General features: G+C 51.1%; 5 protein-coding genes across 17 annotated transcripts; 3 read left to right on the top strand and 2 right to left on the bottom strand.

Moving 5' to 3' along the window:
• The first annotated feature begins 8,388 nt into the window (after window positions 1-8,388).
• Window positions 8,389-18,869, top strand: LOC122388596. The gene is made up of 4 exons (XM_043379787.1): window positions 8,389-8,787; window positions 10,672-12,865; window positions 13,079-13,269; window positions 18,855-18,869. The coding sequence occupies exons 1-4, from the start codon at window positions 8,389-8,391 to the stop codon at window positions 18,867-18,869; spliced, it is 2,799 nt and encodes a 932-aa protein (XP_043235722.1).
• A 4,991-nt stretch (window positions 18,870-23,860) lies between these two features.
• Window positions 23,861-29,585, top strand: LOC122388607 (V-type proton ATPase subunit D-like). The gene is made up of 6 exons (XM_043379808.1): window positions 23,861-24,117; window positions 25,268-25,385; window positions 25,612-25,768; window positions 27,704-27,919; window positions 28,453-28,547; window positions 28,801-29,585. Exons 1-6 carry the CDS (start codon window positions 24,077-24,079, stop codon window positions 28,939-28,941), a joined length of 768 nt encoding a protein of 255 aa, XP_043235743.1. The 5' UTR covers window positions 23,861-24,076; the 3' UTR covers window positions 28,942-29,585.
• LOC122388605 (cell wall protein DAN4-like) lies at window positions 29,573-32,432 on the bottom strand. The gene is made up of 3 exons (XM_043379807.1): window positions 31,565-32,432; window positions 30,959-31,093; window positions 29,573-30,536 (listed from the first exon to the last, which is right to left on the bottom strand). The coding sequence occupies exons 1-3, from the start codon at window positions 32,138-32,140 to the stop codon at window positions 30,474-30,476; spliced, it is 774 nt and encodes a 257-aa protein (XP_043235742.1). The 5' UTR covers window positions 32,141-32,432; the 3' UTR covers window positions 29,573-30,473.
• A 472-nt stretch (window positions 32,433-32,904) lies between these two features.
• On the bottom strand, window positions 32,905-113,095 carry LOC122388601 (acyl-CoA:lysophosphatidylglycerol acyltransferase 1-like). Of its 5 annotated transcripts, none has more exons than XM_043379791.1 (8): window positions 112,846-113,095; window positions 44,908-45,036; window positions 37,413-37,618; window positions 36,769-36,983; window positions 35,899-36,035; window positions 35,346-35,521; window positions 34,901-35,055; window positions 32,905-34,531 (listed from the first exon to the last, which is right to left on the bottom strand). In XM_043379791.1, exons 1-8 carry the CDS (start codon window positions 112,857-112,859, stop codon window positions 34,244-34,246), a joined length of 1,320 nt encoding a protein of 439 aa, XP_043235726.1. In that variant the 5' UTR covers window positions 112,860-113,095; the 3' UTR covers window positions 32,905-34,243. The 5 variants fall into 5 exon arrangements, with proteins under 5 accessions (XP_043235726.1, XP_043235729.1, XP_043235728.1 ...); XM_043379794.1 differs by lacking the exon at window positions 112,846-113,095 and adding an exon at window positions 49,383-49,654; XM_043379793.1 differs by lacking the exon at window positions 112,846-113,095 and adding an exon at window positions 49,414-49,564.
• On the top strand, window positions 51,713-58,897 carry LOC122388603 (charged multivesicular body protein 2b-like). 9 transcript variants are annotated; one of them, XM_043379804.1, is made up of 7 exons: window positions 51,713-51,788; window positions 52,752-52,828; window positions 53,272-53,363; window positions 53,581-53,697; window positions 54,087-54,267; window positions 54,509-54,615; window positions 57,776-58,897. In XM_043379804.1, exons 2-7 carry the CDS (start codon window positions 52,795-52,797, stop codon window positions 57,878-57,880), a joined length of 636 nt encoding a protein of 211 aa, XP_043235739.1. In that variant the 5' UTR covers window positions 51,713-51,788; window positions 52,752-52,794; the 3' UTR covers window positions 57,881-58,897. The 9 variants fall into 9 exon arrangements, with proteins under 9 accessions (XP_043235739.1, XP_043235734.1, XP_043235735.1 ...); XM_043379799.1 differs by having other exon boundaries at window positions 51,727-51,940; XM_043379800.1 differs by having other exon boundaries at window positions 51,763-51,917.
• Window positions 113,096-122,568: the final 9,473 nt, after the last annotated feature.

Genomic DNA, 122,568 nt, shown 5'->3' with positions numbered 1-122,568 from the left:
GCCCCGAAAACATGGGATAGCTCACCCCGATCGTTTGCAATAAGACCACGCACTTATAACTTCCCACCGCCCAGCCGGCCGCCCGGCAGATGTCGTGGCGCGCGGTGCCGATAAGGCGCTGCCGCCGCCGTGCGGCGTCGAACTCTCGCCCTTATTGACACCGGTCCACTGTGGGGTTTTTATCGATCCTAGCACGAATTTATTTATATTGCATCCTCCGCTACCTTAAATAATTTTATTTCACCTTCAAATGGTTAGGCTTAGGGTGTATGATCCCTGGCAACATGGTTGGCTCTCCTGCTTGACCCCATCCCTCCCCCGCCCCCTCCCCACGGACTTAGCACTGAAGCGTTTTCGGCTAGCAATGCATCGTGGGCATGGAAGCGTTAAAAAGTAGAACGAAACTACAATCGTTTTAGAAGTAGATATTTGTTCATGTCTAGCCCAATCACCAAAAGGCATTTCGGGCTTAACCTTTGCACTTTGTTAGTCCTTGCACTTAAAGGGGGAGGGGGTCGCACAGACTTCTGTCCTCGACTTTTCGCAACTAACTCAAGCAAAACGTGGCGGATCACGACGAAACTTCTATACCTTCGATTCGATCAATGTTACTCACACACTTAAAATTTCATGACCTTGACCTTAATAAAAATTTGACCTGTGACCTGTTTCACCAGTCCATGTCAGGCTGGTATCGATTTGGCGCTTATCAGCGTACATTATCGGCGCGTTTTCAGTCTTGTTGTGGTTGTTAACTCTCCAAGGTATGAAATGCTGTTTGTTCTTTGCATTTTAAGGTCACGTTAAGGTCAAATCAAGGTCATTTACCTTAGATGACCTTAGTTGACTTTTTCAAGTTATACGATTTTTCTAGATAAGTGCTTGGAGCTTATTTTGAACTTAACACCCATTTGAAGATTTAAGTAGTTTTGGTGCCTAACGGAACATGCTACGAAGCCGTCAAAGGTAATCGACGCCTACCTTCTATGGATAGCCGGCAAGACACCTACTGGTCGGGCCTGACCTGACCTGGCCTAGCATGAAAACATCATCCTTGATCAAAACTAGCTTGAAATTCGTGATTAGCACCGCAAAAACCTCCAACCTCACTTTACAAAGTTACAACATTTTTCGATTTACCTATATCAAAGCTCTGTACTAAAGTTCAATAAGGTGAACATTGGCGGCGATAGCCAATAAAATGGATGCAGCGTTGCAAGGATGTTGTTGTTTTGTTCCAAAAGAACATTTGGCGATAGAAAAATAATGTCAACATGGTATCAGCCCCTTCCTCCCTCCTCCCAACTCCTATACTGACCGGAAACCCCCAGGCGGTGTGCTGCGGTCGGGTAACCCGCCGCGGCGCGGCCCGGCGGGGCGTAAGAAACCACGCGGCACCGTCTGCTTTGACGTCTCATAGTGACTGGTTTAGGCAAATTTCGGCAAAAAATGAGAGCTGCCCCCGATGCAGAAATTATTGGAGAACATTTTGATATACATTTCCACGCGTAACACCGCGTATCAAACTTTGTAAGGCAATAGTTTGCTTGTCAACTCTCTGAATCAAGAAGCATTTTAACATTTTTAGCATTTCGGTCAAAAATTATACATTTGGATGAATTTTGGAAATTTTCGTGCATACCATCATCTTCCTTATAAGTCAAAGATAATGAAAACATGTCGAAACTATAACCTGCTGTTCAGGGAAACGAGTGAGAGGGCGTTTTATTGTAGTGTGCTTTTTCGCTGTATGCAGGTAGCACGACGCTGCTCAGGACGAAGCTACACTTTGAGAGGTTTTTGAGGCATAAACAATCATTTTACAGACGATTTAAGGTGTGATTCGGATGCGCTGGACAATTCTACGTGGAATGAATAACAAAAAAAGTGGAAATCGAAATACTTTAACTTGCCACTTAATGCGTGCTAGGATGGCATAAGTCCCCACGGTGCGGTCGTCGGCGGGCGTAACATGGTCCTCTTTAAGCCGTTTGAGGAGCCCCTAACAGTTAATACTTTTCAGTAAAAAGGGCATCATTGGTCTCAGAAAAGAATACCGCACCACATGAGCCATGAGCCCATATACTTTTCCAAAATTCGGTTTTTTTTTAACAACCCTAATGGACAATGGACATTAGAGCTCAGTGAGAACTTGTGTGGTGCCTTCAGTGGCCTTGTGGAGCCGTTAGACATCAACATGGTGCTCTCAGGAGCCGGTGAGTCCTCAGAGTCACCGGTGTGGGGCCTTCAGAGCTCCGAGATACTGGTGTGGGGCCCTCCGAGGTGTCGGTGTGGGTCCTTCAGATGTACCTATAGAGCCTTGAGATGCACAGGTGTGGTGGCCCACAGAGGCGCCGGTGTGGGGACCCCAGAGCCACCGATATAGGGCCCTAAGAGACACTAGTATGACCCTCAAAGGCGCCGCTGTGTGACGCTCATAAACACTGGTGTGGAGCCATCACAGGCGGGTGGAGCCGTTAGAGGCCGGAAAGGGCCCTTAGATGCCTGCAAGGAGCCTTCAGAAGCCGGCGTGGCACCCTTATGGGGATAAGCGTGTCTACTTAGGAGCCCTTCAGGTGCTCTCATGAGCTCTGTGGGGCCCCACCGGGCCGAAATATGGCCACGGCCAGTTGCCGCCGCATGGCTCTTCGGACTATCATTCTCAGGGGCCTCATCTGCCTAGTTTGAATAGAAGGGCCTCTCAGACAATCAGTCTCATGGGCCTCCTCTGGCTAGTATAGATAGAAGGGCCTGTTAGACCATCAATCCTACCTAGGGGCCTTTTCTGGTTAGTATAAATAAAAGAGCCTCTCAGACCATTTATATCAGGGGGCTCCTGTGGACAGTATAAATAAAAGCGCCTCTCAGACCATCAGTCTCGGGGGCCTCCCTAGAAAAGTGTAAATGTGGATAGAAGGCCCCCCTCAGATTCATTAGGAGTGGACCTCTCTGACTATCAGTCTCAGGGGCATCTTGTAGCCAGTATGAATATAAGAGCCTCTCACACCATCGGTCTCAGGAGCCTCTTCTGACTAGTGTGGATAGAGGGCCCTCCCAGACCACCGGTTTCAGGGGCCTCCAGTGGCCAGTTATATGAACAGAAGGGCCTCACAGCCATCAGCCTCGGGGGCCTCTTCTGACTGGTGTGAATATGAGGGCCTCTCATACCATCAATCTCAGGGGTCTCCTCTGCCTAGTGTGAATATAAGGGCTTCCCAGGCCATCAGTCTCAGGGGACTCTTCTGACTGGTGCCGGATTGAGGACCTCCCAGACCGAAAGTTTTGGGGGTCTCCTGTGGCCAGTATGAATAGAAGGGCCTCTCAGTCCATCAGTCTCATGGGCCTCTTCTGCCTGGTGTGATTATAAGGGCCTCTCAGGTCATCAGTCTCAGGGGCCTCCTCTGACTACAGTGTAGATGGATAGGCCTCTTAGACCATCAGTCTCAGGGGCCTCTTCTGACTATTGAGGATAGAGGGGCCTCCTCTGACTAGTGAGGGTAGGGGGCCTCGGCTAGATCGCCAGTGTCAGGGGCCTATTCTGACTAGTGTGGATGGAGGGGCCTCCCAGACCACCAGTCTCAGACGTCTGACTAGTGTGGATAGAGGGGCCTCCCAGACCGCCAGTGTCAGGGGCCTCCCCAGACCAGTGTGTATATTAGGGCCTCCTCAGATCCACTAGGGCCTCTCAGGCCATCAGTCTCAGGGGCTTCGACTGACAAGATGAACAGAGGGCCTCGTTGGATCCATCACGGCCCCTTGGAGTCCGTGCGTGGGGATTCGTGGAGCTTATTTTTACCGAGTTTGTTTACTCTGGAAGGTGACGACGTCCTCTCAAATCGAGACGAGGGGCCTCGAGTAAAAAGTGGGTGGGCCAAAACACATGGTTGGCCCCCCCACCTCGAAAAGTGGGTGGGCACTTGCCCACCTGGCCCCCCCTGTTCCTACGCCTATGCCGGACCGTCTTCCCCGATATACCTAATTAAATAGGTGTACGCCGCCGCTGTGGAAGGCAAGACCGGCAGCGCCGGTCTCTACATTCTTTTGAGTCTTGAGGGCACCCACACCAGCAATCGAGGGTTCTGCCGACATTTCAGAGCCCCACGGTGGCTTAGAATCCATACCGACTTATGTAGGCTCATCGACCTCAGAGGGTTCGGCACTGCGGTCTCTGAGGACCCCTAAACTCTATACAAGTCCTTGTGGGCCCCAATATATATATATATATATATATATATATATATATATATATATATATATATATATATATATATATATATATATATATATATATATATATATATTTTCTTTTAGACAAAGACCATTAAACGTAATAGCACTTTCACATTTCGAAAGCTTTGTTTGTGTTTTTATGATCTTATTGACTATTTTCTTGCTGTTTTCGTCAATACGATGTATCAGATCGGCAAAGTTCATGTAAAAATATTCGTTAAAGTTCGACGCGTTTCGAATGTATTATACATTCATTTTCAAGTACACTGTGAGACACTCGTTCAAATAATGCGTACATGGACACGTTTGAAAAACAATATACAGGTCACGAGTAAAATCATAAATAACACTTTCAGTTTCAGCGCGCTATACTACAACAGTAAATATGATCACGTCACACATAGCGCTAGTCGGGTTGGGTAGCTTGTGTTGGTGTTGTTCTGCGTGTTTGTGGGTGTGATGTGTGCTGCATTGTACCCCAGAGAGCCAGTTTTTCTAGGCGTGCGTTTTTCTGTTCATTGATGCTTGGTGTGTGGTCTCTGATGTGTATGGCCTCTGTGATCTCTACGCGTCTGGGGTCACGGTTGGAGTGGATGATCGACGTGTTTTCTACCAGGTGTTCTCTTGTCAGTCTAATGTTGTGTTTCTCCAGCATGTGTGTCTTGATTGCTCCCTCCTGTTTGTGCATGGTCAGACGACGAGACAAAGTGGTGCATGTGTATCCAACGTAGCTGATGTTCTGAAGCCTGCAATCTTCAGAGGGACAGTCAAATTGGTACACTACGTTGGTACGCATGAGCCGCTTAGTCTCAATCGGGTTGTTTTTCATGACCAGATGTTTCGTCTTTGTGCTCTGATAGTAAATGTGGAGCATGAGTTTGTCAGACTTGTCCTTGCATTCTACGTTTTTCGTAATGATGTGTTTAAGTATCCGCTCGTCTTTCTCATATTCTGTGTTCATGAAGTTGCGGTAATATAGGTGGTGTGATGTGCCCTGCAACTCCTGCATGTTTGTGTCGTTGTATTTTGTGTCAAGTTGTCGTTGGATTTCTGAGTCTATGTCTCCATTGCTGTAACCATTGTTAACTAGGAGCTGTTTGAGGCGCATAAACTCTTCGTGCATGCTCTTGTTGGTGGAGCAAGTACGGATTGCCCTTTTGACAAATGCTCGGATCACACTGGTCTTGTACCTACTCGGGCATTCGCTGTTAGCGTTAAGTGTTTGGCCTGTGTTGGTGGGTTTGCGGTACACACTTGTGTGATACTGGTTTGCACCTCTTTCTACTAGCACGTCAAGGAAGGGCAAAACATCGTCGCGACTTAATTCGTAAGTGAAGGTCAGTACGGAGTTCGATTCGAATTCGTTCACAAGTTTCAGCAAATGCTCACGGTCGTTTACATCCACAAAACAGTCGTCTACATATCGCACGTAAGTGCTCGGGGCGATGTCGGGGTCGCTGAGGACATGATTTTCGACGTGCGCCATGTAAAAGTTGGCAAAGAGGGGTCCCAAGGGTGACCCCATGGCCACGCCTTCCTTTTGGACATACAGTTGTCCATCTGGTCCCCTGAATGGTGCATCTTTAGTACATGCTTTGAGGAGTCTTTCAAGGATATTTCTAGACAAGTTTAGAGCAGGAAGGCCATTGCTACGTTTCTCATACACTTCATCTAAGATAATATCGATCGTTTCGTTGATTGGAACATTCGTGAACAAAGATTCGACGTCGATGGATGCAAGAATCCCACCTGCCTCTGGCAGGTGGAATCCCACCTGCCTCTGGCTGGCAGGTGGGATTCTTGCATCCATCGACGTCGAATCTTTGTTCACGAATGTTCCAATCAACGAAACGATCGATATTATCTTAGATGAAGTGTATGAGAAACGTAGCAATGGCCTTCCTGCTCTAAACTTGTCTAGAAATATCCTTGAAAGACTCCTCAAAGCATGTACTAAAGATGCACCATTCAGGGGACCAGATGGACAACTGTATGTCCAAAAGGAAGGCGTGGCCATGGGGTCACCCTTGGGACCCCTCTTTGCCAACTTTTACATGGCGCACGTCGAAAATCATGTCCTCAGCGACCCCGACATCGCCCCGAGCACTTACGTGCGATATGTAGACGACTGTTTTGTGGATGTAAACGACCGTGAGCATTTGCTGAAACTTGTGAACGAATTCGAATCGAACTCCGTACTGACCTTCACTTACGAATTAAGTCGCGACGATGTTTTGCCCTTCCTTGACGTGCTAGTAGAAAGAGGTGCAAACCAGTATCACACAAGTGTGTACCGCAAACCCACCAACACAGGCCAAACACTTAACGCTAACAGCGAATGCCCGAGTAGGTACAAGACCAGTGTGATCCGAGCATTTGTCAAAAGGGCAATCCGTACTTGCTCCACCAACAAGAGCATGCACGAAGAGTTTATGCGCCTCAAACAGCTCCTAGTTAACAATGGTTACAGCAATGGAGACATAGACTCAGAAATCCAACGACAACTTGACACAAAATACAACGACACAAACATGCAGGAGTTGCAGGGCACATCACACCACCTATATTACCGCAACTTCATGAACACAGAATATGAGAAAGACGAGCGGATACTTAAACACATCATTACGAAAAACGTAGAATGCAAGGACAAGTCTGACAAACTCATGCTCCACATTTACTATCAGAGCACAAAGACGAAACATCTGGTCATGAAAAACAACCCGATTGAGACTAAGCGGCTCATGCGTACCAACGTAGTGTACCAATTTGACTGTCCCTCTGAAGATTGCAGGCTTCAGAACATCAGCTACGTTGGATACACATGCACCACTTTGTCTCGTCGTCTGACCATGCACAAACAGGAGGGAGCAATCAAGACACACATGCTGGAGAAACACAACATTAGACTGACAAGAGAACACCTGGTAGAAAACACGTCGATCATCCACTCCAACCGTGACCCCAGACGCGTAGAGATCACAGAGGCCATACACATCAGAGACCACACACCAAGCATCAATGAACAGAAAAACGCACGCCTAGAAAAACTGGCTCTCTGGGGTACAATGCAGCACACATCACACCCACAAACACGCAGAACAACACCAACACAAGCTACCCAACCCGACTAGCGCTATGTGTGACGTGATCATATTTACTGTTGTAGTATAGCGCGCTGAAACTGAAAGTGTTATTTATGATTTTACTCGTGACCTGTATATTGTTTTTCAAACGTGTCCATGTACGCATTATTTGAACGAGTGTCTCACAGTGTACTTGAAAATGAATGTATAATACATTCGAAACGCGTCGAACTTTAACGAATATTTTTACATGAACTTTGCCGATCTGATACATCGTATTGACGAAAACAGCAAGAAAATAGTCAATAAGATCATAAAAACACAAACAAAGCTTTCGAAATGTGAAAGTGCTATTACGTTTAATGGTCTTTGTCTAAAAGAAGATTTATTGCCGAAGTTTACAAATATATATATATATATATATATATATATATATATATATATATATATATATATATATATATATATATATATATATATATATATTGTTGAGGAGGAAATGTGAGCAATATGTGCGCGAGTGCTGTCCACGCGCTAAAATAATTTCGAGTGAAAAATAAAGGAGAGCAGTTGTGAGAGACAACAGGAGGACAATATGTAGTGTTTTTTACTTTAAGCATTTAAGTTAATTTGAAGCACAGTATTGTCAAACATTAAGTATTTAAGTTAAAATAAACACAACGCGAGGAGAATTATCACGGTAACATCTGGTGCATGTGACCACGGATTTAAGAATGAACGAGCCGAAGTTAAGAAGAAGGCGGAACGCTTACAAAGCCCGAGCTGCTAAGCTGAAGAGGGAAATTGAAGAGCTTTTGAGCAATGATGGAGAAAGAAGTGTCATCGAGCACTCAAACTCAAAGAGTCTCAAAGAGTGTCACTCTTGGCACTCAAAGAGTGGCACTCAAAGAGTGTCATCGAGAAGTGTCATAAATGTGATCAACTCAAGGAACAGCTGAAGACGATCAGGGAGGTCAGTGAGAACATTTGCGACATATTAGAGACGGACCAAGAAGCGGAGACTTTCATGGAGGATACGTACCAATTTACTGACGCCTGTGAAGACCTCATCATGACAGTCTCCAGGAAAAAGACCGAAAAGGATAAAGAACAGACAAAACAGGATGTGGAGGTCTCCGTTAAGGGCATCAAGCAACCCGAACTACCAGTGTTCGAGGGAGTCATCGCCAAGTTCGAAGACTGGGAGGTGGTTTTTGACGCGTTCATTGGAACCTCAAGGATTGATCCAAAGTTGAAGATGCTCTACCTAAAGAACAGCCTCTCTGGCGAAGCGTTGAAGCTCGTAGAGGGCTACAAACCATCTGAGATGGGCTATGCAAAGGCAAGAGAGGCCCTGACAGACAAGTACGGCGGAAAAACGAGACGGATCCGACATGGCCTCAATGACATTCGGCAGTTCTCCAACATCGCCGAGGGAGACACCAGGCGCCTGGAGCAGTATGCCGATAAAGTGAGCTGCCTTATCACTTTATTGAAGGAGAGTGGCTCAGTCGACGACTTATCAGATGTGTCGGCATACTACATCTTGGTGGCCGAAAAACTGCACCATTCGTACATAAAGAATTACCAAAGATGGCTGACAACCGCAGGCCAGGAAGACAACTTCGGTAACTTCGCCGAATGGCTATCAGAGGAGGCACGATGCGAGAAGAAAGCGAAGGAGATGGCGAGGACCGGAGACGAAACAAAACCAGGAAAACAGAAAACTGGTGGGAAAAGAACGTACGTTACGAACAGGATCAGCAAGCAGCATGAAAATGGTGAAGAGCAGACAGTTTGTGTGGCATGCAAAGCGCGTCATATGCTACATGATTGTGCAGAGTTCCAGAGCTGGAACGTTTCGAAAAGATATGGGCTCTGCAAGTCTGAGAGAATTTGTTTCAGATGCCTCAGTGGAAGACACCGCGGGACTAGTTGCAGGAAATTCCCAGGATGCACAGTTGATGGATGCAACGGCAGTCATCATACTCTCCTCCACGCTGAACGGCAGGAGCAAGAGCAGCGGCAGAGAGCCATGAACCGAGACCAGCCTGCGAGGTGGCAGAATGCGGCTGATATAAACGAGTTTCATCCATCTCAGCAGACCAGTGGAGCCAGTGGCACTGGTACTACGAGCAGGGCTACCAATCAGAGCTCAAGCTACAAGACAGCGACTGCAGAGCAAGAAGCCACACACGGGAAGATAGCCTTCCAGGTGGCACCAGTCTTGGTTCAACACAAGAACCGCTCGGTCGTCCTCAACGCTCTGCTCGATCCCTGCTCCGATGCCTCCTTCATTACTAAGACTGCTGCAGGCGAGCTGGGTTTCGATGGACCAGAAGAAGTGCTGCAGCTCAGCACAGTGAATGGAAAAGAAGACATCAGCATGAAGACGGGGGATGTGCAGCTTTCAAGTCTGCACAGCGCCTATGAAGCAGAAATCAAAGTCCACGTGATTTCAAGTCTCGATGGTGCATCAGTGCGTACAAACTGGAACACGGTGAAGAGCCAGTGGCCGCACATGAAGACCGTACCATTTCCGAGAATGAGTGGCGGCAGTGTCGACATTCTGATCGGCCTCTGTGCGGCGACGACCCCGCTATTTGTGCCTCTGAAGACCGTGAAGGGCGCCGATTCCGACCCAGTGGCAGTTTTGACTCCCCTGGGGTGGACGGCATTCGGTGCGATTAAGAAGTTCGCCGAACATGGATCCTCTGCGCTGAAGATGAGGGAGAACATGTCGAACTTTTCCAGAACACTGAGGACGCACGTCTCAAAGACAACATGTAAAGAAGAAATCGAAGCAATCAAGTGCATGACTGACCTAGAGGTACTTGAAGTTCGAAAATCAGAAGAAAGTCTGATGTCACGTGAAGAGCAGGAAGCAACAAAGAAGGTCTCGAAGTCGCTGATGTACAACGGTAGCCGCTATCAAGCAGCTGTGCCATGGAGGGATCAGGAACCTCAGCTGGTCAGCAACTATGAAGCAGCGATGCACCGTCTTGTTCGACTTGAGCAGTCCCTGAAGCGACTTGGAGGCGACCTGCCTGCCAGGTATGGTGCGATTCTTGAAGAGTACGTCAAGAAGGGCTACATGAGCAAAATCTTCGCATCCAAAAGAGAGCACAGTGGTGAAAAAGAGTGGTTTTTACCACACTTTCCAGTCGTCCGAGAAGAAAAGGAGTCGACAAAGGTCCGAATAGTGTACGATGCAGCCGCAAAGTATCAGGGAGTGAGCCTGAATTCACAGCTTCTCCCAGGGCCGTCTCTTTATACTGACCTGGTCGAGACACTGCTCGGATTTAGACTGCATCGCATCGCACTGATCGGTGACGTCTGCGAGATGTTCTTGCAGGTCGAGCTGGCTCCGGATGACCGCAAGTATCACCGAGTACTGTGGAGAAATATGAAGGACGAGGAGCCCACCGTATACGAGTCAAACAGATGGCTGTTTGGAAACGCGGCCGCTCCATTCGTCGCACAGTTCGTGCTAAAAGAAAACGCCAAGAAGCACGCCAGCGCGTTTCCGCTGGGTTCTGAGGTGCTACTGAAGCATTTCTACATGGATGACGGCATCCAGTCCTTCCGAACCGAACACGAGGCTGTAAAGGCGAGAGAGCAGGTCAGTACCATTTTGGAAGATGGTGGCATGAAGATCAAGAAATGGATGTCTAACAATGCGAGTGTGCTGAAGGCCATCCCCATCGAAGACAGAGCAGTCAGCTCTCAGCACTTCTTCGAAGATCAAGGCTCGGTACCAACCAAGACGCTTGGAGTAGTCTGGTCAGCAGATGAAGATCACCTGTCCATAGACACGTCAAAGCGAGGAGGCCTCTGCGGAGAACTGACCAAAAGAGCGTGCCTCAGGGAAATGGCATCCGTCTTCGATCCGCTCGGCCTGTTCGTGCCGCTCACCATTCGAGCGAAGATGCTGTTTCAGCAGACGTGGAACAGCGGAGTAGACTGGGATGACGCCTTGCCAAGTGACCAGCAGCTGAAGTGGCGTGAGTGGTTTAAAGATATACTGCAGCTCAGCAGCCTTTCAGTGCCAAGATGTATTCATCCTTTCCCAGACGCTACCCTCCAGGAGATTCACGTCTTCTGTGACGCCTCGGAGAAGGCCTACGGCACTGCTATTTACGTCGTCTCCGAATGTGAAGGTAAACGAGCTTCTCAGCTCGCGCTGGCTCGCGCTCGGGTAGCGCCACGAGGGAAGATCCAAACTATTCCAAGACTGGAGCTCATGGGCGCCCTGCTAGGATTGAGGCTTGTGAAGACGCTGTGCACAGCAATGAACAAGACACTAGAAGAGGTGCACTTTTGGTCCGATTCGATGGACGTGCTGTGCTGGATTCGGAATGAGGTTCGCCGTTTTCAGCCGTTTGTCGCCCACAGGATATCAGAGATCTGTGAGGTGACGTCACCTGAACAGTGGCAGCACGTGTCGGGGACAGACAACCCGGCAGATGCGCCTACCAGAGGCTTAAGTTTTAGTGAGCTGAAAGAGAGTCGGCTCTGGATGGAAGGGCCCAAGTTTCTGCTAGAAGACAGTAACGAGTGGCCACCGAAGAAGAATTTTCAAGCGGAGCAGTTCGACAAGTCTGAGTTCAAGAAGGACCAGAAAAGCACATTCGCTGTGAGAGCTCCGTCAGGTCCCAGCTGCCGACTTCTCAACCCGGAGGACTTCTCAAGCTGGACAAGGCTTTTGAGAGTCACAGCCTGGGTGCGGAGATTCGTGAAAGTTCTGCGGAGGGAAACTGCGAACAGAACTCAACTGGACAAGGAATTGAAGCCAGAGGAGATACTGGAAGCAGAGAAGTTCTGGGTGCGTCAGGCTCAAAAGGACTCGTTCCCAGAAGAAAGAGAGCAGCTCGAACGAGCGGCGACGACCGGCACAACGGCACGGAAAGCCTGCCGGCGAAGCAGTGTGAAACAGTTGAGTCCATTTCTGGATGAAGATGGAGTCATCCGAGTGGGTGGTCGACTGCAGCGATCGGATCTGAGCTTCGAGACGAAACATCCGATGCTGCTACCGAAGAACCACATCATCAGCAAGCTGGTGATTCAGCATCTTCATGTGAAGGCTGAACATGGCATGGGCATTGAGCACACTCTGGCTGACCTCAGAATGCGATTCTGGATCCCTGCAGCGAGAGAGATGATAAAGTCCTGCTCCCGAAAGTGCGTCACATGTCAGAAGCTCACAAACAAGCCCGAGGAACAAGAGATGGCACCGCTGACGACGTCACAAGTACAGTCAGGTGGTCTGCGAGCCTTCGAGGTATGTGCAGTGGACTACGCTGGCCCGTTCCGGACCAAGCAGGGACGAGGGAAGGTGCGACAGAAGCGCTACTTATGCATCTTCGTGTGCCTGCGAACAAAGGCGGTTCATCTGGAGATGGCGTACTCACTGGACACCGCCAGCTTCCTGCGCGCCCTGATGCGATTCATGTCGCGCCGCGGCTGTCCAGCAGAGATACGATCAGACAATGGGAGAAACTTCGTGAGGGCCGCGAAAGAACTGAAGAAGGAGGTCCAGGAGCTGGATGGCGAAGAAATTCAAAGAGAGCTGTCGCAGCATCAAACGAAGTGGACTTTCAGTCCACCTGGAGCACCTCACTTCAATGGGGTTTGTGAGGCGCTCGTGAAGGTAGCCAAGAAAGCACTGACGAAGACGTTAGAACGAGCGGATCTCACCGATGAAGAGCTGCAAACAGCCTTCTGCAAGGCTGAAGGACTTCTGAACTCACGGCCCCTTACAGCCGTCTCTTCCGATCCCAACGATCGGCCGCCGCTGACACCGGGAGACTTCATCACGGGACCGTCGAGAGTCGAGATGGCTCCCTCAGCAGGCAACGAGGGATGCAGTCTGCGACAGCGCTGGCGACGCTTGCAGCAGCTCAACACAGAGTTTTGGCGTCGCTGGTTGCGTGAGTACCTGCCGACTCTGCAGGTGCGGCAAAAGTGGACCGAAGCTCGACAGAATCTGAGGGAAGGAGAAGTTGTCTTACTTCTCGACCCGAGCGCACCTCGAGGAAACTGGCCGATGGCGAGGGTGGAGAGGACGTATCCTGGCTCAGACGGCCTGGTCAGAGTGGTGGATGTGAGAACGCCAAAGGGGCTTCTGAAGAGACCAGTCACCAAGATCATTCGGCTGGAGATGGAGCAGTGACTTGCTCCAAAAGACGATGGGGTGAAGTTCTGAATGACATGAGGGGGTCATTCAGGGTCGGGGGAGATGTTGAGGAGGAAATGTGAGCAATATGTGCGCGAGTGCTGTCCACGCGCTAAAATAATTTCGAGTGAAAAATAAAGGAGAGCAGTTGTGAGAGACAACAGGAGGACAATATGTAGTGTTTTTTACTTTAAGCATTTAAGTTAATTTGAAGCACAGTATTGTCAAACATTAAGTATTTAAGTTAAAATAAACATAACGCGAGGAGAATTATCACGGTAACATATATATATATATATATATATATATATATATATATATATATATATATATATATATATATATATATATATATATATATATATATATATATATACATATATATATATATATATATATATATATATATATATATATATATATATATATATATATATATATATATATATATATATATATATATATATATATATATATATATATATATATATATATATCTATATATGCATACATCGTTGAACACGACAGCATTCCTTGTGTTGTTGAGCTTCTTGGACTCATTTTCAAAGCGTCGTACTATACTTTTCTGCTCAGACGTTAAAGTAAATAGAAGTTGACCGAAGGAAGCAATGATTGTTAAAGTAAGAGCTGCAGCTAGGTATAAATGTTTTCCCATGTAGTTAAAATGAAACTTCTTTGTTGAATAATAGTCTATTTAAAGTAAAGCTTTCGATCAACGTTGATCATCATCAGTACAAAATTATAAACGATAGATGCCGCGCATGAATTGTCACAGTTATATACAAAATTGCAAATCACATCATTATGTTTTTAACTCGGCACCACGTTTCTGCAAAAGAAGTTTCGCATTTCGGCCTGAGGCGAACTAGATGAACGAAGATGAACAATAAAGCACATCATACTCGTATGTACACACAGTAAACCTATGTGTTAGTCATTTGTCTGTCAAAGAGAGGGATGTTCGTCAGGGTCTTTGTATGTGTGTTGATGATCGGGGATGTGTCTCGAATGATAATGGTCTCTGTGATGGCTAGTCGTCGTCTGTCGTTTTGTCGTGCCAGTATGGTGGTGTTTGCTGTCAGTAAGTCTCTGGTAAGTCGAATCCCGTGGTGCTCTGAAAGATGTGTTTTAGGTCCTCCGTCTTGTAAGTGCATTGTCAGTCGGCGGCTGAGTGATGTGGTCGTGTGTCCAACGTAGTATACGTTACGGGTTGCGCAGTCCCCGGTAGAACACTGAAAACGATATACTACGTTGGTCTGTTGTAGAGTTGTGGTTTGTTCCATGTTGTTCCGCATGATGAGTGAAGAGGTGCGAGGAGACTTATAGTATATTTTGAATCGTAAGCGATGGTCAGGCTGGGCCGGTGTCACGTTCTTCGAAATGATGTCTCGCATGGCCTTCTCGTCTTTTTTCCAGGATGGTGTGAGGGTGTTTCTGTAGTATATGTCGATGTTGCTACAGGGGTTGTGTCCTGTGTTTGAGTCGGTGTTGCATGCTGTCATGTACTTGTCAATCATGTCACGTGAAATGTCGTCGAAGTCACGGTTACTATAGCCATTGTTGACAAGCATCTGCCTCACTCGCTTCAGTTCACGATGAGCCACTTCCCACGTCGAACAAACTTTTAGGGCTCTCCTGACGTACGACCGAATCACACCGCGTCTATACGTATCAGTACAGTCCCCATTCGCATTCATACATCGTCCCATGTTTGTCGGTTTCACATAGACATCTGTATCAAAGCCGTTGTCGTTAGCATGAATCATAAGGTCAAGGAAGGGTAATTTCTTGTTTACGTTGAGCTCAGTAGTGAAGGCAAGACCTGACTCAGTTTGGAGCATGTCTCTCAACATTTCCAGATCATCTGCACTGCGCACGTCTACAAAAATATCATCGACGTACCGGCGGTAGATAAAGGGCTTCGGTTCACATTCGTTCAGGACCTTACTTTCGATGTGGCACATAAATGCGTTGGCAAATAAGACACCGAGCGGTGAACCCATCGCTACGCCATCGACCTGGTGGTACATTTTGCCAGAGGGACATCTAAAGGGGACCTCGAGAGTGCACGCACGCAAAAGGGACTCTAGTATGTTTCTAGGTAACTTGGGTGCCGCGATACTGCTGTTGTACACATAATCAAGTATGATTGCGATAGTTCTTTTGACTGGTACGTTGGTAAACAGGCTGGTGACGTCAAGTGATGCTAGTATACCGTTGGGTTTGTTGGCTCGAAGAATGTCCACGAAGTCTTCAGTAGAGCGAACGGTGTGATCAGTCGGGATGTATGGCGAAATCAGTGCGTTTAGCCTCTTAGCCAGTTGGTAAGTCGGTGATGGAATCTGGGATATGATAGGCCGGATTGGTTTTCCCTCTTTGTGCGTTTTGACATTTCCATATAGGTAGCCCGGTCGGTACTCACCAATGATCTTACTGAAATGAACATCATCTACTTTTGCGTTTGCTGCGTCGATGAGCCGGTTCAGTTTCGATTTCAATGCTTCGGTTGGGTTTCGTCTGATTGGCTTGAACTTCGAGTTGTCGGAGAGAACGTCGTCAATCTTGCTGAGGTAGTCTTCTTTATCCAAGATCACGTAGGTTGCACTCTTGTCGGCTCTTCTGATGACAATAGAGTCGTTGTTACGGAGTTCGCGTGCTGCATTCCGGAGGGCAGGTGTGAGAACACCTCGGCTAGATCGGTGTCTTTGTTTCGTTGATTCCGCTTGGAGGTCACTCTGAAGGTCAGAATTCAGGTGAACCTTTCCTTCATCTTTGAGCTTGCATAAGTCCTCAAAAAGTATTGCAATCTCGGTTTTCTTTTTGACTGCGTCATACTTGGGAAAGTGATGGCAGTTTATTCCCAAATTAAGGAATTCTTCTTGGTCGGGTGTCAGTGTGTGTGAAGAAAGGTTCACAAACCACTGACCTTTTTCGGGGACAACTACATCTCCCTTGTAGAGATGTGACAGCTTCTTCAGAACACGACTTCTAGCTAATTCGTCATGGTCGTGTAGGATTGCGAAAAGTGATTCATCTAGTCTTTCTTTCAGTTCTTGGTTAACCTCTAAGGAATCATAATCTGCTTTATATCTGGCAACGTTTTCAATCTGTTTTGTCAGTAGCTCCTTCTTGCGTGACAGTTGTTCAGTTGTCAAACGTCTTCGAAAATCGGTCACAAAATCCTCATGCTGCACTGCTCGGTCGTGGATATTTACATTTGCATATTTCGGAAGCAGGTTTTCTTTTATGCATACATCGTTGAACACGACAGCATTCCTTGTGTTGTTGAGCTTCTTGGACTCATTTTCAAAGCGTCGTACTATACTTTTCTGCTCAGACGTTAAAGTAAATAGAAGTTGACCGAAGGAAGCAATGATTGTTAAAGTAAGAGCTGCAGCTAGGTATAAATGTTTTCCCATGTAGTTAAAATGAAACTTCTTTGTTGAATAATAGTCTATTTAAAGTAAAGCTTTCGATCAACGTTGATCATCATCAGTACAAAATTATAAACGATAGATGCCGCGCATGAATTGTCACAGTTATATACAAAATTGCAAATCACATCATTATGTTTTTAACTCGGCACCACGTTTCTGCAAAAGAAGTTTCGCATTTCGGCCTGAGGCGAACTAGATGAACGAAGATGAACAATAAAGCACATCATACTCGTATGTACACACAGTAAACCTATGTGTTAGTCATTTGTCTGTCAAAGAGAGGGATGTTCAGCTCAACAACACAAGGAATGCTGTCGTGTTCAACGATGTATGCATAAAAGAAAACCTGCTTCCGAAATATGCATATATATATATATATATATATATATATATATATATATATATATATATATATATATATATATATATATATATATATATATATGTATATATATATATATATATATATATATATATATATATATATATATATATATATATATATATATATATATATATATATATATATATATATATATATATATATATAAGAAAAAGCTTCAGACGTTTCGATAAGTATTATTATCTTCGTCAGAATAAATGGCCTCATCGTTTCGCCGCACAACACAACACATACGTGGCGCACATATCAACATGAGCGTGATAAACATATTCGTGCACGTCCAATAAAATGTACGCATTAAAACAGAACAGGAAATTCAGACACTATACGTACTACGCGGTCTCCTACCAAACGAAAACGACTCAAATTTACACACGATGACATACACGCCTATTCCATAATCACCAGATCCCTCCGGCCGCGTTGCTGTTCCAAATTTTGTGAAGACATTTTAATTTAAAGGAAATAGTTCACTTTCACGATATTATTTTTTTTGCAATGGATTTATGATTTTTTATGTTCAAAATGATCAGCAAAGAAAATAAAACCTATTTATAACAAAAGATTATTTTCTATATTTTGATATAGGAAGAACTTTTCAGTTTCTGTAAGGCACTCGCGATCCAGTATGAAAAGAGCATGGGTCCCAAAAATTATTCAGAAACTAGAGAAATTATCGCGGCCACCGGCATTTGGACGATCTGCTGCTGCTGAATGTCCTTATTGATCAGTACGAGAATTTCTCTAGAGTTCTCGTAGATAATTTCTCTAGTTTCTGAAGAATTTTCGGGACCCATGCTCGTTTCATACTGGATGCAAATATATGCAAGGCACTTTTTCGGGACGAGAAATAGAATATCTTTGCCTAGGGTGATCGTTGGGCTGTAAAAGCTCCTGATTTATGCTCGTCTCAGCCCAGGCTACGGAACTGCTATTCCAGTTCAAAACCCATGTTAAAAAGTGAACTATTTCCTTTAAGATTTTGTGGTATGCTGTGCCGCCTGACGGCTGTGCCCTGCGGGTCAGTCTAACTCGTCGCCAGCCGACACCCGTTCATCCGTAGCGCTTGTTCATTCCCTCCTTTCCGCCTTGCGTTCCCAGCAGATTCATCCACCGCTTCTCTCTTGACCGCCTGTACTCGACATCTTGGCTCCACACTCTTTCTAGCCCGACGACCCACACATCATCTATACTATGTCCCGGGGCAAGAAAGTGGAGCCGAACCGGGAGGGACACAGCAGGATTACTGGCCCTTATCGACGACAGGTGGTTCTGGATGCGAGTGTACAGACAGCCGCCCGTCTCACCCACATAGCACACACATCGACACACATTGCACCATATCCCATATATCACATTTACACTCCTACACCCAATCGTTCGGTCATAAGTGGTGACACACCCATGTCTCGGTCCCTGCACTAACTCCCCACTCGCATATGTCCGCTTACAAATGACACAACTCTTACCACAGTTTTGGACTTTGCGCTCGCCTTCGCCAGATATCACCCGCCTAGTCTTACCATGCACCAGTATGTCTTCTAGATTTTTGCCTCGTTTGTACGCTACCATTGGGTCAGAGGGAAATGTGATATATGGGATATGGTGCAATGTGTGTCGATGTGTGTGCTATGTGGGTGAGACGGGCGGCTGTCTGTACACTCGCATCCAGAACCACCTGTCGTCGATAAGGGCCAGTAATCCTGCTGTGTCCCTCCCGGTTCGGCTCCACTTTCTTGCCCCGGGACATAGTATAGATGATGTGTGGGTCGTCGGGCTAGAAAGAGTGTGGAGCCAAGATGTCGAGTACAGGCGGTCAAGAGAGAAGCGGTGGATGAATCTGCTGGGAACGCAAGGCGGAAAGGAGGGAATGAACAAGCGCTACGGATGAACGGGTGTCGGCTGGCGACGAGTTAGACTGACCCGCAGGGCACAGCCGTCAGGCGGCACAGCATACCACAAAATCTTAAATTAAAATGTCTTCACAAAATTTGGAACAGCAACGCGGCCGGAGGGATCTGGTGATTATGGAATAGGCGTGTATGTCATCGTGTGTAAATTTGAGTCGTTTTCGTTTGGTAGGAGACCGCGTAGTACGTATAGTGTCTGAATTTCCTGTTCTGTTTTAATGCGTACATTTTATTGGACGTGCACGAATATGTTTATCACGCTCATGTTGATATGTGCGCCACGTATGTGTTGTGTTGTGCGGCGAAACGATGAGGCCATTTATTCTGACGAAGATAATAATACTTATCGAAACGTCTGAAGCTTTTTCTTTTATAATTTTAATGGCCACCTGCTGATTCTTATATATATATATATATATATATATATATATATATATATATATATATATATATATATATATATATATATATATATATATGTGAGAGCCCAACGGCCTTAATCGATTAGACACATTCCGTTTTGAGTGCCTAGCTTCGAGGTCTGACTGAGTAACCTACGTCTGGAGGTTCCGTCCCGACTCTTGAGGCCCCTGGCCCGTGCCGATCTCTGAGGGCCTCTGAGAGAACTACATGCTATTGCTGACGCTTGTTGTTTTGTTGGGTTAGGCCCTTTCGGTCTGACGAGACCATTTCAGAGCCGGAAGGATGATAGGAATTAGGGGGAAACATTGGCCTGGGCAGGCACCCTAGTGAGTCACCGGGACTGAGCCCGTCCAGAGGACAGGCCACCCAGCCCCAAGGTACTCACTGCACCCGGCTACGGGGTGCGCTCCCTCGGTAGCAGCGGTGCCGCTCCAAGGGAGTAGCCCGCATGAGATAAAGATGCCTGTCCAGCCCGGAGGGTATGCGGCGTGGAGGAGAAGGATTTCAGTATCCTGAGGATAGAAGCGCGGAACGGGTGTTGCTTGCTGAGGCTGACGAGGGCCTTGGGCTGACGCAGGGGGATGTCGTCCCGGTTTTCCCCATGTATTATTCGCCAATCAGCTTAACACTACCAGTGACGTCACTGGTGGATCGCCAATCGGGGCCGTCCGGCCGGCCGGCCGGCCGGGCCCGCAGAAGGCCAAACGCAGACGTTTTCAGAAAAGCGTAGGCCGTATAGATACAGTCGCAGATGGAGTTTTGCTGTGATTCGGCTCTCCAAGAGTGCGTCAGCGGACCAGGACCCGGATAAAAGTCATAGTGAACCGGCATCTGATAAAATCCGCTCACGGCTTAGCAGCCGACTTCGACCCTTCGCCCTCGTAAAGCACAAAAGCTTGCCGGTCATCAATCTACCTGCATCTCCTCATCTGCTTAACACGCGCACTGCAGCGGGTCTGAGCCGAACACGAACTGCAGGGGGGGGGGGGGTTGAAAACAACCCCCCCTGAGATCTCGAAAACGGCGCAACGTAGCGACAAGCGGTAAACGGCGTTGGATAGGTTAAGATGAGATCGACAAGAAATACTAAGATCATTTTTGGGTCAGGTCAAAAACGAGGTCACCAGAGGTCACCGAAGACAAAATGTTACGATTTTCACAACAGGAATTTCTCGGTAGTTTTTCTTGAATAACTTGCCTTGCACACAAGACAGAGGATCGATTCGAACGCCATCGTTCTTAGCTCGTCAAGGCGCATCGAATGATATATAATATGACCTCGAAAGGTCAAGTTGAAAATTTGACCTCAGGTCAAGGTTATGACCTGACCGAAATAGGTCATGTTGCATATCATTCGATCCGCATTGACGAGAAAAACACGATAAACGTCGAACGGAGTCTCTATCTCTACTCAATCTCAAGTTATTGAAGAAAAACCGCTGGTGACCTCAGGTGACCTAAGATGACCTGGAGATCACCTTCCAAAGGTCATAAGTGATATGTTTCGGTGAAATCACCAACAGGGACCTGTAATACTATGATCCTGAGCGTATTGAAGTCATAGGATGGCATTCAGAGTAAGTTGAAATTTCTCCCATTGACTTATAATGGGCCGGTCGCAAAAATGACCTGACCTTAGGTCATCGATATAAAAATTCCGAGATATACAAGTTGTAGCTCGTGATGACTTTACTATTTCCTGTGGGTTTCAAGATCATATCTCAACAACTGTGGGCTTGGTGGGATTGCAAACTTCGAAATTTACGTTTCGAGGTAGGGTCACTTGACCTGACCTGGTGACCTGACCATAGGTCACCTGGGGTCAAAAATTTTACTCAAGGTGTGCAAAAGTTGTGAGAACAGGTATGCAAAATTTGGCGGCGCTACGCGCCGCCGTTTTCTCGCAATTTGCGAAAAACCACAGGGGGGGTTGAAAACAACCCCCCCTGCAGTGCGCGTGTTAATGCCTATATCGACCAGTTACTGCAGCCGTTTTGGAGCGGCTCACGGCCGATAACACGCCGAGCGTGCGCTAGCCGCCGGTGCTAAGCGCTAACCATGGGTCACCGGCGCGGCGCCGCTGACCCACGAGGGGGGGGGGGGCTGCTAATTAGTTGAGCCGGAATTGGGATAGAAGCTGGTATGGGATTGGGATAGAAACTCAGCGAGACTAAGGGATTGTGTTTTGCCTTCGGTAGGCCCCCAAAAATCACCGGTGTAGTGCCCTCAGGGCCGGCGGTTATGAAGCCTTTGGAGGCACTGGGTGTGGGCCCTCACAGGTAGGTACCGGTGTGAGGCCCTCGGAGGCATTGGTGCGGGGCCCCAGAGGTACCGCTGTGGGCCCTCTGAGGTGCTAGTGTGTGGCCCTCAGAGGCGTTGGTGAGGGTCCTCACAGTTGCCATTGTGGGCCCTCAGAGACACTGCAGTGTGGGGTCATCACAGCCGGGTGTGAGACCCTTAGAGCTGCTGGCTCGAAACCCTTTATAAGCCGACAGGGGCTCTCAGAGACCGACAAGGGGCCCTCAAGGGGTCTGCGGTGTCTTCAGGAGGAGCCCTGTGGAGTCCTCAGAGACCAGCAAGGTACTCTCAGACGCCGGTGGTGGCCCTCAGAGTCGTCGGTGTGGGGCCCTCAAAAGTACCGGTGAGTGGCCGTCCGATGCGAAGGTCCCGTCTTAGGCCGTCAGAGGCTCCGGCGTTGAGCCCTCAGAGCCGCCGATATATGGCCGTAAGAAGCACTGGTTTGGGCCTTTGGAACTTCATTCAGGGGTGCCGGTTGAACTCAGGTGGCAGTGTGGGGCCCTCAGCTGGGCACCGGTTTGGGGCTTTCACAGCCACCGGTGAGGGCCCTCGCAGGCGCCGTTGTGGGGGCCTTCAACCATTGGTTTAGGGGGTCATCACAGGCGTGTGTGGAACCCTTAGAGCTGCTGGTCCCTGATAGGCCGGTAAGGGCCCTCAGAGGCCGGCAAGTAGCCCTCAGAGGTCGCCAATGGGCCCTGAGAGGCCGGCAAGGGGTCCTCAAATGCCGACAAGGAACAATAAAAAGTCGGTGTGTGGCTCTTATGGAGAGAAGTGTGGCTATTCGGAGCGCATAAGGTGTTCTTTCGAGCCCTGTGGGGCCCTTCTGAGTCGAAAATGCCAGCGTGGACCCTCAGCCGCCAATTGGCGTCGCAGGGCCCCTCGGGCCCGAGAGGCCCCCTGATCCGATGGGGGCACGTGCCCCCTGCCCCCCCCCCCCCCACTCCCTCCGGGTGCAGATAGAGAATGCACTGGGCGGTGCGGGACACAACAATTGCAATCGTTCCTTCTCCCGTCGCGAGGTCGCCCATCCGACCCATATCCCAAGATTGTCAACCCTGGGGCTCGGGTCGGCTATGTATCGGCAAGGAAATCAGCTTTAGGTGGGTAAAAAAGTTATTAAGAGTCATTAGTTGTCGTTACGTTCAGTAATAATACCGATAAAGTGCCAAATGTACCCGACGTACGGCTTGGAGCCGGGCGCCGCGCGGTCTCCACCAGTGACGTCACGCTAATGCTTAGCGACCGGTCCATTGGAAATTGCGGGATGATTCTACCTCTCTTATACGGCCTTGGGCTGACGCTGCAGTCGCCCTCTGAATGTCCCACGCCAGCCTTTAAGGGCCAAAACCGCTGCACTGACTTCTGAGGGTCGACGCCTACGGCTCGCGGCAATTTTTAGGGTCCCATCGGCCTCCGAAGGGCGGCCCAAGATCGGTTTCGGGTTTCCGTTTCAGAACTCCCTACCTCGATACGTGAGGGACACCATGTAGTTATTCAAGCATGAATCAGCCAGCTTTAGTTATCCTAATAATTGCTTTATTTGCTAACACAAGTGACGTCACCTATGCCAGGACAAGAACGTATCACGGAACGTACTGACGGTCAAGATCAAACAGCGCACTGCGCAGTCACGTGATCTGCATTCATTGAGTCTTGTTTTATTCGTATACAAAAAAAACTAAAAAGGGACGATTGTAGATAAGAAAATAATATAGCACATTTGATTATATTAAGTTATCCAAAAAGAAAAAAAAATCAGTTTGGCATTGCAACTGCTAAAAGCATGCTAAAAGCCTTACATAAATTGTGTACGAAAAGGAACAACAATAGTCATCTGACGTTAGTAAATTTCTGCTTTTGTGGCGCTCTTTAGACATGTCTGGCGCTCAAAATTATTCAACACACAAGTCTCTATTGCCCCTGTCTCGAAGGAATTTGGTTGTCTGGGTGCCTGTGGTTATTTACTGTTTTATTACTGCAGATCAGGCCAAACCTGAGATAACTCTGAGAATTCCAGAAATAGGGACGCCAGCGTCTTCTCTTCAGGTTTCTAATTAGCATTCATCAAGTTCAAGAGCAAATTACTAGCAAACATGTCTGGAAAGGATCGTCTTGCCATTTTCCCATCCAGAGGGTAAGTGGCCATTTTTTCATATTTTCAGCCTCACAATATTATGTACGCTTTATATTTTTCCATGTTTTAATGCTTGATGATCATTTTTGTAATATGTTCTCAGACTTACATAATAAAATGAAGCAATTGCTAATGCTCACCTCAGTCTATCATTGTTGAATTCTGTTTGTGTTGGTGACTTTGTTGCTTAACTAGTCATGGAAATTGATATTGTTATTGTGATTATGACTACTACACTGTCAAGGCCATGTGGACAAGGCAATAAATGGTCATGTAGAATGGCGCAGCTGGGTGTACTGTCCGAGAGGTTTTGTTGTTTTAGCATCAATTTTTCCAGTTGCAGTTATTGTGGGTAGATGTTGCAGCTACCTGGCTGGATAAGTTAGATATGTGTATTATTGCATGTTGTGATACTAATAAGCTTCATTCAATCACAATTTAAACAAAGGACATTCATGTCTCCAACCTGTCTGTCAAATGTAAGCCTTTAGCCAGTAGGTTGTTTTCATCTTTTGTTCTGATGGTAAAAGAGCATGGAGTGACCAGGCCTGTTGGGACATTAAATGCTTGAAAAGTGGCAGCTCAAGGTTCATTTGACAAAAGACAAATCTCATTGTTGTTCAGTTCAGTATAAAGGAGAACATCTGGAGAGAGTGAAAATATGATTGGAGATGGCAGCCCTTCACTTCTGTGATATCATTAGCTGATAGCTATGACACTCATTGGAGGAACAAGAAACTGTTGGTGAGACAATTGTTTAAAGGTTAAGAATATTGTATGAGAAGTGTGCCAGTCGCCAGACCAGAGTAGAGGCTTTTGCTTGCCATATGCACTACAGTGTAAATGTCTGTCATTATTGTTTATAACCTTGTTGTGTAAATATGTGTCCTGTGGTGAAGTCAAGCTTTATGGCTCAACTTGTGATTCAGATCATGTGCATGCAAACTTCATAACTTAGGCTTAATTCAGCAACAAGGCACACCATGCCTGTAACAAAAAGCATGATGCATCTTGGGCATTTACCAGACAGCGTGCAAAGTCCAGGCATACACATTCAGCAATCATCTCATATCCCACAAGGACATATGTGAGGTGAGGCAGAACTTGTCTTCAATTGCAGTATTTCTGAATTGTCTTATTTCCATTCCAGAGCTCAAACAATGATGAAGCTTCGTCTGAAGGGCGCTCAGAAGGGACACAGTTTGCTGAAGAAGAAGGCTGATGCTCTCCAGCTGCGGTTCCGTACCATCCTAGGAAAGATTGTGGAGGTACGTTTTTCCTGAGGTGTAGGATGTTTGTTATCTTGCCATCAGGTGCTGATAAGTCATATGACTCATCCATGATACAATAAGGCTTCTCCTTCTCAGAGGCAGTGCAGTTTTAAGTATATTTCTCGCATTTCGCCTATTCCGCCGATGCCATTGTAGTCCGGGCACTGACACCCCAACTCATTGCCACCTATCAGGCAGTAACCTCCATACCGTTCCACCACAGACGAAGACGCTGATGGGCGAGGTGATGAAGGTGGCAGCCTTCTCACTGGCCGAGGTCAAGTTCGCCATCGGAGGCGAGACGTCGCTGCCGCAGGTGGTGCTGCAGAACGTGAACAAGGCGCAGATCAAGGTCCGCACCAAGAAGGACAATGTCGCAGGTCAGATGGGGTGCCGGGCTGTCGTCGAGAGGTCGTATCAGATGTGGTAGAGTTGTCTCAGATGTGGTATCGTTTTTTTTTTCTCAGATGTGAGGCTGAGGTGTTCGATGTGTCTTTTTGGTGCGCTGGTGCTCCATAAATTAAGTCACTGAAAGTTATCTTTCGTGAGTTGGGTTATCAGAGTTTGGTACAAAGCTGGTACACTCGGGGGTAGATTGATGTTCCACCACTCCCTACCCATCGGGCTCCCATGGCTCAGCACTGGCTGCTGCCAGTGGCAGTACTGAGCAGTGCTGAGGGCAGGCAACACTGGCAAGTGGCAGCAGCCAGTGCTGAGCCATGGGAGCCCGATGGGTAGGGAGTGGTGGAACATCAATCTGTCCCCGAGTGTACCAGGTTCATGAATGGATTCGACGATTGCTCTAAATGACTTTTTTTTGACGGGCTTACTGTATCTTGGACTTTCGCCTGTTCTAACATTTATTACGGAGCGAGCGAAGCGAGCGTAGTCTTTCCTTAGATTAACGGAAATTTCTAAGTATGAGCGGCCGGCCGGCCGGCCGGCCGTGGTCACGCTTTTGCGAGGCTTATATCTCAGCAACCACTTGACCGATTTACATGTGGTAATTTTTGTAGGGTAGCTCCATTCCTTCTACCAAGTATTGGACTATTCCCGATGCATGTGGGTGACCCCTTATGCACGTGCCACGTGCAAAACGAAGAGGTGTCACTTTTGTAATTGTTGCAATATCTCGGTAACTACTTGGCCGATTGCGCTGAAAGTTGGCATGTAGGTAGGCACCCACTATGCAATGCATATCCATGTGCCAGAGTTGAGGTGCTGCTGCACGTGCGCACGTGCAGGGGTCGATTCCAGATCTCGAGAACGGCTGGACCGATGGCGCTCAAATTTGGTACATGGTTAGGGACCGGTTAGTAGGGTGCCGTGCAAAAGTCAGTTGGGACCCATTTTGCACGTGCGCACGTGCAGGGTGCCGCTTCCAGATCTCGAGAACGGCTGGGCCGATTGTGCTCAAATTTGGCACATCGCTAGAGACCGGTTAGTAGGGTGCCGTGCACAACTCGGTTGGAGGTACCCCCTCGCAATTTCGCACGTGCAAGGCTCACCCTCTCGCTCGCTCCGTTAGTCGCCCCAAAAGGCGTTATACTGGTTACGGAGCGAGCGAAGCGAGCGTAGTCTTTCCTTAGATTAACGGAAATTTCTGAGTATGAGCGGCCGGCCGTGGTCACGCTTTTGCGAGGCTTATATCTCAGCAACCACTTGACCGATTTACACGCGGTAATTTTTGTAGGGTAGCTTCATTCCTTCTACCAAGTATTGGACTATTCCTGATGCATGTGGGTGACCCCTTATGCACGTGCCACGTGCAAAACGAAGAGGTGTCCGTTTTGTAATTGTTGCAATATCTCTGTAACTACTTGGCCGATTGCGCTGAAAGTTGGCATGTAGGTAGGCACCCACTAGGCACTGCATATCCATGTGCCAGAGTTGGGGCGCTGCTGCACGTGCGCACGTGTAGGGGTCGTTTCCAGATCTCGAGAACGGCTCGACCAATTACCCTCAAATTTGGTACACAGTTAGGGACCGGTTAGTAGGGTGCCGTGCACAAGTCAGTTGGGACCCATTTTGCACGTGCGCACGTGCAGGGTGCCGCTTCCAGATCTCGAGAACGGCTGGGCCCATTGTGCCCAAATTTGGCACATCGCTAGAGACCGGTTAGTAGGGTGCCATGCACAAGTCAGTTGGAGGTACCCCCTCGCAATTTCGCACGTGCAAGGCCCACCCTCTCGCTCGCTCCGTTAATCGCCCCATAAGGCGTTATACTGGTCGTACGATAATCGACACCGACACCTTTCAGCGCCGAAGGCTGAGCTCTAACCACTACACCTACCTCACCCCGTCCCCGCCGACAGGTGTGACTCTGCCCGTGTTCGAGAGCTACCAGGAGGCCACCGACCAGTACGAGCTGGCCGGTCTGGCGCGAGGCGGACACGCCGTGGCCAACATGAAGAAAAACTACCAGAAGGCCATTGAGCTGCTGGTGGACCTGGCGTCGCTGCAGACCTCGTTCGTCACACTGGACGAGGTCATCAAGATCACCAACCGGCGTGTCAACGCTATCGAGCACGGTGAGTCTTGTCGTCTCACTACGGGGTGAGAGCGAGGGATGGAAGTCAGATACATCACACCGGCTTGCCCTCAGCGTACATTGGAAAAAACTTGCACTTAAGATTATCGACGTGAGGCCCGATTTTTTTTTCGTCGTTAGCTCCGACGTTGCATTAGTACGAGCATGATAATCACGCATAGCGGTGGTTCAGCGTTTTCGACACCCATCAAGTGAGACAACCTTGCTCAGTGGGCCGCACGTTTCCTTTATTCGACTCTAATGGCATTATTGGAGCCTTGCCGAGTTCTCGAGAATGTCATCCCGCGCTTGGTCCCGCGTTTTCGAATCAAGCAGCCGGCAGGTCAAAAGGCTACTCCGGGTCGTAAAGCGAGACTGTGCTATTGGGGTGCTCGTCCGAATGATCTATTTTTAGATGAATCGGGCCGGCGTTCAGCTTTCCTAGAAACTCACACTTGGACGTAACTGTGAGCGATAGTGTTTCTCCGTTGATGTTTGGCTGTGAAATTGACAGCATCTCTCTATTCATTTCAGTGATCATTCCTCGCATTGAGCGTACGTTGGCCTACATCATCTCGGAGTTGGACGAACTGGAGCGAGAGGAGTTCTACCGGCTGAAGAAAATCCAGGTACGGAAATCGGCGACTGGCTCTGGTATTGGGACCACAGCAACCACTAGGCTAAATGTGGAATGGATGGACCCTGTCTGGTGCTGCCACCTAGCAATGAAGCTGTCTGTTAGCTCTAACTTCGTAGCGTTTGTTGTGTAATTGACGTGACTACGCACTACGTGCCATATAGTTTTTGCTTGCATCTTATCTGGAATACTGCTAAGAGCTTATCCAATACCTCTTCCTAACCTCCCCTATGTGTCGTTCCCAGGACAAGAAGCGTATCGCCCGTAAGAAGAAGGAGGCGCTGGAAGAGCTGGCAGCGGCGGAGCGCGCCGCCGCCGGCGTCACCGACGAACCCGACACCAAGAACATGCTGGACGAGGTGGTGGACGAGGACGTCATCTTCTAGAGCGTGCTCTCCGACACTGGCTGGTCCGTGCGGTTCGTTGGGTTCCCTCTTCTTCCTCTTTTGGGTACACTTTCTAGAGGCCATCTTTGATGCAAGGCTCAACGGGAAGTTCCAACTTTCAACACACTCGTATTGTGTTTTTAGCTGCGTAAATTAATTTGGAAGTTATATGAATTGAACATATTGCAAATGAAATTGCAATATTCAGTCATTGTTCATAGCGTTTCACGAAAACAACGACGATAGCCAGTGTCCCCTAATCGCTGTTTTGTTCTGATGCGAGAGTGTTGTATATAGCGTGTATTGTGATTCGTGGAGATGATATATTGTCCCGGAATGAGTGTAGGTGTGATGTGTCTGGATGAACTCCTCCCCTGCTGCATAGCGGATATGCGGGGAGCTGATGAGACATTCCTGTAGGTATGCTACTGGTGAAACTCAGTTGGATAGATTTGGAGAGATCTATCAAAGTCTGTGGTTTGTGTTGGTCAGTGTTTTGTCCCAGGCAATTGGGAGATAGAAACCGCCAACAAATCATGATATAATTAATGATTTCGTCGTATTTGTGTCTCGCTGGCTGCTTATAGATAAGATGCGGCTAAATGTGAATTTAATTGCCCAAAATACACACATTATTTAGCGTGGTTTATTGATGAAACAGTCATTTCTTATTAGCGTAACTCAGCAGATGTCGTTAACTTCAATTCTCACTAGCAAATCGTATAGGGAGCTGTCACTCACAAAGCAATGACAAATCAAGTCCAACTATGCTACATTAAAGTCTGTTATATACATGGTCAGGGGAATCACCCACATTTCCTCGGCACGAGGCATAGCACACACAACTGATTGTTCTTCGATACAAGTTACTCCCCGATCTCCCAATGCCCACTGTGCGACATGACACGTCTCGCGACGCGACCCTCTTCTCTTTCATCGTCCAACAATAACTGCCCACCGTTGGCGACTGGTTTCGGCACTCAGAATGTTCCCTTACCCTCGGCCCGTCTTGACGCCACCGACATGGGCCAACATTGAGCTCAGTCCATATCCTATCAGCACAAACCTTAGCACCAACCTTGGGTCGGAAGATGGCACCACCGCTGCGAACACTACGACGCATCGCTGCCGTTTCCGTTCAGCTGCAGAGTTTATCTGCATCCACTCGGCTTCGGCACACACCACACAAGTGTTCACAGTCGTTCGACCTCCGGCAGACACCTGTTTGGGGTATGTCTCTCCACAGGCGGCGCTCACGAAAGGCCCGGGCTCGGCATACGACGCACTACATAGATCGGTCCCCGCTGCCTGAGTGACCGAGGCAGGCGCTTGAACATTAATGTGGTTGACATCTATTCGCTCCATCAAAGAACTGTGTGAAATGTCAACATGTCGCACTCGCACTGTGTCGTGTTGATGACGTTGATCGGGTTTTCCTGATGTCTGTTGTTCAGAGTTTTCTCAGCTTGTTCTGGGTGATGTCTCGGCTGTCTTCCTTCGCTTTCCGATTTCATTTCATTTCCCGATGGGTTTCAGTCTTCATCTGAGCTCATCAGAGTCACCTTATCACCCGATTGGAGGTCTTCGGCCATTCGCTGCAAAACAGGGTGGGAGAGGTCGTCACTGACGTGCGCGTCTGTCCTGTATAAACGTCGGTCATTGACACCTCAAAAACGTGATTCCTTTGAACCGCCACAGATGACAGAACGGGTGACTGAAACGTCATTTCATTCGTGTCGGAAAATGTCAAGCCAGATGAGTCACGTCTGGCTTTTGGAAACAGTCAAGTAGATGATATGTCATCCAGATATTTAACGGCTAGCACAAGCCGATATGATATAACTACCCAACTCATGGAATTAGCTGATGTTAGATCTGCTAAGTTTGGAGCGCCAGATGGCACACTTATTCAACTTTTCCCCTAGCCCTAACTCCGTGCCTAGCCCTAAGTCTAGCCATTTGTAGAGGCTGAATGGGGCAAGGGTGCCCGTGCCCCATCCAGTCTCTATTGACTTACACCGATGTTTTTCCGTCGCTGGTTCCTGTCAGATCGTCGTTTGGCGGCTGTGATTGCTGCCAAGGCCACCAAGGCCAACATCACGATCACGGCTATAGACGCCGGTACGAACGCTGGATCGGTGGTCATTGCAGACTGCCGGTTACAGGGGGCATGGGGTCAGTTATTTGGTGTGTCACCATGTGGGCTGCTTGGCGTTATAAACAACTTTTACATTTGACAACCACTCACATAGCTCACGGCTGTATCCGGCGTATGGCTATGTCCGTCCGTGTCATGGCCAACTTACATCTTCGATGTTAACGAGTGTGTCATGGCTACTTGAAACATTTTCGACGTCAACGTGTCAAAATAGCTGTTAGTGTGAACTTTGCTAATTCCATCAAGTAATATGTCTCACTTCCCAGTCGCTGTCACTTGGGCTGCATCGTGTGCGATGGAAGACTCCACACTGTTTCCCTCGATATTTCATCAGCCACTGCATATGCATAATAAATTATCAGTTCTGTTGAACACTCCGTGGAATTGGAGCTGCCATTAGCATATTGCCCTCAGCCCTGAAGGTTTATGAGTCCCTACCCACTCCAGCCCTTTTCAAGAACTTACCGTCCAGGTGCGATGAGGATCGTACTGGTCCGAAGCAGCTGGAGGAGCACCTCCTCCCTGTTCCCCGGAGGACGTCCATTCCTCCGAGCCGGAGGAACTCGCCGGAGGGACCTCGTCGGCCGGCTGAACAGCCGTGGTCGGCGCTGCGGTGGTAGTGGTCGTGGTTGTTGTAGAAGTGGTGATTGGAGCCTCTGTGGTAGTGGTGGTGGTGGTTGTTGGTTCGGTTGTGGTGGTTGTTGGCTCAGTGGTAGTAGTGGTGGTGGTGGTAGTGGTGGTAGTTGTCGGCGGCTCTGTAGTTGTAGTTGTGGTCGTGGTGGTGGTCGGCAGCGTCACCACCTGCTGCGCCTCCGCTGCCGGCTCGAGTCTGGACCCGCTGGCCGCCGGCCCGACCAGCACCAGCGGCAGTGTGACGACCAGCACCACGGTGGTCAGCGCCATACCAGCGCCCAGCGCCATCAGCAGCGCCCGGCGGCGCAGCGAGGCCGTGGCCACGGCGGGCAGCGCGCCGGCCGGCGGCAGCAGGTCCTCCACGTCCTCCCCCTGGGAGATGATGGTGTAGTGCCGGGTGGCCGCCATGGCGACGTCCTTCGTCCGCCGGTCGGCCCGCTGGTCACACCGCCTCTACCGGATCGAGGCACGCCGAACTGTCGCTTGTGTCCGCTCTGACCTTAGCGAGGACGGCGAAAGCCCAATCTTGTCGATTCCGCTCCTCGATTTCACACACTTAACTCTTGAAGCATACCACTCGCTGCTCGTTCCTCCAACTGCCCGCGTCACGTAGTTCGCCGCCGCTCGGTCCGAACTCCGAACTCGACTGTGTAACGCTGTGACGACCGGCCCGCGCCGATCGATGCTGCGTGACGGCCCCGTCTGGTGCCCCCCCCCCCGCCCCCTCCCCGGCGGGGCATGCCGCAGGTGCCCCAACACCTGTGCCTTCTCACTGTGATACCGGCTGTAGGCGCGCTCTGCTGCGAACAGGGAGAAACGCGGTGTAGATAGGTAGCGGGGCTGGATGACTCAAAGGCCCACCAACGGCTGAGAGAGAAGAGCCTGCTTCTCAGAGTCAAAGGGTAGCTTAGGGGGCATATTATATAACTCGTTTTCGTAAGGAAGTAAAAACTTTCAGGTGTTGCCTTTGCTTCAGACTCAATAACTGCAACTTTTTCGAACTTTTGCTAGCATTAGCTCCTGAACCGGGTTCAGTATCCAATAAACGTAATCTGATATTCTACTGGTTGAACTATCAAATCCTAATCAAACACGTCTCATGTCCTTGTGTGACTCGTGCCACCTCACACGTCCTTATATCCCATTTCCCAGGCCCGTTCAAATACCGAGACTACATGTCAGTTTACATTTCCACCGCAGCTGATAACAAAACGGCTGCTGTTCGCACTGCGGGCGGCTCAGCCGGCGGACAATGCCGTTCGGACTAGATCAGTGGGGCAGGCGAGAGACCGAGCGCCGACCGCGGACAGGGGGCGCTCACAGCTTTCCTCCTCCTCCTAACATCGGCAGTAAGAGGCAGGCGTCTGCTGAGACGGCTTCGACAGCATACATGACTACCCAGCGCGCAGTTTCGCGTCTCCCGTGAGTCGGTATATGCGGCGGGTCGGACGAGCGAAGTCCACAGAGACCACGGCTAGGCCAGGGCGACCCTGCACCGACCGAGTCCTTGCCGGTCGTCTCGGAAACAGAGTACACACGGCTGAACGTTACCGCCATGCGTTCACGACCTCATGATTATCGAGCGACACCATTACAGCAACCAAACAGGAATGAAGAGCTAAAACAGCGTCGTGACTGCCCCGAGTCGGGCAAATAACATAACAATAGTTTAACAGAGGTGCCCCCGAGAGACGGGAGCAACGTGCATCACCCGGCTCCCTAATGCACGGATATTGGAGACCTAATAATAGCGTCATACGAACGCAACATAATGGATGCAGTAAACAAGCGCACAATGCTGCCCACAAGTCTGACTGACATTGCGCCTCACAAGCCGAGCAGAGCGGCACCCAAAATGCCCACTTCACTTTTACGATCGATGACTAAAGTAAACCCACTGACGTACGTCAGACCCCGGCCTCCCTCCTCTCCATTCGTTCACATATTCCACATCTGTCGAATGCCACATCCGCCTATAGATTGGTTCAATCTACCTCTGTCACATACATAATACACGACTCTATCGGAAATAATGCCACAAGATCCCGCCGTGGAGTACCACGCATGACACACACGCACACATACACATCATCTATCACATAGTCTAACAGACAGCCGACCGACTAGTGAGGCAGTTGCCATTTCTCACGCGGATAGTCCCGGGTGAGACGGTCTATCACCTCCGACCTCCTTGGCCAGTCTTTCACAACCAGTCAGAAGGTCGAGTCAAATTATCAGGTCACCAATTGACTAACGTGCTTCTCGGTTCATCGGTGCATTGACACGTTGACTAACACAGAGACCGGTAGGATGATGCTGGCTCTGAGCCTCACCAGTCAAGTCCTATCACATCAAGTCACCAGATGTCCCCACTGGTCACCAACACGCCTAGCCAGATCACCACAGAGAGGTCACCACTGATCACCGAGCCCTAAAAGGTCCCCAGCAGTCAGTAACGCTCACCGTTCGTCCCCGGAACACATCCCTCCCTTCACGAGTCTCTCCGAGCTATCACCAGAGTGGTACGACAGCCGCCGCGGCCGACCACGCCGCCCCCGCTACCGCCACCATCATCCTCCACTGCACCACCGTCGAGGCGATGAAGAACAGATGGCGCAACAGCCAGGCCGCCGGATCGTGTCGAATTCGGCGGGGCGGAGGTACAGGCGAGCGGCCGCCGTGTTTCTCTGGAGGTAGCGTGGGCATCTTCCCGGTGCGGTAATACTCGTCCAGCTGGGCCTCTTTGTCGAAGAACAGCTGGTAGAGCCAGGTGGTGAGATCCTCTGGGTCCGTGGGAACCTGCAGACAGAGCAGTGGGGCTGGTTACAGGGATGGAAAGAGCGAGATAGCGTAGATGAGGCGGTTGGACATGTCCCAAGGGTCGTTAGGTTGGACGAAAAACAACAGCCACTCGGCATACAAATGTCGCCCCTCACATGTTCAACATCATTATCCACTATCCAGACCTTTGACAGGCATGTTCCTCTTTATTTACTACCAAGCTAGTGCTCAAAAGTGGGGAAATATGGGCGTGAAAGAATCACCCAGGAGACATTTTATCATTCTGCTAAGCTACAATTTTGTTCTCAATTCTCTATATAACTTAGGAGTACAGTGTAAGTGTACAGTGTAAGCCTGGAACAAACACAGGCGGAGAGGACATTTTACCTGGTCGCTGCGGTACACCCTGTAGTAGAAGTAGAGTTTACAGGGCGGCCGAGAGCCGGCCATTACAGCCATCAGACCGAGCGGGTCGGCCTGGTCCGGGTAGGCCACCGTCAGGTCTACCACCCACTTCACGCGCCGCTCCGAGACGCTGTCACCTGGAGAACGGTGGTGAGGTCAGCCTCAGCGGGCGGTGATGGGGTGACGAGGGTCACAGGTCAGCTGAGGGCGACGATGGGGGCAGCCAGTGGGTACAGCAAACCCGTGATACACCTCGAACAGGGCTGAGCACAGTCAACATCACACAGTAACATCAAATTAAGCCACCCTAATCGAGTTAATAAAAAAAATAAGACATCAAACCTAAAATTTCATAAACAATACGTCTATCTCAAGACCCCTGTGAGCCGAGACTGTACTCTAAATGGCACCCGTCCCCCCGACTCACCCTGTCCTCCGCTGGTCTCTGCCGCCGCCGCCGGCGGGCCGTGCCCGTTAGGCCGTTTGTCCACCGTCGGCTCTGGCGTCGTACCCGAGCCTCGTAGGTCGAGTACCGCCCTGGCGGCGCCCACCCTAGGCAGACTGACCCGCTCTAGATGAGGCAATCCGTTCTTTTCGGCAAACCTGAGGATCAGCGAGAGGGAGGGGTTAGCGATAGGCACAGCAAAATAGCGATAGCACAGCCGGATAGGCACACAAAACGTCGACAGGCCGGGGCCCTGTTTAAAGGCACGCTGCCAGCCGCTGCCAGCGCATTTCGCGAGCTGACGTCACACTTGTGGTAGTGTTGGAGCAATGGGCTTGTTAATGTCTCCATGGAAACCAAAATTGCCACGTGTGCTGGCAGCGGCTGGCAGCATGCCGTTGCAACACCGCCCGGGAGGGGGTTTGGCAGGCGCTACCCAGAACGCGCGCATGAGGAGTCTGCTACAGCGAGTTTAAGTAATGTGATTAACCATCTTTCTCTCAGTGTCGCGGGTCGTGATGAAAAGATCTCTCACCTTTGACTAACAGGCTTCCTGTTTTTGAGGAAGCCTCCCTCTGGGAAGAGCAGGATCCACTTTCTGTTCAGGCCCACGTAGTCTTTGATGAGCGCGCTACGCAGCAGCTCAACGGAACGATCCCGCTTTTCTCGTCCCTGTTGGTGAAAGACGAGAGTCACACGGCGTTCCCACGGGGGTCGGGGGTAGGGTCGAGGGCCGACAGTGGGCCATTGAACTGATGGAGGACGCAAATCAAAATGGGTGGCAGGACAAAGAGCACACTGTGGGCCATTTGGAGCGGCGGAATCGGTACGTGCTTTCGCCCCAATATTCAGCCATCAAAACGGCTCGTTAACACGCATGTGTGATTATGTATCGGTTATCTTAGAAGCTATTAAGCCCAATCGATCTCTCTCTGCACCAGTAGGCTTATCTATGAAAACAAGCTATCAGGGAACTGAAACCGCCATACTCATTAACTGCTGAACCACATCTGAGCTGGTACGCCAGTCAAGCCATCCGCTATACCGCGTGCCTACTTAACATTTGCATCATCCGTCAGTTTCATTTCCAATTCTAATGAATTCGGCAATCGATTCGTGTTACGTAACACGCATGACGACCGCAGACACCTGAATAGCCAGCCACGCGAGTTTACATGGCTTCGCGACCTTCCTATGTCTGTCAGCAACTCGCACGTTGCGAAGTCCCGGTTGGTAACCATTCGGAGGAATTCGCAACTCCGTCTGTGACCTCAGGAAGCCCATGGGCCCGAATATTTCCTAAACCATCAGAGTATTTGTTTACAACGTCTTAAGAATGAGTTCAACACACACTTCTCGAAAGAGTTTCACTCTCCCAAAAGGAGTAACCCCGTCGCATACTCACACACTCAATGAAGAAATCCCTATGGATCTGCGAGACGACACCAAAGTTGCTCCACTTGAACTGGACGTCCATGATCCACATGGCGTTGTCGGCGGCGCGTCCGTGCGCGGTCAGCATGTTCATTAGCACCGGAACGTCGGCCGTCGACTGGTGGTTCACGATAAACAGACAGTTCTCCTGCTCCAGATGGTCGATCCGGTCTCCCATCTCAATCACTACAAGGAGAGAGAAACGGGGTCTTTTAATGGAGGGACAACACACAACTCGGAGCCAACGTCGCTAAATGGAACAGAAAAATAACATAAAGCGTTTAAAGCGACAATGCGATGTAAAGCGATCAAATAACTCACCGACTTATAATAGCTACGACAGAAGCAGAACGAATTATATTGCATTCAACTTTTTACTGTTTTAGAGAACAATTGATCAGTAAGCAATGATCACACTAAGCAGAAGTAAATAGTGCAGATGGCGTTTCATTATAGTATTTTTTCGTTGCAAGTTAAACTTGAGGCCCCCTGGCAACTTCAGCAGCCATTTTCCCACCATCGCCCACCGTTACAGTTCAATGTAGGAGGCACAAAGGGTCCCAAGCCGTGCAATGCCCCCCCCCCCCCCCACCCCCGCGGCCTGCCGCCACTTACCATCATAGCCGGCCGTGTAGCTGAGCATGGCGACCATGTGTAGCAGCCAGCGGAACAGCACGCCCTCTATCCTCCAGTAGAGCTCTGGGGCCACCCATAGCAGCGGCCGCAGCAGGAACATCCACACAGTGTACGACGGAATGCAGTACAGGTTGTTCAGCAGGAACAGCAACAGTCGTAACGCGCATTTCCCGTAGTGGGCACATCTGGAACAGAATGAGATGAAACACGGTTAGAACTCAGAAATCAGTGGATTGCCAGGTAAGAAGTCATTATTTTACACTTGAGTGATGCAAGCTAGAACTAATTACTCCGCGCCTGTGAAAGAGAATATCAAGAACAAATTAAAATCCATATACTAGCAGCGAGGCTTGTTCCCGAAACCCGTAATCTTACTATCTTCTTAATCACCATTTATCAGGGAAGTTTAAGCTCGCACACCCTAACACAGAACCAGTTTTCTTCTGTTAGTGCAAAACAAAAAGTCATAGTTTGTTGACAACTAAGCGCAGCTCGAAGGTAAAGGAAAAGGTCGCCCTGCATAGTGCATACTGTCTAGCATAAACGTCGCACAGTATCGAGGGCGAAGGTACCCATGGATTCAACATCACAGTAATTATGCATGTACCAGTAATTAATTATGTATGTAATTATGTACGTACAGTGTACATTGTACATAGCAGAAATATCGCAACGGCTGAGGCACGCATTTCCCATTAGCGCCAAACTTGCCAGAACGCAGCGCCGACAGCACACTGACATTGTTGGACGCGGCGGGAAATGCTGTATCAATAATTCACCCTGATTGGTTCACGTGCCGTCACCAGAGCATCGAACGGCCCGTGGTTGGCTGCGCTAATCACTGGAGCTGGCACGGCAACCGCGGGACTCTCCGGGACTGGGATTGGATGATGAACGCTGACCAACTCCGCAGGGAGAGAGAGAGTAGCATAGTGAAGAGAGCAGGAGAGCGACGAGTCAGCTGAAACATAGCCAAATTGACGAGGAAAAGGGACGACAGTGGCACGAACAGCTGTGACCGAGAATCGATGCAAGGAGGAAGTGAGGCATGGTGGGACCATTTGATAGGAAGGCGGGAACAAAGAACCATTACAGGAAGGCAGGCAGGACCATTATAGGAAGACAGGAAGAGCATGACGACAGACAGCCCCAGCACATGCATCATCGGATACTCAAATAGCCTATCAAGGCTGGTTCTGAGTTCCGTGCGCTATATCACGTAGACCTAGCTGGTACTGTAAATGGGTTACGGTACGGCCACAAACTACGATCGCTGAATAAGATAAGCCACAACTCGTTGAGAACATGGTACAGGATCACAGTCGACATTATCTTTCATTGCCACGACTCGATCCTGTGACATGTTATGATGCGCCTTGCCGTGTTATATGTAATTCGTCTTGTTGAAGGTATCGTGGCGTGTTATGTCATATGGTTATACTCGGTACCTATGTCGTGCCACACCTTGCCGTGCTGTGTCCTGTGCCGACCAGCCACAGGTGATGTGGTGTGTCGGCACCGGTGATAAATCTCAGTCCATTGTAAGAGCAGCACTCCCGGCTCTGCAACGTCAAAACGGCAGCACATACACTGCTTTACGACTGACACTAAAAGGCCGTGGTGTGGTGACCTTTGGAATATGTGCCAGGCTTTTGTAGTTCATACACAGGTTTTCGCTTCCCATGTTTGTCCTGGGAACCCATAAATTTTGGATGAATAATAAAAAAGGGTGGTTGTAAGATTGATGGGTTAATCTAATTATTACGAAAATTATTCCTACATACCGATACATTTCCCCTGAAAGGTTGACACATGCTGCCTCACTCACTGCCCCTCCCCTGAAACTACCAGCCAAGGAGCAGCAGGCACGAAACCCGAAATGATGCATTCAAAGGGACCTTGGTTCAAACCACTGCAGCCGGATCTAACTGGTTGAGGTATCCGGCATCGCCTCCCCACTCGCTGCTGTGAGCCGCACCGGCTCGTAAGTCACGTGCCGTTTTTATGCTGCGTCACAGGCACGAAGGCGTGAAACCAGGGACCACAAAGCAAGTCAGCCTCACCAGGCAATCGTTAGGCGGAGGCACGCCCTCTTCCACTGCCCCTCCAACAAGCTCAATACAGTCACGAGAGGCCTCTCAAGACGAGGCCCTCAACTCTCTGAGATGAGATAACGAGACACTTATCCACATAAAATTAAAGGAAGACACATGACTACGCATCGGTGCACCAAGCTAAAAGTAGTTAGACCATTAAACTCATACGCTTTACCGAGTGCCCCCACACATGTCGAGTGACGCAAGACATCGAACCTTACCCTGAACTTAAACTTTGACACGCCACGGACTTTGGTCTTAAGTGGCCCTATACTCGGCAGACGTCCACACATCAAGGCCACAATGCGGCCTGGCCTGGCCGCAGGCGAGTGCACTTCTCGACCTATTGCGCCATCAGACCGGATATTTCGCGTTAAGTTATGATGCCACCCATGACCCTGAGGCTTCCTCAGGCAGCCGACGTGTCAGTTTCCGGCAGCTGCAGTTTCAGCTTCAGCACGCATGGCGTGGTGCAGAATAGACCATAATGCTGATTAGTTGACCGCGATGCATGCCGTAATGATAAGTTGTTGCCGGGGCTCAGTTTGGGTTTCACTGAAATGGAAACGTGAGGTCTTGACTAATAACACTAGCCAGCCCTGAGCCAGGCACTGTAATTGGTCACAACACTGCCCTGTGATATTTGCATTGTTCAATATTTTCCAGAACACATACCGCCTCCCCGTCCTCTCATGCCGCGCCTCATCGTCCCGTCCAATCGTGCCGCCCCACGTATAGCGTGCGGTTTTCAGCACCACTAAGCCGGCTAGGACCGCCCGTGGTCGTTCCAGTCAATACGCCTGACCGAGGCACCGTCCGCCTAGCTGGCCTGCTAGCGAGCGGGCGCCTACCACGCGACCGCGGCCGACGGCACGAGGGGTATCCGTGACCCGTCCCCGAACCGGTGACAACCGGTGACAACCGGTCCCATCAGCTCCCCCAATCAGGCCGGACCACTATCGAATGTTTGCCGCCCATCGACCTCGTGTGGCTAACGAACGACAGAAGACACGTCCGGTAGCTCGTCCGGCGTCAGAAGCTAGGGCACCCAACGGTAGGAGCCATGTCAGGCCATCCAACGCCTAGAGCTAGGCCAACCGGTATCCAACGATAGGAGCTAATCAATCAAAATGAAGGAGTCAGACTATCAAATGATAGTAGCCAGGCTCTTCACTGATAGTAGCCAAGACACTTAGCGATAGCAGCTAGGATATTCAACGATAGGAGTCAGGCCATCCAGCGGTAACAGCTCGACCATCCAGCGCAAACAGCAGGGCTATCTAGCCGCAGGCCATCCCCGCGCAACCTGACACCGATCGATATGCTGAGTCAGACCGCTAATCAGGGTCATTAGCATTAGCCAGACCAGAAGTCCTCATTATTTTACCCCGTAAAGACGACGGCGCAAGCTGACACCACAGGACCATAACTCCAAATAAGGAAGTACCGGGGCTCTCTGCGATGATTTTCAGCTATGTCGGCCACATCACCATGGCAATAGCGCGGCATCCTCCGACCAATGTCGATCCAAGTGGCGCGGAAAGAACCACATGTGGTCAGCCAGTGTCGGTGTGCCGTACAAAGGCGATGGCTCACACCGCCAGCTGCGCCGCGGAGAGCTGCATCAGCCGGACAGAAGCCGCCCTACACGGGTCAGCAATCACGGGGAGAATCCCCAGAGGCGTGTGCACTCGGCCGAGAGAGCGACAACAAAGCGCTGCAGCAGGATCAAAGTGAGGTGGAGGAAACTAATACGAAACGATGTAAGCATCAAGAGAGCACAGGCAAGCGCAATTTCACAAATTACAACGCAGCCCTAAGAAAACAGTAGCGTTCTCTATCAGTCTGCTCGTAATAGAAAGCTGCCGGTCGGATTGCTTGTTCAAGATCTGAACGGAAACGAATAAACGATTATTCGTCTGCATCTACTATCATAGTCTCACAAAAAAGCCACATGGGAGCACTATCACGCATCCATCCCGATCGCCCCTGATCTGCATTCCATCCCCAATCATCACTCCCACCGCCCTCCGGCGTTCCACCCGGCACCCACACGTCCCACCCTCTCCCGTCGCTCCTTTATCACCCACCATCACCGCGCCGGCCATCGGTCACGTGACACTACCGGGGACCCAGTGACGTCACCCATCATCGGTCATCCTTGGCACCGGTGACGTCACACACAATATCGATCGCCAGGGGTCAGCGGGGACTGCGGTTAGGCGTGTGGTTTCGCCCTGCCAGAAACCAGGCCGGGCGCGGAATGCTCGCCAAAGTGTACCTAATTCGAAGCGGTAGATTCGTAGACCGGAAGCATGCGTTAGTTTGGCAGGGTTAAGGGTAACTTCTCTGGCATGAATTACAGAAGCAGCGACAGAGAGATGAGCGACGTGAGGTTGAGCGGAATGGGAGACGAACTGGCTCAGCAAGGGCGGGGATCCCACTCCATGTGACCATGGGTATCATTGGTGGCCCAGATATGTAATGTTTACCCTCCTTGCGAGCAGGAAAAAAAAATACTATAACATTCACTGATTTTCGGCATTCAAAAAACGTCTTAGACCTTCAGAAAATAAACCGAACAAGTTCTTTTAGCTCAAGAGCGAAGAACTTGGCTTCCTAGATGAGCAAGCTGGAATACCACTCCCCTTAATTATCGTGCAAAGCTCCCATCGAGACCTAATCGCCTTAGCTCCAGGATAAGTGGCAGCTCAGACGTCAGCGACTGGCACTGCGGTAAGTCCCTGGGCATCTCCATTACCTCAAGTCGGCTGATAGCTCACAGAGTCCCACTGCAACATTACGCACAGACTGGCACAGAAAGACCAGCTAATACCGTCTAATGCACTCTCCTGATCGAGAAAAAACGACAGAGAAGCGGAGATATGCGAGCAGACTGCATGATGAGGCTTTGATAGAGAGGGGATGATCTGGCTGGAGCAGGCCGGCAGGACTGTCAGCATGTCATTAAGTAGAGTTCTACCTATTAGGCTGAGACCAAGAGCCTGAGACCAGGAGCCTGAGACTAAGATCCTGTGACCAAGCGAAATAATGTCCAATAATGCCCAATGTCCAACCCTGGAGTGCCTGTCGCTCGCCCCTCTCCTGTGGGTCGACCAAAGGTCCGCCGAATACAGCTGAAAACCCATCAGAAACTTGGGCTGGACGAGGAAACTTTGGACACCCGGCGAGAAAGTGCCGCAATATGAACTTCCGCAGTGGCTATTAAAGCCACCTCTGCACTTAAATTCAAAAGATAAATTGTCCCGAAAAGTGGACATGGTGAAGCGAAAAAAATGACCTCAATGACAACCACGTAAGCGTACTGATAAATTCTTTAGCTACCTACGAGTATACTATAAATTATCTGGGTAAGAAACGAGAATGCATGGTCAATATCGATGACAAAAATGTGCGTTGCTCCAATTATCTACCTAAGGCAAGCTAGATCCGTAGACCCCATGGTAAAATGATGGACATAAACCAGGGATCCTACCAAGACTACTTTACTACACTGTAATAGACCCTACGACAAAATATGAACTATCTAACTTAACAATACCAATTATCTATATATTTTACATCAAACACAAAATGCATCGCATTATAGCGTTTTATCGGGATATAGGATCAAAAGGATCTCAACGAAGGTACATTGAACAAGCTGGATCCAGGATTCATTAAAACTTAACCCTCGCCCTGGCAGGGCATTTTTCATAACACGGCCTGGCAGGGGGGGGGGGGGTCGATGCGACCCCCCCCCCCCTCGCGATTGGCTCCTATGGCACCTAGAAACACCAAATTTGGTAGGTAGGTGGGCCCCCAGGAGTTCTCGCTACTGTGCAAATTTGGTTGCTCTAGGTCAATATTTAGGGGGGTTTTGGGGGGTATAAATGTAAAAATTTCGCTAAAAACAGGGCAAAAGTTTTTCGCTTATAACTTTTGATCTAATTAAGATAGAGCAAAAAGAGAAGCACCAGTGAACTAAGCACGTCAAGACGCGTCGAATGATGTACTTTTTAGCTTGCTTAAGTGTACTTAAAGTTTTTCTTAAATTTTAAGTAAACTTAAATTAATAAATTAAGTTCAAGTTAACCAAATTGCATCATATCGCATATCATTCGATTCGGCTGATCACCAGGAACACAATGATACCATTTTTTAAGCTCTAGCGTCAATATGTGCCAAGTTATTGGCAAAAACGTCATTTGACCTCAGTTGACCTCATATGACCTGACCCATGGATAAGTACACCAAACAAAGAAGCACCAAGTGACCTGCTGTTAAGTACTGTGGTTTCAAAGCACAAAAGTGATAGAACAAAGCGGATATCTCCAGTATTTTCCGAATTTAGTATTTTCCCATAGGCTTAACATTACGACGTAATGACCTCTAACTGACCTCAGCTCAGTGACCTCAAAAAACCCGAACTATATGTTATACAACTCGGTGAATTTAGCACATCCTGAAAGTTTGAAGGAAATCAGTCCAAAACTGTGAGTTGGACGGGTGCAAAAAGAAAATTGAAATTTGACCATGACCTTGTACCGGTTTTTCTGACCTGGTGACCTGACCCAAGGTCACTCGGACCTGAAATTTTCAGGTCATATGTAAAAAGGTTGCCCCATAGGCTGTGCCAAATTTGGCGGCGCTGCGCGCCGCCGTTTTTACGCTATCTTCGAAAAACCTTAGGGGGAGGGTCGCATCGACCCCCCCCCCCCCCTGCCAGGGCGAGAGTTAAATCCCATACAAAGCTCAATGGAATCGGACACCCTTTTTAGTCACGCAGGTGGCTGTCCAATTCTCATTCGTCTTAGTCTTAATTTTTACGACCCAACTAATGCCCCTGTCGAAGAATGGATAGGGTATCCCCTTACGACCACCACTGATGCTGATTAAATCGATTAAGCAAAAGTCAGGACGATCGGGCCGATATTGAAGAAAGGGAGACCATAATCCGAAATAATTCACTTCCTTCGCCAGAGAAAGCCTGGCTCTGGTCCGGTAAAAAGGACAGAATCTATGTAGAGCGCAAGGCAGCAGCGGAAATACACAAAGCAGTGGCAAGAGGTATTGCTCCTATGGTCTTTCTTTATGCGCTGTGAATTGTAGCAACATCAATTCTTGGAGTGGTTTTGGTAGAGTACTAAACTGCAAATTTGTCTGGATCAACTATTGTAAGACTATGCAGGGATCAGCTAATCCATGGAAGGTAGTGCAACCTTCAACAAAACCCAGGGGATTAAACTCACAATAACATTTATCAACTGAAGGGGATTCACAAAAGATCCCTAATCGTACGTCTAGCACTGCCTCCACTAAATTCACCCGTCCTTCAGCACCGGCGACAGGCCATCAGCACATCCCACTCAACTCACCTCTGTAGTAAAGGCGCCATGATGTCCGGATATCCCCGCGCCGGGGCGGGCCGTGAGCCGTCCTCAGCAGTCTCTCCGTCCGCCGGGACCACGCCTCGGCCTGGTGTCCCGCCGGCGCCGCCCGCCGAACTGCACCAAAGGACAGCACACACGCTGGGTCAGAGCCGGCGCCTGCCCGGGCATGGCCGACGCCGCATCGATCGTGTCGGCTCCGACGGCGTCACCGGCGGCAGTCGCCGGGATGCCGGGGACCGGCGACGGCGGCTGGACGGCCGAAATGGCGAGGGAGGTTTTATCAGGGGAGGGGGAGGGAGAGAGATGGGTGGCAGCTTCCGTTCAGAGGGAAACAAGCATTGTGGGGATAAACGTGAGGATGACAAAACGGGCTTATGTGTTTCGCATTCGCAAGTCGCAACATAAATTTACAACATGATTTTACCAGGACCAGTTATAATCACAAAGTGCGAGAAGCATTACCAATGAAATCATCTAAATATGGATCACCAGAATCAGATCATATAAAACGTTCCAGGTAAATAAAGTTAAGTTCGACATTTAATTGTCACACCTCTGGCATGCTAATATCCGGTTTCAGTCCATGGGCACTGCAGAGATATGTTTCCTCAGTTACAAGCTGAGGCACCGTTCCCAGACCCGGAATTAACCCGAGCTGTCGGAAATAGGTCGCCGTGGATAGCTGGTCACATTGAAAGCAGCCAGCCGGAGGCCCAAAAGTGGCCACCCGGACCTCGATAATAGCCACTCGGGACTGAACGATCGGTATTGGGCGGACGCCAGCAGCGAGGAGCGCTGAAAAGGGAGCTGGCAAACTGATTCCGTCCGTTCACATACATCACAATTGGTGGAGGTAGGAGTCACCACCAACAATCGCATGCACCACACAGCAGCGAACGTAGCGCTGAATTTAATAACAGCACGCATTGATATACAGAGGTCCTGGCGAGCTCTTCTGTGACTGCACTTTGCCGGTTGAAGTGACACACGCTAAGTAACGCCCCGGCGAGAGGAAAATGCGTGCCCAGTGTCCACGCGGGCCGCAGGAGGCGAGTCCGGCCGGCGGCCACCGGCATCATGTGGGAACGGCGGTGAATTTCAGTCACCCCCGTCGTTTCCGTGTGGGAACAGGAAAGGTGCCGAGACCATCCGAACTCATACAGCCGCGAGGAACCCGACCAGAGCGCTCTACACGCTGTCAGAACACCAGGCCTCCGGCTAAAGTGTATAGCATTTAGCCTTCGATGAGCGGCTGAGCGCACGAAACACTTACATTAGGAAGATAAGGTATCAAGGTGCGGATACAACACCATCTCTGACGTCCGGAGCCCGGGACACGCCCACAAGGCACAGCCTGTCTGATACAAGGATAGAACAGTCGCTGCCTGACACGAAATCCGTATTACCAAACACGCAAAACAAGATGGCAAACACAGCGAAAAGGATGTGTTTGAGGACTGCACGGCGTACACTAAAAATCCATTGACGTAGGACAGATAGGAAACCCCAAAACGATGAATGCAAGTTCTTACATTAGGTACATTAGGTAATAGGTATACACTTTACATTAGGCATACAAAACACAGGCAAAGATAAAAAGGAGAGCTTATCCAATGCGGAAAGAATATTGCTACCAAAATAATGTACCCAGTAGTATTGAAGTGAGCTAACCTTGTCTTCACTCCGCCGACCGCCGCTATGGCGAGCTTCCCACGCCCTTCCTCGCGCCGTCGTGATCTCACACTGCGGCCCGCTCGAGCCTCACCCGCGAGGAGTGCACCGAGAGCACCGAATGACGACCCTTGACCGAGGCACACACCACCGCTGCACCACTGGGGCCAGGCGAGCGCGGCGCGTGCCTCTGACGGACCCTGGTCGCCGCACCGACACCGCACGGCTCAGAGACCAAGGTCACGGGCTACACCGTCCACCCACGGCGGGCGCAGGGGGGCGGAGGCGGAGGCGGGGGCGGGGGCGGGGTGGAGGCGGGGCGGGTCCCGCTCAGCGACTACCGCTCTCGGAGATGGTCAGAGCCGCAGCCAGAACGGCACCCACCTGGAGACAGTAGCACAGTACGGGAGAACGGCCGGAGTGGAGCCGGGGTGAACACAACTCCTGCTACTGGCGACCGAACACTACTGTCACTGGTTACCGGGCTGGCCAAGGCCACCGGATCGGGGAAAACGGACCGCTCGCCGGCACGGCGGACACACAGCACACAGGATATATCGGGGGACCAGTAACACACAGGGCAGACGGACGGACCAGGGACAGAGAGGACAGGCTATACGGACCAGTCTGAACTTCCGACATAGCGGCAGGCTAGCTTGAGCCCAGAAACCGGCAGGCTATTCTGAGCCCAGGCGGAATGGCAGCATATTCTCGGGCCAGGACAGACATATTGATTATCCTTAGTCGAAACAGACTGGCAGACTATACTCAGCTCAGTGAGACTGGTAGATGAATCCCATTTAGAGCGAACGGTTGACTAACTTCAGACCGGACAGGCCGGCAGAACCAGTCCTAATCCATGACTGGCCGATGGACGGCGGCGGATCAGTTCCATTCGCCGTTCCCCAACTGAGCCGGTGACAGTCACAATGAAGGTCAACTCGGCCACTCGCCGGCCTGACTAATCCGCTGAATGAAGATGGAGCTGGAGAGTGCGCAGGCAATGTCAAAAAGACAGGCAAAACCTACACTCGCTACACAACATAAATCTTTTGCACGGCTTACCGCATAGAAGGTAATCGAGCCGATATGAGGACAACAGTTTATTCCACCGGTAAGCAACCGGCGTCTTGGAGAGAAGGAACATTGAACGTATTCCCTCATCACAAATTGTACGGCTCACCTCCGAAACGAAAAGCCAGCGACAGTCGTCGATTCAAATCACTCCGCAACTGGCGAACGAGGGCTACGATAGACTCAGGATTGCATTGCAGCTCTTCGAGCTGACCCAGCCCGAGCCCCTACCCAGGTAGGTACTCCAGTAGGAGTGACAACATCCGATCCAGGGCTGAAGAAGATCGCTCCCAAAATCTATGGCGAGTAAAAGCTGAAAATATCACATCACAATGGTCCCATGCTTTTCTGAAAGGCCATTCAAGCCTTTCTAAGCTGAAGACCTTAGTCGTTGGGGTCCTTTGGTAGTGTGAGAGTCGCTCCCCAGGCTGAGAAGGCAATATTGGTGTGTTGGGTCGCATGCTGGTCAGAGAGGATCTCAAACTGGTCTGAGAAGGTTCAGGTGTGTTGTACTCAAAAGGGGCGAGGGCACATAACGGTATGGATTGCCTCAGCCCCCACAAAATCTCCATTCACCAGCCATGATCTGACATGTCCTGGATAGGGGCATTTATATGCCACAGATCATGTTTGCCATGTAGGTATATCAATGCCACAACAGATATTGTAGGTTGTAGGTTGGCTGGTTGCGTTGTTGGTTGGTTGGTTGGTTGTAGGTAAGATAAGGTCAGGTTAGATTATGTTTTGTTTTATACTAACTGTGAAAAGACATTTGTGATGCTCTTGGGAGTTGGGACATGGCATATTTCATATACACCAATCCTGGATTACCTACCTATTTATTCTTCCTAAATCCTAAGCATGCCAGTACTTATTGAAAATTGATGGTAAGGACTTCTTAGCAAATTTCCAAATAAGACCAGTAGCAAACAAGCAAAAACATTTTTTTTCAAATATCACTGTCATATGAAAATATTCCCCCCTCCCCCACCCAAAACCCCGATTCCCCACATTTCCCATAGTGTGTTGGGCTAAAAAAGGGTACTATGTTTTAGCGTAGATGTTTCGCAACAGCTGACTGCAGGTTCTCACGACAGCTGACATGTTGAAAACAAACTGTGGCTGGAAATCATGGCGAGATCACAGTAAATTTGTTATAGCTGGAAATTATTGGTCAGATTAACTGCATGACACCGTATTGTTACTAAACACGAGTTTCTCTATAGAATGATGTCTATATTATAGGAATTAACATGTCTGAACCAGGACAGGTGGACAATATGACCACACTTTTCATTTTGGAATTTGCAATATTATTTCATTCAACGCTAGGAATAGCGCTGCATGAAGTCAATGCAGCAAATGCAAGCTCAGGCTAGACTCGCAAGTCGCAACAGACCCTATGTAATGTAAACGCGGCTATACTCTGCTCCATTCCCAGCTTGTGGCCGAAGTGCCTTGCTGAAAGCATCCATTTTGATTTCTGTATATACAGCTCTTACTTCAAATCAACATTCAAAGATGCAAAATTGTGAACAGAGGAGCAATATGCCGAAGGAACTCCGACCACAAGCTTGATATGGGGCAGGGAACAGAGTATAATCCCCAAATTATCTCGCCAAATCCCACACCAAAACTGTAAGGCTTACGACTGCCGGCTACGTTGTAGCCACTAGCCATGTGGTCCGGGTGGCCACCATGTAGCGGTAACTTACCTTACTTACGAGTTACGACGAATCCACTTACGATTTACGCCTTACGATATACGATGCAAGCTTGATTACAATAAACGGGTTAACCCATCTGTATTTAGGGCCTTGACTACAATCTAAAGAAAACAGCAAGCCAAAAAATGAGCAAGCTGAAGCCGCAGACCTATCGGTAAACAACAAGCAAAACAACAAGCATATTTTTTGGAAAAAGATGATATTTATTGGCTATATATGATTATCAGCTCTTGTCACTATTTTTACTTTCTTATGACTATAACGTTTATAACATTCCCAAATATAGGTTTACTAAATATCACTTTCTAGCTGGTTCGCTTCTAGACAAAAACTGTTAATTACCTGTATTGTATTTATTATAAATCCGTTCACAATCGATTTAGTTCTTAAGATCTGATTCCAGTAAAATTATATTTTTTTTACATTTAGTGCTATCTGCAGTGTCTGGTGCTGTCTACGAAAAATAGATTCTGATTGCTCAATGCTATTTGTACATTCCACGAGCATAGGACATCTTTTTCATTGCTGCTTTATTATTCGCTCATCAACCCATTTGGTATTTACACAGGCCACTTGTTATTGAAAAAATACTTGAAAATTTTGAAGATTTTCAATTGCTGCTTTGCATCAAACATATTTAGTGATATTTGAGACATATAGGAAATGCACAGGAATAGGCGTATGTGACGCAGATGTTACGAAAAATGACTCAGCTTTGTTTACTGAGTCGCTTGCTGAGTCAGAACCAGGGGGGTACGCTCCGGCTGTTTAGCATAACAAAAAATGGTGACAGACGTTTGTGGAGGATTGTCGACGAACTCTTGTTCCGCGAGCAGTACTTACACGCTAGCGGAAAATTCACCAATCAGCGCTCGGCAGTACTCGACGTTGATTGGTCCGACGCTCGTGACGAAATTGCGGGGGACCGCAGTTATTCTCTATGGACCCGAATAGGCTTTTGGATTTCGGAGGAGTTTTTTTAAAATTATATGCTGTTTGGAGCTGTTTTCGAGTTGAAATATATTTCTTATGACTGTTAGCTATATAATGACACCATAAAATCATGATTTTAATAAATATTACCGATGTAATATCGGCCGAAAAGACATGCTGTCATGGCACGGACTGCCGTGCGGCTGATGTGGGGCCCCTAGTGCCAGCGTATGGTAATAATGGGTTGACGAAGGGTTATTGGAGAAACTTAGAGCCCCATCAGCATTCAGTATAGGGTCATCAGAGGCCGGGAATGTCCATCAGGGGTCTGAGTAGGCCTGTCATAGGGGCATACATGACACATCATGGCCCATGGGTCAATGTAGATCCATTAGGGGCCGTTGAAGGGCCATCATTGTTCAGCGTGGGCTCGCAATTACCTCTGATGGGCATATGCCGTGCCCCGATGGACTAACGCTGGCCCCTGATGAACCATCACCAGCCCCTGATAGGTCTACAAAGCCCCCTGCTGGGTCCAAATTGGTCACTGATATGCCCAAATGGGCCACTGAGAAACCCGTACAACATCCCCTGACTGCACCTGCTGGACCAATGCCGTCCCCTCATGGGCCCACCACAGCTCTTGAATGACCTTTTCAAGTCCCCTGAAGTGCCTTTATTGGCCTAAATGGCCCCTGATTGACTTATGTGGTCCCTATTGGTCCTATATGGCCTCCATGAGCCCTCAACGCCCCTAGACAGCCTTACCTTATATTCCAATGGGCCCTGTTGGGTCAGCACCGGCCCCTGATAGGCTTGCACTGGACCCACCGGGCCTATACCGACCCATGAAGGGCCTATGTCGAGCCCTCATGGACCTCCGATGATCACACGCCGACATGTGTGGCCCCATCAGCAGTGGTCCGTCTATCCCATGTACTTACGGTCTTTTTGGCCGATGTGACACCGGTAGTATATAGAAATGTTATGATTAAATGTCGTTATTACACAGTCAAAAGTCACAGAAAGAATATCCAAGCTCAAAAATGGCCTCAAACCCAACAAAAACTGGTATAAATCCCCTTCAAAAGCCGTAAGTCTATTAAACGCCATAGGGGAATAGCTACAGTCCCCCGCAATTTCGTCACGAGCATCGGGCCAATCAGCGTCGAGTATTGCCGAACGCCGATTGGTCAATTTCCGCTAGCCTGTAAATGCTGCTTGCGGATATAGTTTTGAACAAGTGAGGGTCGCGGCTACTAATTATCGCTTGTCACCACTTTTTCGTCGGGAACGTTCTACCAGAGGGCTGTTCACGGACCCTGTGTGCGGTCGGACCGCACACAGCCTCCAAGCTCCGCCCACTGCGTCCCTACGTCAGCCTTGCGTCACCGCACACAGCGACCGCTGTGGCCGGTCGGGACTGGCCACAGCGGACCGTCCACCGCACGCAGCCGTGACGTCAGAGCCGCCTACCCATCCCCTACCCCCACGCCTGCTGGACGTACCGCACACACCGCACGCAGCAGTGTGCGGTGCCCGTGAACACCCCTCTGGTTTATATAGCCTTGGTCAGAACTCAGAGTCGGAGTGAGTCAGAGTTGGGTTGTAAGGTGTGCGTTCGATGCGTCGTGTCAATATCGTGTGAAATTTGGTGTCTTGATTGTTTTTGTCACTGTTATAACTAAGTCCCACAAGGCTAAAAACGTTAGACTTATCCAAAACCCTATTGCTATGCGGGGTCACGTTTCCCATATGTCTCGGTTTACGTGGATGACCCCTGGAAGCGGTGCAGTGCAGCATCCAAATATTCGCGGACAACACCAAGAACTACTGACCTCTCAGCGGCCCTACAGACCCAGACTGGAAAAAATACATGTTATGCCGGATATGTCCGGCATAATGGCTGGATTGCGCCGAAAATTTCCACGCACGTCTGGCATAACTTCACATGCGCCGAATTCTCTTTACACGGAGGCGTTGATCTGGATCATGAACTATTTGTTTCACCAGCTGCCACTTGCCCCACCCGAGGACACCATGAAAGCTGCGGAAGCCCAGAGCTGAAACCAGGACTAGAAGACTCGCCTTTGGGGTCATGGTCGTAACGACTGGAACAGCCTACCGGCATCACTGGTCACACTCAAAACAAAGCTCGATGCTCACTGAACTCACCTTTGCTATCCATACAATCCACTCAAACGACTGAAGCAGAGTCCCTGATTTGGAACTCGATAAAGTAAGAATCCTAAACTCTGAAGGCCGAGTGACCTTCTAAATTCTCGTACATCGTAAGTTGTACGGTGTTAGTTGTCAACAGAGTTAATTGTAATGTGGCCCTTCAATTGATTGCTGTTTCATGAAGATGGGCAGTGATGGATGATTGATGAGTCAGGATCAACTAACTTTATGTTTATTTTTCAGCAGCTGCAATATCACCTGTTACACAAAACCACAGCCCACAACAATGAGCTTATTTGGCAAGAAGTTGACTCCCAAAGGTAAGCGATGAAAGCGATCTTTTAATAAATTTTGTTCGAATGTTTGAATGGACGGATTAACAGAGCCCGAGCCTACGCTAAGCACAGCTTGTTGCGTAGACGACGACTGCTACCGCCGGCGCAATTCGGGGTAGGTAATGACTAATGGGTGATTTTAGGTGCCAAAGTTTGACGTGCCCATCAAAGCCGGACACGGCCTTTCCCACTCAAATGACTTCAACTGGCTGCGGCTGCTCCCACCAACCGCAGACCATCCCCGTCAGGAGTCTCATATATCGAGCGCTGGAGCGACTCGAACCCGGGCTCTCCCTACCGGGAGTCCAACGCTCCACCAACCGAGCTACGGGACAGAGCTCTGTTTTACCACACCCGACTCCTTAGTCACCCAGGCAGAATCGCATGTTTCATATTCTTCGACGATAACGGCCGTGATTTTGTTTCAGAGCAAATGCGTCAGAATGACCGCGCCCTGAGGAAGACGGAACGTGAGCTGGACAGGGACAGGCGTAAGCTCGAGCTGGAGGAGAAAAAACTGGTACGTCATCATTCGTTTGGTCACTTTTATTTGCTGTATTAATCAGGAATGCTTCACAAATACGTCCCAAACAAATGTTCCAGGAGAGCTGCTGGCAGGCATCTTTTATTATCCTGTTCTCTTAGTATGGACATCATTCGAGAGTTCAAGTGACAATTATTAATGGTTTTGTATATTAACACACTCGTCCTGACTCTTGTGTCTATATCATCAACAGGAAACTGAGATTCGTAAGAATGCCAAGGCCGGTAACAAGGAGGCGTGTGCGGTGCTGGCCAAGCAGCTGGTTCAGCTGAGAAAACAGAAGACGAGGAGCTACACAGCAGGGACCAGGGTTAGTCTTGACAGGTTACAGGGCTCAGGGCGCGTGACCGGTGTTAGAAATATAGGATTCATTGTAGATATAGGGCACTGAGTTTTCCCAGAATCAATGCAGGGAAGACAGCCGAGCGGCAAATGTTTCGTTGATTCTTGAGCCCGGCTGGGAAAGGTTGAGCAATAGATGTAGCAGCTAGTAAGTTCTTTAGGGGAGGGTGTTATGGGAGACCGCAAACTTGTAGATTCACTGATATTGCTAAAAAAGCTGAATCGTTGACGGACGCTGCGAACTTCGAGATGTGTCTTGGTCATTGGTCATGGGCCTCATGGCTGTAGAGACTAGAGCGCCACCTACCCGCCACCTACTCTTCTCCCCCTTTTCACCGTCACCCGCCCCTTCCCCAGATCCACGCCGTGTCGGCGCAGCAGAAGACGATGGGAGCCAACGCCAAGCTGGCTGGCGCCATGGCCACCACAACTCGCACCATGGGGCAGATGAACCGGGCCGTCAACCCGCAGCAGCTGGCCCAGACGATGCGCCAGTTCGAGCAGGAGAGCGCCAAAATGGGCATGTCGGAGGAGTTGGGTAAGTGTCGCAGAGAAGGGAAGTTTTTACTGGGGAGCATGGATACTGAAACAGAGAAATAAATTGATTTAGGCGACGAGCAAGTGTTGTGTTGTCTGTAGCTCACAATCGCGTCATAACGTGCTCTCCTTCGGTACCGCTTACTCTGCGATAGCAAACCGCGCTACGTCTGAAAACAGCTACCCCACACTGTCAGTTACTCTAATATCATCCCACTCTGATCTCTCCCTTTCCCATCCAGTGAACGACACCTTGGACGACCTGCTCACCGAGTCTGGTGATGAAGAAGAGAGCGACGCCGTGGTCAACAAGGTGCTCGACGAAATCGGCATCGAGATCTCCGACAAGGTGGGTCCGCGGCCCAGTCGGCCAGTCGGCAGGCATCCGCCCACGTCACACACTCCACTAACAATGTCACAGTTCCTCCGGGTGGTTGTTAATTGTTATCGTTTTGCTCTAAGATGCTTTGGTGGTGGCTTCGATACAAACTTTCTGGGTAGTAAGCGATACCAACATGGGATCACTGGTAACACTACAGGGTGTCCCGAAAGTTTTGCAACATCCGTTTTCCCATATGTTTTGTCTCTACCGCTAATATCAACGTTCCACTGGCAACCTTCCGCTTGTCCCGGGTAGACGGCGCGACAGCCCACCCGACCCAGCGGCGGTTATTGCCGCGGGGCACGGCTGACCCGTCTGGGGCGGCCGCCGTCTGACCTTAGGTCAGTCGCAGACATGAAGGTGGCCGGACGGGTAACGCGCAGAGAGGCGGTGCGCTCCCGCGCGATCGGGTTGCTGGAAGGTGGCGTGGCGCAGGGGGTTGTCGCAGAGAAGCTGGGCGTCGATCGGACCACTGTCTACCGGTGGTGGAAACGTTTTCGCGGACGGCAAACCGTTAGCCGACAAGAAACGTTCAGGCCGGCCGCGTGCCGTGTCCAACGTCGCCAGAATCGTCTGTGCCAAAGCTGCTGGCAAGCGTGGCCAAAGCGTCAGGAAATTGGCCACGCGGCTGACGCGAAAGGGTTACCCGGTGTCAAAGTCGGGTGTCCATCGGTTCATGACCCAGTCGAAGCATTTCCGGTCGTACAAAAGATCAAAACAGCCGAAAATGACAAGAAAACAGAAGCTTGCAAGATTGGAATTTTGCAAGAGGGTAAAAAATTGGGGCTTCGATGAGTTCAAGAACGTCATCTGGTCCGACGAGTCCATCTTCGAAATCCAGCACACGCCAAATCGGCAAAACGATCGAGTCTGGGCGAAATCTCGCGACGAAGTGCCCCCGGTTGAAACCATCAAGCACCCCGCGAAACTCATGGTGTGGGGCGGAATGACCGCACAGGGCCTGACTGAACTTCACGCGGTGCCAAAAAACCAGACTGTCAACACCGCATACTACGTTTCCGAGATTCTGGAGGGCTCACTTCTGCCGGCGGTCAACCGTAAGAGCAGCAATGGCGGTGTCACGGAGAAGAAAATCGTCGACCGGAGGTCAGAAGGAATTTTTATGCAAGATGGCGCACCAGCACACACCGCAAAGCGGACACAAGAATGGTGTGCGGAACACCTCCCAGGGTTTTGGGGTAAAGGGGAGTGGCCTGGCAACTCCCCCGACCTAAACCCGATAGAGAATGTGTGGGCAATCATGAAGGAGAGCCTCGACCAGCAGGAGCCCGCCACCAACCTGGGTCAGCTCGAGCGCCGGCTGAAGAAGGCCTGGAGAGACATCTCCGCGGACACACTGCGCCGCCTGGTGGCCAGCATGCCATCACGTGTCCAGAAGTGTGCCCGGCTTCGCGGTGACTATGTTGGTTGTTAAATAAAGCGGAAAGGACAACTCTGAAGTGTTTAATTTACAACGTTAAGGATGTTGCAAAACTTTCGGGACACCCTGTAGAGCGCCACCTACCCGCCACCTACTCGCCGCCCCTTTTCACCGTCACCCGCCTCTCCCCAGATCCACGCCGGAAGCCTTATTGCATTGTTAAGCACGTCGTTGTATATTTTATACATTACACAATGCCTATGCACATTGCACTGATGTTTTGCATTCATTGCACGCCCTTCCACTTGTCGCTCTAGTGATGGTATGGTATTTGCAACTTGTAACCAGTTAGTGGCTGCGCCTTGCTTTCTTCACATTGCTGAGGTATGCACAATGACCGCAACAATGACATTTATCCACGTTAGTCTACCTTCAACCGAGACTATGGCTGGTTTCTTCTTCTTGGAAGGTTGTATTGTAGTTTTGATCTTGTCGAACATAAAGCTACGGAAAAGAGCATGGTGATTAATGACAGTCATGGCGACAAAAAGAAAAGAACAGAAAAAGATACTTCTTTTATGTTTTGCTTTACCACACCTCTGTGAAGCAACGTTTTTCGTTACCGACAAATGTAACCCCGTTGGATGGGTGGCGGACGACTCTGTTGACTCGAACCGGTCTTCAGACTAGGGACGTTTGCGCCTGTCCGGCGGCGCCGTGGTGAGGTGTGGTCAGACCGATACGAACGCTCCTATGGCGGTGAGGATCAGAGGGGGCGCCGAGATGACACTGATATCACCTCACCACCGGCTTCCTCGTGTTGGAGCGTACCATTGGTCTCCGTGGGGCCGTATCGTTTCCTGTCGTGGTTATTGCGACATAAGTGTGTAACTGGCTGTAGAATGAGGTCAAAGTGTGGTGTCTGGTTGTGGGCACGGTTCCCGGTTTTTGGCTTTACTTTCTCGGGTCTTCTTAACTCACAAACTGTGGGATTAAGAAGACGTACTCTGAAAGCATTTGGCGAACATGATGCGACTCTGGTGACAACATATGACGTCAAACGATATTTTTCACCGATAAATTAATATGCTCGAAATAGCACCGTCTCGTAGCTTGGCAAGGCAGCCTCGACAATGAAGCAACAGGACATATGAATGTACGATTCTAATCCGGATAGTTGCACAAGTTGTACTTTTTTCGGTAAATGAAAATTGAAAACACATTATGGCCCGGTTCTTTCTTTACCTTGCGTGATTTCAGATTTACCCTTATTAGAACGGAGATAGATTTATTGATGCTGTGAACGCCTGGGGCTGACTGCATGCCTGGTTTTGTTGCCTGGTTTTGTGAAACATTTACTTATTTCATGGTGTTTTGTGCTGTGGCTTTTGTGCGTTCACGCACTGCGGGCTATGCACGTCCTGCTGCATGCATACAACGGTGCTGGGACGGAATCCCCTCAATGTTGCGGAGCACCGAAATGCAGGTTAGTTATCCTTGCCGCCATAGCTTTCCTTGTTTTGTTTGTTTTGGTTTGTATGTTATGTCTTGCTTTCAGTTTGATGGCCTTGGACGGGGACCAGTGATGTGGTTCAATGTGCTTTTTTTCGTTTTTTCTCGGAGTTGGTTTTCTCTTATCTAAATGACTGAAAGACGCTGTAAGCTCTCCTGTTTAATCGTTGTTTTGTCTCTCATGGTTGTCAGCTACGCGACTAGTCGTCCACTGTCACGTACTTTCTTCCTCAGATGCGTCTGGCTCCGTCTGCCGAGCGTGGTGCCATCGGCTCCAAGAGCTCTGCCGTGTCGGACAGCGACCTGGAGAGGCAGCTGGCCCAGCTGAAGACCTCCTAAGCGTCACTCACCGGTGACAGTGGATCAGACTGCCAGTCGATACCACTCAAATTGGGCCGACCGGTGAGGGAGTCCGTCTCGACCTTTGGTCGACTGACGAAGGAGTCGGCTTGTATGTCATGCGATTTTTTCTCAGAAGTAAGCGCCCTGCGCGTAGGCCTTTCCCATCGCGTCTTCTCCGCGGCGCTCGAGCACATCTCCACTTGCAGTCGCAACTGGCTGCGTCCCTGTGGAATATATGAATAACAGCATTGGTCGAACTGTGACAATCCAAGCGTTGACTGGGGTCGGCCTACAGTGGCGCCGCCGGCTCCTCGAGGAGGTTGGCGTTGGTATGCGAGCTACAGATGGCGACACGTGCGGCAGACGTTCCCAGCTGTGGTCATAGGCCTGTGCTGCGTGATCAAGTGATGACACCCACTGAATAGTGCGACTTGAACTTCGGTTGGGCTTTTTCAGCTGGCTGCTGAGATATAGGTTGTACTTAGACGTCGCTGACAGCTGATAGGGTCGGCTGTCGCACCTGCCTATATGTATGCCTGGGGTCGTCCTAGAGATACTGAGATGAGGGGTTAAATGAATGCGAATGATGACAATAACCAGGCTAATAATACCGACCACTGCAGTGATATGGTCCATGACGGCGTGGAGATGTGTCCTAGGTTAGACCGTTAGACTTTGGACTGGCTTGCCACCATCAGTTCGTAAAGAACCGTCGGTCCTGCTCCTCTCGATACCGTTTTCGACCGTTCCCACTGAGCACGTGGCTTTTTATTGTGGGCTGTGTTACACAATATTTGCACGGAGAGCGTAGTGTGTAGATCTATGATTCAGCGTGTATGAATCAGTCATTAACCACATATTGTGTTGTAATTAATTTTTGTGGTTGCACCCTTTGCGTTCACAAATTGAGGTAGAGTAGCACACGGCATATTGTATTGTCTCATGCTTGCTAGTTATATTCGTCTGATTTTGTGAATCAATGTTGCTGGTATATGAATACATATTTTTCCTCCATGCGTTTTCTTTGAGCCCGTAGAACATTGCGTCATGGTTTAAAAAAGTTTGTGGCGGGGCATCCTCTGAAACTCATGAACCGACCCAGAATGGATGATGAACAGCGCAACAAGGAGCGACAACCGGTGGTTGAAAGCTCATGATGTCAGGGGCGGATCCAGGAAAACTCCAAGGGGAGGGTCATGAATCGAAGTGGTGCCCCTACCTATACCCAAAATTAAAAACTCAACGGATTTCGTCCACTTCATTTTGGTGGTGCCCCCATTTTTAGTTTTTTTTTTATGTTTATTTTTTATTTTTAGTCAGTATCTTAACTCTTAGCCACAACCACATTTACCAATTGTAAGCAAGTATATATGAATGTGCTATGTGTATATATGTTGTGGACGCTGAGTAGTGAGTACTTACCAGGAACGTTATCAGGTAAGCAAATCGTTGTCAGTCCGACGAACTTGACCCTGGCGTCTAAAGGGTCTGTCCTTGACACTTCAGGCTTGTCAGGGGCACCAAAGTCCTTCCGGGGACACCACAAACCTGTCAGGGGCACCTACGGCCTTGTAGGGGCGCCACAGGCCCGCCAGGGGCACCACAGGCCTGCCAGGAAGCGGGGGCACCACAGGTCTAGCAAGTATACACGACAGGCCTGTCAGGGGCACAACGGGCCTGTTGGGCCCATGAGCACCCCTAGGGGCAGGGGCACCACAGTCCTTCCAGGGGCACCGCAGGCCTGTGAGGGGCACCAGCGGCCTAGCAGGGGCACCAGTCAACACAGGCCTGCCAGGGGCACCACAGACCTGCCAGGGGCACCAGAGGCCTGCCAGGAGCACCACCGACCTCGCAGGGGTAACTTGGGCATGTCAGGGCCCAGGGACACCACGGGCCTGTCGAGAGGCACTTCAGGGTTTTCAGGGGCACCATAGTCCTCTCCGGGCGCAGGGGTAGCAGGGGCACCAGAGGCCTGCCAGGGGCACTACAGGCCTAGCAAGGGCACCACTGGTCTATCAGGGGCACCACGAGCCTGTCATAGCCAGGCATCTCAGGCTTGTCAAGGCCCAGGGGCACCACAGGTCTGTGAGGGGCACCAGCGACCTAGCAGGGGCACCAGTCAACACAGGTCTGCCAGGGGCGCCACAGACCTGCCAGGGGCACCACAGACCTGCCAGGGGCACCAGAGGTCTGCCAGGGGCACCACCGGCCTCGCAGGGGCACCTTGGGCCTGTCAGGGGCACCACCGGCCTGCCGAGGGGCACTTCAGACTTTTCAGGGGCACCAGTCCTCTCCGGGCGCAGGGGTACCAGCGGCCTAGCAAGGGTACCAGAGGCCTGCCAGGGGCACCAGCGGCCTAGCAAGGGCACCAGAGGCCTGCCAGGGGCACCACAGGCCTAACAAGGGCACCACGTGCCTGTCAGGGGCACCTCAGGCTTGTCAGGGCCCAGGGACACCACAGTCCTTCCAAGGGCACCGCAAGCCTGTCAGGGGCACCAGAGGCCTGCCAGGGGCACCACAGGCCTAGCAAGGGCACCACTGGCCTGTCAGGGGCACCTCAGGCTTGTCAGGGCCCAGGGGCACCACAGTCCTTCCAGGGGCATTACAAGCCTGTCAGGGGCACCAGAGGCCTAGCAAGGGCACCACAGGCCTGCCATGGACACCACAGGCCTGCCAGGGGCACCACCGGCCTTGCAGGGGCGCCTCAGGCCTGTCAGGGGCACCACGTGCCTGCCGGGGACACTTCAGGCTTGTCAGGGGCGTTACAGTCCTGTCAGGGCCCAGGGGCACCAGGCCGGTGTGGTGTCCCTGCTAGGCCTGTGGTGCCCCTGGCGGTCCTGTGGTGCCCCTGTCAGGACTGTGATACCCCTGATAGGCCGGTGGTGCCCCTGGCAGGTCGTTGGGCCCCCGGGCCTCAAGGGGGGGGGCATGACCCATGTGACCCCCCCCCCTTGGATCCGCCACTGCATGATGTGTCAAGTTTTGGCTTATTTTCCGCTAATTTGAATCGATACGAGCTACTCAAGCACCTACCAAACTTTCACGCAATATGAAGTGCATCGCGCTCGCGAAGCAAACACATCGGTATTCATCTCGAACTGGTCAGCTCGCTTTCCTAATTTTCAATTGATTAAAAAAATATATCAACGTTTAATTGATTTTGCATGCCTATTGCCTAGCCTATCAACAAAGTTGCCAACATATTACAGAAGGTAAATGACGTCTAACCAAATTTAATTTTGCGTGCGTTATCTTGTGGATGTCTGGTGAGGAAGAACACTGGACCTCATGCATCACTTCAGTAGATACACGCATCACGTGGGCCCATCGTCATCTCCTAAAATATCGCTGTAGCGTGTTTCGACCATTCTTTTTCGTCCCGCTCCCGTCGACAATTGTTCCTACATTAGCATTTCTCGGTCGTTAGCGATAACATAGCCTCACGTCTGGCGCCTGTCCCCAATTATCACGACACCCGTCCGTGCCCCAGAACAAACGTTCGCACCCGGGCGCGGCCTACCTCCTCTTCACGGCCCTGATTCACCGGGAAATGGCTCTTCACTCACCACAGACGGGCACAAAAACCCACCCGCCGCCGAGACAATGTCATTCCATTGGCGTGCGCGGAAAGGACTCTTGCCCTCTTCAGCGCTAACGGCTCGCGTGACAATTTATTTAACGCCGGACCGCGCGACAATTTATCCGAGTTTGTGGGCGGGAATAGGCGAGGAACCGACGCCAGTCGCGGTGGCAGCGGCGCGCGGGCGGCGGCGGACCACCGGCGGTCTCCCTGACCGCCCAGACCGCTCGGACCACCCGGACCAAGGAGACCGCCCAGACCAGAGGTCAGGGTAGCGTCCAGACCACCGCGCCACCGGCCGTCAGCGTCTCCGCCGCCCACGTACGGTCGTGTATTAGGGAGAGACGTAGGAGAGACGTTGAATCGCCTCCACCCATAATTTTGTCCCACACACGTAACCCGGCCAGGGTCCCGTTTTTCTTATCGTTGATCTGGAAGCGTTTCCTAGAAAGGGTGATTTCAATTAGGAAAGTGTTGCAGATATTTTCTCGCTACATTGGACGTCAGTGCCACACAAATTTACCTTTGTAAGGACACTGTGCTGCTAAAAAAGTTTGAATCGAGTACCAATCTACCGCGGGTTTTGTACTGACCAATGCCTATCTTCATGATCATTGGCGTGCACTGTTATTTGCAAGCTTCAAATACACCGAACTTTGGGGGTGGGACTCTTTCAGGGACACTTTTTACCTTGTGTTGCGTTATGCATGCGCGATGTCGTTCCTACTTAAAGCCGAACAAATTTCATTGGCCAGATATGACGTGTTCCATCACACAAAGTCGAACCGTCAAGGCCGGTTCATGTCAGACAGTGACGCATAGAATGGCGATACGTTTCGCCATATTCGTCCAGCGTCGCGTCGATTCTCCTTGAGCCGTCATCGCTCGCAGACCCCTGTCGCCCGCTCGGCGCAGGGCGACCTGTCGACTCCGGCGCCGTCGGGCCGATCAAAAGGTAGGCGTGGGTGGCCGCCGGCGCACCACGCCGCCTCTCTATTGATCTGTCGGTCAACCGATCTAATCCAGCACCGCCACGCTAATCACTACCCCCTAACGACCGTCAAATCGCCGCACTGGCTGCAGTACTTACTGGAACACTAGAGAGCGGGCCGGCGCCGCGGGCGGGTGAGAAGTGCGGCTCGTTTGCCACCGCTCGCCGGCGACGGCCCCGGGCGGCGGCGGCCGTGGGTGTTCCTGTGGTATCATACGGAGACACAAATCATCGGTAATCTGCAGAGAGCCTTTGTTGGCGGCCGCCGGGGCGTTTGTCGGTGCCTCAGGCTGGCGCCCTGTGAGATGTACCGCACCTCACACGCAGATAATATTAGTACCCACTTGCCGGCGTGTGTTGAAACGACGCCGCGGTGCACGGTTCAACGTTGGCGGTCGTGCATGGGCGTCGCTTGGTGCAGAGGATGGGTGAGACCTATTCAGAGCCTTTTGTTAAATGTGTTAATTAATCCTCACGGCGATATTGGTTTCACCTTTGTTTAGCGGTGGAAGTGTTACACGCATTCACAACGAGATGTGTACCCACCTATTTTCGACATTGTAAAATGCCTGTCATAGTGCGTCGAGGTTGAGCTACAGCCCCGCTTCATGCAGCTGTTCTCAGGGCACTTAGCGTCGTTAATCCATCATCCTGGATATTTAAACCCTACAGTAGCATAAACGGGAACTAATCAAGCATGCACCCTCCGCTTTCTGATACTCGTAAAAGTACCTCTGGAAGATAATCCACCATGAGGGCTGAGGCTGTTACTTATCCCTAACTGATGCCCTGCTGTACCAACGAGGGTCCCGTCCCCTGACCGCCCCCCCCCCCCACACACACACACACTGGCGCGCGCGTCGACATTACCGTCAGTAGGCTCGGCGGCGCCTGTGGGACCCTCAGCGGCGCCGGGCCGCGCGTCGGCCCGCTTTGTTGGCCACCTCACCCGCTGTGCGACCGCATTCTTTGGAACCGACGGTGGGGAGCGCTGCCGTCCGCTCAAGAGGCAGCGGGAGTGATCAAAGAGGCTCGCCTGCCCGGCGCCCGGATGGCCGCCCGATCGGCAGGGCAGTGACTGGTCTGTCTGTGGGACTGTGTGTGCTAAATTGGGGAAAGTTGGATGAATAAGACAGGTGGCAAATGGCCACAGAAGTTTTGGCGGACGGCGCGGCTCTTGGCGCCGGCAAACGGTGCGCTGAATGTACCATGCGTCGAACGGCGCCTTGAGAAGTGCCTGTAATGTGTTATGCGATGAATCGCGCTATATCGGCCAGTTTAAAGTCAGTTTAAACTGTCATTATTACAGTTAAAAAGAGTGAATCGTTGGTGAATCGCGGTTGGTCACTGGCTGAATCACGACAGCGCGTTGAATCACGGGGACGCGCGGACCAGCCCTTGTTCCGGGATCGTTCGTCCCTACATCTGTGGTCTGGAGTTCGTTTCTGTTCTCCCCGGGGTCTGTCCCGTCTGTCCCGTTCCACCGTGGGTAGGTAAACGGCCCCTAGTTAATAGCCCCTTGTAGTTTGCGGCAATTCCAACTAAATGACCCCAACCTGGATGACGCACCTGCTCCCAAAACGGAGGGCTATTCTCGTCAAAAGCGACATTTTAACTCGATTAATGGCGATGAGGTGTTCAATCGACACCCCGCGGTGGTTCTGGCCGGCCGGGTCCGTTCTGTCTGAGACGACCACCCGGCGGGCGGCCGGCACCCTCTGTGGCGGCGCCGACACTCGGCTGACTCAGCACAGTCCACGACCGTCACACTCGGTACGAAACGATCGCCGATGACGCCCATCGGCGCCGCCGGCCACCACAGCGACCCCAGAGTGTCGGGCCGGCCCGGCCGCCCGCGCCGGAAGTCTCCAGTCCCGGTGCAGGGGAGGTCGGAAGGCAATTGCTGTATGGTGGCGCCCTCTGGGTTCGAAGAGCGTCCACCAGACGGCGCACGGATGCGGGTCAACATTTGCCCGCATTTTCGTTCAATGTGTGCGATGGCCAACGACCAAGTTGGCCCTGTCTGGGCTTCTTGTAGACAATCCGTTTTGTCATGCGCTCCTCTAAAACTAACCAGCATGTCTAATAAAGACCCAAGAGTTTGTAAGCTTGCACACAAGCCGACTCGGTCGTGCAGGGTACCTAACGTTTTCACCACTCAACTTATTAGGGGATAGGGTTTTAGGTCGACCGGACAATTGGCGCAGTTTTGCTTCGACAAGCTCTGCTTGCGCACTATCTCGTCCACCACGAGCTTATGTTGAATAAAAATCATGGACTCGATGTAAGATAGGCCCGAAAGAACATTGTGTGTCTTGGTGTCCGCTAAAAATTGCTTCGGTAATGGGGTCGAGCTGACCCAGGACTTTTAGTGCCTTTTTCTGTATCGGCTCCCTGCTAAAAACTCTCCTCCGCCTCACAACGACTACCGCCAGAGCGTGCCGGTCAGGCCCGCGTCGCGGCGGGTAAATACAGCCATCACCGGCGCGTCTCGCTGTCCAGCAGTCCTCACGGCGCACTGACTCGATAATCACCGCTCTAAAGACGCCGCCCTGTGTGCGCCGGCGCTCAATCGTCCATCTCTATTGCCGCTTTATTTGCCGGCCGGTACAAATTGGGTGGGAGCCGTGCGCGGACCGACCGTGCCGCGCGCCACCGCTCTGTCATTAGCTGATTCATTTAGACTGGACGCGCGGCCCCGGGTGGCCGGGCCGCCGGGCCGCTTTAGTACGGCCAAATCACCGCCGAGGCTCACTGTAACAAGGCTGATTCGGCGGCGCTGACGTGTGCGCCGATACTGGGCCGACCGTAATAGCGTCGGCCGATGACACTAAATCAGGCTTCAAAGCTGCGCCGGCGCCGCTGCGGGCGGGCCGCCGAGACGCGCGTGGTCTCCGGGAGGCAGGTGTGGGTCCGGCGGGCGCCGCGGGTCACGGAGACCACCGGTGTGGACCACGCAGACCACCGCGGTCTCTCAGAGGAGCGTTGAGTTGCGCGGCCGGCCACCCTCTGTGAGAGCCGGCGGCTAGCCGCGGGGGTGGCGGGATGCGTGTCGATTCATCAGGCCGACCTTGTGCTAGGTCGGCGGTCAGTTATCAGAGGTGCCGACACCGACAGGAAGTGGGATGAGTTGCGATGCAGCGTGGTCCGACCACCTGGCTTCAAACCCATCACCGCCGGTATCAATCAATGCGCCATTTTACGCACACTCATCCCCAGGTGGTGAATGCGCGACTGCGCCTAATTGCCTTTTCTCGTTGAGGAAATTAATATAATGTTGCACGACTGTCTAGTGTCTTGGAAAGCCACTCAGGCAGCTGATCCTTGAAAATGAAATTCATTTTTCAGCACCTTAACGAAACGATTATTTGATAGGCGTTTTAGAGCGTGCGACCTTTCCTTGTGTTGCGAGAAATTAGTATAAACGTCCAATTAAAGATTAAATGCAGTATAGTATTGGTTCCTTTCTCTCACGCAAAGGAGGGCATATAGAGATACGCAAGCGGCAAGGCCCTAAAACTACAAGATACGTTTATGGACGTGAGCGCTGGTCATATCTTAGAAATGTCTCGAACATTGGCTAATGAAATCATTTGTGTTATACTAATGCCTATAATAATTGATCAATCTCTCTCCCCTATTTAGGTACTCTTGCAATAATCATAGTAGATATCTATGCGAAGCGAATATTGGTAAAATGTTTCTGCAGCACGCATTAGAGAGTAGTGACAGCATGCATATTCACTATTCAGTGCTCCTTTGCCCATCATCAGAAACCATTTTAATAAGAGATATTAACCTTACTCTCATATTAGCCAAAAGCTATAAAATTTCAAAAAGACAAAATACAGTTTCGGGAGCTTTCGGCTTTGCGCCTTTATCAACCGTTATGTATTATTTAGATCATTTTCGTCACAAACTTGCATGGAACAGAAAATTCGAATTGGTAGGAACATACTTTTTGGCCTTTTGGCTAATTTATGAGAGTAAGGTTAATATATCTTATTATATTCATAATGTCTCTCAAAACTGTGCTAAAAACCATTCAAGAAACCATTTTAATTGAATGATAGCATAAACTTAGCTATCTAGGTACTGTCTTTTTTCACGTTGGCAGTAGGCATAAAGAAATCGGGCAAGGGCACCTTACGAGCATTCAAAGCACCGGAGTACTGAGTAGGTATGCGATACCTAACAATTTTGAAATGATTTTTATGAAGGTCATGTATTTGTTCAAACTGGTGATATTTATTATCCGAGACTCGGAAGATGAGCGCTGAATTGATGGCGGCGGCCATTGGTGTTCCAGTGAATCGGAGTGGGGTGCTAATGTATACAGGTGCCGGCGAGTGAGTGATGAGCGTCCTGGGGTCGGTGCAGCCGCCGTCTGCACTGTGCAGTGTGCACACCGGTCCACGGGGGGTCTGCTGGGGGCGGGCACGGTGAACGTCACAGAAAATGGCCGCCGCCGCACTGAGCAAATTTAGCCGCCGCCGCCGCCGCACCGGCAGACCGACCTCCAGGAAAATCCCGGCTGGAATCGATCACTCATGATGAAAAAACCCATCCGACACCTTGATCGTTCTTTGAAAAGCTGCGTGGCAGCTCTTTGTTCGCTTGCTAATGGTCGTATATGTAGCCGATCCTGTAGCGGATTTAGAAGCACCGCCGCTTGTTTTACTTTGTACGGTGATTGTGATGAGATGGTATCTTAAAATTCCGTTAACTGTCTTGTCCTGGCTTCTAGTGTTATATTTTCACTTTGTAGGTATTGCTTAAAATTGCGACTGCAGTTGCCATGAATTTGAATTTAGTAATGTTATCACTGAAACAAGAACAAAAATCAGGGCGAGTTTGAAAAGGACACAAGCCGAAAGCTTACTCAATAATTTCTGGCCCTTTCTACCCACTTTTGTTTAATTTTGAGAGTAGAGCCATTCATTTCTAACAATGCGGAATTTAGTCAAATGCTAAGCTGAAGTTCCTACCGTTGAGCTGAGTTATACAGCAAAGTGAGGCGGTTCTAGATGAAGTAAGGCAGTCAAATTCAGTTCAGTAGTCAAATTCAAATTCAGTAGTGAAGCGGCGCCAGTAGAAGTGAGCTGTGAGCATCCCCCAGCATCTGCTGGGAGAGGGGTCCCAGCAGAAGTGGAACGCCCGCAGCATAAGTTTGCGCTCTTACGAACACATATAGCAGGAGTGTGCTGTGTGACACTGTCGCGTTCCCAGCTAAGTAGGATGCTCTCAGCGGAGGTGGTCGGGGGGGGGGGGGCAGAAGTACGACGCTCGAACAGGGGTGAGGCAACCCTGGCAGCCATGAGATGTGCAAACACAGGTGGCGCGATGAGGGTGAAACGACTGATATCAGCAAAAGGGGAGTCCCAGGCATAAGTGGCGTCCCAACAAAGATTAGACGCCATCAGCAAAGGTGAAGTGCTGATAGAGAAGTGGGGTGCTCCAGAAAAGACGAGGCGAATAGAAGAGGACGGGGGCAGGGAGCGCCGAAAATTGGACACCCCTGGAGAATAGTATGCGCTTAATCCGCCATTCGACTGAACGGGGGAGCGTTTAATGTCCCCTTCACACTATTCGCGGTTACCCAAGAAGAGATAATAGGCGATCACATTTGAAACCTTTGGTAGAATCTTTTGCTTAATTTTTACATTGCCTGTCAAATTTGTCGGAACATTTGACTCCACCGGTGATTTTGTGAAGTGACTTCACTACATGCTAGAGTAGTTTTGGTCAAGAAGTGGCAAATATTCACGCAATCGTGCAAGGCGTAGTTTTCAATGGACTGTCGTGTAAAAGCTACAAAAGACGTCAATTGTCAAACTCTACACCACGACTAAAGCAAATTTTTAGAAAAACAATGATGGCTGATAGAAATAATTAATATATGTGTTTATAAAAACAAGTTTCGAAGTTTTCAAAAACTCGAAATAATATAACAAGCTATCTCAAACTTTGACACCCAAATCAAATAGATCGGTCAACTCAACAATTTTGCTATCGCGAAAATATGGCATTTGCTTACATCTGCCAACCTGACATTTAATCTGACGTTGAAACGACCCAAACTTCTGTGATACTTTTATTGCTGTAATTTATTTTTATTTTTGCTTTTTATTGCCTCTTATCGCTTAGTGGCTCAGGACTTGAGCTAGAAGGGTGACGGAAAACTTATTCCCAAGTTGGATATAATAATAGGCCGTCACAGAGCACTGCCCCCGCGGCGCCGGCGCCTTTGCATCTATCGGGAGCGGTCTGCGCGGTGTGGCGGGCAGCAGCTGCGAGGTTGTGGGCGGCACCCAGCGCGATTGTACGGGCTCGAGAGGCACCCCGAGCTAGGGGCTCTCCGGCACTTACGCGCCAGTCGAGGTGACACTGATTGTTTGTTTTCAATGAATGTGCTTAATGCATGAGATGAGATGAGATGAGCTGAGATATGTAGATGACAAACATCTGGGGGCCTAAAAAGGTGACCGATGAAGGCAATCTTTCCCGCCTGGGCGGCGCCCCATCACCAACTGTGCATCCCATCACGAAAGCGAAAGCTTTATTCCGGCTGTAATCTCATTTACTGAAAAAAGATATGTCTACCAAAAAAGAAACGTAGTCCGTAGGTAGTTAAATATTTCCGTAGTTTTTACGTTTGCAGAGAAAACCGCCTAAACTTATCATAGCTTATCACACATTTATGTTGCGTCCTGTGTACAAATTCTGACCCCGGGGCAGACGTGAGATATTTGCAAAAACAGGAGTGGTGGGCGAAATTCGCATCCCCTTCCATGGCGCGTGTTAACCCTATTCCGGGCGAGGGGGGGGGGGGCTTTAAGGCCCCCCTTCAGGTTTTTCTTGTGCCATTGCCAAACGCCGCAAGACTGGAAGCTCATACTCGGTGAGTTTTTCTAAACATTCATTGCGCACATTTTGACAAAAAAAAAAATTGCCGGGTCAGGTCAGGTGAGGTCACCAGAGGTGGTTTGGTGACCCTACCTCAGAAAAGTTTGCAATCACGCCAGAGCTAGAGTTTTTGACTTATCAATTTTTCTCTTCAGGTTTTAGCTAGGGTACCAGTATGTGCAATTTGTATATCTCAGAATTTTTATATCTGTGACCTGAGGTCAGGCCAGACTCGTGACCTTTACATTGCAAGCCTATGGGAAAATATTGAAACGCCTCCTGCTTCGTATAAACGAGTCAAAACCACCCAATTCTTTCAGTATTATGGAAGATTACCTATCTCATCGGTGATGATCATCACTATGATCCAGATGCCGCTTATTGACAGGGGCACCGGGAAAGGTCATCTGAGGTCATGTGACGTCATAAATCGTTTTCCTGTCAATAAATCACGACATGATGGTGCTAAAGACTTGTAAGTGGTACCAAACTGCTCGCCTGGTCAAGGCGCGTCGTTTGGTATGCAGCATGACCATACCCCACAACCTCATTGGTGAATGACCGGACCTTGACCTCAGGTCAAATTTCAAATTGACCTGTGAAGGTCGCCGCATACTTATTTTGCATCGCCTCGACGAGAACAACAAAACATGCATTAATTTTATGTCTCTATATTTCTTAGTTTAAAAGTTATATAAGTAACTGATTCCAAAACATTTTATCGTTGATGACCTCTGGTGACTTCAATATTGACCTGACCCGAAAATGTTTAAGTAAAAGTTGTAGATCTTTAAACGACCTATCAAACGCCGTTTGCCGTTTTTCGCTCCGATGTGTAGTTTCTGAGATCTGAAGGGGGGGGGGGGCGAAAAGCCCCCCCCCCCCGCCCAGAATCGAACCTTTCAGAGCCCGCCCGGAAAAGGGTTAAGAGGACTTCATATCCGCATTAACCCGCGCCCCGTAGGGCTACCGGCGGACCCTACCACCCGTAGGGGTGGGGGGGCCGTTTCGGCCCCCCCCTAAGATCTCGGAAAGTTACCTGCCGATTTTCAAAATTCAAACGGCGTTCGATAGCCCCACCCGGGAACTACCTTGTGACCAAATTTCATTGACCTAGGTCAAACCGATGACGTCACAGGTCAGGTCAAAGGTCAGATTTTCACCGTTCACAGGCAATTCAAGAAATGTGCTGTGAAAGCGAGTAAATTGGTAATTTATTGAAAACCATCGATGGTACATTGTTCGTCAAACACATACTTTGCTATCTGAGGTCACTGATACCAGGTCAGGTCACAGCGAGGTCAGGTCACTGGGGGTCACAATATGAATGTGTCGTGTGATACATGTTTTATGGTCCATTTTACATGACAAATGCGATTATGTGGGTTAGGCAGCCTTTGGGGCCAGCCTAGGTCACGTTTTTGTGAAGGTCAGGTCAAGGTCAGGTCAAATTAGGTCAAATTTCAAAGTTGATATTTTTGCATAAAATGGGTATCGATTCGATGCAGCTCGTCACGGGGAGTCTAATGGTGGTCTTCGTTTTGCTCTACGAGTTCTAGAATTGCCAAAAATTGAGTTTGAAAATTTGACGTCATCATTTTTGAACAGTTTTTTCGCTATAACTTGGCCAAAAAACGAGGTATCGATCTGAAATTTGGTATGTAGATAGAAGACGGTAGGCACTATTACATATATTCCGGTTTTTTTCGAAACTCAAAAAACTTTTTGGATTTTTTGGCGAATATATCCAAAAAAATGCTTTTTTGATTTTTGGGGGTCAAAACTCAAAAATTTCAAAAATTCGAGATAGCAGTTTTGTAGTCCTGTCTAGAGGTGGCAAAATGTGGACCCGGGGACCCGGTCTATGGAACCGGTCTGGACCCGGATGGGTCCAGACCGGGTCCCCCAAAATATTTGGCCGGGTCCAACCGGGTCCTATCATTTCCCTGTGATTTATGCAAATATTAAATTAATATCTTTTATGCTTTGGCAAACATAGTCATAGTTGATGCAGTTTCCAGCTCATAAGTCCCAATTCCACTTTTGAATTTTAACATTCCTGCAGATTGGGCTACCTATTCTATAGCATACTGGTCAGTCTTGCTTCAATTTCTTATCTTGTCACCTACAACAGAATAAACAAGTTCTAAGTGCTAGCAATCCAGAAAACATTTCACCAAATGTTTGTACGGATCACTTCCATTCAGTTTGCTGTACAAAACCTAGCAATATTTTGAGCTGTAGAAATCAAATACCAATAACATATGTAGGTAAGTAGGTATGACTGAAATCCATTTATAAATGGACACAAATCCAATTGAAGCAAGGCTGACCAGTGGCATTCTCACCTGCCTCTTCAAAGACATTGACATACCAAAGTCACTATGCCCACCGGAAATCAGAGTTCATGTTTGATTCAAATGCATTTCATAACTCAAACAGCTTTGAAATTATTTCTATCATGGCCAGAAGACAACTCATAAAACCAACATGCCCTTTCATAAATCCATAAAGCTAAAAATGAATCCAAGGCATTCTCCAGAAACCGTAGTATTGATCAGATTTTTAGCCAACTGGCGCCGCATGGTGGCGCTAGCAGAGCGTATTATACATATAGCGCTCTGCTAGCGCCATCATACGGCACCAGCTGGCAAAAAACTTAGTCAATACCAATGCCCTTCTCCAAGGCCAATGATTGCGTGTTGATGTGAAAATGGCGCATTTGAGCGTCATATATGCTATACCTTACGCACGCTAATCTACTGCATAAAGTTGAAATTTTGGAACACGTTTGGGAAGAAATCAAGTAAGTCTCAGAACCCTTGGTATTTATTCTATATCTAAGTACTAACAAAAAAATGTGGTTTGTTTTCTACGTTAATAAATTGGCACTTAAGTCATGATCGCAACCTTGCAGTACTTAAAAGTTTATTGCCATTTGCCATTACGATTTTGCAGTACTTTAACCCCAACAAAATTTTGCAGGGATTTAACGGTCCTTGCATTGCTATCGTGTCGACATTTCTGGCGGACCTCACAAAGTTTTGATGTTTCCTATTTGATTTTGAATGTTTTCTCGTTTGGGGCCTTGGATAGTTGATAATATTTGTAAGGACTAATGAATTAATTCTAAAAACGAATATCTTTTACCAAGAATATTAGAAAAGGTATGTATTAGTATGTTATCTTGTTCCATGTTGATGTTAGGTTCTGACTCTGGTGAAGGCACTGCTCCATGGATCCCCAGTTCACATCATTTTTAGCAGCTGTAGTAAAAGTGGCTTAGGTTAGCTTGAAATTCATTGGTCTACTTACTTCTTATATTCTTTAATAAACTGGTTCTAAAATACAAACTGTGAAGCAAAGTGAAATGACCATGGCATGAGTTTTTTTACTTTGCAACACAAGTGTGCCCAACCCAATTGGAAAGAAACTATTTTATTCTTGCTATACCTACAGCTGTACACAATTTTCATAATCAATTTCGGGAACGGGTCCATCTGGTTCCAACGCTGACTTAGACCGGGTCTGACCGGTTCCAGAAATATGCCAGTCAGACCGGGTCCGGGTCCGGGTCCCAAAATTTTCCAGTTTTGCCACCTCTAGTCCTGTCAATTCTACACCTTTTATGTCTTGATCATTTTTCTGTATCTTCAAAGCTGTAGTCCTGACAGGTCTTCTCGCGAAGGTCTTTTTTCGGTCGAAAATGACAGAACATGAGGTCACTCTGACGTCATTTGTGGCCAACCTATCATAGCCTCTGGAAAAATTTTTGGTCACAATGTGTAAAATTGATGCCCGGAGGGGTCCTGAAAGTTTGGTGGCGATATCTCCAGCCGTTTAGGAGATATCGACCGAAAAGGACAGGGGGGGCCGTTTCGGCCCCCCCCCCCCCACGGGGCGCGGGTTAAAGATGATCCTTTTGGTAATGAAAGAGTTATAAATGAAGCAGTGCTTGCTGGTGGATCATTATTGACGAAGTAAATAAATATGTGTATATTCTTATAAACTTACTTCCCTTTCCAAACATATGCTGTGAAAAAATATGCTACGTCTGCCGAAATTTCATTGTGTTGTTTCGTATTGTACCTATTTACATTCTATATTGATTTAAATGTTTGCAATATACCGGCCACAGGGCATTACCAGTGCAACAATAGAAAGAAGACCTTTCTTTGACCGATCTTTCCACTTTCACTGATGAATGCCTTTGGCCGATGTGTTTGAAAACACGTGAAAGCAATATAATTTTGTCATACATTTTTTTGCAGAGGAGAAAAAGTCATGAGAAGTGAGAACATAGCATACAAGTGTTCATTTGCTTAGCCCTGACCCGCTGTAATATTCAGCCGAACGCGCCCTGCTTGGGGAGGGGGGCAGATTCTGCCCCCCCCCCCCCGCCGTCTAACTTCCGAACGGAGGTCGCAGAAAGACGCGAAAAAACGGCAATGGATAGCTCTCAGCAAGACGAATCTCCTTGGAGATTAAGTTTTCTTGCATAGGGAGGTCACAGGTCAGGTCAAGGGTAAAAGCTTCAGATTAATCACCTAGAACACGTTATTAGGTTACCAAAACATGATGTATTGTATGGAAGGGCATGAAAAGGTCAAGGTCAAAGTAAGGGCAGGTCGGGTCACCAAAGACGAACTTTTGAATAGGATATATCCCGCTCCCCGCTGGGCTATTCAGCCATAGGCGCCCTGCTGTGGGGGGGGGGCAGATTCTGCCCCCCCCCCTGTCTAACTTCCGATCCGATGGTTGTAGAAAGACGGGGAAAACGGCAATCGAAAGCTCTCAACAAGGCGGATCTTAAGAGCCCAATTTTTTTTGCTTAAGTAGGTCAGAGGTCTGGTCAAGGGTACAAAATGCAAGCTTCTACAGTATCGGCCTTGCACCGTAGTTGTCGAAGAATGGACTGGGACTGATTGCCCAAAACGTGTTCTTAGACTACCAAGACAATATTCGTTGCATACAATGTCATTCAAAGGTCAAGGTCAAGGTCAGGTCAGGTCACCAAAAACAAAATATAGAAAGGGGCATGTGCGACACATGTGTTATGGGTCATTTTACTCATAGAATTCAATAGGCACACTCAATAAGTGATATGGACCACCTCTGGATGAATTTCAGGTCGAGGTCAGGTCAAGGTCAGGTCAAGTGAGGTCAAACTTTGAAGTTGGTTGTTAAGGCCTTAAAAAGGTGTCTAACTGATGCAGTTTTTCACGGCGAATCGAATGGTGCTATTTTTGTTTCCGTACGAAGTCTAGAACTTAAAAAAAACATTTTTTTTCGAAATTTGTGTGTGTTGTGACGTCATAAAATTTTGAATAACTTCCACATTTTTGAACCGATTCTTCTAAAAATTGGTATGTAGGTGCACATAGACCACTTCTCTGACATATATTCCGTTTTTTTCGATAAACTCAAAATTTTGGATTTTATAATTATTTTCCAAAAAATGTCAGTTTTTTTTAGAAAAAAAATTGGGCCAAAATCAAAAAATTTCAAAAAACCGAGATAGCCATTTGATAGACAAAGTAGAATCACGTATAACCTTTTTGTTACGTCTTGATTCCTTTAAAAATGAAGATGTTAGCGGCGTTTGAAATTTTGCCGTTTTTGAGGCGAAAATGGCGAACATGACGTCACTAAAACGTCAATTTCTCAGAAATTTTCCGACGGATTTCGCTCAAATTTTCAGGGAACGTGTCAAATTGATGTATGATAAGGTACTGAAAGTTTGACGTCGCTGGCGTAACGCGTTTAGACGTTATTGGCGAAAAACGGGAGGGGGCAGATTCTGCCCCTCCCCTCAGTAATTCAATAATTATTCCTTTGCGACGGACCCATGACGACCCGGCTAAAATGATAATCGACCATTTCATTTTGAAAACTAACCGATGCTGAGGCAAGAGCTTAACAATTTTCACGTTTTAGATCTGGTAGGTATCCGCTTACTCACTGAGATAATGAAGTGAACTATAGAACGTCCCTTCCTCTGGTGCCTCGCCATCGCTAACTGGCCTGGTGTCTCGGGGATAGGATTTGGGGATTGCTACCTCACTTTTGCATCTCAGCAGTTTTGTGTGCTTTAAACCCCGTCATTGTGCGTCTCATTTAACGGCCTCAAATTTTTCGGCGATTAAATCCTCTTTTAACGACTTGTAAATAGCGAACAGTGGACCAGATCTTTCGCCCCGGGTTTTTATTGGTGTTCAGGGTCTAATTTGGGGCAGTTTATAGACCGCAGCGTCCCGGACGGCAGAAGAGCCGCCAAAGCCGACCGTGCGGACCCGGCAGGACACGGGCCGGACGGCGCGGGCCAATTCAAAATCTCGGCGGTGGGTCGGACCGCCATCCTTAGCTCCGCCCCCGACCATCTGCGCACCAATCGGACGGCCGAACGGCGATCAGTTCCGGGAAGTCCCGCCCCCCGGTCGGCGGCCGGTCGGCAGCCGCGTCGGACCGCATTCCTGAACCGTTTCCGGCGCGGGAGGGGAGGACGGCGGCGGCGGCGGCCACACGCGCGACCGGCGCCGCCGCCGACCCACACTCGGCGGCGCCCTCACACGACAGACCGGGTAATTAATACAAACCGTCGACCGGGTCGTGTCAGCCCCTGTGACGGTCGGGCCGAATCGGCCCCGTGGCTGTGTAGCAGTCATAAACGGATCAACAACTGAGCGGCCGGAATCGGGCGGCGGCTGGCTTTATAGGCACCGGCCGGCCGACTGGAGGAATGTGCGCGCACCTTTCGACGGCGGCCGAGCCGTGATAGAGGAGCGATGACTCAGGTAGAGAGAGAGAGAGCGGCGCCAAGGAGTGAAGAGGAGCGCGGACGGTGCGCGCGCCGGCGCCGCGCCGCGCCGAGCGCCTTTGTTACCGGCTCAGTTCGTTATGAATGGGCGGCGGCGGCGCGGCCAGACACGCGCGGAATGTGCCGGACGGCCTCCGGCGCGCTCATTCATGACTCATTTGTCGCCTAATCAGTAATCAGTGCCGCCGGCCGCGGTGCTGCGCGCGCTGGACCAATGGGGCGCTCCCAATTTAGGGATACCGCGCGGGAAAGGTGGTGGCCGTTGGTTAGGTGAAGGGGTGTAAAATGGCTTGATGATTGTTTGGCATCCATATTTAACAAGATTGTTTTTTGCTCTAAGTACAGGTTATTGTATAAAGCAGTTTGTTCAACTAGGTACATCCGCATTCCACATTATATGTATCCAGTTCATCCGCCATACCTTCCCAGTAGCCCAAATTGAATTACACTTACCTAACGTTAGGTATTAATTAAATCAATTAAAATGATTTCGCTCTAGAGAAAAAGTGCGGTGCTTGTGAAAAATGAACATTCCTATTTCCTCTAATACATTCCATGGCTTCCGTTGGCCTCCTCTGTTCGATAGCTCGCTGCGGGATCCTGCTGAGCCGGTGTAATGGGTTATCCCAGTCATTAGCAGGCTGGGTGGTTCACTCGACGCCTCTCCTCCCTCTCACGCACGTCATAACTCCAGCGACCGGAGCCGGACCTGGCCTGTCAGAGCCACCAGTGGTCTACCCGATAGGACTTGGCAGTCAGTTGGCCACCTGAGATACCGGAGCCCGGAGCCGGATCCAGGCACTGACCGAGTCCCGGATCTGGATCCAGCGACCGCGCAGGCCGCTCAGGCGGTGATACAGCACATGCACTCCGACGCATAGAGCGACACTCAGCAGGTGGCTGAGCGTGACATTGGCCTGCGGTTAGACCGGCCATTGGTCGTCAGATCCTGAACGCATTCTCTCGACAGGATTCCAGAGGTAAATGCCATAAATTGGCCGTGAAAGACCGCATTACACACAGCGAGCTAAGGTGTCCGTGGTATTGGTATTATAAACGGCGACGCGTCTGTCAGTCTCTCCATTGAACCGTTCGTAATAATGATGGTCGGGGAAATGATATATTTACGTAAAACGATTGCACGGGCGTTTGCGGTTGTGACCAATAGGATTGGACTTTGGTCGAGTGTGCACACTACACACTGCAGTGCGCACCTCAGCTACGTCTCTAAATCGAGTCTGGACAGGACACCTGCGGGCCTCTCCTGTTGTCTGTCAGTGCGGCTTGGAGCGTTTGTTTCGCACGACCTTGCACGGAGGTGTAGCCCGACACCCTTTGTCGTTTCGTGGGCGCCCTTAGAGACTGGTTGTTGGTCGTTCGTTTTACTCACCTTCCACGCACTCGAGCGCAGCCAGTGTGTTGTCTCCCCCCTCCGTGTCTCGTGGATTATCCTAGCTCCTGTACCGACAGATGTCCGACCGGCAACGGGCAGCTCCGGGACCTATAGGTCACGTGCCTTATTTGGATGACCCTTGGCGTGTGTAAGATCACTTACTAAGCTCATAAAATGAACCGTCCCTCTCAGTGGCGCAAGCTTCTTCCGGTGGTGTACAGGGTGTCCCAAAAGTAAGGTCATGATTTAAAACTTAAATATCTCGAGAAGTATGGGTCCAAATCACTTCCAATTTTAACACGTACAAGGTACATCCATAAAATTATTTTCCTGCATGCTTAAACCATTTTTGATCATAACTACACCGAGCAGTAGGCATAAAACTGAGAAGATCGAAATTCAACTCTTAGAGAGGGTCCGTCATTAAAACAAAGGATAAATACCGCCCAGTTTTCGGCCCTAAGCAGACCCTATCAGCTCGCCCTATCTCTGAACACATGCATAGTTTCGCCTCAACCGGTAAAACGTCAGAAAAAAGGTATAATGTACGGCTCTCCAGTAAAAGTCTTGTTGGTTTTGCTTTTTCGGACATATCTGGTCCTATATAATGTTTAAATGCATAAGTATCAACCCGGATTATGTGTATGCACATTTACCACGAGACTGTGAAATTTCATCGTTGTATGCCAAATACTTTCCGAGATATCCACCAAAAACCTCATTTTCTGCCGTTTGGGGTATTCTGGCCGCAATCTTCCTGGGATCGCCTATGACATCCATGGTGCCACCTAGCGAGAGGGACGGGGAAACACAGAATCATGAATGAATCGAGCGCGTAGTAAACGGTGTATGGAAGGGAGACTCGGCAGAGGCTATCCGGGCGGCCGGCGCGCGGCGCGCCCTTAGGCATCGGCCGACCCTTCGGACCGCGTGGGGTCAGAGGTCGCGCTCGGGAAGTCTCGGCTTTGGGTTTTAGCGCTGTGCAGTCAGGAAGGGAGGGGAGGATAGCGCTAGCCCGACTGACCAGTATCTCGGCTGATTAGTGTGAGGTGGAACGGATCACAGAACGGGATGGTGGCTAGTGGTGGATGATGGGATGGTGGTTAGGTTAGTGCGTACTGCGTAGAACGTAGCTGAACATGCTTTTTTCATGGCAAACAACATGCAGCATAATGTGCGGGATTATGCCAGAACTCATACAAAAAGGAACTAATATTTCGGCCGAGGGAGTGGATGAGTGCCGTGACAAAGCATGACGATGCTGCCAAAATCGGGATGCTTGTTTGCTCCCATCTTTTTATTATTATTAAGTTTTAACCCTAACATGCAGCGCTTGATCCGAACTTAGAGGTCCCCGACTGACCTTGGACCTTAAAATCGCACCCGTCCGGTGCGCCACCTTTTCTTCAGGGGCGCTCTTCTTGGTTGTATCTGTTCTTACCAATAACTAAAGCAAATCGAATGTATAATAAAAAAGGCATACCTCAAACACAGTTTAATTCACATCCGCTCGTGTGCATACTTGTTTTTACCTATACCTTCTCGCATCATAATATATCACTTCAGTGCTTAACCTTCAACGGAATTTTGGGTTTTCTGCATATACCCCGGCCGAGGGGGGGGGGGCGATTACGACCCCTCTCCGTCTTTTTGCCCCTAATTGAGCTAGCACCTTGCGGATAAAACTAAGCGCGTGCGTCGTATGAGATGCAGCAACTGGTACCCGAGTTGAATGTCTCAGGTCCACCGATAAACTCTGAGGTCAGTATAAGTGCTCCAAGTCAAGGGATCGGTTTTTGGTAAACAACTTCACCTTAAGTGGTTACAGAGCCAAGAGTTTTGCATGCTCAAACGCGTCGAATAGTTAACGCTTTGCCTTTGTTTTTGTTGAGGTCAATTTAAGGTGTTTACCTCAGGTCATGTCAGGGCAGAGCCACTCAGGCCACGAGGCTGACTCAAGGAGGTCATATCGCTTCTTCGATGCGGTAGGTCCTTACAAGTTCACTGGTGGCTTCCCGACTCGCTAGCTCAATTTGATCGGGACTTTTTGGTTAAATCTCCTGTGACCTTAGTGACGTCATAAATGAAGTTGCCTAACTTTAAGAATGGAAAAGTGAATGCTGGGGCTTGCAAAAATTGTATAAAATCGCGAATTCATGCGCTTGAGACAGCTTTAGATGGTTCCCGGCGCCAAAATAACAGTTTTCATGTTTCCCAATTGATTAATAATCGTGAGGTTGCGTGACCGACCTGACTTCAGGTGACTCTTAAGAAAAATACGAGATAGCTACATACAAGTTGTGAGGCCTCTGGGAGATAGTACTAGATCATATAAGCTTCATTCCCCGTTGAAAAGTTCCCTGGCACAAAGGGTGCTGCGACGTCGCGACATTTTGGGGCCTTACAGAGGTTCACTTTTGACGCCATTGGTCAACGGCCTGACCTTAACCTTCGCACTTGTAGGAGGGCGTCGAACAGACCTCCTACCCTCAGTTTTTCGCAAATAACTCGCGCAAAAAGCGGCTGATTGCGGCGAAACTTTCAGTATCCTCGAGTTATTTAATATTACGCCTACCCTATAATTTGCATGACCCTGACTCAAAAGACCTTTGACTTGTGACCTGTTTTCCGAGACCATGTTTGGCCGGAATCGTGTTTTGGCGTATTTCGAGTAGAACGCGTTTTATTGTCTTTTTGTGGCTTTAAGCGATCAAACATGTGAAAGGATGTTGATCGCATGGATTCTAGTGGGTATCAAGGTCACGTGAAGATCAGTCAGGTCACTGACCTTTGATGACCTTTGTTCACTCTTTCGAGTTCTACATGTTTCTAGGGTAGATTTTGGAGTTGATTTCGCATTTAGAAACCGTTTGAACATTTAAGAAGTAGTTTTGGTTCACTCGTAACATGTGACCTGACCCGACCTGACCCGACCTGGCCTTAATGCACGAAAACATAATCTGTGATCAAAACTAACTTGAATTTCGTGATCAGCACCCCGCAAAACCCTATAACAGCTTCACTTTACGAAGCTCTAACAGGTCCCGATTCCCCGACTTTTGAGTTATATTGACCTGTCAACCAATGACGACCTTAACCCTCGCCGGCACAGGCCATTTTGCGTCCTTCGACGGCACAACGGGGGTTGGTACGACCCCGTCGCGTTTGGCCCCTGATCGAGCTAGAGCTTCGCGGAAAAAAACGAGCGTGTTGCCCGTCACGAGGGGAAGCCGATGATACCCAATTTAAGGTCCTAGGTCATCGGGTGACCTTCCAGGTCAGGTCAATGACCCAAAAACCGGGAAAATCGGGATCTGTTAGAAAGTCGTAAAGTGTGGCTGCTATGTGGTTTTCCGGGGTGCTGATCACGAATATCGTATTAGTTTTGATCAGAGATGATGTCTTAAAGCATTTAGACCAGGTCGGGTCAGGTCAGGTCAGGTCAACCGGTAGGGGTTGTGACAGGTATTCGTAATACGTGTCAACCGCCTCTGACAGCTTCGTAACATGTTACGAAGGCACCAAAACTACTTCGTAAATGTTCAAATGGTTGCTAAATTCGAATTCAGCTCCAAAAACTAGCCTAGAAGCATGTAAAGCTCGAAAAAATGAACCGAGGTCACCCGAGGTCACCAAAGCTCAATGACCTGACCTGACCTTCAGCTGACCTTGAACCCCACCCTAATGCATGGGAGCAACATCAAATCACATGTTTGAACGTTTGAAACCACGAAAAGCTTGCAAACGCGCGGCTAATGCGAGCCGACATACGCCGAATCGCGATTCCGGCCAAACATGGTCTCGGAAAAGAGGTCACAGGTTAAAGGTCATTTGGGTCAGGGTCAAAAAATTTTCAGGGTAGGTGTAAAATTGATCAATGCGAGGGTACTGAAAGTTTCGTCGCGATCGGCCGCTTTTTACGCGAGTTATTTGCAAAAAACCTTAAGGGGGGTTGCATCAACCCCCCTGTGCCGGCGAGGGTTAAAATTGGGTATCATCGGCCTCCTCTCTTCACGGGCAACACGCTCTTTTTCCGCGAAGCTCTAGCTCGATTAGGGGCTGAACGGCAAAGGGGTCCAACGGACCCTCCTCCCCTCTTTACGATAGACGCTGGCAAAACACCAATATGGGTGAGGGTGTAAATACAGCTGCTGTCATAAAAATTCAGCTTGAATCAAAGGTCAGGCTTGCCAAATTTCAGCTCTCGCAGCTATCAACAAAAATAAACATGTGGAGGCGGCAACCGCCTCCCCCCTCTCCTCTCGGCCACTGGCAGCGAGGTTTTAAGCGTATCATACACGTTACAAAGCATCATATCAAGAGGACACGCCCCAGCAGTCATATGCACTGAACACAAACTTATTACCCACGCTAGTGTATCGGCACCATAGCACATGGTCGAGACTGTCGTCAGCCACGGACTCGCACTCGACCAACCCTCTGAGCCCGTTGACTGCGGGTGACCTTGACATGTCAAGCCTGATCGGCGGCCGGCCGCTGTCGTGCGATCGTTATACACGGAGGGGAGGGAGACACAAAGCTCTACGTTAAAGCTGACCTCTGACCTTTCCCTGCGCCCTGGTCACTGACCCCGCTCCATGTCGCTGGGCGGTGGCATGGCGGTGGAAACCGGTTCTAGCCTCTACACATGCCACCATTCTAACCCTCCCCTCCCCACGCTACTACGCGGCGTGGAGTACGCTCGTGCGTAACTGGGCGGAGCAAGGGGTCACGCGATACAGGGGCGGAACTGGTTGCCCTCCCGCTCGCCGAGCGACCAACGACTAATACCCTGGAGAACCGTACGCACAGGGCATGTGTACAGTAGGTCTACTAAAAAAGTCCCCCGCTCCAGAGGCGGCCGGCCGGCCGAACCCCCGGATTCCAGCCCCGACTCTATTGCGCAGGCCGCGGCAGCGACACGGGTCAGGTCGCGGCGCCCGGCGAGTGGGTCAGTTGGCGGCGGCCGGCCGTGGAGTGAGGACGCAGTGCGTGGGGCGCAGAGATGCCGCAGTGCAGAGGAGGGGAAGATAATGACTCTGCACGATGCCGGAAATGATGCCTTTGTGATCTAAATCAAACACCTGCAGTGCATATCCTCCCTTGCCTCATGCCTATTTTATCATAATCCTTCAATAATCTGTAATGGCCATTCAGCGCAAGCAAGCAAACAAAACAACCCGTTTAGCGGCGACAGCATCTCGGATAAAAAAGCGACAGTGATGATTAGAATAGACTTAGCGCGAGGGCAAACCGAGTATTTTATTCCTATCTAGCGAATTAAGATTGGGGATCTTGTCCAACAAGTCAGCGGCCGTTCTAGACACAGAATAATGCTTTGTTTTCGGTCACATCATTATCTGCAATAATTCGAAGCGAGGTTTACCCTCGCCGGCCGAGAAGAAGGGGTCAATGCCTCCACCATGCATTTTTTTGGGGTAGCTCAAAGCACACTGATGATAGAAGGCTGACATTTCACATGCCTTACATTTCATTCAAGCCGGATCACTTGACATCAACCACGTTTTCAGTCACTTAACTATGTCTTAGGTAAACCTCTGCAGTTCTGCACGGTTGTCGGTTATAAAATGATGCAATCCGCAATGCACTTAGTGTCGTATAAGCATAATGGGGAATTATGGAAACTGTTAATTTGGCGTCGGAAATGATCTGAAACTATACCTCAATCACATGAAATCGTGACTTCATACATTCTTGGCAAGGTCTAATGCTTCACTTTTGCATTGTTCACCTTGCGTGACGTCATATATGACGTCACTTGTGTCATAGGAGTGTTTCGTCAATAACTCCCGATCAAAATGAGCTAGCCAGTCTGGACAGCCATCAATGGACTTTGCAAGACTTGCCGAATCAAATGTTATGCAACATGTCCTCCTTTCAACAGCTTCGTGACCTGCGCTGCCCTAACATGACATTGACCTGAGGAAAACATCCTAAATTGCTTCACGTAAACAAAAAAAAAAAAATAAATCGACGCATCTGAGAACAGAAAACACGATTGTATCGAAATGACGATAATGCGTTTAGTTATTTACCAAGAACCTATAAAATGCCTTGGGGCCCTTGACCTGCCCTGAGAGGTCACTGATATTTTAAAATGGGGTGCCAGTCGCTGCGTCACGTAACGACGCAAGCGCTCGTTTTTTTTTTTCCGCGAGGCTCTAGCAGCTAGCTCAATTATAGGAGCTAAACATGGGGTCGGGGAATCGCTCCCTTCTCACTCACTATTTGGCCGGGATAGTGTTTGCAATTATTGTTAAAATCTAGCATTTTAAGATTTCAAATGACCCATTTTTTCCCGCCCAAGTCTTTCAATTCAAGGTCATAACATCAGGTTACGTCAAGTGACCTTACCTCAAGGAAAGTTCCTGTGCTCATCATATCTAAATACACCGACTAACCGATCGCTTCAGAACTTTCAGCGATTTTAATGGGCAACAGTATATGTATTTGAAACGTTTACTTTGCAAGTTTGACATTGTTGACAGAAAGGCCGGGTCAACTCAAGTCAATGGGAGAAAATTGAACTGCGCTTTTTTGGACGGAACGCATAATAAACACTCTGAAAACATGTGGTGCTTGATGAGATACAATACTGAATGAGAAAATTGTTTGTTTTGTTGGGGGCCATCTTTTTCGGTCTGAAAAGGGCCTTGCAGAGCTATGACATAACTATGCTGTGGTGTAGTAATTGGGTTGTGCGAGCCAGCGACGGTGATCTGCGGAAGCGAGACTGTTCCCCGTGGGACGATTGCCCTGTCGGGACGGTCCAGCCGTCTCCCAAACGGTCACCCGAAGAGGATTATGTGTCCTGGAATGGATCCGACATCAACTACAGGTTGGCTGGTGGGGTGACCTCCAGTCCAGAGAGGGAAGCATGAAGACTATGTAGGGGCGATGCGGATTGGTTTTTCCTGAGGATAGCGAGGACGGAAGGAATCTAGCACCCTTGAACCTTCCTTATACTGAATTAATCTCAGGCTATAAATCTCCTAAGCGTTTTTTTTTCTCGACATCGTGAAGGTGTCATTAACAAAAATATGAAATTCGGGAGAAAAAAATTTAATATAGAAAATGTGGCCAACAGAACATTATCAGTTGCGTTCAACATACTCGCAAGCATGTTCACACACCCAGCTTACATATGAGCCATGTAATAATTATTTTTGATAGACATGCTTAGTTATGAAATCATCTGAAGTGTTTGTAAAGTTCCACGATACGGATATAATATCCTGCTATGCTATGACCATTTCTGGTCAGGTCATGTCTTTGAACATAGGCCAAATTTTTCAAATGACCTTTAAAGATTAACTTGCGATTCATTCGAAGCGTTTTGATAAGAGGAACGAAGAGGCTGGAAAAATTAATTTCATGCAAGTTTTAAGCTAAAAACGTGTTGTGTTAAAAAGTGTTTGTGGAAAAGCAATTGGTTTTCTCATAATACCGATGGTGGCAGTTGTTGTTATTTACATCCTAAGCCGTTGACCCTAATTAAATCTGACAATATTATTCAGATTTCAGACATAGCGGTAAACGAGCTGATTGTTCTGTTAGGTTAGGCTCTTTCGGTCGATTTCAGAGTGGGAAGGATGATAGGAATTAGGAGGAGACAGGGGGCCTGGGCGGGAGTCCTGGACCTCATGCTCCGCTGAGGCCGAGCCCATCACGTGGGTTGGATTGCCCTGACACATGGATAGCCCTGGGCGGTGTTTCACGGCCCCGCGCTGCAGCACGCTGCGCTGCGTTGCTGCATTGTTGCGGCGGTTGATATGAATTGGGCTCCACGCTAGCGTTGCGAGCCATAGGCGCGGGAGCCGGGGGGGGGGGGCAGTGGGTGCAGCTTGCCCCCCCCCCCCCCCCGCCCAACTCTGGGGCCGTGGGGGCGGTGCCCCCACAGCTTTGAGACGGAATACCACACTTTTTTGCAAATGTTTTCTTTTTTGTTGAAAAAGCCGAGGGATGAAAAATAAGTGGCCTAAAACCGGTGAGAAAACTAGATTTGGGGGACCCTAGGTTGATCTCTATTATGGTAAGTAGTTCCCGCGCCCCTGTTGCGAGCTTCCGAGTCTGTTGATGTAGTCCATGGAAATTGGAAACCCAATGCACCGGTGCGCGCAACGCACCCTGTCTAAGCAAAATTTTACCATCGATGACCTCTAGTGACATGACCTCTGGCTATGACCGGATCCAAAATTGGCTGAAGTATTTTTTCTTCTTTTTGCTACTTTTGACGCTACTTCGAATACCACTTAACCCTCGCCCATGTAGGGGGGGGGGGTTGGTGCACCCCCCCCCCTGAGGTTTTTCGGAAATAGTGCAAAAACGGCGGCGCGCAGCGCCGCCAAATTTTGGGTACCTTATGGGGCAAACCTTGCGCATCTTTTGATAAAAAAATTTGACCGGGTCATGTCAGGTCACGGAGTTATGACGTCACAAAGGGAACAGCCTCCGGCCGGATTTTCACAAACTGAGTGCCAACGCCCGAGGTTTCCTGCCGGTGGTACGGACATCGGTTGATGGATCGTGATGAAACTTCCCATGCATGTTGGGGCAAGTATTGGCTATCATATGGTATAAGAAACTTGACCGGGTCAGGTCAGGTCACGGAGCTATGACGTCACAAGAGGAACAGCGTCCGGTACTATTTTTGAAAAGCGCCCGAACCACTATTTTGCTAATTCTTGTCACCTCAATGGGAATATGCAGCAATATTAGCTTCTATAGGGAGCAAATGGCCCTTCCAAATCCAAAAATACAATCAGATTTCAAAAATTTAAATTTTGATTTTTCGAATTTCTGCCGCCGACTGTGACCTTGCCGACTTCCGGCGCTCCCAACGCGCCATTTTTAGAGCTAGGGAAACGAAATACATACCAAACGATAGAGAATTGATCAAGGAACACGATGGTGAAGGTTTCAAGTCGATATCTCCCACCGTTTTGCCGCAATCGCCGCGGAAAGTTGAAAAAGTCTATTTTCCCGAAAATTTGACCTTTGACCGGTCAAAAGTAGGTCAAATGTTGACCTAGGACCAAAAAATATACCACCAATCGCGAGATCTCGGCGAGAGCAATCCGTTGGTCTTTTCCGCTAAGCTCTACGACGCTCCGTTTTCAAACGCCAAGGGGGGGGGGGTCGCACCAACCCCCCCCCTCCCCCTGCATGGGCGAAGGTGGCAGATCGCCGTTTACGGGCGAGGGTTAAATGCCCAAAGCTGAGTTATAAGAATGATGCTCAATCCCCATTTCCCCTCCAACAGGGCGTGAGAGTCTAGGCATTCATGTGGGGCACGGGCTAACAATGACTATCTCATCGGCCATGAACATCTACTGCCATTCTTTAACACCGGTTTCGCTGCGCTGAGCGGTGGCCGTCCCGTTTGTTGGATTCTACAGCTGGCTGGTGGAAAGCGTTACCGGCCGCCCGTCCACCGCCCGCGGGCCGGACCGAGCGGTCCCGCTGACCCTACCTGACCTGAGCCCGGCGCGATATGGGACAGGCAGACGGGGGTTCGGGTCAGCGAAGGCAGCGCCCACTGGTGCTGGGGACTTTTTTAATAGACCTACTGTACTTAGCCACCTGTGCTTCGAGGTCCTGAGGACGACAGCGGGAATCGGGTGAAAATAAATCAAGAGAGGTGGCCGAGAGTCCTCCCAGTGGTTCTTCCGCTCGTCGCAACGCAGCTGTGCCGACACCATCAACCAGCAGTGGTTTCAGCAGGATGTAGACTATGCTTGCGCCGTCCTGAAGATAATGCATTGTCTCCGAGAGTGGATGTGAGATCGCGTAATTTTCAGTCAGGGCAACGCCATTGAATGGCCTCCGCGGTCACCTGACGTTACACCTTCATATTTCTATTATCTGGGTACACAACGGAAAGATTGTCTTTTAGGACAACCCAACGAGCCGGGAAGAACTAAAGGATGATCCCTCCGAGCAACCATAAGCGGCATCTCACCAGAGAATTGCTCCAGAATAGTGGAGGAAGTAAAACGCAGTCTATTCGTGCACGCGGCCCGAAATGGTAGCCATGTAGAAAAGCAGCAAATGTGGGGCTACGAGCCAATGTATTGACTCATATGTATATCAGAATAAAATTTTATGAAATGCTCTTTCATATGATGTCCTATTTATTTCTATCCATCGCGTATTTTTGGCGGTGTGGCCAAAACAAATGATGACCTTACTTTTGGGACACCCTGTATGCCTGACCGCACGCGGGAGATGTTATAGCCGAAAAGGCCGTAATTACGTTATGATTCCACCGGTAAATGCCTCGCGCCGGCATGCACATACTCTAAGGAGAGGTCACCCGGTCACGACTAGCATGTGTTAGTCACCGGCTAGCACTGTATCGGAAATACCGCCCTGCATACTCGGCATTCCATCGTCGAAAATAAACATTTCAACGACCAGTCTTTTATCGGTATGTAATCAGATGAGATAATTCAAATGTTTCTGGTGTCACTTTGTTATTCATGGGCACCACAACAATTTCTTTTTAGTGAGGTTCATTCACATAACAGCATAATATTGACTAACACAATGGACATCATGGTAGGCTGCTAACCCAACTATCACTGCTCCAGTGACTGCCATTGAAGTGATGGTTTTAGATTTTCAGAAGTGCGCCGTAACCAGTGGCGGTCGCAGGGGGGGGGGGCCATCAGGGCCATGGCCCCCCCCCCCAAAGGCAAATCAGGGGGGCCATCATATCATTTGGCCCCCCCCCCCAAACAACCGATGGGCCCCCATGGCCGTAGCCCGTATGGGGCCCTGGCCCGTATTCGATTGTTACGAGGCTCGAGAAACCCACGCCAGCTATTAACAGCTCCCATACCAGTCTTTGAGGGTCCTACACTGACCTCTGAGGGCCCTTCAGTGGCAGTCATGCGTCCACATTGACCGCTGAGGACCCACATTGACCTCTGAGGGCCCTCCAGTGGCCTTTGAGGGCCCCTAAACCGGCCTTAGGGGCCCAACCAGCGTCTGAGAGCCTCACACCGGCCTCTGGTGGCCTCATTTCTGTCTCTCGAGTCCCAAGACCAGCCTTAAGCGCTGGATTCTGAAGACCCGATGTCGGCCTCTAAGAGCCCGCATCGGCCTCTGGGGCCCATCTTGGCCTTTGAGGGCCCTCCGCTGGTTTCTGGGTTCCAACGCCGGCCCATGCCGGCCTTTTAGTGCCCCAAACTGACCTCTAAGGGCGCTATGCTGGCCTGTAAGGACACACATTAGCCTCTGAGGGCCCCCCGCACTGGATTCTGAAGACCCAATGCCGGTCGCTCAGGGCCCGCATCGGCTCTGAGGGCCCATCTTGGCCTTTGAGGGCCCTCCGCCGGCCTCTGGGGTCCAACGCCGGCCCATGCCGGTTTTTTAGGGCCCCACACTGACCTCTGAGGGCCCCATGCTGGCCTGTAAGGACACACATTAGCTTCTATGGGCCCCGCACTGAATTCTGAAGACCCGATGCCGGCCTCTAGGGGGCCGCATCGGCCTCTGAGGGCCCATATTGACCTTTGAGGGCCCTCTACTGGCCTCTGGGGTCCAACGCCGGCCAATGCCAGTCTTTTAGGGTTTCATTCTGACCTTTGAGGGCCCCATGCTGGCCTGTAAGGGCCCACATTAGCCTCTGAGGGCCCTCCCCCGCACTGAATTCTGAAGACCCGATGCCGGCCTCTAAGGGTCAGCATCGGCTTCTGAGGGCCTTCTGTTGGCCTCTGGGGTCCAACGCCGGCCCATGCCGGTCTTTTAGGGCCCCACACTGACCTCTGAGGGCCCGTGCTGGCCTGTAAGGACCCACCTTAGCCTTTGAGGGCCCCGCACGAGCTTCTGAAGACCCGATGCCGGCCTCTAAGGGCCCGCATCGGCCTCTGAGAGCCCATCTTGGCCTTTGAGGGCCCTCTACTGGCCTATGGGGTCCAACGCCGGCTCATGTCGGTCTTATAGGGCCCCCACGCTAACCTCTGAGGGCTCCATGCTGGCCTGTAAGGACCCACATTAGCCTCTGAGTGCCCAATTAGGTCTCTGATGGTCTCAAACTGCTCTTTGCAGGCCCTGTACTGGTCTCTGAGGGCCCTAAACTGGCCCCTAAGGGCCCAAACCAGCCTTTAAAGGTCCCACATCGGCCTCTGATGGTCCCATTTCTGTCTCTGGGTCCCAAACTGACCCTTATGTGCCTCTGAGGGCCCCGTACTGGCTTCTGAAGGATCGATACCGGCTTCTGAGGACCCATTACGGTCTTTAAGTGCCTCATACCGACACCTGAGGCCCCACACTAGCCTCTGAGGGGCCCCAAACTGGCTTATGAGGTCTCTACACCGGCCACTGATGGCCCTATTATGTTCTCTGGGGGGCTCATGCCTTACCTTCGGGGGTCATGCACTTGCCTCTGAAGGCCCACATCAGCCTCTAGGGCACTACCTGGGCCTTTGAGGCCCTTCGCTGACCCTTGGGTCCAACGCCGGCCTCTGGGGGGTCTGACACCGTACTCTAAGGGCCCCATTGCAGCCTCTAGGCGATAGGTATCGCCGAAGCGCTATCATAAGTGTAGGAACCATGGGTGCAGTGGGCGCAGTTGCACCAACAATAATTCTGCAGTGGGTGCAGACAATGTATTCTGCATCCACAACAATCTGGAACAAAACCTCCTTTTCTCAGCAACACTGCTTTCCATGCAGCACGAAAATTTAGGATATTTGCCCACTATCCATCTTTCGAAGCATTTGCTACTGTAATGATCTTCAAAACTTACATTTGTGCCCAAGTAAAAAAAAAAAAAAAGATGAAACGGAACACATGCGATTGAACGGTGAACAGATACCGATGACCCACTGTCCAAAGTTTTAGCACGATGATCTTAGAAAATGGCAAAGTTAGCCGCCTAAGCCGCCTTTACTTTTGCGGTAATCCATTCACAGTTGTGTGAATTATTGACAATATCAATACTTCAAAATGTTTTTATCGGTATTTTTTCGACATGGTACACCCTCAAAGCTCGCAATGAGCCTCCGCTCGGGTGCCGCTCCCTACCCCCCCCCCCCCCCGCTTCACCGGCTATGGCCTGGATTTCTGCACCCGTGCACTACGCCGCTCATGGGCCCCTTTAAGCTAGCACCGGGCCCCCTGGGTCAGCGCAGGGGCCCCTTTGCCAAGTTGGCCCCCCCCCAAACTCCAAGTCTGCGACCGCCCCTGGCCGTAACAAATGGCGATGCAAGGCCCCTCCTGTCAAGCCACCGCATGCGACGTGAAGGGAGAGGAACTGGGAAGACCCCTGACACATTCATATCATTCCACATGCTCACTATTTATGGCTTGTCGTGATGATATTCGCGACTTGAATACTGTGGTTACCAAGTCGATTCTTTTACGGTCATACAATATTACAATATCACGGGAGCTATCACGCTGTGAGCCTGTGAGGTTGTGTGATGATTGTTGCCAGAGTTTAACTCCATATGGTGCAGGCTTACATCTTAGTCGTGGTGACCGAACACCAAACGGTAGCACACCTCCCTGTGTCTGGCTGACAGGTGACCATCATCCGGGCGCCACCCACCCTGTGTTCCATCACGGCATAAACCCGGAGCTTCCTCGCTCAGCGGGCATCCCAGCAGGGCTCTCCTGTGTCCGACCAGCTCCGGGAGCAGCGCTTATTAAACGGGACACCATATCGGGCGTCCCGTTACCGCATCCTACTTGACCTGCGGCCGCTTTCGACAGTCCTCGGGAGAGTGTAGCTTCGCAGGAGGCCGTCTCAGGCAGTCGAGAGCTGTCGCAACACGAGCGAACACAGCTATAAATAATGGATGGACCACCAATGCTCGGTGGATTCTTTTGTCGGTGCCGCCGTGGCTCCTTCCGCGGTGGGACCTATGATTGACTTGGCACGCGCGGAATGCGGTACGGCGCCGGCGGCCTAGGATGTGCCGCCGAGACGTGGGAAAAAGATGTCAGCGCAGATACTGGGCTCGGCGGTGGGCGAGATGTCGCCGGCGCTGTCGGTGGTCGCCACCTGCATGGGGACACCACACCAGAGGTCATAATTACGTCAGAGGTGAGACTGTACGTCCTAATTAACTCTTAGGTAAACCGTACCTATAACAAGGTCAGAGCTTACCCCGCCCACACACTTGATCGCCCCGCTTGCGCCCCATTATGGGAGGAGGGGGCTCAGGCCGCTTCTTCCGATCGCAGATCAGTTGCCTTCCGATCCGATCACTCTTGAAGGCAACGTCAATGCGAGCCGGTTCCGAACGGCCATTCTAGGTCTTCTTCAGCATCGTAGTCAATCGCCTCGCTCCCAACTCCCCCTTATCTATATTTAGCGGTTCATGAGCCTGCTCAGTCGTCAGTGGCAATCGTCTCTATAGTTTAACGTTACTGCCCGGGCTAGTTTAACGTTAGGTACTCATTCCCATTCGCTCAATGGAGGTCACGGTCTACTTACTTGTATTGTGCATTATTGCGTGCAAGTGTGTGTCAAAACCTGAACGTTTTCCTGGTCATTGTGTCATTACTCATTGATGCATACCAAACATAAGCTGCTGCATTCTTCACTGCTGCATCATTGAGTTGAAACCGGTGGTGTGTCTGGTTTATTATTGTATCTCTTTATCATCAAGCGTCCGGGCAAAAATGTCCAGGAAAATATGAGAGGGGCGGGCAGGTTCAGACGAGGAATGCCACGAATGTCACCCCGAACAGTCAACGACGCCGTCTTTTTCTCAGGGAAAACGAATCTGGGTGTTTCCTTGTTCTGATCCTTGGCGGCATGTTCGCACCTATATTACACACCCGGGGGCCACTGGCTATGAACCATGATGCTGTGATAACATGTATAAACACTGAGTTTGTGGCTAGCTTAGCGGGTCCATTGGCGGCATTGTGAGAATGAATAATCGTTAAACGGTGGGAAATGCTTAGCTTTGATGCCCGATGCCGCTGATAGTTTGTGTCATATCCCAGCCGGCTTAAATGTTTACTAACTAACGTGTCAGCGCACGTAATGTGCTCGCTTTGGCTCATATATCTGACAGCTAATGGATCTCACATTCCAAGCTCGTTATTAGCCCATATAGGCTGTCATGCTCGATAGGCTTTCTCCATCTCTGCCGATCGAAGAACATAGCTGACATGCCAGAGCTCGACCCCATTTGACCTTCGCGTTTCGTTTGTCTAACCGCATCATCTCAGATTAATGAAACAACCTGAATTCCTAGTCAAGTGGTCATGCTCTAGAGGGAACTACTAAACTTCATCTGCCGTCAATCCGTCAGACTTTTTCGGCGATAAGAAGTTTCGTTCTGGTCTTTTATAGAGGCAAGACACCGCCCATGCGTCTATGATGACTGGGTCGGTATTAGTGATGTCAATTACGGAAAATCGGAATACCGATACCAAACCAAATACCACCCAAACCCACGGGAAAATACCGAAACCAAACCAACTTGGGAAACTGAGGAAAATACCAACTTTTTTTACCGATTTCTTAGCCTCTTATACATTAGTGAGGGCTCATTACGATTGGAATACCAAATACCAAGTTGGTATCGGTATACCAAAAAGTTGGTATCCGATTGACATCTCTAGTCGGTATATTCACTCCTCAGTCCTCATTGGCTACAGACTTGTCGCTACTCCTCTCTGTCGTTAAACCTTTCACTCTCTAATCCAGTCACGCCTCCGGTCTATCCGGTGACTGGTGAGAGCGTCGCAGTGTGGTGCCGCCGAGTAGTGTGTCTTCGGCGGCGCTGCATGAAGTGTCTCAGGTCCACGACAGTGACGGCTGAGTGTTGCCACCGCTTGGAGTGTGCGACCCACAACGATGACGGCAACGCCTCACTGGTGTCAGTCCGGTTTCCAGTCCACAGCAGAGGCCGGAGTCGGTCCGCGGGGCGGACTGAAGGTGGTCAGAACGGGCGGGCGCGCGCGTGAGGTCGACCAGCGGCCGGCGCGCATACCTGTGGAGTGACTCATCACCTCACTCGGCCACCGTCGGAGAGACAGGGAGAGAGAGAGAGAGAGAGAGAGAGAGAGAGAGAGAGAGAGAGAGAGAGAGGGAGAGAGGGAGAGAGAGAGAGGAGGGAGTGAGGGATAGAGAGGGTAGGAAAGTGTGATCAAGTGACGAAGCATGAACATCATGCTGATAGCTGACTGGTCAAGATGAGTATCAGAAAAAAGCAACAGTGGAAATAGGTCAAAATGGAGGGGAGGGAATTGGCGCGGCCTGGGCCTTGTCACGTATTGAAAGGAACGTGAGCACCGACGGAGCTACTGCTAAACGCAGTAAACAGACTGACATACGCCCACGCACATTCGTCTGACAAACGCTCACGCACTATCGCAAATACATAGACTGACTGACACTCGCTCACGCCAATTCGAATGCGTGGACTTCCATTACCTATATACAAAAGTGATCCAACCCAATCATCAAAACACGACGCTCAAACGTTATGTTGGTTTAACTGCAAAATACAGCCGTGCGTGCATTCATTCATTCATACATCCGGATGATACCTATGCCAGCCATTGCATGAGAACCACGGTGGCGGCCTTTGACTCCGCCGGCGCCGCAGGTTCCGGTGACGGGTGCCACTGTTTCACAGCACCCCCGGCGTCTGACCAGCCGTTTACCTCCATTCCCGGGGTGTATTTTTCCGTGAGCGCCGTGCTCCCATCGCTCTGATGGCCGGTCGGGGCTGACCGGGTCGCATCCGGTCCAGCCGACATCGCTTCTTGTCGACCCGACCCACGCTACTGATCGGATGGTAGATAACATCGCTCAAAGGTGCCGCGCACAAATAACGCGGCTAAATTACCTGCATATTTTCACACAGTCCACTCACCGCCGCGGCAGTCGCTCATTCACAAATTGTTTTTGAACCAGGTTTCACACTGTGAGCCGCCGATTTGTCGGGGGCGATCAGTTGTGAGATGCGTGGTGGATTTGATGTGTGAAGGAGGGGTGAGAGAAAGAAAGCAAAGAAAGATGTGAGCAGTGAATGAGAGAATAGAAAGACCGAGAACAGGAAAAATGGAAGGGTGTGGGAGAGGTATTACTCTCACACAAAGTCCCCAAAGAGTGATATTGTATGCGGATTGCGGTTAACACTTCAGTGGAGCAAGGTAAACGTAACAGCTTCCGATATTTATCATATGGCTCACCACAAAGCACCGCTTGCCACGGTCTGTTTGGATTATTGGTAAAGTGGTACGGTGAAAGGCGAAAAGATGGCGAAACCAACTTTCGCAAGTAGAGCAACTTAATTACTATGCGTATACGAAGTAGCTCGTGCGCTTATAGTTTATACTGCGGTCACGGTAAATTGAATCTTATGTCCTATGCTCCTTCCGCTAACCACATTATCTAATATCGCCTAGCATATCTAATGGATTGTCATTTCCGTCAAGCCTGATTCTCCATTGTTCGAACCACTGAGGGACAAAGCCCAATGCATAAATCGGAAGTTGCGGTCGCAGACGCTACCTGAGCTCTTGTTCGCGTCTGATCTATCACACTGCCCACCACACGCACGCGGGCCCACCTGTTACCAGTGTAAGGTCAGGCCACAGGAGAGGTGCGCCCCCCTCCGCGGCGACTGGGTGCGGCCCGCGGCCCGGCGCTCGGAGCAGATGGTATCGGCGGCACCGGCTGGGTGACGGCGGAGTGAATCACGCGTGGTCTCGGCAGGCGCGGGAGGAGGGGGTGCAGAGACGGGACAGGAGCGCTACCGGCTCATCAGACTCGTTGGACTGGTACTGAGTCAGAGGTGTGGACTCCAGTCGGTGGACTCGTTCGGACCGTTTTCTCTGTGAGGTAAAAACATCCAGACGAAAGGTGTAAATGTGTGTGAGAAGAGTAGGGAGAAAGCCAGCGGGAGAGTGGCAGGAATTGGGCGTTTTGACGTCGCAATTTTTGCTTTCAGAGCATTTTTCACTCGTGTTTTTGAAAGATAAAATAATTATATCTGTTAGCTCCTAGGCGTGCTCCTTGGCAATAAATGTGTGGAACCCGTAGAGTCCATTTTAGTGACAGTGCAGTTCATTGGGTTTATTGGGTAAATTCGTTTCTCGGAAAACCTTCTTGAAGTAGCCGCTCATATTCATCATCTGTGAAAGTTGGGCTTAATGGCCGTATACCATACATTTAAATCCCGTATTACGAATGTTCTCTGAGATCAAAACAAATGTCCTACATAACGATTTACAAACAACTGTGGGAGGCCTCGGCACAAGTACGATTTTCCAGGAGTGGGCTACATCTGGATCAAGGATCTACAGACGCCCTAAACCTGGTGCAAAAATCTTAGGATCTAGTCTAAGGTGTATATTTAAAACAATGAATTGTCTAACTACTGATAAAACGCTTTGCGAACAGCATTAGAGAAATCAATGGAAGATACCCTCATTCATTATCAAATAAAATAGCCCTCGTGTGACAAATCACATTGTTTTTCGGCAGTCATCCTCTCCGGCCCATTCATTCTGCGCGGTATTCTGTGTGCGTCTGTGATTGTGATTGTTGTCTCTAATCGCGCGCCTGCGGTGATGCCGGGGGAGTGTTCTCTCGGACTGTGGATCTGTTAACTGCTGACCAGACCGGGACAGGATGGGACCGGGCCGAACTATGTCAACAGAGGGGTGCGGCGGTGGGCGCACCGCGCCGCCGGGACCGGCAGTGCGCCGTATGGCCCCACTGTACCCCATCATTACCACCGGCGCGGCCCAATCAATGGCGTGCCCGGCATTCCAGGGCCAGAGACAAAGACGAGCCGGTCGGAGGTAATCGACACCCTGCGCTGGGCCCTTCTGACTGGTCTGCTGACCGCCCCCGACTGACTCTTGATCAGCCGACCGACCGGCTGACCGACTAGGTACAGACTGTCGTATGGCTGTCTGACTTGTCGGACTCGGAACTCTCTCTTGTTGACTGATAGACTGGCTCCTGTCTGTGCAAGTGAATGACAAACAGAACGACTGTCTGCATCAGCTACAGACCGTCTTCTTCTGACAGACAGACAGACCGACCGTCGTTGGAGCTAATAATAGCTCACCCATTCATTGTCGGTGCTTACTAGCTTGTGAAGCACATGAAACATGATTTCGGGTTCACCCATCCTCTGAAAACGTGAAATTCGGTGAGGAAGTTCGCATCGATCAATCGGAAACAACCTTGTACCTTACAGTGTAGTGTTCAGCTCCCAGACATGAGCATTCTTGAGAAAGAATAGCGGATAGAGGCAGACTGAGAATAAACATCGAACATGAGGTAATGAACGATGTAATAGGAGCGCTCTGCTGTTTAGCATACACTCAGTTGTTGGGAACAAGGTAGTCTGGCTCGATGTCGCATGGTTTTCTTTCGTTGCTTTCCAATACCGGAAAATCCGTCTCCAATAGTTCTGTCAAAGATTGGGAATATGGGAGGCGAAGGGAATCGATACTTTCTAGATTAAAAGAACATGATCGGTTTTGTCGCCGATCGAACAATGTTGTTGGAACACCCCACAGGAAAAATCACGTGGGTAAGCACTGCAACGTTTCTGGGAGACATAGAAAGTGTGATATGTGCAACAAATCGATGCCACTGCCTTGTTCATGCATAAATCATGAGTTCTGACTGGTTATGGTTTATTCTTGCATGTTTCTCGCGCTTTACTCAGTGGCGCAGCCAGGGGGGGTGAAAGGGGTGAGATCTCACCCCCGTCTCTTATCCTAGGGGCCCACTGTCGATTCGAACTGTAACGTTATGCAGCCTGACATTTTTTATCATAATGTCAAGGTCCGTCATAGGACTGAAAAACAGTTACCAGGCCTGATAGCCCCCCCCCCCCTTTAGGATTTATAGTCCCATTTTATGATTTAAGAGGGTACATGCAAGACCCGATTGAACTAATCCAAGGCCTAGGAGGGCCCGTTCCATGGCATGTGAGGGCAATTTCAGGCCTGAGAGGGCCCATTTCAGGTCTGTGAGGGCCCATTTCAGGCCTGAAGGGGCCCATTTGAAGCTTGAGAGGGCCCATTTGATGCCTGTGAGGGCCCATTTCAGGCCTGAAGGGGTCCATTTCAGGCCCTAGAGGGCATGTTTGATGTCTGATAGGGCCCATTTCAGGCCTGACAGGGGCCCATTTCAGGCCTGAGGGGGCCCATTTCAAGCTTGAGAGGGCCCATTTCATGCCCTAGAGGGCCTGTTTGGGGCTAGAGAGGGCCCGTTTGAGGCCAGAGAGGGCCCGTTTGAGGGCTGAGAGGGGCCCATTTCAGGCACCATTTCAGACCTGAGAGGGCCCAGTTACGGTATGAGGGGGTCCTTTTTCGACATTTCCGGGCTGAGGGGGCCCATTTCAGGCCCTAGTGGACCTATTTGAGGCCTGAGAGGGGCCCATTTCAGGTCTGAGAGGGCTAATGTCAGGCCTGAGAGGGCCCATTTCAGGCCCTAGAGGGCCCATTTCAGGCCCTAGAGGGCCCATTTGATGTGTGAGGGCCCATTTCAGGCCTGAGGGGGCCCATTCCAAGCTTGAGAGGGCCCATTTCATGCCCTAGAGGGCCTGTTTGAGGCTAGAGAGGGCCCGTTTGAGGCCAGACAGGGCCCGTTTGAGGCCAGAGAAGACCCGTTTGAGGCCAGAGAGGGCCCGTTTGAGGCCAGAGAGGACCCGTTTGAGGGCTGATAGGGGCCCATTTCAGGCATAAGAGGCATCATTTCAGACCTGAGAGGGCCCAGTTACGGTATGAGGGGCCCTTTTTTGACATGATAGGGACCACTTCCGGGCTGAGGGGCCCATTTCATGTCTGAGAGGGCCAATTTCAGGTGTGAGAGGGCTAATGTCAGGCCTGAGAGGGCCGTTTCAGGCCCTAGAGGGCCTAGCTGAGGCCTGAGAGGGGCCATTTGAGGTCTGAGAGAACCCATTTCAGGTCTGAGAGGGCTAATGTCAGGCCTGAGAGGGCCCATTTCAGGCCCTAGGGGACCTATTTGAGGCCTGAGCGAAAGTCTACTTCAGGCCTGAGAAGGGCCCATTTCAGGTCTAAGAGGGCCCAGTTCAGGCCTGAGAAGACATCCCAGGAATGAAAGGATCATCCTATGTGTTGGAGGGTCCGTACTCCGTGCCTGGTCTGGGTCTGAGAGGGCCTACCCCAAGTCTGATTGAGCCGATATCATGTTTGATATAGGTCAACTCACCACATGTATATTGATGGCCCAGTTCATGTCTAATGGGCCCATCTCAAGACTCAAGAGATTTTATGCTTCAGGAAGCCTACCCCAAGCGTGAGGGGGCACATAGAGGTTTTTGAGGCTCATGGAGGTCAGAAGCGGCGAAACACCTTCAATTAAGGGGGGGGGGGGGGGCACTGCCGACTTTTGGTCCCATTCTTTCCATGCAACGCCCATAGGGCTAATGTTAAAATGCCAAAATCAAAGGGGGGCACGGTGCCCCGGTGCCCTCCCCGTTCCGCCGCCTATGATGGAGGTCCCGCAGTACGATATGTCAGCCTTTGAGAAAGCCATGCAGGGCTCTGCCAAGCCGACATCTGAAAATCTTCTCCTCAGGCCTGTGCCTGCCTCACCGCCCGGCCCCACCCCGACGTCTAGGGGTTTGACGCCTAGGTATTTATCAGGACCCCACACCGCGCCGGTCCATGATGGCTCCAAACTGACACCTGAGGCTCCTGCACCGGCTTTTGAGGGGCCCACCGACCTCTGATAGCTTCCACGCAGGCCTCAAAAGACCATGTCGATTGTCGATATCTAAACCCCGAAGTCTTAGAAGGCCTGTGCTCTATGCAGATTCTTGAGGGCTTTACGTGGGCTTGTAAATATCCCAAACTGGCTCTAGCCTAGCTCGACCGCGCCCCGCAGAGCAGGGCCCCAGGCTTTCCAGTTCTACGCCCCTGAGGGATGTTTGAATATCCCCTTCTAACCTAACTCCAGGGTCACGTAGCGACAAGTGCGGCGGTAGGCGGCTTTCTAAAGAGCGTCGAAAATCATGGAGAAATTGCTTCAGTCATATTGCAGTTCAGACCAAAGCACACGTCATCATGTTCATCGAAGGAAAAGTTTCGCCTATTTCGACACTCGAGGACATAAAAAGCTATAGCGCGCTGAGAGTGGGTTTGATAGCTCTCTAACTCGTGCAATCAGCCATGGGGGGGGGGGGCGTATCGGCCAAACCCGATCATAATTTAACCCGCGCCCCACTGGGGGTCCTGGATTTCCACGCCCTGCTGGGGGGGGGGGGTGTTTGAACACCCCCCCTTGTAACTCGGCTCCTGGGCCACGTAGCGATACGCGGAAGGCGGCGTTCGAAAGAGCGTAAAAAATAATGACGAAATCACTTCGGTCAATTTTTTGGTCAGGTCAAAGGTGAGGTCACCAGAGGTCATTGAAGGCAAAATTTCGCCGATTTCCAGGTCGAATGTCGAAAATTTCCAAGAAGCCAACGCATAACTCGGGAACCAATAGAGCTACAGCGCCGCGGAAAAGCGCATTCGATAGCCCTATTAACGCCCTTTCTGAGTAATTCTCTCAGATTTGACCTAACGTCAACGGTTTTGCCTGCAGGGGGCAAAAACTGCAAAAATAGCCGATTTTTTCGGAAACAGTTTTTCTGCAATAACTTTTGACCCAAGCCTTGTACGAGCTTACTTTTACCGGCATCGTGTTCCTCTCGTCAAGACGCATCGAATGAACTATAACTTGACCTTGAAAGGTCAACTTGAAAATTTGACCTCAGGTCAAGGTCATGACCTGACCGGAAAGGGTCATGTTGCATATCAGTCGATCCGTATCGTCGAGCTGAACACATCTAAGGCGTTTTCATCGCTCTAGCATACCTCTATCAAAAGTTATTTGCGAAAAACTGTTAGATACCATTCGTGACCTAAGATGACCTCAGGGCATAAACAAGGGTCACGGACACCATTTTCATGTTCAGTGTGTCTAAACCACTTGTAATTCGATGTTTGGGAGTGTTTATAATGTCTTGCATCCAAAACAGGCGCATTTCAATTTTCTCCCATTGAATTATAATGGCGAGGTCGCAAAATTGACCTGACCTTAGGTCATCGATATCAAAATTCTGAGATATACATTTTGTACATGCTATTGCCCTTAGCAATCGCTGAAAGTTTCAAAGCGATCAGTCACTCGGTGTAGCTATGACAGACATTGAAAGTTTTTATGAGGTGAGGTCACTTCAAGTGACCTGGTGACCTTACCTTGAATGACCTTGGTCTGAAATTTTCACAACATGTGTAGAATTGATGTATGATAAGGTGTACCAAAAACGGCGGCGCTTCGCGCCGCCGTTTTTGAGATATTCGCGAAAAACCACAAGGGGGGGGTGTTCAAACACCCCCCCCCCCCAGCAGGGCGCGGGTTAAGACGGCTAGAAAGACGAGAAAAGCAACGGATAGCTAAAGGATGCTTCAGAATCGTAGATGTCATTTTTCGGTTAGGTCATCGCTGAGGTCATTAAAGATGAAATTATGATAAAATTATGATAAACACAAAGACAAGATTACGACGAAAAAATTCTTGTTTTTATATTTTTCACAAATAACCGTATAACTCGTGAACCAAAGAGCTAGAGCTTTGCGGAACAACTCATTCGATAGGCCTTTCAAAACGCTTTCGCTTTTAAGATTTGACCTCAATGCCTCATGTCAATGGTTTGGCAACAGAGCAGAGGGTAAAACCGGCAAAACCATCTAAATAGTCGCATTTTACCAAAACAGTTTTGCTAAAAAATTGCAAGGACTTTGGTGAGAAAAACTATGAGACATTTACTTTGTCATCATTCTCTTGTTAACATGCATCGAATGAGCTACCTATAATTTCACATGAAAAGTTCAACTTCAAAATGTGAGCGCAGATCAAGGTCATGCCCTTACTTGAGAAGTTCATGATGGTCATCAACCGATCCGTATGGATGATTAACACCTTCAAGACAATGTGATAACTCTACCTCCTCTCCTATATCAAAAGTAACAGTCGAAAAACTGATGTTGAGCTTTTTTAAAAGCCTTTTGACCTAGCCCGACCCTTTGAGTGGCCGCTGGCCATCAATTGCACGCTGTCCATCAAATATGGGCAGAATGGTCGTGTTTCTGTAAATATGCTGTTGTTTTTTATGTGCCTCTTCAGATCAAGAGATATTTGTCCTTTTCCCCGATTTGACTGGTAATGATGACAATGATCTGAACTTTCGTTGTTGGTAAGGGGCCCCATTTGGTTGAGGGGGGCCCACTTTGCTGGGGGGCCCATCGCGAACGTCTCTCACCCCCGCCGCCAGAGTTCTGGCTGCGCCACTGGCTTTACTTTTGCGATCATCGCAGCGACTCAAGAGCAAGGTAGCCGGATATACCGTTGCATAGTATATTTATGTATATGTTTGTTGCCTTGAACTGACCTGTCGAATGTTCTAACTTTTGATAGAAGGAACGGTGCTCTACTTTTTACGTGCAAAGTTCATGTAGCATTCTTTCTTAGATTCTTGTGTGTCTCCGGCTTTAGTTTCTTCAATCTTCTTCATAATCTCTACAAAAGCTTTAGTCAATGCTGTATCGATCGAATATTTGTATTTGTATTTGTATATTTAAAATCGCCAACAGACAATAAGTCCACTTAAAAGGCGAAGTCAAAGAGACAGTAAAACAGCACACACCCACACACACAACACACACACACCTACATACACACACACACACACTGAAGATAAAAACACGTAGGGTTATAAACACAGGAGATGTAAATAAATAAATAATAGCCTAAAAAGCCTAGTAAACAAGAAACACTAAAAGCACAGCGGATGCGATCACGCCGCTTCCAGCCCTTTCACATAGTTTAAAACGTGTCCTCTAAAAGTGTAGAAACTATCGCTAAAAACATCAGCGGGACTTCTAGTTAAAAACACGTTCATGGCCCTCGGTAGTCGGCGCAGAAAACCATCCCCGACGGTCCGTACGCGCCAGGGAAGCTTGGCGAAGAGCCGCTGTGAGCGGGTTGATCCATGGATAAAGGATATCATATCCTTTATCCATGTCCCACGGCCCAATATCTTTATTATCCTTCGTCCCATCCTTTTACCACGTCACGCGCGGGCACAGTCTCGCTCGCATATGAACAGCGCTCGAACCGCGGTTGGGGTCGCTTTCTCGCCGAACTGATGCCGAGGCGGGGGCCCGATTTCAGGGCGGAAATAGCGGAGCGGTTTCGACAGCCCACGGGGGCGATGACGTGCCAAGGACGTTCCAATGCCGAACGGTACGGGCCAGAGTGTGGGTCGTGAGCTTTATGAAACCACGGTGTGGTGTTTATTGGGCGGTAAAACGCTGTGAGGATACCCGCGTGGGTGGTATCGTGTCATACATTTGTTCAGCATTGCATTGTGTATCGGTGATTATAGGATGCTTGGTGATCGGTGCACGGTTGATGCGTCGTTTATCGGGCGCGCCCATTCAAAACCTAGGAGCAGATTGCCGGCATTGGGCAAGCCATGCACAGTGCACACTGCACAATGCACAGTCCATGAACTGGAGCTTCCGTCGGATCATTTGCAGTACAACATCGTAAGCGGATGTCTGTAGGTCGGCTATGTTTGAGGTGTGCTGGCCTGGCCGCTGACTGCATTCTGTCGGTTATCGTACCCGGGTCATCGGTCCTCCGTCTGTCCACTGCCCAGCCAAACAGCCATCCGTCCGGCGGCGGCGGCGGGGGCGGCCACGGCGGCTGGGAGCCGGCCGCCACAGGAATGGAATGTGCAGCCAGCGGCGGCCGCCGGCCAATTAGGGGAGACACAGTCGGCCGGCGCCCGCTCCAACTGGGCCGATTTCAGATGTAAACGGTACCGGCCGGCGGCACCCTCTCCTCCCGTCGGCGGACCGTCCCAGGGGCGCTAATTGAAGGGGAGCCAGGTATGAGGCACGCTGCCCTGCCGAGGGGCGGCGGGACGGGCGGCGCTGTGAAATCGGTGACACGGTCTGTCCGGCTGTCAGCACCTGTCCGACAGTAGGCACGTGTCTGTCGCGAGCGGCTCTGCACCCGTGTGCTGCCGGATGACGCCGCCGGCGGCGATGACGTTAGATGACGCCGGCGGCGGGACGCGCTACACGCCGAGACGCGGACAGGAGGTCACGGCTCGGGAGCGGCGCGGCTGCCGGGAGTCGTGGCACGCCAGGAACGCCGACCGCCGCCCGGACTCTGCAACCGGCCGGACCACTCCGCATTCCTATAGCCAGCTCAGCCGCCGCTTTATGCCAACTGCCGAGGCAAATAGCGCCGGGTGAACGCATGAGCTCCTGCCTGCACCTCGAGCTATTCATGGGCGCCATCCCATTTAGGACGGAATGCGGTGTCAAAACCAACCCAATACTTAGTGGCGATGTATGAATGTATTTAGTTTTTTAGTCCACTGTCCGTTTGTATTACAGCGGACGGCTGCTAGCCCGATAGTTTGGTGTCTTGTTTTCGAGTCAGGTTAGCCTTACCTTTTATGATGAAAACTGCATATTCCTACAAACCTATGAACCGACGTCTATTTCTCCGCACTTTATCAGTTTCTCTAGCCCATGCTCCGCCAATGTCAGCGATACGATTTCGCTCCAATATCTTTGCCTGCCTCCGTGCACGCAGCTGGCTGGCTCTCAGCCTTTCTCAGCGGGGGACTCGGCTGTAAGTGATGAAATGTCCGCGTCAGCTGCCACCGCCACCGCAAGTCCCGAACGCACTGCCAAACAACGCGTCTCCGAATTCCGGGCGGCGGCGGCGGCGCCGTCGGGCTGTATCTGCGTGGATGGCCCGGCTCTCCTCCCCCTGATTAATCTTGGCAAACAGCGTTAATCTGTCAGAATGGGGCGGACCGGCGCCGGGCGGCGGCGGCTGATAATGATCGATCCCTCGTTGGCGCTGCCGCCACCGCCAAACCCGCCAAACGGAGAACCCTTCGCAACATAGGGCAATCGACACCCCGGAAACACCAGGGCAGCGTGACTCGCTGGATCTCGTTCTTGTGCTCAACATGAAGTTGCAAGAGTGTCTTTCGAAATGGCTAGAAGCAGATGGCTGGCCAGCTTTATGCAAACGACACAGCTATATATAAGTAAGGTGATAATAGCATGTGGGATGCCCAAGCAGATACCTAAAGCGCGGAATACCTAATAAGCATGAACATTACGGTCACTTGGGTGAAACATCAATAAACCAAATCGTTCAAACGCCATCAGCACGTTCTTACGTGTAACCGCCTGGGGATATCCAGTGATACGCCGTAACTCGCGGGACAAGGAAAAGTCCGCTACTTGGGACGTCACACGACGAAGCGGCTCGCCGAGGGACACGCTGACACAGGGCAGGCCACGCCGCCGACCTGACCTAACCCACCAGGGCATTGTCGAGCGGACCCCTGCTAGACCAAGTCACCGAACGGACCGAACATGCCAGGCCCCGGCCGCCCGGACCTTGTCAGGTCACGCCACTCGCCGAACCGCCCGAAGTTCCCAGGTCGGTCGCCGTCCGGGCCTCTGCCAGGGCACGTCACCGGACTAATCTAACTCCAGTTAATGGCCACGCCACTCGCCCCAGGTCATTGCCGTTCGGACCCCTGCCAGACCACGCCACTTACCGTACGAACTGACCTTACACTTCAGGTCATGTCGAGCGGGCAAGGCCATGTCACCGAACCGATCCAGATTCCAAGGCATGCGGTCCGGACCCCTGTCAGGCCACGCCACTCACTGAACGGACCTAACTCCCAGGTCAGTCGCCGTCCGAGCTCCTGACAGGTCATATCACTCACCCAACTGGCCTGACCTACCTGATCATACGCCGGTCGAACCTCTACCAGGTTACGTCACCGAACTGACCTAACTTCCCCCGACCTCCTTGTCCCAGACCACTGGCGTGTTCCAGGCCTCCACCCCCGGGCGATAGATCGGAGCGGGTACCTACCGTCTCAACAGCCGTAATAGGCGCCGCTCTCGTGCCGCTGTCCCATCTCCTCCCCCCCCCCCCTGGCCGGCCGAGCCCAGCGAAGGCACGCCGCGTTGGGCCGCGGTGCCGCCTGGGGTGCTCCGTCGCTCCCCCTACAGGCATATGACACTTGCTCCGAGCCCGCCGAGCCAGCCGGCGGGCGCCGGCCCGAATTCCGCAGCTGTATGGGACACTCCAAGTCAGTCACGTGACACCCCCCGCCAGGCGCGAGGTGCCCAGACGCGTGCCCCAGAGAGTGTCCCGACCGACGCCGAGGGCCGACCTGCCGTAAAAGGGGCCAACGGTCATAACCAGCTGTAAGCGGCGGCCCGCTCGCGTCGCCGCTGCCCGTTGACGCCCAGCGGCCGGCGCTGGGCCAATGAGAACAACGATCCCAGTGCCGGCGGTGCTCCGCCCGCCGCCTCGGCGCTCCCACGACGCGGCCGCTAGGAGGGGGGGGGGAGGGGCATCCCGATCGCTAATGGCCGAGCCCACGGGCGATGAAGGCATCTCACTGCTGCCAGCGGCTGCTAGGTACTGGCCGCTGCCAGTCCCCCCGACTCAACATATGTCTAGGGGCACATCACTGTTACACGGGGGCCACCCATGGCCGGGAGCCCGGTCCGCCCGCTCGCCACCACGACGGTCCGTATTGTCTCAGGACTGTCATACTCGTCCCTTCCCCCCGCCCCCCCCCCCCTCCTCCCGGCCGACCGTCCAAGCCCAACGAGGGCGGCGACCCCGCCGAGCCGCCGCGCCGCGGCCGACCCGGCGCGGCGGTCGCCCGACGGTCATATAACACGTCCCGCGCCGCCCCGGTCGGCGCCGAATACGGCCTGCCATAAAAGGACACCGTCGCTCATAAACCAGCTGTGGACACAAACCAGCGGATCCCGAGACGGTGACACGCCGTCTGCGGCGTGCCGCGCCCGTTGGTGGACGCCCGCTTGCGCCGAAGCCAGCGTCCGCCGCTGGGCCGCTCTGGCCGGGTCGTGTGAGAATTATCCCCCAACCCACTCGTCGGGTCAGTCACTATTCTGGCGCAGGCCAGACCAGCCGGTAAGCCACCACGGCCAACCCGGCAGCCACCGGCCGGTTGGTCATCTGGCGTTACCAGGCCAGCCGCCTCAACCGATCCATTACCACGTAAAGCTGGGGCGCTATCCGATCACCCGCCGCGGTGACCTATGGCCCGCTCGCCCACCGGCCGGACCAGTTCCCAGGTCAGGGCCGATGCGACCGCTGCCAGGCCACGCACCGAACTGACCTAACATTACCAGGCCATGTCGCTCAGACCCCTCCGTGTCGCCCGCCGTACTGACCTCTCATTCCCAGGTCCGTCGCCGATCCGGCCCCTGCCAGGTCTACCGAACTGACCTAACAATCCCAGGTCAGTTTTCGAGCCCGTCTATGGCAAGCCACGCGCCGCTGAAGTAACATTTCTCTGTAACCGGCCTCACCGAACCGGCCTCAGCCCGAACTGGCCTCCGCCAGGCGTCGTACCGAACTGACCTAACATTCCCAGGTCCGTCGCCGAACCCAAGTCAGTCACCGAACCGTTCCGGCCGAGCCGGCCTCGCCGAACCGGCCTCTGTCCGCACCGGCCTCTGCCAGGCCTCGCGCCGAGCTGACCTAATATTCCCAGGTCAGTCGCTGAACCGGCCTCGCCAACCGGCCTCTGTCCGCACCGGCCTCGCCGAACCGGCCTCTGTCCGCATCGGCCTCACCGGACCGGCCTCACCGAACCGGCCTCTGTCCGCACCGGCGCCGTCACTCCGCCGCGCCGGCGACTGTCGCAGCTAACGCAGGCAAACACCCCCGGGCCGGTCCGAGTGCCCGTCACCCCGGGCCGGTCCACAGCGCCCGTCCAAACAAGTCGGCGGGCACCCCCGCCGACGCCCCAGAAACCGCCCCGCGCGTGTCAACACCGGCGCCGCGCGGACGGGAGACCGCTGCCCCGCAACCCCCCCCCCCAGGCCGGCCGCCACGTGGACGGGAGAGATAGAGAGAGAGAGAGAGAGAGAGAAAGAGAGAGAGAGAGAGAGAGAGAGAGAGGGAGAGAGAGAGGGAGAGAGGCGATAACGTCTCGCGGAGCGTGAAATACAAGACGGTTCAGTTCGGCACGAACTCCGACCCGGCCAGAGGCGTGAGCACGACCACGCCGGTCCCGCCGCGTGCACGGCCAACAGCACGGACCCGGGCGACAGTTCCGCACTGACTCCTGCAATACGACCCAAGTCGGTGATTGCATAGCCCCCCCCCCCCCGGCCAGCGCCACCGCGCGCGCGCCACGCAATCCGACCCAAGTCGACGATTGCATAGCCTCCATCCAGCGCCACCGCGCGGGCACCCCCGCCGACGCCCCCGCGCCTTGCAAATCGACCCAAGTCGACGATTGCCTGCCTCCGTCCAGCGCCGCCGCGCGCGCGCCTTGCGATCCGACCCGAGTCGACGATTGCGTGCCTCCGCCAGCGCCACCCCGCGCGCCACCTTGCCACTCGGCCCCGTCCGCCGCTGACCTTGTTCCGCACTGACTCCTGCAAACCGACCCAAGTCGGCGATTGCATAGCCCCCCCCCCCCCCCCCCGCCAGCGCCACCGCGCGCGCGCCATGCAATCCGACCCAAGTCGACGATTGCATAGCCTCCATCCGGCGCCGCCGCGCGCGCGCCTGCAATCCGACCCAAGTCGACAATTGCATCCGCCTTGCCATGCATATCGACCCAAGTCGACAGTTGCATGGCGCGCCAGCAATTCGACCCAAGTCGACAATTGCATAGCCTCCATCCAGCGCCGCCGCGCGCGCGCCTGCAACTCGACCCAAGTCGACAATTGCATCCGCCGCTTACCTGCCATGCAATTCGACCCAAGTCGACAATTGCATAGCCTCCATCCAGCGCCGCCGCGCGCGCTCCTGCAATTCGACCCAAGTCGACAATTGCATCCGCCACTTACCTTGCCATGCAATTCGACCCAAGTCGACAATTGCATAGCGCGCCAGCAATTCGACCCAAGTCGACAATTGCATAGCCTCCATCCAGCGCCGCCGCGCGCGCTCCTGCAATTCGACCCAAGTCGACAATTGCATCCGCCACTTACCTTGCCATGCAATTCGACCCAAGTCGACAATTGCATGGCGCGCCAGCAATTCGACCCAAGTCGACAATTGCATAGCCTCCATCCAGCGCCGCCGCGCGCGCGCGCCTGCAACTCGACCCAAGTCGACAATTGCATAGCCTCCGTCCAGCGCCGCCGCGCGCGCTCCTGCAATTCGACCCAAGTCGACGATTGCATCCGCCACTCAGCTGTATGGGACACTCCAAGTCAGGCACGTGACACCCCCCGCCAGGCGCGAGGTGCCCAGACGCGTGCCCCAGAGAGTGTCCCGACCGACGCCGAGGGCCGACCTGCCGTAAAAGGGGCCAACGGTCATAACCAGCTGTAAGCGGCGGCCCGCTCGCGTCACCGCTGCCCGTTGACGCCCAGCGGCCGGCGCTGGGCCAATGAGAACAACGATCCCAGTGCCGGCGGTGCTCCGCCCGCCGCCTCGGCGCTCCCACGACGCGGCCGCTAGGAGGGGGGGGGGAGGGGCATCCCGATCGCTAATGGCCGAGCCCACGGGCGATGAAGGCATCTCACTGCTGCCAGCGGCTGCTAGGTACTGGCCGCTGCCAGTCCCTCCGACTCATAACATATGTCTAGGGGCACATCACTGTTACACGGGGGCCACCCATGGCCGGGAGCCCGGTCCACCCGCTCGCCACCGCGACGGTCCGTATTGTCTCAGGACTGTCATACTCGTCCCGCCTTCCCCTCCCCCCGGGCCCCCCTCCTCCTCCCGGCCGACCGTCCAAGCCCAACGAGGGCGGCGACCCCGCCGAGCCGCCGCGCCGCGGCCGACCCGGCGCGGCGGTCGCCCGACGGTCATATAACACGTCCCGCGCCGCCCCGGTCGGCGCCGAATACGGCCTGCCATAAAGGACACCGTCGCTCATAAACCAGCTGTGGACACAAACCAGCGGACCCCGAGACGGTGACACGCCGTCTGCGGCGTGCCGCGCCCGTTGGTGGACGCCCGCTTGCGCCGCAGCCAGCGTCCGCCGCTGGGCCGCTCTAGCCGGGTCGTGTGAGAATTATCCCCCAACCCACTCGTCGGGTCAGTCACTATTCTGGCGCAGGCCAGACCAGCCGGTAAGCCACCACGGCCAACCCGGCAGCCACCGGCCGGTTGGTCATCTGGCGTTACCAGGCCAGCCGCCTCAACCGATCCATTACCACGTAAAGCTGGGGCGCTATCCGATCACCCGCCGCGGTGACCTATGGCCCGCTCGCCCACCGGCCGGACCAGTTCCCAGGTCAGGGCCGATGCGACCGCTGCCAGGCCACGCACCGAACTGACCTAACATTACCAGGCCATGTCGCTCAGACCCCTCCGTGTCGCCCGCCGTACTGACCTCTCATTCCCAGGTCCGTCGCCGATCCGGCCCCTGCCAGGTCTACCGAACTGACCTAACAATCCCAGGTCAGTTTTCGAGCCCGTCTATGGCAAGCCACGCGCCGCTGAAGTAACATTTCTCTGTAACCGGCCTCACCGAACCGGCCTCAGCCCGAACTGGCCTCCGCCAGGCGTCGTACCGAACTGACCTAACATTCCCAGGTCCGTCGCCGAACCCAAGTCAGTCACCGAACCGTTCCGGCCGAGCCGGCCTCGCCGAACCGGCCTCTGTCCGCACCGGCCTCTGCCAGGCCTCGCGCCGAGCTGACCTAATATTCCCAGGTCAGTCGCTGAACCGGCCTCGCCAACCGGCCTCTGTCCGCACCGGCCTCGCCGAACCGGCCTCTGTCCGCATCGGCCTCACCGGACCGGCCTCACCGAACCGGCCTCTGTCCGCACCGGCGCCGTCACTCCGCCGCGCCGGCGACTGTCGCAGCTAACGCAGGCAAACACCCCCGGGCCGGTCCGAGTGCCCGTCACCCCGGGCCGGTCCACAGCGCCCGTCCAAACAAGTCGGCGGGCACCCCCGCCGACGCCCCAGAAACCGCCCCGCGCGTGTCAACACCGGCGCCGCGCGGACGGGAGACCGCTGCCCCGCAACCCCCCCCCCCCAGGCCGGCCGCCACGTGGACGGGAGAGATAGAGAGAGAGAGAGAGAGAGAGAGAGAGAGAGAGAGAGAGAGAGAGAGAGAGAGAGAAAGAGAGAGAGAGAGAGAGAGAGGGAGAGAGAGGGAGAGAGGCGATAACGTCTCGCGGAGCGTGAAATACAAGACGGTTCAGTTCGGCACGAACTCCGACCCGGCCAGAGGCGTGAGCACGACCACGCCGGTCCCGCCGCGTGCACGGCCAACAGCACGGACCCGGGCGACAGTTCCGCACTGACTCCTGCAATACGACCCAAGTCGGTGATTGCATAGCCCCCCCCCCCCGGCCAGCGCCACCGCGCGCGCGCCACGCAATCCGACCCAAGTCGACGATTGCATAGCCTCCATCCAGCGCCACCGCGCGCGCGCCTTGCAAATCGACCCAAGTCGACGATTGCCTGCCTCCGTCCAGCGCCGCCGCGCGCGCGCCTTGCGATCCGACCCGAGTCGACGATTGCGTGCCTCCGCCAGCGCCACCCCGCGCGCCACCTTGCCACTCGGCCCCGTCCGCCGCTGACCTTGTTCCGCACTGACTCCTGCAAACCGACCCAAGTCGGCGATTGCATAGCCCCCCCCCCCCCGCCAGCGCCACCGCGCGCGCGCCATGCAATCCGACCCAAGTCGACGATTGCATAGCCTCCATCCGGCGCCGCCGCGCGCGCGCCTGCAATCCGACCCAAGTCGACAATTGCATCCGCCTTGCCATGCATATCGACCCAAGTCGACAGTTGCATGGCGCGCCAGCAATTCGACCCAAGTCGACAATTGCATAGCCTCCATCCAGCGCCGCCGCGCGCGCGCCTGCAACTCGACCCAAGTCGACAATTGCATCCGCCGCTTACCTTGCCATGCAATTCGACCCAAGTCGACAATTGCATAGCCTCCATCCAGCGCCGCCGCGCGCGCGCCTGCAACTCGACCCAAGTCGACAATTGCATCCGCCGCTTACCTTGCCATGCAATTCGACCCAAGTCGACAATTGCATAGCCTCCATCCAGCGCCGCCGCGCGCGCTCCTGCAATTCGACCCAAGTCGACAATTGCATCCGCCACTTACCTTGCCATGCAATTCGACCCAAGTCGACAATTGCATCCGCCACTTACCTTGCCATGCAATTCGACCCAAGTCGACAATTGCATAGCGCGCCAGCAATTCGACCCAAGTCGACAATTGCATAGCCTCCATCCAGCGCCGCCGCGCGCGCTCCTGCAATTCGACCCAAGTCGACAATTGCATCCGCCACTTACCTTGCCATGCAATTCGACCCAAGTCGACAATTGCATGGCGCGCCAGCAATTCGACCCAAGTCGACAATTGCATAGCCTCCATCCAGCGCCGCCGCGCGCGCGCGCCTGCAACTCGACCCAAGTCGACAATTGCATAGCCTCCGTCCAGCGCCGCCGCGCGCGCTCCTGCAATTCGACCCAAGTCGACAATTGCATCCGCCACTTACCTTGCCATGCAATTCGACCCAAGTCGACAATTGCATGGCGCGCCAGCAATTCGACCCTAGTCGACAATTGCAAAGCCTCCATCCAGCGCCGCCGCGCGCGCGCCTGCAACTCGACCCAAGGCGACAATTGCGTCCGCCGCTTACCTGCCATGCAATTCGACCCAAGTCGACAATTGCATAGCCTCCATCCAGCGCCGCCGCGCGCGCGCCCGCAATCCGACCCAAGCCGACAACTGCATGCCTCCCCAGCGCCACCGCGCGCGCCACCTGCGACTCGGCCCCAGCCGCCAGACCCCTGCAATCCGACCCAAGTCGGCGATTGCATAGCCCCCCCCCCCCCCCGCCAGCGCCACCGCGCGAGCGCCATGCAATCCGACCCAAGTCGACGATTGCATAGCCTCCATCCAGCGCCGCTGCGCGCGCGCCTTGCAAGTCGACCCAAGTCGACAATTGCATAGCCTCCATCCCGCGCCGCCGCGCGCGCGCCTGCAAATCCGACCCACGTCGACAATTGTATGCCTCCGCCAGCGCCACCGCGCGCGCCACCTCGCAACTCGGCCCCGGCCGCCACTTGCCTTGCCCCCCCCCCGGCGCCCGCCGCCCCCCCCCCCCCCGGCGCCCGCGGCCTCCCTACCGCCGCGTACCCCCCTGCCCGCACCCGTGTTGCTTCCCCGCCCCGCAGCCTATCGCTGCGCCCACCTGCCACCGGTCATCCTGCTGTCCGCCACCTATCTCCATTGTCGTTGTCCTGTTGTTCGATCCATTAGGCCAAGTATCCGCCGTGCACACCGTGCAACACTCAACCGGCGTCTCCTAAGCCAGAGCACTGCTCTCCGCACTTCCATCACAAATATGGAGTAGGTCCCTGTGTCGCGCCGTCACTCCTCTCCTCTCGCGGTCGCGGCCGCTCCCCGACTGAGCTCCCCATGTTATTGCCCGCCCGTCGTGTTTGCGCGCGTCCGTCCCCCGGCTCAGTGCCGGCTGGTCGCGGCTGGAGCCCTCAACGGGTCTTATCGGCGGCGGCCGATAAGACGGTCAATTGTGTCAGTGTACACAGTGGCAGAATCTGATTCCCACGCACCGGAGAGGTACAGAAGTGGTTGTATGAAGGACTTATGATGTAAAATCGCTGAAAAGAAGGGAAACTAGTGGCATGGTAGAAGAGAAGAGCTGTAAGCACGCATATTTGGCAGACAATCTCCCTCGTAAGTTTTAACCCTCGCCCGTAAACGGTGTTTTGCCACCTTCGCCCATGCAGGGGTTGGTGCGACCCCCCCCCCTGGCGTTTGAAAACGGAGCGTCGTAGAGCTTAGTGGAAGACCAACGGATTGCTCTCAACGAGATCTCGCGATTGGTGGTATATTTTTTGGTCCTAGGTCAACATTTGACCTTCTTTGACCGGTCAAAGGTCAAATTTTCGGAAAATCTAATTTTTTCAGATTTCCGCGCCGATTGCGGCAAAACGGTAAGAGATATCGACTTGAAACCTTCACTATCGTGATCCTTGATCAATTCTCTATCGTTTGGTGTGTATTTCGATGTCATAACTCTAAATGATGCGTTGGGAGCATCGGAAGTCTGCAAGGTCATTTGTGCATTGGGTCACGTCAGGCGTGTGACGTCACTGACATGACCCTGACTCAAAATGAACTACAAGAAACAACCGACGATGCCTGAAATGGATAGCAAATTCGAATTCAGGGCATCAAAATACCCCGAAAAGGCATACAAGCGCAAGAAGTCACTACAGGTCAACCGAGGTCACTGACCTTACCTTGACCTTTAGTAACCTTCAAAATGTCAACGGACATTGTGCCAATGTCAAATCAGCCAGTTGTGATTCTAAAACAATCCATCAGTGTGTCAGGTCAGTCGGCATTTATACCAATGTGAAGCAATCTCCAATTTAGCGTAAATCTGGCCGGAGGTTGTTCCCTTTATGACGTCATAACTCCGTGACCTGACATGACCTTGACAAAAAAAAACAAAAGCTGCGCAAAGGATGCCCCAGAGGGTACTGAAAATTTGAGCAGGCTATCTGAAACAGTTCGGCGTGTAGCTAAGAAAACCTCAGGGGGGGTGCACCCCCCCCCCTACATGGGCGAGGGTTAAGATCAAGTGGCACTGGGATTGAATCTGGGTGCTCCTCATTGATATTCGACCGAGTTATCAAACCGAGACATCAAAGTGGGCCGCTTACGATGAACCAGTTTGCGTGAAATACGAGCTGGGCCTCGTTTCATAAAAGGAATTACTTACGGCGTTCCGTCAATTATGCCAGATTTGGCGTATTTGATGCCAATTGGGTTTCATAAAGCTGGAGACCGGAGTAATTCACGCCATCGAAACTACGGAGCTTCATTTACGGCAAATGCTCGATTCCGGACCAATTGATGCCATTTGGGTTTCATAAAACGACGTAATTAACGCCAAATATTTGATCAAGTTCTTGATGTCAGTGGTGTAAACTACGCACAAAAATGTTGCGTGAATTTGAATTGATGTGAAGATTCGAAGCTAACTTTTACTTTATTTATAATGTTGAGCCCAGTGAGGAAGAAAGAACAGCCAAAATGAGAAAAAGAAGCTGCAAATCTTCTGAACCAGTCGCTTTTTGTGGCCACTATCGGAATCAAGGCAGTATATCGGAATTTTGTTTATTCGCCGCGCTGCGCCACTTTCGTAGTTAGGCACTTCTGCTTAGCTGGCTTTCTGCTGTTTTCAATATATTGATTTAATAAAGGATGGTCATCAATATCAATTTTGTTTTTTCATAAATAATTTTTTTAAGATTTAAATTCAACATATTTGTTTTATAATTTCTCGTAAAAAATAAGTGTTGACATGAAATTGTAATTTGTAGGACGCTTGATAAATTACGGCGACTACGCAAATGTGCTTAGTTACGGAGGTGTAAACAATTCCAGTTGTGGCTTTGTGAAACGGATTCATTTGCGCTCCGTAGTTTGAAAGGGTGTGAATTACGGAAGGGTGTAAGTTACGGCAGAGCTTTATGAAACGAGGCCCTGGTCCAACCGTGACGGTGGCGCATTTCCATTTAATACGACAAAACCACCAGCACGCGAGTACCGAGCAAACGATCAAAATATACCGCCGTCGTAAACCATCCGTGCTTTGCCGGGAAGCGGGCTCGGCGCTCGTTCTGCCCTGGGGCTCCCGCCGGAACACGGCTCCATGGCCAGGACTTTACGCCGATGGTCCAACCCCACCCGGCCATTCATTCGGCGAACGTGGTACGGCCGGCCGCGCCTCGGGTCCGGGCCGCTCGGCGAACGGTGCACAGTGGCCCGCTCGTGCACTCTGTAAGCCCGACTAGCACACTGCTAGCCCGACCAGCACACACTGCTGGCCTGGCCGTTACGGGGAACCGCTGCCGGAGCACCGGTGAGAGCCCCGCCCCGGGGCTGGCGTTCCCGGCAGACGGGCTGGCGGTCGGAGGATTCCGTTTATATTGAAATTATGTGGCCTGTTAGATGGTTAGATCTGTGAAGCCACTTTCGCTGAGCCAGAAGTGCTGCATGGTCTACGGTCTACTGCACGTTCCTACGGTAGCTGGTTTGCATTGACCGTACGGGTGGGTACCGCTGAAGGCGTTGAAATGTCAGAGCTTTTTTAGAGAGTAACTGATTGAGCGTCTGCGTCAGCAGCGCTTTGGAATACTTGGAATGTTCATTACAAAATGAGACTCATACCACGACAGTGAAACGGGAAATGTTACGCCAGACTGCAACCTTCTTCGTGTCTCATGCCATGCACGCAGTGTTTGCTGCTGTCTGGCTACAGTAGATTTCGGCATGACCCGCCACCCCACTGGTGATATATTGTAACACCAAACAGGCACGGCACGGTGGCAACACGCCGGTCACGGCCGGCAGTTTTATAGGGCCGCTGGGAACGCGCTCGGCGAATACATTACTACGCTTCATTCACTGTGCCTGGTAACCTGCTAATAGTTCCCGACTAAATACTGCAGATCTGTTGCCAGAACCTGACCGTTTTAGTTTTCTTCATAATTATGTTAATATGCGACAAGCTAATAATATTAGTTATTTAACGTTTCTAGCAAAAAGCTGGCCACCCTGCAGTAATAATGGTAACCTATTTAATCATGAATTATTGACATTCACTCTGCCCACTTTCACACGATTCAGTGGGGAGCGGCCAAGAACCATTTGGTCGCCGTGCTGTAATCGGTTAAGCCTCTTTATCAATGAATGATATCCCTCACTGTTGGGTGTGCGGCCGAGTGTCCGTATTTTCGCGGTCCTGGCCCGGCCATTCAGTCGGTCGCTGGCGCCGGACGTTGGACCGGTGATAAACTGACCAGCAGTCGGTCCCGGCACCCCGACCGACCCCTTTGATTGTACCGGCCCGCGCGATGCCCGCCGCGATAGTTCGCCCGCCCGCCCCCGCCCCCGCCCCCGCCCGTCCGCGGCAGCAGCTGCTGTGACCTTGCCCGAGGCCGTTCGATGAATCGTCTTGGCGCGCTGGGAGCCACACACTGACGGCCGCAACGCACTCGAGCCCGCCGGCATCCTCCCTGGACAGGGGCAGGCGCCAAAGCGGCGCGGCGGGCCACCAGTCACCCTAGCCACCCGGCTCTGTGACTTTCGCTGTGTGGCGACAGCGGCGGCGGACAGCGGCCTCTCAAATCCGGGTTGTTTCCGGCGCGCGGCAGAGTCCACAGAGGAGGCGCCTTTTGTCGAGCGGGACGGTTACGAATACCTGGCCGACGCGCGGCGCAGCTGGGGGTCGACACACGTTCGAGTGTAAAGAGGGTTATGTTACGGCGTGAAACTCCGCGTGAAATCGGCTACCACACCAGTTATTGCTGAGTGAATCAATTTACTCTCGTTTTGGGCACTTATTTAAAGTTCATTAGCCCTTGTTACCAAAGTTTGATCTGGCAAAAGTCGTTCATATGCCTATGCTGGATGCTTAGTGTGCATTATGAGGACATGGATATATAATGTCATAGATAACATTCATGTTATCTATGATAATGTGCATCGTGCAATATGTATCGTGCACGTTCTTTCTATACAGGGTGCTTTTATCAGTAGTGAATACAAAGTGATAGCGTCATTCGAGTAACGGTGAAAAAAGCTGGCAAAATGCAGGAATGTCTATTGGGAAAGGCCGCATCCGAGGTATGCCTCGGACGGCCATTCTTCCCTATCAGCTTTCTGATGAAGTAAAAAGCAGATTGGCATCTCGGACCGGGATTCCGATCCACACCATTTCCATATATTTCTGGTATCGATGACAATCGTGTTTCCATGTCTCGGCGATCGAGCTGTCTGCTATTTGACCGCATGTGACCACGGTGACCGTCCAGTGGCCGCGGTGTTCCTTTGATGATGGAGGTGACGGGTTTGGTCGGACCGTGAGTGCCGAGGACAGAGGTGACTCACCGCCCGCTGTCCTCGAATCGGGTGTCACCCTTCGCCTTTCCGGTGTCTCTTAAAGGGACCCTCCCACCTTCAAAAAAGTTAATGAATTGGCATGAAAGTGATGTCGCTCGGTTCAGAAAGAGCAAAAACGAATATCTACCAAATTTCATCGAAAAATATTCACCGGTTTTCAAGATATTAGACTTTTACTTTTGTTTACTTTTTGGGATCTCCGCTGTTCCTAGCGACTTTATTTGAAAGTGCGGCATTTGTTGCGCGCAAAGCAGCATATACCACCGCGTGCTACAAAACGTTTTAGTCAAACATTTAACGGACGTTCGAAAGCCTGATGACGTCATCAGATTCCCGTAATGGTTAAGAGATAGGGACCACGCTGGTCCCACCCTGCAAGTAAAGGGAAGAAATTTCTTGAACACCATAAAGCTGCGGGGGTTGCGACCAGGATAAATGGTGGTTTCTGAGCCTGGCCGCAAACTTGGCTATCTCAACTCAAAACTAATGTTAAGGTGGGAGGGTCCCTTTAAAGTGCCGACTGCCTCGGCTCGACGGGCACATTCGTCCATTGTCACACACTCGACGCACACCCGACCGGCACTCTTTCTCACACCTGACCGGCACTCATCTGTTATCTGACACTTGTCCCGCACTGGCGCCTGGAGGCACTCATCTCTCACCCGACTGATTTTTGGCCGTTACCTAAGGCACTCTGGCACTCGACCCTCATCCGAACAGATCTACCAATCAGGTGTCACACCAGCAATGCAAATATTTTTAACTCATAGAAACCAATCCAAGATCGTAGTCGTCTCCCAATTTCGATCCATCCGCTCTCCTGTGTGTAGGCTAGGCATTAAATGTAAACCGACGCGGTTAATCCGTTTAAATCTCCGAGTCCGGCCGAATTTCGAACAGTCGAAAGGAGAGCGAATACGTGCCGCATTTGATCTGAAGTGTCAGCGCCGTTATTCCCTCAGAAGTCGCCGACACAACGGCTAAGACTGGCACACCTGAATCAGATGTTCTCGAAACTGGAGACTGACCCAACTATTCGCATAATTGCGCAACACTTGTATTCGTGTGTAATCCTATACGAACATGCGAAAGAGGATTGGAATCATTTTCATGTATAACATGAACATAACGGAGAGCGGGGGTGACTAAACAAAATATGAATGGGTGGATCTTTTTTCATGAATTACCGTTAAAGTTAACGGTAATACATTAACAATTTAAGAATCATGCTATCGTGACAGGGTTGTGCTCGACTAAAAAAAAATTGCCGACTCGACTCATCATTCAACTTCAGAATGCCCTGACTCAACTCTGACTCAAACAAGGAGCTGATTTTTTCCCTTGACTCGACTCATGACTCAAGCGGCTCAATGAAAATATGAGTTGACTCAAACTTGACTCAATGTTTTTGTTGAGTCAAGTGTGCTGACTCAAAATTGACTCAGATAAAAAGTTGTTGAGCGGGGGGGGGGGTGAAAAAATCCGGCAGCAGGGCCAGGCCTAAGTTGTTAAACGGGGGGAGAATGAAAAACTAATACTATATATTGTTTCTAGAAAGTTGAGTCAGCTGACTCATGTTCCTAAATGTTTTTGACTCAACTCAATGTCAAAAGTTATTTTACTGACTCAACTCTGACTCAACTCAACACCTTAATATTTTTCTCCGACTCAACTCTGACTCAACTCAACAGCTCAACATTTTATCCGACTCGACTCAAATCTGACTCATTTGAGTCAGAGTTGAGTCAAATTTCTGACTCGACTCATGAGTCAAGCACAACCCTGTATCGTGAGATCTCCGAGATCGTTGTGTTTGCTTCTGCATTAAACTCACTCGACCTTTCGTATGAGGCAGCGCTCTTCCGTTCTCAATCCAAATGCGCTGTATTTCTAGTCGCAGCAGTCATAATGACTGCACGAGTCCATGCACCGATCCCAGCGAGGCCCCTCACGGTGAACCCTTGAAGAGCCCCGTGTTCCCCGGGCGTCTGCCGTTGGAGGGCGGTTGGTCGACCAGCCAACTGGCTCCGTCCGCCGGGGGAAAGTTCTCGGTAATCAGGCCGGTCGGCGGCATGCGAAGCGTTCCCGGCAGAGTGTACTGCTGCGGCCGTCCATGAAGGGCAGTAACAGCTCCGCGCCGGCCGCCGCGGCGCTCACCCGTTCGCTGCAGAGGCCAGAGCCCTGGCCGGTCGCCGACACGGGCCGCTGCCGGCAGCCCGGCGCGGCCCACGGCCCACCACTGCACCGGGCCATGTGGTCCAACGGCGCCCAGCTGCCGTCCCTACCCGGCGGTGCCCAAAGGATGCCGCTTTCCAAGTCGCCGAGTCGGGAAATAGTCTAATACGGCATTCCATTGTCGCGGTTAAAGTTTCCTTTTAATTTGATTCACACAGATGTGCCGATTTTGTGACGGAAAACTGGCTACTGACAGTCAGTTTTCATCGAATAGAATGTTATGTTTGGGTAAAATAATTGTATTGCTTGTGTTGCTTGATACCTACGTTCGTATCATTAACCCTCATTCCATAAAGTTTGCTCTCTGAATGTTTATTATCCAGGCTTGCGATATTTCGTCGCCAGTCAGTTGTGTCACTGTGTGCGGACAGCGGGTGTCGGGCATGACACGTGTCCGGTCCGCTGCCACACCTTCCGACCGCCGGAGGAGGCGCCAGCTGCTTCCGGGCCACCGCCGGTGCCCTTCCTTTGTGTCGGCGCCCATCACAAGTGCAGTGACCGCTACCGAGCGCCATGGACCGGGCAGACGGGCCGGGGGCACCGGAACTCCCATGCTCCTGGCGACCCGCCGCCTCCTCCGCCGCCGCCCCCGCCCGGCGCGGCGGTCTGCCGGCGATTACGGCGCTTCCGGCGCGATTCGGCGAATGCGGCGCCGAGAGGCGACAGTGCGCCAGATGTGTGCCCGTCGCGGATCGCTTCCAGAAAGGGGCGATTCTGGCGCTGCGGCGACGGCCGCGGCGCGACACACGCCGCTGTGTATTTACACAAGGCGACGAGAGCGAGCCACCCGCGCTGACTTTGTGTGCCGGTCTCGGAAGTGGCAGTGTTTAGCCTGAGGGCTGCCTGCTGGCCCGGCTGGCTTCCCAATGGCTCCCGGAAAGTGGTAAACACAAATGCATCCTGTGGTGAGCGGCTGGGCACGTCAGAGGTCCTCCTTGGCGCTGCAGCATCTCTCCGCAACATTAGCTGTATGCGAGTGTGTTCCACGTGGCATATTGTCAACGTGTTGTAGAGGAAGACTGAAGGCTATGGTGGTGTGTGTCAGAGACTAAGGTCGATTCTGCTACCCATTACATGTCACGAAGCTGGACAGAGTCATAAGCTCATGGGCTGGGTAGCCGGGCTCAGGAAGCGGAAGCGAACTTAGACATCCGTACGTTTTTATTGTATTTTCACATCTGATATTGTTAGTCCACTTTCCGGTTCCAATGCAGCTTCGGACTTCCTTAGATCTACACTCACATGCATGTCAAAATGCTGCATCAGACAGGTTATGTGACGCAAATATAACGGACGGCCCTACCCAGATGTTAGTTAGCCTAATGTGAGTCATGACGTGACGACCGTACCCCAAATCTGGTGGATTTAGCTGCTAACGGCCACCGTTATGGGCCCAGATGGATGCTAGGATAGACCGGCCCTTACCGTTTCAACTGTGTGCAATTACTGACCGTGTAACAGCTCGGTTTGGATCAATCTGCTGGCGGCTGTTGGAAATGGAAATGGAAATGTATTTAATGAGACAATCCCCGATGTACTCGGGGCTTTTACAGTCTCAGTTACGTATAAATAGCATCTGCGATTGTTGCGACTGTTCTCTTGGATAGCAATGTGTTGAGTAACTCAACTAACTTCGCTTCTGCCCATATTCACACGTTAATCGCCTTTAATCATGGTGTCATTTGGTATAATAGGGTTGGGACCTATCTGCATGCTCTGTATGTTTTGGTAAAATAAGAAAGCTCAGAATTTTTAATGATTTAATTTAAAATCAATTTGTTAAAAAAAATGCCTAGTTAGCTCAAAAACTAATTAATTGTGACTGAAAACAACTTGCTTCTGATTGGTCGGGCTAATCATGACGTCACATGTAGGTATATAGCTGTCTGTATATTTGGCGCAGTTGAGGCATTCATTTTCTATGTATTTCCCTATGGTAAATCGGAGTGGTTGGTCGTTTATTCAGTGTCTCTTTATTTTGCGCTGGTATTGCGTGGCTAAGAAGTTTTATCAAGAATGACATATACTAAAATGTTCCTTTAATAGTGGAGCTTCAATATTTGTGAGTTTTAATGGCAAGTGAAAACTGATTTCGCTGTTATTTTATCTGGAAATTACTCATTTTTTAGGTCAATATTCAAAATATTTTACTGGAACAAGTTGACACTTGCTCTTGATTTTTGCACTCAAATCGCGTGCGAGTCAACTATATTGGGACTTGCAAAGAATCTTGCTGATTAATTAACTGTGTTGTTATGACACTGTTTGCAAAGCATGGATAATGAAACTGTGCTACATAGCAATGCCTCAAGTAATAAGCTGGAGGGACAGAATTCAGAGTCCAATCGGTGAAGAGTCAAAGTCCAATCGGAGAAGAATCGGTGCAAATGCTACGAGGACCAGGCAGCTCTGATACGATGGCTAGTCGTCTCACTCCATTAGACCAGCTGATTCCTGACAGCACCGACTCGGATACAAAGATGGAGCTCATCTTCCAAGCCAGAAACCAGTTCTTTGATGGAAGATGTGATGCTGCCTCTGTCTGCTTTGTTGGCCACTTTGGACGGGGCCGAGCTCCGCTCCTTGCGTGAGCGGCTATTCGTCTGTCATCCAGAAATCACTGGCGGTCCCAGGGGGGGGGGGGCCACGGGGGCCATGGCCCCCCCTTTGGTGCTGAAAGGTGGGGCCATACTATCTTTTGGCCCCACCTTTCAGATCGAACAAAAGTCCTAGAAAAAGC

Source organism: Amphibalanus amphitrite, unplaced genomic scaffold (genome assembly GCF_019059575.1).
Source record: "Amphibalanus amphitrite isolate SeventyFive unplaced genomic scaffold, NRLGWU_Aamphi_draft 000328F_arrow, whole genome shotgun sequence".
Lineage (NCBI taxonomy): Eukaryota > Metazoa > Arthropoda > Thecostraca > Balanomorpha > Balanidae > Amphibalanus > Amphibalanus amphitrite.
Note: the sequence above shows the minus strand (reverse complement) of the source record. Positions and strands in the feature narration are given on the sequence as shown.

Excerpts from the sequence above, each read along its gene's own strand:
- LOC122388596 (XM_043379787.1), top strand. The coding sequence starts at position 8,389 with ATGACAGTCTCCAGGAAAAAGACCGAAAAGGATAAAGAACAGACAAAA. Across the intron at positions 8,788-10,671 it reads TGGAGCAGTATGCCGATAAA|GTCGAGCTGGCTCCGGATGA; the intron begins GTGAGCTGCCTT and ends ATGTTCTTGCAG. Across the intron at positions 12,866-13,078 it reads GGAGGTCCAGGAGCTGGATG|CCGTCTCTTCCGATCCCAAC; the intron begins GCGAAGAAATTC and ends GGCCCCTTACAG.
- LOC122388605 (XM_043379807.1), bottom strand. The coding sequence starts at position 32,140 with ATGGCGGCCACCCGGCACTACACCATCATCTCCCAGGGGGAGGACGTG. Across the intron at positions 31,094-31,564 it reads ATCCTCATCGCACCTGGACG|TCTGCAATGACCACCGATCC; the intron begins GTAAGTTCTTGA and ends TGTAACCGGCAG. Across the intron at positions 30,537-30,958 it reads AGCGACGGAAAAACATCGGT|CGAATGGCCGAAGACCTCCA; the intron begins GTAAGTCAATAG and ends CCTGTTTTGCAG.
- LOC122388607 (XM_043379808.1), top strand. The coding sequence starts at position 24,077 with ATGTCTGGAAAGGATCGTCTTGCCATTTTCCCATCCAGAGG. Across the intron at positions 25,769-27,703 it reads CAAGAAGGACAATGTCGCAG|GTGTGACTCTGCCCGTGTTC; the intron begins GTCAGATGGGGT and ends CCCCGCCGACAG. Across the intron at positions 27,920-28,452 it reads TGTCAACGCTATCGAGCACG|TGATCATTCCTCGCATTGAG; the intron begins GTGAGTCTTGTC and ends TATTCATTTCAG.
- LOC122388603 (XM_043379804.1), top strand. The coding sequence starts at position 52,795 with ATGAGCTTATTTGGCAAGAAGTTGACTCCCAAAG. Across the intron at positions 52,829-53,271 it reads CAAGAAGTTGACTCCCAAAG|AGCAAATGCGTCAGAATGAC; the intron begins GTAAGCGATGAA and ends ATTTTGTTTCAG. Across the intron at positions 53,364-53,580 it reads AGCTGGAGGAGAAAAAACTG|GAAACTGAGATTCGTAAGAA; the intron begins GTACGTCATCAT and ends TATCATCAACAG.
- LOC122388601 (XM_043379791.1), bottom strand. Across the intron at positions 37,619-44,907 it reads ATGGCGCCTTTACTACAGAG|ATGTGCCCACTACGGGAAAT; the intron begins GTGAGTTGAGTG and ends ATTCTGTTCCAG. Across the intron at positions 36,984-37,412 it reads CTACACGGCCGGCTATGATG|TGATTGAGATGGGAGACCGG; the intron begins GTAAGTGGCGGC and ends CTCTCCTTGTAG.